The sequence below is a fragment of the Podarcis muralis genome, chromosome 3 (genome assembly GCF_964188315.1).
Source record: "Podarcis muralis chromosome 3, rPodMur119.hap1.1, whole genome shotgun sequence".
Classification (NCBI taxonomy): Eukaryota; Metazoa; Chordata; class Lepidosauria; order Squamata; family Lacertidae; genus Podarcis; species Podarcis muralis.
Window position 1 is genome coordinate 25198274 of NC_135657.1, and position 142830 is coordinate 25341103.

Here is a 142830-nt window from a genome sequence, read left to right on the forward strand (position 1 = left end):
TTTGAGCACCCGTGTAGCACGTTTCCCACATGCAGAAAAAGTTGCGCTAAGGCTTCACGTGTAGGAACCGCGACTGACACGCGGGGAGGATCTTATCCGAGTCTGGAAGCTTGAGCTCGGCGGCTCTCGTCCCTTCTCCCGGTTGAGGGGAAACAGGCCTCAAAGCCCCGACGCCGACTAGGCATCCCACCCCCCCAACCCCATAGCCGCCCCCCGCAAGCCCCGCGCTTCGGCCCGTCCTCTCCCCTCAGAGGCGAGGCCCCGGCCTTCGGAGGCGCGGCGCGCGGCAGACGACAGGCACCTCCGTCCCGCCTTCGCCCTCTCTCTCCTCAAGCTTCCAGCGCGCGAGGCTAGATCCGGCTGGGCCGCCGCGGAGGGATCCCCGACCCGTGGGCGGAGGAGGCGAGCAGAAGCGGGGTGGGGAGGGGGGGGACGGCGAGAGGGAGAGAGAGAGAGAGAAGGGAAGGGAGGAGGCGCCGGCGCCGCGGCGGCCTGAGCCGCGGGGGGGCGGGGGAAAGGGGCACCAACATGGCGGCTCCATATTAACTTTCCCCCCCTTCGGCAGCCGCTGCCACCGCCCGCCGCCCCCTCGCCTCGGCAGCCGTCATGCCGGGCATGATGGAGAAAGGAGCCGAGCTCCTGGGGGGCGGCAAGAGTAGGGGGGCCCCCAACGGCACCAAGAACGGAGGCGGCGGCAGCCCCGGTTCCAACGGGCACTTTTCTGAGGCGGAGAGCGGAGGAGGAGGCGGCGGTGGCGGCGGCGGCGACAGCGGAGACGAGCACGGTGCGAGCTTCAGCCTCCCTCCACCAACAACCCACCAGCCCCTTCCCTCCGAGACTAGACTCGAGTTGGGCCTGGTCGCTTCGCCACTGCGCACTGGCTTGGCTGCATGGCGGCTGCACCACGGAGCCTGTATATATAAATATGTGTGTGTGTGTGTGTGTGTGTGTGTGTGTGTGTGTGTGTGCCGGGGTGTGTGTGCGCAGGGTGTGTACGTGTGAACGCGCCCTCGCGTTCGTGCAAAGCGAGTGGCGGGTTGAAGCGCGCGCGTGGAGGGCTCGAGTGAGTGAGGGTAAAAAGTGCAAGTATGTGTGTGTGTGTGTTTCTGCTGCGGGTATATGTGTGTGCGCGCGAGGGCGCGCTCTCCCTGCCTCCCCGTGGGCGTGCGCAATATGTGTGTGTGTGTGTGTGTGTGTGTGCGCGCGCGCGCGCCAGCCAGCCAGCCTGTCCGCTTCTCCATCCATCCATCCATCCGTCCGTATCCCGTTGAGAGTGGGTGTGCATTTTCACAATGGACACGCGTGTATCGCAGCCGCACCTCGGGCGCGGCGTTGCCTTTCTCTTTAGGTGCGTGCGGGCGTGTTTTGTGCGTACACTATGGTGCAGATTTAGTAGTGTAAGCCTTTCAAACGAGGACGAATTATGAAGGGATTGCCGGCATGGAGGTCTATTTTATGTGCACCGCCTTATAATCTTCACTATTAGTACCTTGAGTGGGTTAGAGAGGCACAGCTGATGCATACAGTCGGGCCAACACCTTGCAGTATTTGCACAATAAAAAAAAAAGTGGAGGGGATGTTTGTGTCAAACCGTATGGGTGTTTTGTTTTGTTTTTTTAAAAAAAGAACGATTTCAAAAATAATTATTCACCTTTTGGAAATTATTGCCTACCTAGAGTGTTAAAAGGAAGTAGGGTTTTCTTTTTCCGGTGTGAGGTAGCAGTAGTGGTGATGATGGTGGGTGATCTGCACCCCACCCCCTATTTCTTTCTCTCTCTCCACACTTGTTCAAAGGGTGAAGGGTTTGAGGCTATCAAAATAACCAAGGTTTGGCTGCAGTGGTGGTCTTGGATTGGCTTGCTTGTGATGCTTCTAGCTCACAATCTATATTGTTTAAAGATCACACTTCATGACTGAAGAGAACAGCGTCTTTCCCCCACCGCCCCTCTAAGTGATGCATTTATTTTTTCTTCCATTGCAGATGTAGGAATGAGGGTCGGAGCAGACTATCAAGCTCGCATTCCTGACTTTGATCCTGGTAAATACTCTCTTTTTAAAAAAAAAAAAAAATATGTTTGTAACCTGGTATCATTTGGTCTTTCGAAAATGGAGTTTTATTGCATGGTTGTTGAAGGGAGACTGAATAGGTGTGCATTCAGTTGAATATTGTGTGTATGTGTATGTGTGACTTGCATTTGTGAAGGTTAAAGGTATGGGATTTTCTTTGCTCTCCCAAGCTTTGTGCTGCTTGTTTGTGGTCACTGAAGCTGCACGGGGCCAGCATTTGCTCTGTGCAAGCTGAAGTGAACAGGCCTCATATATGGGAGTGGAGGGTGGCTATTACCTTATAGGAAGGAAATGAGGGGGTGTAAAAAAAAATGTTTTGCTTTTTAAACAGCCCATATTGAATCTATAGTAGTTTGGGAGCAATATTGCTTATCGTAGTAATTTATATAGTGTGGATTTTTCATTGTAATTAAAAGGGGCCGAAACTGAAGTTTATAGGATTGTAGAATCTGATTGTAGATTTTACCCAATGCTTTGGTGAACCATGTGTCAATGTACAGGCAAACTTGTACTCGTTGACACTAATTTAAGTCTGTTTTAATTTGCATGGACAAAGAAGAGGATTTATATTATTGTAACACACACATTCTCATTCCTTGCTTTGGCCACAAGGAAGCACTGTCAACTCTCTTGTTCTTTAGACCTGTACCCATATGTCTGTTGATTCCTGCTACTAGAGTGATTCCCTTCTCTTGAGGTTTGAGCTTACATCAGTAGCCATTCCAGTTTTCTGGCCTTTGATGTTTTACAACATGCTAAGTATATGGCTTAAGGGGGGAGCGAACTATTTCTTTTGCCCTTTTAGAAATGCTCATTTGAGTCATAGTGGAGGCCTTTGTTGATCATAAATGTGTGGTTTTACAGCATCAATACTGGTCTGAAAAATAAATGACTCCTGACAATTCTAGGTTTTGGGCAGCATCCAGTTATGTCCACTCACTTGTGGAACCAAAATGTACTTGTGCAACAGGACTTTGGGTTTCTGTCCCCCTCCCCCAGTTTCCTGTGGCCCTCTTGTCACTCTGAGGCAGGCATAGGCAAACTCCGGCCCTCCAGATGTTTGGGACTACAATTCCCATCATCCCTAGCTAACAGGACCAGGGATGATGTGAATTGTAGTCCCAAACATCTGGAGGGCTGGAGTTTGCCTATGCCTGCTGAGGATTCCCCATGTCTCTGGTGCAGATGCGGGGTTTGCAGGAAGGAGGAGACTAAGGAGAGTTTTGTTGCACATGTGAACACCCACTCGTGCTACGTTAGATCTTGACCTTCTTCTAATGTATACATGTCATATAGGCTAATAAATTGTTGACCTTAAGCTTGATTAATCATTTTTAAGATCCTTTAAGAAGTTATTAGCCCGAAATGACTTTAAGTTCACTGTATTTCTATTGTTCCCTTTCTCAATAAGGAATCTGTTTGTGTTTTCTTTTCATCTATTTAAGGTAAATAGTAAATACCCTGAGTTGCTAATGTGAAACAGCTCTTGACCTGCTGCAGGTAAAATATTGACCCTGCTTGTGATGGGTTTAACTCTTGACTGGTCACAAGTTTCCTGTTGAGACGTAAGTGTCTCGTGGATAAGTGTGGACACTGAGCATTTACTATGACTCATGTACAGCCAGTTGCAGTTTATCATATCCTTTTGGATAATCTGGGGACGTCAGGCCTATTCACATATGTTCCTCTTGGCTCATTCGGTGATACAAATATAGGGGAGGTATAATCAGTGCTATTTATCTATAAAAAGAGTTGCTGGAACTCACCAGGAATGCCTCCCTTGTTCTCTTATAATGGCAATGGCGCCCACCTGAGAGGTGTCAGAACTGAGTTCCTGTGAGTTCCAGCTGAAAAAAAGCCCTGGGTATAATATGTGGTCATGTGCACTGCCAGATAGATGGATGATGGCTGCAGGGTGACAAGTACACAGCTCATAATTACCTAATTTTGATCCTTTCTGCTGTGGAACTTTTTTGGAGGAAAATGATTGATAACTTGAGAGAACTGGCTGTGTAGAAAGATAACAGCAGCCGATTATGACAGCCTATCTATTAGCTATTTCTTCCTTCTCTGTATGAATACCCTTGTCTTTCGCCAGCTGTTCTTCCAGAAATGTGATAAGGTTTTCCATGCCAAAAGAGTAGAGTGAATGTTGTTCTACATCCTTCATCCTGTGCACTTCTTTTTAGGCAGCCTAAATAGTGGTGTACCATATTGCCTCCAAAGTTTTTCACAGTCTTTCAAAAACCTACTGCTAGGATATTGTTTTGTGCTGCCTGCTGCAGCATGGTTTTTCTTGAGTCATGTAATGAAGGGTAGGTAGGTAATTTATTGGGATGGATTACTATTTGTTAGTATTTGAGGCTAATACTGCACTGAGAATGTCTTGCTAGATCAGACTGAAGATACATCTAATTTGGCCCTTTCCCTGGGTGACCAAGTAGATGGTAGACTTTTAGTAACCTTTAACTCCTGTTATCTTTTTGTTTGGTGCAGTGGAACATGGAAGATTGTCTTCCAGTGAACTCTAGGACTCCTGGCATTTGTGTCAGATTGGCAAGACGACAGGATTGCCAAAATATGTGAAGGCAAACTGCATGAAGAGGGGAGGGAACAAATCAATGAAATAGTATGTCCATTTCTGTAAACTGTGTATAGTTACAATGAAAACTTTAAAGTTGCAGGCTCACAAAGGTTGGAGAAAGCAGCATTTTCTCGCTTGAGAGCTATCTTGAATCATAGAATGTAGAGTTGGAAGGTATCTCAAGGATCATCTAGTCCAGCTTTCTGCAATGCAGGAATCTGAACTAAATCATAAATGACAGGTGGTCATCAAACCTCTGCTTAAAAACCTATGAAGGAGAGTCCATCATTTTCCAAGGGAGTCCGTTCCGCTGTCAATTAGCTCTTGCCATCTGAAATTTCTTCCTGATGTTTAGTCCTTGTAACTTGAAGCCATTGGTTTGGGTCCTGGCCTCTGGAACAGGAGAAAGTACAGTGGTAATTCTGGTTATGAACTTAATTCGTTTCGGAGGTCCGTTCTTTACCTGAAACCATTCTTAACCTGAGGTACCACTTTAGCTAATGGGGCTTCCCGCTGCCGCTGTGCTGCTGGCTCACGATTTCTGTTCTCATCCTGGGGCAAAGTTCCTAACCCGAGGTACTACTTCAGGGTTAGCGGAGCCTGTAACCCAAAGTGTTTGTAACCCGAGGTACCACTGTAAACTTGCTCCATCTTCCGTGTGACAGCCTTTGAAATATTTGAAGATGGCATTCATATCCCTTCTCAGTCTCCTCTTTTCCAGGGTAAACGTACCCAACTGCCTCAACCATTCCTCATAAGGCTTAGTTTCCAGACCCTTGATCATCTTGGTTACCCTCTGCACACATTCCAGCTTGTCAATTTCCTCCTTATATTGTGGTGCCCAGAACTGGACACAGTACTTAAGGTGTGGTCTGATCAAGGCAAAATAGAGTGGTACTATTACTGCACTTAATCTGGACACTGTAGGTCTGTTGATGCAGACTAGAATAGCATTAGCCTTTTTTCTGCTGCTTCACAGTGTTGGCTCATGTTAAACTTGTGGTCTGCTTAGACTTCTAGATCCTTTTCACATGTTCTACTAACAAGCCAGGTGTCCCTCATCTTATATTTGTACAACTGCTTCTTTCTGCCTAATTGTAGAACCTTATATTTGGAGGCGGGACTTGCATTTTTATTATATGTCTGAAAAATATTGGGAGCTATGCCTTCATTCCATTGAGGAGCAGGTGCTGGGGGTGTCTAAACTAATTTCTATGGTCCATGCTTGGGATATATGCATTCTAGGAAGGAAGAAATGCTTCATCTTTGAGTACATCTCAAAGATTTGTTTGTTTACTAAACACAAGTAAAATCAAACCAGATGTGATCTGGATGGAGACCAAAATGCAAACTGAATATTTTTCAGAATCCAGTATATTTTTCAGTTGAAAATTTCCTAGAAAACCCAATGCTAGTGTTGCTTTTATATCTGTATCGATTTATGATTTATATACTGCTTGAGTGTCGAAAACCCCTCAAAGCTGCTGTTTCCTACCTATCATGGAAAGTCTCACAGGCTTCCACTGTAGCTGTCTGTTAGGAGGTACATGATGAAGAGTTGAGGTGCTGCTTCTCTCAGCTTTCTCTTTGTCCATCTTCCTCTTATGACTGTTAACTAGGAGCAAACCATACATCTTGCAAGTAATGTGCCCTATTTGTTGTCAGTTGTTTGGTGTGTTGCAGTGCTCTGGCTCCTCCTATTGCTGTGTGACTTCCTGGGCTCTCTTATTTCTGCTTGGATAAATTTATTTCCACCGGATGATGACACAGGTTTTGGGCTAGTGGAAATTTGAACCTCTCCCACACAGTAGTATGTCTTTTAATGATGAGAAAATCTAATAAAATGTCCTTCCCTAGGGATAGTGTGGATGGTCCTCTCTTGATACAAGACTTCAGTGTTTACAGAGGCAGTTTTTACAGTACCTGACTAGTTGCCTTTGGATTCCAGCTTCACTTTTTCTGCTTGCGATTCCCTCCTCGTTCCTTGCTCAAGAAACACTTTACACAGAACTTAGTGGTGTGAAGCGGGATCCTATATTAATGAGTGGCACTCAACTAAGTTTTACTCAGAATAGGCTCATTAATATTAATAGTAACTTAGTCATGTTTGTTGTTTTCAGTCGATCTGCTTGCAGTAAAACTTAAGTTGAAGACCACCTAACAAAAAGGCGCTCAGTACAGTGGTACCTCGGTTTAAGAATAGTCCTGTTTACGAACGATTCGGTTTACGAACTCGGCAAAACCGGAAGTAGTGTCCCGGTTTGCTAACTTTACCTCAGTCTAAGAACGGAATCCGAACGGTGGAAGGGCACTGGCGGCGGGAGGCCTCATTAGGGAAAGCGCGGCTCAGTTTAAGAACAGTTTGGGTTTAAGAACGGACTTCGGAATGGATTAAGTTTGTAAACTGAGGTACCACTGTAGTGTCCATAGCTCCACACAGAAAGGTGGATGAGGTGTGCAATTGTAACCCGGATTCAAGTAGTTCTTTCTGTTACGTTTTGTTTCATTGATAATTACATTTGCAGAGATCACTGGGCTTAACCAATGCTGTAAACTGTACATGTTTTTAATGCACCAAGAATGAACTGTAGATGCTTTGCCAGCTCCAGCATGTGCAAGCTTAATGTTCAGTGTGCACTTAACTCTGCGTTCCCAGACATCATTGAAATGTTTATCCCCAAGGACACCTCTCTACTGTTCTTTTGGCCTTGGCACATAGGATTATTTTAGCTGTACCAAGGTTGTTTGTCTTTGGGAAGAAAGTCTACTGTTTCCCAATATTTCTCACATCAGCTCTCAAAAAAGAGCTTAGGGCCTGTGCTACTTGAAACGTTGATTGTTTCTTAACCATAACTGTTCTATTTCTACAAAACTCAGAGAACAGAGGGATTCTGCGTAAGTGAAGAACAACAGACTATATTTCGTCCACTTGTATATGACTGCTTTTTACCGTCTGTGAATTAAGTGTTCTCTTAAAAAAATTGAACAACTTAATCTTTCTTCTAGGAGCTACAAAATACACAGATAAAGACAATGGAGGGATGCTTGTGTGGTCTCCATATCATAGTATTTCAGATGCCAAGTGTAAGTTCTGTGGAATGCATTAAATAGTGTTCTGTCAATTGCTTTGTATAAGAATCACATCACACGCTATAAAAATGCTACACATACAAGCAGTTCCTTGTAGGCTTTAGCTCCCAAGATGCTCTAGTTCGAATTCAGTCACATTCACTACTGCTCCCATGTCCCGTATCTAATACCTTCCCAATTTAGACAAATTGCCACTGAAAGATCTTGCTGGCTGGCTGTTTTTAGCACCCTTTTAAAAGTACTTCTTTAAAAAGTCTTGTATGCTGCCCGTAATGTATGTGCTGAATTTTCCAGCATATTCTTGTACTCGTTTTTTAAAACTTTCAGGACACGGCTGGTAACGTCTAGTGTTAAATGGTCCAGCCTGGCAAGGTGTTAAAGTGTGTTCTCGCATTTAACAAGTGAATTCTCTTTCCAGGTTGACAGAGGTATTAATACTGTTACAGTTCACGCAGACATTCTGCATCTGCTATAAAAGGTGTGCTGTAGCACACTGTACTTACTGAACATAGGAGAAGCATTGCTTGACCAGACCAAGAGTCTGTTTAATCCGCCATCCTGCTTTCTGCAGCGGTCAACCAGATACCTCTGATTCTGAAGCTTACATATACCTACCATGACTAATGGCCGTTTAAAGACCTATTCTCCATTAATATGTGTTCAAATGCTGCTATAATATGGGCATTTGAAATCCTTCTGTAGTTCTACCCAGTGGTCAGTCCTCCTTTCCCTATCAGGTAATTAGAGAATAGTCTGCTAGCCAGAGGCTCATGTGTCCACTTGGAGTCCTTGCATTCTTTTGGTACCACTATATATAGCCCCCTTCCCCCAAGTTCTCTCCTTACCACACAACAACTCAGTTGGCAGGGAGTATTCTTAACTTTTCTTTTCTCAAGGGTGGTATCAGTTAAGAGCCAAAGAAAGGGGAAGGCGAGTTGGTGAGTAGAAAGTTTTGTTTTTGTTTTAATTCAGAGAGTGAGATGCCAGGAATCTTAGACGTACAGTAGAAGAGACAATTGAGAAGTATCAGAAGTAGATTTCATCTCCCTGTAATGTGAAGTTTACAGTCTTGCTTCAAGAGCATGGATGATTTTCACCAAGAAAGAGCCATGCCACATCCCCATCAGCCTCTCCTTTTTATGTCACATTTCTTACATAAAGTACAGATTTGTGACTGAAAGATCCTAGAGAGCAGGATACACAGCCTGTGAAAGAGTGTCCCAAAGCTTTGGAGAGGCAATTGAGAAGGCCCTGCTCATCACAGAGGCTAACCTGGCACCTGAATATGATGAAATTTGAAGCAGTGCCTCTCCTGTTTATGGATCGGATGTTTAAATGTATTTACTTAAGCAGTCTAAATGATTGCAACTTTGATCAACAGCCCTTTTCCCACTAGAGAGTCTCTGGAATATTTCCAAGTTGGGAAAAAATAATGGTCACTATTAACATGACCTCAAATTGTAGATTTTAAGTGGACGAATCTATTCATAATGGAGACTGAACATTTCTCTTCTAGAAAGCATAAAGTGTTGTGTGGCACCTAGTATCAGTTATCCTAAACTGCTCCTCAGGTCCAAGTATAAATAACTCTAGCATTCTTTTGTTACAGTGGATGAATATATTGCAATAGCAAAGGAAAAACATGGCTACAATGTGGAACAGGTAAGTGTTATAAATATAACAAATTAATTCAAGACAGTTTTCTAAAGAGATTTTATATATACATTTTTGTCCAAAGCAACCCTCAGTGTAATAAAACTACATAACTTGGAAATAATATTGTCAAAAAGCTTTTAACAGCTTGATGAAAAGCACAGGGCTAGCTTAGCCCCCATGCCCCATGTCCAAAAGATCTCTGCAAAATAGCAGTTCTAAGTTGTGTATGAAAGGAGAATCAGGACGGGCCCATTGAAGCTTCCCTTCCAGCAAAAAGGTCATGTTTCTGGCAGAGGTAGAAGAAGACGTAAGGCCTTGGACTATGACTTGAGCATGAGGACAGATGATCCTTCAGTTCTAACAGCCCTGGACTGTTCAGGGCTTTATATATATTTTAAACCAGCACTTCCACACCTTTAAGTATGATGGTGAATCTTGAGATGTACTGTATGAGCACCATGGAAGAGTAACTGAAAAGAGCATCTATGCATCATCAGCAACTCTGCATCATCACTGCAAGAGCTAGTAGGATGCATTATGATAAGAACAAGGGCTCTCTCTCTCTCTCTCTCTCTCTCTCTCTCTCTCTCTCTCTCTCTCTGGCTCTCTGGCTCTCTCTTTAAAGGCACTTGGCATGTTGTTCTGGCATAAGCACAACATTGAGAAGTCACTTGCAGATCTCCCAAATTTTACTCCTTTTCCGGATGAGTGGACAGTTGAGGATAAAGTCCTGTTTGAACAAGCTTTCAGCTTCCATGGGAAAAGCTTTCACAGAATCCAACAAATGGTAAGGTAATACATGGACCACCTGGGAATGAGGTTGGGACAAAAACCTTTGGCATCACAGGAGGAGACTTGCAGGAGTGGCCAGTAAAAGCAATACTTAAAAAAATTATAGCCAGATTTAAAAAAATGGACGAATGCAGAGGGGCCACAAAAACCTTTTACTATCACCTATGGGAGTGATCAGCTGAAAATTGGGGGGTCCCCAAAACATCTCTTGGTGAGCTGCAGGCTGCAGGATATTCACCCCTCCCATAGAACATGTTTTATTAATAGACAAATTAATATGATAGGGTTAGTGTTTAGCAAGGTATGGTTTGTTTCAGCCAACATGTGAATACCCTTCCAGAGAACCAGTTTTTACGTGGAAAAGTAATCCCAATAAATCCTTTAATTGCACTGCTTTTCTTTTTCTGCAGTTTAAACTTAAATAGTCAAAGCCAGACCTGCAGATCAACTGGTCATTTACTGTGTTACTTGATAGAAAGATTATCCTTTTGAAGTCCTTTATTATTTAAAAGAGGATACAGTTTGGCCAAAATGTTGGTACCATCCAGTTAAAGCTAAGGAATTTACTTTTGATTTATTCTTACGGGGAAATGTAGGCATTTAACTACAGGCCTATATCCACTTACCTCAAACTCTCAGTGGAGTTTACTTATGAGTAGGCATGTGCAGGATTGCACTGTTAAAGGATGGCCTAAATATAGCCTGTTAAATATTTATTCATTTAGTATAAATAAATAATCACATGCACTCAGATTTTAAAGTGCAATAAAGTTGTGGATGTTTCTGTCTCCCCACCCCTCTCGGTAGGTAGGACCTATTTCTCAGGAGCATCAGCATTTATGATTATGAGGAAATGTAACAGCCTAGACGCTTCAAATGCCTAGTGGTTTGCTTTTAGTGTGAGCTTTAATCACACTCATGGTGATTTGAACACCTTAACAGTTTTTGTTTGCTTTTTAAAATCCTCTGCTATCACCATGGGTTCCTAGTGCTGCAGGGAGGAGGAGGAGTCTTAGGAATTTGAACCTTTGACTTAACGTAATCTCCTCTCCCCCCCCCCCCACACTTAAACAATGTGTCACAATATTTCATTCACATTATTTATAACTAGCATCTACATATTGTGTTGGCATGTTTTAGCTTCCAGACAAGACTATTGCAAGTCTTGTCAAGTATTACTACTCCTGGAAGAAAACTCGTTCTAGGACAAGTTTAATGGACCGCCAAGCTAGGAAGCTGGCAAACAGAAATAATCAAGGCGACAGGTAAGCAGCACAACACCTTTCTGAAAATAACAACTTGCTTATATCCTTTTGTGTTTCTGCTTTTGCTTTTTTGTTACTAACGCAAGGCATGTTGTTCCATGGTATTGCATCTTTGTTACAACTAATCAGGTGCAGATTTACTGCATCCAGGAGAGACCTTCCATTAACAGTCCACATACCCTCTTTACTGCTTTGTAGTGCATTCCCAGCTTTATAGCAGGAATTATCGGAATATAGCACTAGTCAAATTTGTATGCTTATTCCAGGCATAGGCAAACTCGGCCCTCCAGATGTTTTGGGACTCCCATCATACCTAGCTGTGATGGGATGATGAGCAGCTTGTGCGTAAAATGCAAGTCCCTCAGAGTTTGGCCAAGTCCGCAAACCTCTGCCTACGACGGAGCCCCTCAAGCATGGCTCCGTTAGTCGCTAGCAGAATCCGAAAGTGGGCGCTTACGGAATCTCTTCCAGCATAAAAGCTCCTTAACGGAAACACGTCTTCTGGACTCTCGGCGCGACAGTTTCCGGCAAGGAATGGATGTCCCTATAGGAGGTCTTGAAACCTCCCCACTGTTTTCGCTGGAAGTGTCCCTGAGCCATCCCTCCGACTCACTTTCCCTCGGAGCTCCCTCTCTCCCCCTGCTGGTTCCCTCTCCAGCTGCTGAGTCTCTCTCAACCTCAGCGAGCCCTTTCACCTCCTGTCCTTCCGATGACAGTTCCCTGACACTAGCTGACAGGACCAGTGGTCAGGGATGGTGGGAATTGTAGTCTCAAAACATCTGGAGGGCCGAGTTTGCCTATGCCTGACTTATTCTCATGAAACCATAAATATGTGCCAGGTGAAGCATGCATAACCTGGAGTACTCTCTGAGACACACACACACACAGAGAGAGAGAGAGAGACAGACAGACAGACAGACAGACAGACAGAGGGAAGGGGTTTGGTCAGTTGTAAAAGGAGGGGGATGTCGGTGGTATGGGAAGTTTATGGGAGGGTTGAGGAAAGTGAGGTTGAAGAGTGAAGCAAGCATGGGCAGCATCCCCTAACATGCAACATATTTGTGTAACTTAATATGCAAATTATGTTTTAATATTAATACATTTTGTAGAAAACTACCTTACGGTAAGCCAACCCAGTGTATGATTTTATGAAGGGTGGTATACAGATACTTTAAGTGTGTTAAATATAGGGGAGGAAACATTTTTATATATTCAGTGTATGGGAATATTGCATAAAACTGCTTTTCCTGCCATTCATGCTTTTAAATCTGATTCCCATACTGTACTATTCAAGCATGGAAATTAATGTTTAGTGGATGCCATGCTTAAAGACAGAAGTATAGTTCATTCCATTTGAATCTGTTTGTTAAGCCTGTTGCTATGAACTTCCCTGTTGACATCAAGTAATGACTTTTTATTATGCAGAATAGCTGCAAAAACAACCTTTGCTGTAAGGGTAAAATCAAATATAGGAGGAGGTGAAAGGAAGCAAGTTCCCTAATCTGTTTGTGTCCTCAGTGATGATGATGTGGAAGAAACTCACCCAATGGATGGAAATGATAGTGATTATGATCCCAAGAAGGAAACTAAAAAAGAGGTAATGAATAGTTAAACTGCAATAACCATACTATTCACATTAACTATGTGAATAATATTCATGTAAATTTAAAGATACAGTGAGTGGGTACTAGTCACTGGCTTTTCGGTTGTGGCACCTAAATGCTCTACATTTATCTCTCTTGGATTTCATCTTGTTGGTTTTGGCTCAAGATTATTTTCATTCTTGATTGTAGTCTTCTATGGCCAGGTGGACAAGAGGTAGATTGGGATTGTCTGGTAGATCTCTGGCTGATTTGCTATAGATTGGCAAGGGCTTCCAACCCCCAGATGTTTAACAACAATGACAACAAAACTACTTTCACCAGCAAAATTAGCCTTCTGAAATAAAGGAAGCGAACCTGGAGTGGATTTTTGTGTGAAAGGATTGCAAACTCCTTGTGACCAGAATCATCGCTTCAACACTGGTGATCTTTGCTTCTCCTAGTACACTGGCATTAGTTCACCTGTCTTCCCAAGTGATGTGTAAAAATTTTCCAAGACACCATTGATGGGATCTTTCAAGAAGTTGGAGATGGCTTTTATAAGTGGTCCATGTTTCACAAGCATACAGCATCTGTAGCTCCCAGATCCGACACTACACCGCTGCCTCCCCCTTTAAGATGGAGACAATATTTGTCACTCTGAAATCTTCTGGCACCTCACCCACTCTTCACAGATTCTATTTGCTTTATTTATTACACTGCCATATAACATGAGTAAAAACAAAACCCACAATTGAAATACAAAGTGAAATATAAAGCCATTAAATGGGGGAGGTTGACTACAGAAATATTTTATTTAAAAAACTCACTGCAAAAGATTTAAAAGATTTCTGGCAGGTTAATGCCAACAAGCTCATTCAGTGCCCTGGCAAATGATTCCATTCAGTCTTGGAACCTTGAATTCATTTAAAGTAACTAGCTGCAGAGATAGCACAGGATAGTGCGCACCCCGGAAATGATCTCTTTCAGCTTCTGCCTTCTGGAAGAAGGTACAGGGTTATAAAGACTAGGACTAGCAGGCTGCGAATTCTACCCAAATGCGATTTTGGTTTTAAACGCAGTGTAAGGAGTCTCTATGGGAATATATTGTATTTAAAAATGGGTATCAGAGTTTTTAGGGGGCTAACCAGGTTGGGATAGCTGGGATAGCAGGCTTGCTGGGTTTTGAATGTTTTATGTAGATTTTTCAATTTTGTTGTTCTGTATGGGACGATGACAATAAAGATTATCGTATTGTAGGTGCTCTCTTAACCATTTCCCTTCCTGGTTGCAAGTCCCTCCTGCCCACAGTCATCCCCCGCTTCCAAAAAATAGTTAAAGCAAAATAAAACATCCTTCATAAAACTTGGACCAGTCACTACCGTATTTTTCCATGTATAAGACTAGGTTTTTTTACCAAAAAAAATAGGTTTAAAATTGGGGCTCGTCTTATACACGGGTAGTGCTGAGGGATGTTTTCTTAATTTGGAGGCCCCCAAAATAGGGGGCATCTAACACATGGGGGTGTCTTATAGATGGAAAAATGCGGTATATCTCAGCATAACTTACGTCACAGAGGTTGTTAGGTTAAAATGGGGGCGTGTGTATGCCATCCTGAGCAGCTTGGAGGAAGGGTGGAACGAAATGTCATTTGGAAAAGTAAGTTAAACACAGAAATTAAGCTAAGCCACATGCAAGGGAGAGAGGAAAAAATGTTATGCGTGCTTTACAGAATTGTAACAGCACTATTAAATGTGCAACGGTTGTGGGATTCCCATGAGCACTATGAGGTAGTTTGACCTGAGGGATAGTTAGAGGTCCCATTCATTTGTTTATTTGCAATATTTGCTGCTATTCAGGGCAACATGAGCAATTTAAACATAAAATTTAAATATAAAGCCTAGAAAGCATTCTTGCTAATAAAATTCATGCAAATGTGTGTGAATTTATTTGACTTGCACTGGTGTTGAGACTTCCGTGGGATTTAGAAGCGTTTGGTAAGTGTTACAGATGCTGTAAGGTGAACAGAGGAGGGATTCTTAAAGGAAAAGGTATTGTGTGGTGTTTAACTTTCTTTAACTTTTCAAAAAAAATATTGCAGGGAAGTAATGAGCAACCTGTTCAGTCCAGCAAAATAGGATTGGGTAGAAGAGAGTATCAGAGCTTACAACATCGTCACCACTCCCAGCGTTCCAAATGCCGTCCTCCCAAAGGCATGTATCTAACTCAAGAAGATGTGGTAGCTGTTTCATGTAGCCCCAATGCTGCCAACACTCTTCTTCGGCAGCTAGATATGGAGCTGATCTCACTGAAGCGACAGGTATATTAGTTATCAGCTTTGCTTCTTACTTATTTTTGGTTTTTTATCTCTTTCCTCATTCTGTGTGCTTGGGTAGATGAAAACACAGTTAAACTAAGAACATTTACATAATAGTTAGGTTGTAGATTAAGTTTATCCTCTGTATGCGTAGCATTGCTTATTACTGTAAAAGATACTATTTCAGCTGTCTTCTAAAGCACTTCTGAAATATCTTAAAGCTCAGACTTTGGCAAAAATATTGGTTTCCCCAATAATATACAGGTGTAATAATGACGATTTTGACCAAACTGCGGGAGGCAGTGGAAGACAGGAGTGCCTGGCGTGCTGTGGTCCATGGGGTCACGAAGAGTCGGACACGACTAAATGACTAAACAACAACAATAATGATGATGATGATGATTGTTATTGTTATTGTTGTTGTTGTTGTTGTTATTTATACCCCGCACATCTGGCTAGGTTTCCCTAGCCACTCTGGGGATGTATACTTGTTGAGTTAAATATAATTAAAGTTCACAAGCTAGGAACTTAACTTAATTGGATTTTAATTATTGAACTATGGGGAAAGTGTTCTATACAGTTAGTAAATAACAATTATTGTGCTTTTATGTTGGGTTTGGAAAACAGCCTGTTGTGGTACAGGCTTGTTCTTCTAGTCTAGTTTTTACACTGTTTTATCTGAATACTTTCCTGGCTATATAAATGTCAAAGCAGAAATAATACAGTTGTATGTTCATGCCTCTCAGGGGTATAAATACAGTGGTACCTTGGGTTAAGTACTTAATTCGTTCCGGAGGTCCATTCTTAACCTGAAACTGTTCTTAACCTGAAGCACCATTTTAGCTAATGGGGCCTCCTGCTGCCGCCACACCGCTGGAGCACGATTTCTGTTCTCATCCTGAAGCAAAGTTCTTAACCCAAGGTACTATTTCTGGGTTAGTGGAGTCTGTAACCTGAAGCATATGTAACCTGAAGCATATGTAACCCCAGGTACCACTGTACAAAATAGCGTAGGCCTGCTAAACTGATAGGAAAGTGTTAGAGAGATGAGGTCCTGTTTCCTGGCCATTAATAACCAGAACCTAATAGTGGGATGGCTGGCTTTCAGAAACCTCAACCAATTGAGGTACGTAGCCCAGATTCTCAGCCTTGGATAAACAGATTAGGATGCTACCTTCAGCCCTGTGATGTCGGAAGTTGAAACTCTGCCATAGTGCAGAGCATGTTAGTGCCTGGTATATGGAAGAAGATGAACACTGCTCCAATAGGCAAGTGTCATCTCTTCAGAAGTTTTTCTCTCTACTCAGGGAGTTGGTCACTTGGCAACAGGTAGGGGTGTGGGTGGGTGGGTGTGTACACCAATTTGTGTCAGCTAATTTTCATTCCTTGTTCTGTTGTTCATTGGACAAGGTTCAGAATGCTAAACAAGTAAACAGTGCACTTAAGCAGAAAATTGAAGGTGGGATAGAAGAATTCAAACCTCCTGAGGTGAGTCATTGTGAAAGCACAGATGAATGTTCAGAAATGCATTTGTTGTGCTGGGAACTAAGTTGCATGTGGCTTTTCAAAACAACGGAATCCATCCCATTTTTATTTTCAACTGTAAAAATGTACATATTTTCTTAAACCGGTCAATAAAGCTTATCTAAAATTTACATTGGCTGAAATGCATTTTTAAAAATTTAAATAATGGTGTGAAGGTTTCAAAAGCAGGTTTTAGTGTCATGCACAAAACACCTTAAGCATGACTTGTAAACAGTAGCACATGTACTGAAGTGTAGCAGCTTTTTTAGAAGATTACTCTAGATTATACTATGGCTTCTGATTCCGTTAACTCGTGATCCAAAATTGCAAGGGAACCTAGTGTATATGCCATTTTATTTGGATGGTCTTATTCTGTTTAGCACAAGAACCACACCATACATACATTTCACATGTGTACATATACAGTCGTACCTCGGAAGTCGAACGGAATCAGTTCCAGAAGTCTGTTCGACTTCCAAAATGTTCGGAAACCAAGGCATGGCTTCCAATTGGCTGCAGGAAGCTCCTGCAGCCAATCAGAAACCATGTCGGACGTTCGAGTTCCAAAGAACATTCGCAAACCGGAACACTCACTTCCGGGTTTGTGGCATTCGGGAGTCAAAACGTTTGAGTCGCAAGGCGTTCAACTTCTGAAGTATGACTGTACTGGCTCTCTTCATTGAAAAGGTTGGGGAAGCTGCTACCCAGATAGGAGTAAAAGGCAGTGCCATGCCTTGATGCCATACATGCAAAGGGTCCTAAGCTCAGTCACTGGCATCTTCGGGTAGGGTTGCGGGGAAACTCCTGTGAAGCCCTGGAGACCTGTTGCCAGTAAGTGCAAAGAATACTAAGCTGATGGACCAATGGTCAGACTCTGTATAAGCCAGCTTTTTGTTCCTAATTCTTGACAGCTCCCTTGTGAAAACATCAGAACTACTGAATTAGGGAGTGTGATTGCTGGCTTACAGAGTTGAAAGGTGGTGTTTGGGGCTGAAATTCTCAATACTTTCAGCCTCTTAACAATTTGTAATATGCTCTGTTACTCTTTTTTCCTCCCTTAACAGTCAAATCAAAAAATCAATGCCCGTTGGACAACAGAAGAACAACTTCTTGCAGTTCAAGGTATGTTCGCTTGACTCCTGTTTTCTTTAAAGAGTGAAATCCTTTGTGATATGGAATGTACCATAAAAGATGGATACGCAGCTAAAAGGATATGGGTCCAGCACCATCACATGGCAGGTTTAAAATGTGATGGAAGGAATTTTGTCTCACTAATAGGAATGATTTGAAGATGAAGTTGGCAAGTATTCTAGAGGAACAGTGAACAATGCCACTTAACATACAAAGTCAGATTAGATAAAGCTGGTTATAGCTGAAAAGTTCTCAACTGAGTTCATTTTGAACTTTCCCATAAACTTAATCTCTCAAAGTCTTCTAGATAGCTCACACCCTTCAGTTCTAAATGGTAGCTTTCTCACATCAAAGAAGCAAGCAGATGGCTATTTGACCATCTCTTATTAGGAAAATCAGTATTAGATTTCAGGGAGGAGGGATGAATTTAATTGTGAAGTTGCTTAATGTAGTGTTGTGTCTATTGGTGTGCAGAAGCATGCTGTGAGAAAATGTGCATAACTGTTGTAAGCAAGCTTATCATCTTATCTGTGGTCCAGCAAATGCTTTGCATTCCAGGCTAGTTAGCAGTAAGGATAGTTCTGCCACCCAAACTGTGCTTAATCTATGCATAACAAAAATAGTGTTTTGCTCCTAGGAAAATAAGAGACCCTACTCCCCACATTTTAACATTTTTGTGCTTTCTTATCTGAAAATGCAAAGGTCTACTACATCTGGATTAGCAAAGTCCTGTTAGTCCTTTGGTTTTCTTTTAATACAGTTCGATGCTGTTTGATTTAGTGCATCTTCAGTAAGAAAAGAAAAAAAGCGCAAAATCACTTTCTGGATTAATCCTAATTCAGTGCTGGCACATTAAATCCTCCTTTTGGCTTATCCATTGCTAAAATTCCACCACACACACACACTGTACACACACCCATCCCCATTTACTAAAATACAACAGTTATTTCCATCGATTTTGGGAGGTACATTCATAGCTTTATTTATTATTTTAATGCTAGCTCACTGAGTCCGTAGTTAAAACAAGGAACAGCAAATCATATTTTGGGTGTGGAGAAGAAGGACTCAGTTGGATTTCTTAAAATAAGTGTACTTCCGGAAAAGAAAGGGAGAATCTATTAGTCGGGACTTTTCTGTGTGTTCCTGGATACATATATTCATTATTTTGAAAATGCGATTTTATCAGTCTTACTTGCAGACCCACCAATTCAGGCTGCAATATTATGCCTGTTTACCTGGAACTAGCTGAAGGTAATGGGGCTTGCTCCTGAGTAAACATAATTGGGGCATCAGTTGTTTAAATGTTTGCTTTGAGCTGGAACCCTATACACACTTAATTGGCTTTAAGCCACATTGAATTCATTGGGACTTCTTCTGCATAAACATGCATAGAATTGTGCTGTTTGTAAACTTCCTAGTTAGCTATTTCCCAGCGGTAGTGAGACTCAGATGTTTCTGAGTGTTTATATATTCTGTTCCCACTGTTCAGAGAGCAATAAAAACAATTGTTACCAAGATTCCTGTAGCTAGAATTAGAATTAAACATTTCCTTAGGCGTCTTTCACTCTTCTTTGTCTATATGCCACTTAACCAGTACGGCAAAAAATTCACTATTCTGTAAACAGTTGCTGAGTAGCCATTTGAAGGGACTGGTAGTGCAATCTCATCCATGTCTACTGAGTATGTTCAATGGGATTCATTCCCAGGTACTTATAAGATCACAACCAGAATTTGCTAGATGTTACCAGCCTCAGATCCAGTCCCTCTTTGGCTAAGGACATGGTCTGTTGATCCAATTTAATATGAGTTTCCTATGCTGTATTGGGAACTGCTTTTCATAGTCCTCTCCTTTTCAAAAACAGTCTTGTGACGTGCAGGCTTCTGTTTGAAAAGTAAAGCCCTTCTGGGCACGTGGAAATAGTTACATGGTTCTCTACATGTAGTAAGTAGGATACTTAACAATATTAAAACTTGGATCAATAAAATGAACCAATAGCAGTATTTTGCATTATGTTAAAAGTTCTTTACAGAAGCTCCATTGTAGTTTTTCCCCCAGAATTTTTCTTTATCTTTCATTCATAGAGGGAATCTCTGTATATATACATCGTACAGACTTCTGCTTACTTACTTGAACCTTCATAGGTGTATTTACTTTGCCTTTTTAGGTGTCCGCAAGTATGGTAAAGATTTTCAAGCTATTGCTGATGTAATTGGCAACAAGACTGTTGGTCAAGTGAAGAACTTCTTTGTAAACTACAGGCGCCGGTTTAACTTAGAGGAGGTATTGCAGGAGTGGGAAGCAGAACAAGGAACGCTGGCTTCTAATGGCGATGCCTCTGCTTTAGGGGAGGACACAAAAAATACTAATGTGCCATCAGGAAAGACCACTGATGATGAAGATGAGGTGTGTTTTTGTGTACCGGATCTTAAATAAGCATGAGTTCAGGAATGGCATTAAACTTCATACCCTAAAATGTAATGTTTTAACATGAAGTGGAATGCTGAACCCCCAGCTGTGGAATCTTACTGCCTCCTAGTACTTAGAGCAAAATACTCACTATGTCCCCCCTTCAGTTCAGTGGGGCTTGCGTTAGCAGAACATTTTAAGAGCTGGGCCGCCTGCCTCCCTTCCAAACCTTTCTTTTGACCATGCTAATAATGGAAAATGTAAATACTGCAGAATTGTTAAGCTTTTTTTTTTCTTTTTCATTTCATTTTCGTTTTGACTGAATGTCATACCTCTTTTTCCCTATTGAACTGTTTAGAAATGGTTGCTTTCAAAGGAGGGTTTCATAGCTGCCAATATGGATGAACTAGCTCTGCTTCCCATATTCTGGAGGCAATGACAACCCGAACTGCGTGATACGACAGGATGGCTGCTATTACATATCTGTGTCACTTTGTTTATAGGCCCAGATCCCACAGACCCCTCAGTGTGTAGGGTCTTCTCCACCTGCCCAGGCGTCTACTCCAACACCAGCAACCCCTGTAACATCTCTGAACCAGCCTCCTCCATTACTTCGTCCAACCCTCCCGGCTGCTCCAGCGCTCCACCGCCAGCCTCCGCCACTTCAGCAACAGGCTCGGTTTATTCAGCCAAGGCCAACCCTAAACCAGCCCCCTCCGCCACTCATCCGCCCAGCTAATTCCATGCCTCCTCGTCTAAACCCAAGACCAGCGTTATCCTCCACTGGCGGTCCGCAGCCACCATCGCTTATCGGAATCCAGACAGAATCACAGTCCCCTCTGCACTAAAGGAATAGGGCAGAACTATGGTAAATGACAAAATTGTATCAGTGTCTATTTTTCCTCAGATAATGAAGGGGGAAAGGCAGGGGGAAACAAGCCTTCCAAAGTATTGAATCAATCTTGAACAAAAAGAGCAAGGTGGAAACCTTTACAGCAGAAATATGTGATTGGCCAACTGTATGAAAGAAACTTCAGTGCAGTAGCTTGTTAACAGCAAGACCACGTCCATGAAATCAGACTTTTTACACAGCTAACTTCTGGGGGGGGGGAGTTGGGGGGGGACATTCAATGCACTAAGACTTCAGCTGGTTTTTACTCTATTTATTTTAAAAAATTCTTTATATTCAACTACACAGAAACAAACCAGGAGTTTCAGCTTCAGCTCTGAAGCAGGCTATAAACCTGATATATTGGGGAAATTATTTTTACATGTTCCTATGTTAGGATCAGAAGCATTACTAACAATCCTGCCATTTAGATTTTGACAGATAACATAACTTCATACATTTCTTAGGCTTGTATTTTTCTAAATTTCTTTATAAATTGCTTTTCTTCAGAAAAAAAAAGTTGTATTGAAGATTTGCAAAGCTAAGGTACAAACTAGGTTAAACCTATCTATGTGCTCTGATACTAGAAGTATGACTTGCTAGTGCAAAATCGGTGGTAGTCAGTGGTTGGGACAGCATCTTACTTTACATTACATGGAAAACTTAACACCAGTAACAACTTCTGCTGCCATGTGGCTACTAAAGTTGTCTTCTTTTTAAATAATCTTTGTAGAACTGCTTTTTATCTGAAATTTTATTCTATTATCTCAGTTCTGGCAATAAGTTAGCAAAGAGTGCCCCCCTGAATTCCATAGATATAGGGGGCAGTGTGAAACAATAAAATATTTTAAAATGTATTTAACTGTCATTGCTTTTCAGGCAACCTTAATCTATTTTCCTTGCCAGTGTATATCTCCCATGTTACTTGGTATTAAAGCAAATACCAAATCATGCTTTACTGAATCAGTCAGGAAACAGTGCGGCTCCATGTAGATTTGATTCTCTTATTCTGAAGCAAAAAAAAAAATGCTAAGCTACTGAAGTCTTCTGTTTTCATGAAAAGATGTGTGTTTCTTCTTTACTCTCCCAGCTAACTTCCCCACTTCTTCCGGAAGCAGTGGTATTTAACATTCAAAGTTTAAGGTTTCTGTGTACAATAAAGTTGTACCAGCCTCTTATGCATACTGCATTTTACAGCTTAAGTGTCAAAACTTTTAGATTAACACCTTAATCATGATTAAGGTGCTAAAGGGATTTATCCATTAACTTTGTTTTCTCATGTCTTCTTCTTCTTCTTCTTCTTTTTTTTTTTTTTTTTTTTTTTTTGAAGAATTTATTTAAATAGAATTTTCTTTTGTTTGTTGTATATTAAATACAAATGTCCCATCCCTGGGTTTTTCTTCATATTATATCTGTATTCCCAGTCACAGTGTTTGATTTTAAATACTAGGTTTTCAAAGGAAAAAAGCGGCACAGTCAATTGCCAGAATTCTTGGGACTTTGCAATATTGCAACTTTGGTTCTGGGGTCAATGTTAACCCTCTGAATTCTTCCAACCTGTCCATTGTGCATTTTGGCATAACACTCTAATATCAAACTACTATAACGATGCATTTTCAGTATTTAAGTATGTAGATCAGATCTCCCAGTGACTGTGTTGTCCTTTTTTTGCTAACTTTTTTGCTAACTTTTTGTCTTGTCTCTTGTTGCTAGAACTTCAGTATAAAGCAGGTTGGGTGCTGCCGCAAATATGGCAATTTTAGACTATCAAAACTGTAACTGGGCACTTGTGGGTGAGATAGGTATGTAGTGTAATATTGCTTTACATACGCTATTCCACACAGTAATGAAATGTTTAGCATTTGTAGTACTGAATATGTACATAGCAAAAATGTTGTCCTTTTTAAAAATTGTGTGCTTTCCAGATTATGTGCATACAGCTTGCACGTCCTGTTTTGGGTAGGGGGTTGTGTTAAGCAGTGTTTTTGCCTGGAAGAGTGATATGCTTGCTGCTTAATCAAAGAATTAAAGTTTCCAAGGAATCTGTGTCTATTTTTATGTACCTTGTAATGGTTTAAAATGTTTAGGGCCCATATACTGTGATTCTCTTCTAAATTCATTTATATTTTTTTAAAGATTAGAAATAAAACTATATGATTTTTCATTTGAAAAGGGTTTTCTTTTTTGCCATACTATCTTTAAAAAAACAAAACCCTCCAGCTTAACTTTGTACCATTGCTACAAACCATAAACTATTCATTTTGGTTTACTTTTTGTCACTTTATGAAATGTAAAATGTTTGCACTCCCTTTAAGTTGGTCAGAGAAAATATTTCTTACATTGGTTTGGACAAATGTAACTTTACAGCTCCTTTTTATGTACAGTTTTTCAGTTACAATAAAGAAATATAAAAAACTTTTAAATGAATGGCCGTTTTAAAGGCCCACATGTATATCAACTATTTCTGGGTTCGAGTGACTGGATGGAAAAGGGGGTTTGGGTTGCAACCCTATATTGCGGTTGCAAATGTGTACCCTTTCAATTAACAAATTGAAATACCATATTCTTGATAGGTAATATTACCATTTTAATACAATACCTTTAAAGAACCAGAGCCTTATACATTGTGATGTGAGAGACAGTACATACTGTATATAGCTTTAGAGTCATGATCCCATAATTCAGAGAGGCTGGGAGCTTGGAGACTAGACACACTACTTTTAACACAGATGCAGTTAACGTATGTAATAGCAGAGGGTAAGAACAAATGAATCCTGCGATATCAGGCCAAAGGCCCATCTAGTCTATCATTCTCACAAAGGAGTACCTGAGTGCAAAAGTGCTCTCACTTGTGACTGCCAGCAACTGCTAATCAGTTGGCACTGCTGCTGGACAGTGGAGACAAACCTGCCCATTGCACCTACTAGCCATTGATGGTCTTCCCCATGAATTTGTCTGATCTTTTCAAGCCATCCAAATTGGTGGCCATCACTACTACGTGGAGCAAATTCCATAGTTCAACTATGTGCTGTGTGAATAAGTACTTTCTCTTGTCTGTCCTGAATCTTTCAACATTCAGTTTCCTTGATTGGCCTCAATTACAGTGGTACCTCGGGTTACAAACGGCTCGGGTTACAAACACTTCGGGTTACTGACTCCGCTAACCCGGAACTTTACCTCAGGATGAGAACAGAAATTGTGCGGCGGTGGCAGCAGGAGGCCCCATTAGCTAAAGTGATACCTCAGGTTAAGAACAGACCTCTGGAATGAATTAAGTACGTAACCAGAGGTACCACTGTACAGTGGTACCTCAGGTTACATACGCTTCAGGTTACAGACTCCGATAACCCAGATATAGTTCTTCAGGTTAAGAACTTTGCTTCAGGATAAGAACAGAAATCGTGTTCCGGTGGCGCAGCGGCAGCAGGAGGCCCCATTCGCTAAAGTGGTGCTTCAAGTTAAGAACAGTTTTAGGTTAAGAACAGACCTCCGGAACGAAGTAAGTACTTAACCCGAGGTACCACTGTACTAGTATGTCTATCCACTTTCTCCACAAAATCCCATAATTTTATACTTCTATCATGTCCCCTCTTACCTTGTCTCTAAAAAGCCCCAAATATTTTAACCTTTTCTCTTTAGATAGAATTGTAGAGTTGGAAGGGTCTCCTAGTCCAACTCCCTGCAATTCAGGAATTGCCCAGCGTGGGGCTTGAATCCACGATCCTGAGATTAAGAGTCTCATGTTCTACGTTCAATCTCCTTGATCTTTTTGGTTGCCCTTTTCCAACTCTACAATATCCTTTGAGGTGAGAAGACGTCTGCAGTGTTCCAGCTGCAGTCCATAGTTTTGTAATGCATTAAGATTTGGCAGCTTTATTTTCAGCCGCTTTCCTAATGACCCCTAGCCTATGCATGCACACTCAGAAGGAAATTCCATTGAGTTCAATGGCACTTACTCCCTGGTGCATGTGCATAGGACTGCAGCCTTTATTTTCAGAACTACTACGTGACTTAAAAAGAACAATCTTTTTACTTAACTTACTTAAACACAGCGGGACTTCCTTACAAATAAATATAAGCCCGAACAGCAGGCTAGAGAACCTCAGGCCCAGGGATTCAGTGAGGCCCCCATCTCAAGGCTACTCTGGCTTTGCCCCTCACCAGCCCTGCTCCACACCGCCTTGGAGTGCTTTGTCTAGCTGGAATGTGTCTTTGAACTGTGACAAGAGTCTCCTGGTTGAAGAGATTTATGTATATAGAAGCCCCTTGATGTTTATGTGCCTAGAATGTACTGTACGTACAAGTCAAATCTTATCACTTTTGCCTCTGGCCACATGCAGCCCTGGCAGGCTGTCCGTGGAAGGTTGCCCCCAAAGGGAATGTGCCCTAACTTAGCACAAGACCTCTATCACTTCCTGTGGTGGAAGTTATTAGTTTCTATGCTACCCTTCATCTGAAGATCACAGCGGTTTGCAATATAGAAACACAAAAATCCATGCCATAATAAAACAAAAAAATATCCCACCCCGGTTTAAAAGGCTATATAGATGGTTTAATTAACTAAAGGCCTGGGAGATATTTTTGCCTGGTGCCTAAATATAACAATGAAGGTGCCTGGTAAGCCTCCCTTGCTGGGCAGGGGTAGACTTTGGCAACATGCCACCCTGAACAAGGTCCCCACCCTGAATATTATTTTCACAATAATTCGTTACTTTTTTAATGAATCTTCTCAGCAAATATGGGTTTAAATGTAAATGCATATGTATAAATATGGGTTTTGTTGTTTTGCACCCCTTAAATCCGGCGTTGTCAAGGGAGAGCCGTCCACAAGCTGGAGCCAACGCCAAAAAGGCCCTTTTCCTGTGCTGCCACCCTCCGGACCTCTGGCGAAGGAGGCACACGAAGAAGGGCCTCCGATGAGGATCGCAGAGTGCGAGCGGGTCAGTTCCTATTTAAACGTGCCTTGCTATATGCTTTATATTCTGCTGGCTCAGAAGGCCCAGCCAGTGCAGCGCTGTGTTCTCCTGCCGTCGCAACAGATGCAAAGGAGCAACTCGCAAGCAGGACGCGAGCGCAAGTGCGCGGTGTGTTTTCTTTTTTTAAAAAAAAAAAATATTAATTTTCCAACACATAATAAAAACAATACAATACACAATACACAAAACAAACAAACACATAAACACGTATAATTTCAAAACCTTCTTTTCATAAATCTTATTTCACCGACTTCCCCATACCTCCCCTTTCTGCATCCCTGTTTCAGCATTTCTTCAGCAAGTCCTCATTTAATTTAACTGATTACTCATTATTTACCTCCTTCTCTCTTACGTAAAAATCATTTACAACTGTAATCCTCTTTTTCCTATACCCTTGACATTTTAGCATTCATTAATTTTGCAACAATTCTTAAGATACATTTTAAAATTCTTCCAATCATTCTCCACCGTCTCTTTTCCCTGGTCGTGGATTCTGCCTGTCATCTCGGCCACTCCCATGTAGTCAATCACCTTCGTCTGCCATTCTTCCAACGTGGGTAGTTCTTGTGTCTTCCAATACTTTGCTATAAGAACCCTTGCTGCTGTAGTAGCATACATAAAAAACGTCCTATCTCTTTTTGACACCAATTGGCCGACCATGCCCAGGAGAAAGGCCTCTGGTTTCTTGTGAAAGGTACATTTAAGTACCTTCTTTATTTCATTATAAATCATTTCCCAGAAGGCCTTAATCCTCGGGCACGTCCACCAAAGATGATAAAAGGTACCTTCAGTTTCATTACATTTCCAGCATTTATTATTGGGCAAATGATAAATTTTTGCAAGCTTGACTGGGGTCATGTACCACCTGTAAATCATTTTCATAATATTCTCTCTTAAGGCATTACATGCCGTGAACTTTATACCGGTGGTCCATAACTGTTCCCAGTCTGCAAACATAATATTGTGCCCAATGTCTTGTGCCCATTTAATCATAGCTGATTTAACTGTTTCATCTTGTGTATTCCATTCCAGCAACAAGTTATACATTCTTGACAAAATCTTAGTATTGGGTTCTAACAATTCTGTTTCTAATTTTGATCTCTCCACCTGGAAGCCGATTTTTTTGTCTTGTTTAAACACCTCCATTATTTGAAAATAATGGAGCCAATCTCGCACTTTAGACTTCAATTTCTCATAGCTCTGTAATTTCACTTTATCACCCTCTTGTTCTAAAATTTCTCCATATCTTGGCCATTTAGATTCCATATTAAGTTTTTTCACCTCCTTAGCTTCCATTGGCGACAGCCACCTTGGGGTTTTATTTTCCAGCAAATCTTTATAACGAATCCAAACACTATATAATGATTTCCTAACAATATGGTTTTTAAAACCTTTATGGGTTTTTACCTTGTCATACCATATATATGCATGTCAACCGAATCTGTTATCGAACCCTTCCAGATCTAAAATGTCTGTATTCTCAAGAAGTAGCCAATCTTTCAGCCAGCAGAAAGCTGCCGATTCATAATACAGTCTTAACCCCCCTCTTTCTTTTGCATCCGTTAGTATCTTAAATTTTATTCTGGGCTTTTTGCCCTGCCAGACAAATTTAGATATGTCTTTCTGCCACTTCCTGAAACAGTCCATTTTGTCCACAATCTGCAATGTCTGAAACAAAAATAACATTCTAGGCAAAACATTCATCTTGATAACAGCAATTCGACCTAACAAGGAAAGTCTCAAGTTTGACCATATTTCTAGATCTTTCTTTACTTCTGTCCAACATTTATCATAGTTATCTTTAAATAAGTTCACATTCTTAGATGTCAAATTAATCCCCAAGTATTTCACTTTCTTTGCCACCATTAATCCCGTTTCACACTGAAACCTCTCTTTTTCCGCATTTGTTAATTTTTTCTCCAGAACTTTAGTTTTTTGCTTGTTCAACTTAAATCCTGCTACTTGACCAAATACTCAACTCATGTTCATCCAACTTTTTACAGACTGGTATTAAATTTTCCTGAGTGGTTTCGGCAATAACTTTAGCTTCTTCGGCAATCTTTCGAGTTGTAACATTTTCTTCAACCAATTTGTTTATAGCTTCTGTGTTAGATGCAATACTTTTTGTATTCAAGTCAAGCTTTGCTGAAAGTTCTTTCAACTGTTTAGAATTTTCTGCATCCTGCTTTGTCAGGGCTTCCAAAGATTCATTTATTTTAACTAATGCTTGTGTCACAGGATCCATGTGTGTGATTGTTACTTTTTCCTGGCCAGCTGCTCCTGCTGGCACTGTACTTGATAGTGAGCCCCTTTTCTTTTGTGCTGCTTTGCTCTTAGCTCTTCTTGTTATCTCTTCTGCTGGGCCACTCATATCCCAGCCAAGGTCGTTCCCACAGAAGCTACTTTTAGATGGAAAGTTCCACTTATGATCTACTTTGCAACTGTTTCCCCTCAATCCTCTAGAGGGGGTAATCCAAAGTAGCCAGACAACAAAGGAAACAAAGTCTCAAACAAAGTTCATAACAGCAATCTTCCAATGTATCTCTTTAAGTGTCAATAACAGGGCTATCAATGTGTAACTTTCAATAAATTCTTGGCTTTAAGCAAATCTCAAAGACAGTTCTCAGTCCAGGTACCTTACTTAGGCAGCCCGCTACAGGGGAATTGAGGCGGCAGATAGTGTTTTCATTTCCCACTGCCGTGCAGGTTCTCCACAGCCACCTTTCTTCTCCCCCTGCTCCTGCTTGCAGAAGGGATTTCCACTCCAACGTCAGGGTTAAATTACTTTTCAAATTGTTATCATAGATTGCAGCTTTATACTTTCATTGCTTAAGTTGTCATGCAGTCCGGGAAAGGCAGACTTCCTTAATTTTCACCTTCCCGTTTTCGGCCAAATTTTCAAAAGAGAATTCTTTTTTTGTAAGTCCCAGTAAGCTTTTAAATCCTACTCACGGGTATCCAGTTCAAATCCAATTTTCAGGAAGGAATCGGCGCTCTCCGATCCTGGCGACGCGGCTTCACTCCACGAGCTGGGTAGCGACTCTCAGCACCGCGAGCACACCCGCTGCCACTCCGGAGCCTTTAAAAAGGCTCCTTTGCAGTAGAGGGGGGCGCAAAAGGTGCCCGCCGAGTCTCCTTGTCCACAGGCTTCCGTGCCTGTGATTTTAGGGGTCTCCGCTTCGCCGTAGCGGTCAGACGCGAACTCGCAGAGCAGACCCCCTCCAGAGCTCGGAGGGAGATCCGCCATAGATCGCTGGCGCCGACCGGAAGCGTGCGCGGTGCGTTTTCCTCCCTCGGGATTCCCATCCGCGGTTCCTCAAAAGGCACACTCGGGAAGAAAGCGCATCCATATCGCCCTGGAAATCGCGCTGGCTTGAGAGAATAACAAGAACAGGGCAGATTCGGTTTCCAGGCTGTAGCCACTTTGGGGCAGGGGAAGGAGGCTACCTTGGGAAAGCCCCTTCCACTCTACCCCGCTCCTCTTCCCAGAAGGCAGCGTGACTCGTTCAGTTGCCATGAAACTGAAAGCCCCGGCGAGGAGGCGCGAGAGGGGGCGGCTGGCGGGGAAAGAGGAGGCCTGCTCTCGTCTCGGGAAACCGCGAGGCCTTTCCATGCACCTCCATCTCCCAAGCGGCTCGGCAGCAGGAAAAAGTTCCCTCCGCCCGGCCGGGCTGCGGGAGGAAGGCGCTCCGCTCCCCGGGAACTACGCGGAGGCGCGCGCGCAGCTGCCTTGGCCGGCCGCCCCGGTAAGTCGGAGGGAGGCGAGTCCAGCCGGCCGCCGTTCTGCGCACCGGGGTGTAAGCGCCGTGCAACTTAACGGCACTTACTTCCGAGTAAACACGGCCGGGGAAGGGAGGCGGGCGGGCGGGTTGGCTGGAGCTCGTGCGCCTTTGTCCCCTGAAGGCACCCGCGCGTGTAGGGAGACAAAAGAACAGCAGGGCATGCAAGGAACGTGCGAAAGGCCGGGACACGTGTACCCCGCCCACCACTCGCACCCGAAGGCAGTCGCCCTCTGAGGCGGAATAACAAAAGCTGCCCAAGGCATTCCGGCAGGAGAGGGGAGTGGTTCTTCCTGGGCGGTACAAAATAAAGGATATGCAGGCGGCGACCCACACGCGCAAAAGCCCCGACCAGAGGGAGCTGCCTGGCTCAACCCAGCGGTAGGGCCGGCCCCGCGTGGGCGCCTACGTCAGCCCCGCGCCCCTCCCCGGCCCGCCGGGTTTGCTCCCCACGTGCTCCTGAGACGGAGCTCAGCCTTTCCTCCGTTGCTATTGGCTTGCTTGGAGTCGACTAGAACAGCTGCTTGGGCGGACCCGGAGCGCTGCGTGAGTAAGTGCCTCAGTCTTGGGTTTCTCTCGAGAGGCGCGGAGAGGCTGCGGTGGAGGGACGGAAAGCGGGCGGGAGCTTGTGTGGCCTTTGAACCCCCCCCCCCAGACGAGGACCTGAGAGGGGGCGGCACAGGTGAGTCAGGGTGGTGCTGTAGTTAGAGAATGGCCGGGAGTGGGTATTATTACCCAGCTATATGGCTTGCCTTTTAATTTAGTGTTCTGTTGCTGCCGGATGAGCTAGTGTCCGTTTGCTGTGAATGCTTTGCATACAGCGTTCATGTCAATGCATAGCTGTCAACTTTCAGATTTGGAAATAACGGATCAGCAGCCTCGAAAATAAGGGATCAGCTGCCTCACCTGTCCCGGGAGGGTCTACGGGATATCTAACAATCTGGGATAGCAGCAGGAAGCAGCGGGGAACGGTGCTGGAATAAGGGAATTTCCCACCAAAAAAAGGGGAGGTTGACAGCTATGTGGCATAGCTAATTTTGTATGTTTAGGTAGAAGCAAGCCCTATAGAACTTGGGTTATTCCCTCAAGGGGGGGGGTAGTGCTAAAATTGCACGCATGTGGTCTAATCTGACTCAGAAGTAAAAGCCCTTTAGGGTCAGTGGTACCTCCTCCCGTGTAAGTGTACTTAGATTTTGGTCTGGGCCAGAAACAGTTAAATAAACTTGTTTCTGACACAGGCGTTTGTTTGCACTGTCCCCCTTTTTCTGTGCAAGGGAACCTGACAGTTGCTCAAAATGGTGGGTGTGAAGGCACCCTGCTCAAGGAACAAAAGCACTTTAGGAAGTTTGGAGGCTTTTCTGAAAAGAAAGGGAGAGAAAAAGTCATCATCTTTATCCACCATGTCTGTGAGAGAAGTCTGAGCTGCCCAGTGGAATTCTGTACATGTCTCCTCAGAAGCAAGTCCTGAGTTTAGTGGGACTGATCCTCAGCAAACTGAATATATCAGATTGCAGTAAAGGAATAACCCTTTATGTGGTGAGGAGGTGATGTGGCCCCAAAGACAGATTAAAATAAATTTCTAGAACCCTATGCAGAGATTTGATTTCTCTGTATAATCTCTGTGGAGCCATAACTATTTGTGTCGTTTGTTGTTGCTTTGTACACCTGAGGTTGGAGTTATTGGGCTCTGAGAGAATCTGCTCTTGTCCTTCTTCTCCACATGGCAGTAATTGCTTTATGAAAGTGAAATGTCATCTGTGTGGTGAATAGGCTTGTATGCTGAGTTCTCTCCCGGTGATGCAGAAAATCTTGGGAAAGATGGCATTGTGCTAGTAGGCAGGAGGACTTGGAATAACTTTATCTTTTTAGCTTTTGTAGACTCGTTTCTCAGTGGGCTCAACAATGTTAAAATATCACAGTGCGATCCTACTATATATGTAGTAAGTCCCTGGGGCTTGCTGAGGCCATGTAAATGGGCACAGAGCTGCAGCCCTAACCTTGGTTCTGTTGAAAAGTGCCCACCTCCGTGTATAAAATAACATAAATGAAAAATGCATTGAGGCATGCTGTTAATTATATATAAAGCTGAACATTCAAACTAGCACAGTCTTCCGGATCATGTTATAAGGTCTGTGCAATTCACATGCTGCATTTTTTTTTTTCCTTTTTCAAATCCAAATGCACTGTAATTTACTGAATATTGCAAATGGGGCTTTGTGAGATTCAAGGGGAATAGGACCAGTGGCATCAATTAAAAAACCCCAGAGAGCAAGAAGCCAATGACATCTGCTGTGAATGTTTCTTGACAAATTAGGCTCATGTTGCAGATGGGGGGAAATCTCTGAAACCATTAGGTTGCTGTTTTTTGTGTACACCTAAATATGGTATTTGTACTGGATTATAGTCATTCAGAAAATATTAAAGACTTTATGGCCATTGGCTGTCTCTGTCTGTGGTTAGCACTTGCATTTCTTCCAGGAGACAAGAATCAGTATTAACTTCTGATGACAGAAGGGTACATGAAGGAATTCATCTACTTTGGGAATGCATAAGCCGTAAATAAAGCAAGTCCAGAATAGATTGTGCTGTAATGGAAAATCTGTAATTTTCTTTATCAAATCAAGATGCTTGTGGTACTGCATATAGATATGAGGGTTTGAAGTTAGCACACTGAGATGGGGAAATAAGGTCCCTGAGTACCGGCGGTTCACACACTCTGAATCCCTGGGCAGCAGTGTTACTTCGTATAGGAAAAGGCTATATATACATCTACTTTTGGTAAACAGACTCTATAAATGGAGCTCACCATCAGTCAAATAAATTCAGTGTGTCATTACCCTCCTCCCTCAAATAAGGAGCTGTTTGCAGCTCAAAATGCATTGGAGCTCTTTAAAGGGTTTCAATAAAAAGCTATTTCCTGCTCTTGCTTTGAGTTGTTTTCTCCTACATTGGTAAATGAAAGTCTGTAATCTTAGTAGCAGATCGTGGCTCTCATGGGGTGAGGCATTGCAGGTTAGATGAGAGCGTCCGGACTCTAGTGAGGCATGCAGTGTCGTGTAATAGTTAGAGTGCCGGGCTAAAACCTGTGAGGGACACGGGTTCAAATCCCCACTTGACCATTAAGCTCAGTGGGTGACCTTGAGCCAGACACTGCCTCTCAGACTAAGCTAACTCACAGAGCTCCTTGGAGAGAAAGGTGAGATGGAAATGCAAATTATTATTTTTTTAAGAGGGAGCGGGTGGCGCTGTGGTCTAAACCGCTGAGCCTCTTGGGCTTGCTGGTCAGAAGGTTGGCAGTTCGAATCCCGCAACGGGGTGAGCTCCTATTGCTCTGTCCCAGCTCCTGCCAACCTAGCAGTTTGAAAGCACAACAGTGCAAGTAGATAAATAGATACCGCTGCAGCGGGAAGGTAAACAGCGTTTCCGTGTACTCTGGTTTCCGTCACGGTGTTCTGTTGCGCCAGAAGCGGTTTCTTCATGCTGGCCACATGAGCCGGAAAGCTGTCTGTGGACAAACACCGGCTCCCTCGGCCTGAAAGCGAGATGAGCGCCACAACCCCAGAGTTGCCTTTGACTGGAGTTAACCATCCAGGATTCCTTTACCTTTATCTTTTTACCTTTTACCACTTTTCACCATATAGAAAACAGTGCTCAGTATAATTCAATTGTCAGCTGCTTGAGAACATAGTTGACTTTTTTGCGTGCTTCCATCCTGTATTAAATTTTTATTTAATAACTACTTCAGTGTCATAGATATTGGTGGGTGAAACATCTGCATTGCTGTTTGGGGAATCATAAGATTTAGTCCAATATGTAAATTTTGCTATGCATTGTCTGCCATTTACAGCTTTGCATTATATTACTTTTACCACATCGTAACTAATTTAAACATGTGCTTTCCTCTGCTTCAGACAGGTTTACTCATTTTCATTGAATCCATTCTTCTTGTAATAAAGACTGGAGAAGTATGTGTAAATAAAACGTTTCCAAGATGAGCATTTTAAAAAAGAAAATTGTGTAATACCAATCTCTTGTATGAAATGCTTAAGATAAAGTGATGAGTTTACAGGAACCTAGATCCAAAATCTGGTGGGAGGAACATTAAAATCAAGAAATCGTGGAGAAAAAAATATTTTCTCTCTCTCTTTCTGCTGCCTTCACTTAAAGAAGTCAGAGAGACAATAAATGTACATGGGTGGTATTTTTGTGATGTAATTGGTACTGTTTCTTGAAGCAATAGAGCTTTGAAGTAAGTATCGCTGAAACAAATACTGCTTGCTTAACACTAATGGACTGAGCAGATAACTGTAAGTGAAGCCTGTGGGTGAGCCTGAGATAACTGATACCGTCATACCAAGTAGTGGGAGAAGCTTGATCATCAAGTAAGAACCTTAAAGATAATGCTTGTGTGCTTATTTTGGTCATGACCTCTACCCACTTATTACTGTAAAACAGTGAAAACTTCACAACACATGGAGCACATAGAGTTGAGATTCATATAAATTAAATGAAGCTCTATAAGAGAGGTGATGAATAGATGAAGAGGGACCTGAGTGAGAGCAGACCAGAGTGGGTTTTCCTCAAGGTGTGAGGCTAAGGAAGGGGAAGCTGGGAAGACTGCTACTTATTTGTACAGTGGTACAGGGTTAAAGACGCTTCAGGTTACAGACTCCGCTAACCCAGAAATAGTACCTCAGGTTAAGAACAGTTTCAGGTTAATAACGGACCTCCAGAACAAATTAAGTCCTTAACCCGAGGTATCACTGTATGTGGATTGAAGATTAAGAGGAAAGCTATGACAGAGGGCTCTGTGCTTTATTGACGCTGGTGGCACTGTGGTCTAAACCGTTGCTCTGTCCCAGCTCCTGCCAACATAGCTGTTTGAAAGCATGCCAGTGCAAGTAGATAAGGTAAACGGCGTTTCCATGCGCTCTGGTTTCTGTCACGGTGTTCCATTGCACCAGAAGCGATTTCGTCATGCTGGCCACATGAGCCGGAAAGCTATCTGTGGACACATGCCTGCTCCCTTGGCCTGAAAGCGAGATGAGCATCACAAGTTGCCCTTGACTGGACTGGACTTAACCATCCATGGGTCCTTTACCTTTACCCTTTTATATGCTTTATTATGATGATGATGATTACTATTATTATTGGTGTTACTTTTAATGTTTCTTATCTCTCTCTGTTATTTTTCCCTTTCTTTTCTTGTTCTGTCTTTTTCATCTTTTTGATTATGTTTGTTCTAGATACTATTATATTGTATTGTGAAAACCGTAATGAAAAATTGGGGGGGGGGGAGAGATTCATATGAAACAACAGAATAAAGGTATACAGGAGATAAGCAACAATTGGGGTACTCGTAACCTTTTAATATATTTTAATGCTTGATGCATCTAGTAGTAACATTTGAGACTTAAGCTAATGGCATCATTTTATGTGCCTCGTTCTGATGTTTTCCTCCCCCTGCCCACCCACTGACAAACTGAAAATAGCAGTACTTCTAAACTGGGGGTGTGGGTTCATTTTAAAAACGAACTTCTGAAGAAAGTCAGTAATGAAGCAGTAATGGATGGTTTGTAGTTGACCAAGGTATAATAAACAGGAACTGCTCCACTGTTCCTTGACAGGTGGTTGTCTTTCAGAGTTTCTTTTACAGCTTGCTTTTTTTTTTTTAAACCAACATAAAGACTCATAATTATGGTGCTGTGACTAAAACCATTGTATGAAATGGAGTAATCTTGAGAGAATAAAAAAGAATCAAGTAAGTCTTTTGGAGGAAACTGTGTTCATTGTAGGAAGAACTGTGAGTACCTATCGAACCCCTGAAGGGAATAACTAAAGATGTATTGTTCCTGATGAAGAATAGGAAAGGGGGAAAATGCATTGTTTCAAACGTTTTTAGTATGAAACATTCTAGGGGCATGGTTGACTGATTTCTGCTCTCCAGTGTTTTAATAGCCTTTAGTCATATTCATCAGTATTATTTTTCTAGAAAAAGAGGCCCGGAGCTCACCATAAACACCTCCCTCGTTCTCTTAGAATGGCAATGGCGCCCACTTGAGAGTTGCCGGAAGAGAGTTCCGGCTGGAAAAAAGACCTGATATTGATTGATTTAGGATGTTCCAGGTGCTCACAGTTCAGGGTGTGATAGTTAAATAAGGCAAAAAGTAATGTGTGAACAGGTTCGGATTTTTTAGGATGCTTAACCATTACTCAGGAACAATGTGTGATACGGTATTTGGTGTTAGTCAGACTTGGAGCAGGCCTGTTGAAATGAATCAACAAGTCAATTGCTCTCAGTGAGTCTACTCTGAATATTACTAAAATATATTAACTCAGTTTTGTAATATAATGCCTGTAGATTGCCAGATTATATTTCAAGAGCACACATCTTCAAGCTCATGGTTTTTCTTATAGAATGGCTTTAGATCTAACATATATGCAGAGTTTTCCAGGATATAAGCTCTCCTGTAGAGGGTTCCTCTTTTCCTTTATCTTTCCACCATAAATACAGGCTTGATCCAGCTCAAACTAAGTGTGTACAGGTTCCCGCCCCCCCCCCAAAAAAACTTATGTGGGGGACACGTTCTGGGTGCCCGTGCACATAAGCAAAAATTGCACAAGTAGCAAGCACTCTCTGAACATCCTTTAAATGCTACCTCTGCCGCTCTCCCTACAATCTGAACCAAAAATATTGTATCCAAAAATACCCATAACTAGAATTGAACCTCTGGGGCAGGTTGGAGGACACTTGGAAAAGCGGCTGTTGCTGTGCTGCCATGCACATCAGCTGTTAAGCAGAGAGGCAGCCTAAACAAGGCCCCGCTGCGCCTCCAGTCTCTTCAAGTCCTCTCTGTCTTCACTGACATCCTCGTAGGGCTCCGTCAGGACTCTCCAGCACTCTTCTGCCATTTCCAGGTTTGAACTGAATGAATTATTTCCTAGTGTCGTGTGTGTATACGCAGTAGCAACCTTGGTGTGTGTGTGTGTGTGTGTGTGTGTGTGTGTGTGTGTGTAACACCTGTGCTTGTATTGCTCACATGGAAATCAAACCAGACTTCAGTGCACTCAGAATTGGTTTTCTTGTTCTTTGAGCTTACTCATCTTGGTATCCATTTATTACAACCATGGGTTCATTTGAGGTAAAGTAAAGCGAATCAGAATGATCGAGATTAGAGCTTTCTGCCAATAGGAAAGTGATTTCTGTGAACTGCCCTGAGACCTCCAAGTACAGTGGTGCCTCGCAAGACGAAAATAATCCGTTCCGCGAGTCTCTTTGTCTAGCGGTTTCTTCGTCTTGCGAAGCAACCCGCTTAGCGGATTAGCGCTATTAGCGGCTTAAAGGTAAAGGTACCCCTGCCCATACGGGCCAGTCTTGCCAGACTCTAGGGTTGTGCGCTCATCTCACTCTATAGGCCGGGACCAGCGCTGTCCGCAGACACTTCCGGGTCACGTGGCCAGCGTGACAAGCTGCATCTGGCAAGCCAGCACAGCACACGGAACGCCGTTTACCTTCCCGCTGGTAAGCGGTCCCTATTTATCTACTTGCACCCAAAGGTGCTTTCGAACTGCTAGGTTGGCAGGTGCTGGGACCGAATGACGGGAGCACACCCCGCCGCGGGGATTCAAACCGCCGACCTTTCGATCGGCAAGTCCTAGACGCTGAGGCTTTAACCCACAGTGCCACCTATTAGCGGCTTAGCGGCTATTAAAGGCTTAGCGGCTTAGCGGCTAAAAGGCTATTAGCGGCTTAGCGGCTTAGAAAAGGGGGGGGGAGCGAAAAAAAATCGCAAGACTCGCAAGACGTTTTCGTCTTGCGAAGCAAGCCCATAGGGAAAATCGTCTTGCGAAGCAACTAAAAAACGGAAAACCCTTTCGTCTAGCGGGTTTTTTGACTTGTGAGGCATTCGTCTTGTGGGGCACCACTGTATAGGGCGTTATATAAACCCATTAAATATTAATAATAATTCACCTGTCTGGCTTAGCCAGTCTTCACAGCCTTCTCCTTTGCATGAGGATTTTGTCTGGGGTCTGTCTCCCTTCTGGTTTGCTTATCAGGTGAACAGAGCAGGAGCAACGTAGGAAGGTGTGTCTAGGATGGGGGTCAGCAACCTTTTTCAGCCATGGGCCGGTCCACTGTCCCTGAGACCATGTGGTGGGCCAGACTATATATTTTGGGGGGAGGGTGAACGAATTCCTTTGCCCCACAAATAACCTAGAGATGCATTTTAAATAAAAGGACATTCTGCTCATGTAAAAACACGCTGATTCCCGGACCATCCATGGGCTGGATTGAGAAGGCGATTGGGCCAGATCCGGCCCCCGGGCCTTGGGTTGCATACCCCTGGTCTAGGAGAAGGAGACAGGGTTAAGTACGCCGAAGTATGAAGAATGAACCTGTCAACCCCGTGTGCAGCCCTGTGGAAAAGTTAAGAGATTAGGAAATGGGCTGAAAATAAACAGCTAGTATCATAATTCGGCTATACAAGTCTATGGTTTGTCCAGACTTGGGATGCTGTGTTCATTTACAGCTGCCATACCTATAAAAAGATATTGTGGAGCTGGGGAAAATGCAGAAAAGGACAACTCTCCTATGAGGGAAGGTTACCATGTCTGGAGCTTTTGGGGGGAGGACGGGGGGATATGTTAGAGATGTGGGAAATTATACACATGGTGTGGAGAAAACGAGTAGGAAGAAGTCGCCCTCTCATAACACCAGAGCATGGAGTCATCCAATTGAAAGCCCTTTTTAGAAATGCAAATATGCTTCTACAGTCTGGAAAATATTTGACAAATTTTTATGGCTTCCTTGGTAAAGAGCTATCTTTAATTGTTTATACTTGGTCAGGATGCTAGATGAGTACATGCAGTTCTGTATATCAAATTGGTGTGTGCTTTTATGCCATCTTCTTGCAGCTTGCCTAAAAAGGGAGAAATACGATTAAAACCTATTTAAGATGCAGAATGGAAGCACCAAGCAATCTGCAAAGGGAGACAAATGTGCAAATTAAAAGCTTAAATGAAAGTTTGTTTGATTTTAAACACCTCAATAGCTTTCCTAAAGTTTTAAAGATGGGGGAATACTGATATTCAAAACTCTGAGTGAGAGATAGCATAGGGGGTTTTGAACACAGGTCTCATCCCTTGTTAAGTAGACCCTACCAGCCTAGTAGTACTCTTACACTGTATTGATCAATAACATTTTTAGACTACGCTGCTTAAGTGCCCTCCTACTTGAATGCTACATTTACTTTTTGGCTTCTTACAAAGTTAAAACACCATTCTCTCTAGACTTCATACCATGATATTGGGGTCTCCATTATCCCTTTCAGGCTGATTGTGTGCCTTTGTCATTCGTTATAAACAAAGACTATTGTTGAATACTATTTTTGTAATCCGCACCTGACGGTTGTTCAGAAATCCACATGTTCTTGATTTCACATCTGTGCCAGTAATCATTTCCATCTCCGTCCCTACTGATGCAGCACACTGTGTGCAAACCAAGTCTTGTCTGTTTCCTTCCTATTTCCTTTGATTAAAGTCTGCAAGGCACTGATAGCAGTAGGATACATTGGAAGGTAAACAACTTAAATGATTACTACCTGTTTCTCATTTGTCCAGATTTATTGGACCCAGACCCTGTTTAATCCCTGGGGCTTTCCCTGGGGCTCTTCTCAGAAGAGGAGACATTTATTGGCAGTGTGCCTAGATATGAATTTTTTTGAAAGGTTTCCCATAAAGTGCTTCGCTGTGGGTGAAATTGACTGGGACAGCAGTTCTCAATCTTTTTCTCCCCGTGGACCTCTTGGAAATTGCTGTGTGCCTTGGTGAATCACTTAAAGCTTTTGTCTTCAATGCCAGCATCATCAGCAAGCCAGCAGCATATTATGAGAATTGCAGGGTCTAGGCCAGGCTGCTGAAAAGAGGTATTTAGGAGGAAATTGATAGACTGCACTACTACTGTATTATGAAAATGATCTCTCTCGACGCCGACCCTCCCTCCCCCAGATGGTGCAAAAAAGGATCACGGGACCTATCTAGCCTCTTCCATAAATCCAGCCCAGCAGTGGTCAAAACTTCCTGAGATCTCCATTGTCAGAAAAGAAAAGAGCAGGGGCAAGGATGGATTTACCTGATAGTTATGGTGACCACTGTTCACTATAGCAGCTTGCCCTAAAATATGAGGAGAGAGACTAGAGGTGCCTTTTGAAAACAAGGAATACTAGGGAAACCTTTGAACCTGGAAGGAAAAGGTTCTTGGCAGATTGACTTGCAGAAACAAATTTTCTTTTGGGCCTGCCTAGATGCTTAGTCTTCAGAGGCCAAGTAGATAAATAGGTACCGCTCTGGCGGGAAGGTAAACAGCATTTCCGTGTCCAGCTCTGGTTCGCCAGAAGCGGCTTAGTCATGCTGGCCACATGACCCGGAAGCTGTATGCCGGCTCCCTTGGCCAATAAAGCGAGATGGGCGCCGCAACCCCAGAGTCGGCCACAACTGGACCTAATGGTCAGGGGTCCCTTTACCTTTAAATGCTTAGTACAAAAATTCAAGCCTGACCTTGGAGGCTTGCTAAAGCAATACAAACTTTTGCACAAGTCCACCTTTTCTGAATTCTCATGCCATCGTCATCTTTTCGTTCTAACTTTTTAATGGTGCTTTTCTTGAACTTTATTTTTATTTTTAATTCTGCAAGTAGCCTTACTGCTTTGCACTTGCTATTTACTACTCTGAGTTCATGGGGAAAGTGGATTATTAATTTATTCATTTTAAAATCAGTGTAATGACGACCACTGTAACTGAGAATAATACAAAAGTGACAAACAAATCAAATAATTGTTGGTTACTTTTTTAAATAAAAAAACCCACACACAATTTAATACAATAATGCAATGTCTCCTTTACAAGAAGTATCATAGCACCTCAATGTAGGAACTTACTTACAGACTTATCCTCTTACCCTACTTAGAGAATAACTCTAAAGCCAACAGAGAAACATGTGGATTCCCATTAACAAAAACACTTTTTCCTGATATACCTGGCCTGCAGTAGAAGGGGCAGTTGCATGCATGACACCACGCACTGAGGTGCAATTCAAATGCATGTCAGATTGCTCATATGACAGCTTTGCCAAATCACTGTTTGCTGGATTAGTGGTACACTAGATGCTAATTTTGATTTGTGCGTCTGAACCATATGAAAGATTACGCAATTTAAAAAAACAACAGTTATTCTTCCCTTGGGAAATCATGGTTTCAAAAATATATAATTATTGGCAATGAAGACGTAGTCCCCTGGTTTTCATTAGTTAGTCCAAACCTTTACTTAGGATAGTAAACCCAGTTTATATTCTGCCAGCTTGAATATGTTCAGGGCTGCCACTGCAAATTTCTCTTTCATATCTTTGTAAAAAAAAAAAAAGGTAAAGGTAAAGGATTCATGGACGGTTAAGTCCAGTCAAAGGTGACTATGGGGTTGCGGCACTCATCTTGCTTTCAGGACGAGGGAGCCGGTGTTTGTCCACAGACAGCTTTCCTGGTCACGTGGCCAGCAGGACTAAACCGCTTCTGGTGCAACGGAACACAGTGACAGAAGCCAGAGCGCACGGAAACGGCATTTACCTTCTCACCGCAGCGGTACCTATTTATCTACTTGCACTGGCGTGCTTTCAAGTTCACTCTGTCGCAAGCCCAAGAGGCTCAGTGGTTTAGACCACAGCGCCACCTGCATCCCTATATCTTTGTACCACCCTTGAGTTGTGTAGGAAGGAACGCTCTCACCCTTCCAGTCATCCACACGTTTCGCTTTCTCTGTGCTGTCCCTTTTTGACAAAGTAGAATTCACATAAAAGACAAAAATATCCTGTTTTCAGATTCTCAGCAATCAAGTTATTTTAGAATAAAGGCACACCAAATTTCAGCATTCTGCCTGTGCAAGTTTCTTAACAGTTTTGACATTTCCAAGAATGAGTCATTCCTAAATATCTTCAGTGTGTTCAGCTGTTATGCAAGGCACCACAGAATTTCAGGCTGTTCACACTTACCCGGAAGAAAACCCCCGTAAGCACACTGGGGTTGACTTTTGAGTAAACGTGCATATGATTATATGGTAAGTTTCTGAATGCTGTATATGTTCAACTCCCAATTAAGTGCAAGTTCCTTGCATTTCTATAAAAGGTTATATATATATATATATATATATATATATATATATGCTTTCGTAGATTTTCACGGGTATAGGTATGCAGGTTTTGGTGTCCTCGGGTGTCTTCCCGTGTAAAAGTTGGGGTGTCTAGGCGACGTTTCGACGAGGTCTCACTCGTCATCTTCAGGCTGGTGCTTTCGGCTTCTTGTTACTGGAACAGAGCAGGATCTCAGTGTTTGAGTTCCTATAAATACTGTTGAGGGGTGTGGTGTATAGCCTCCAACCCCTCCTTGGAGGCTATACACCACACCCCTCAACAGTATTTATAGGAACTCAAACACTGAGATCCTGCTCTGTTCCAGTAACAAGAAGCCGAAAGCACCAGCCTGAAGATGACGAGTGAGACCTCGTCGAAACGTCGCCTAGACACCCCAACTTTTACACGGGAAGACACCCGAGGACACCAAAACCTGCATATATATATATATATATATATAAACAAAGGGAAACAAAAACTGAAATACCAAAAACAGAGAAGTCCTTACATAAAAGAAAACAAGAACTGTGCAGTAATTGGAGCAAGAAAATGTTTTCTTATGTTGGTATGCTCTCTCATCTTAAACTCTGTGCACAACTCTTATGGGAATACTTAATACCATCATTAATTTAAAAATGTAGCTCCAACATGAAGCTCCTTTTTAGGAGCTGCGGAGCTCTTGATTTCCATGTCTCTAATGTCTATAAATATGCAAGAACTCAAGAACCACTTCTGCTGTTTTTGTAAATAACACACATCTTGTTTGTTACAATATGGAAATCACAGACATGGGGAGCAGAAAAGAAGAAAGAAGCACTAATTGGTATTAACCATTAGAAAAACAGCAGCAAATTAGGGAGTGCTGGGGAAAAAACAATAAAGCCAAAGCAAATGCTGTACATTATATTCTTTGTTCCTTTTTAGCTTGTGTAAAAATGCACGTTTTGAATTTAGCCATAATCATGTTAAAACAATGCAGTGCTTTAAACAAGAAGCATTCTTAATATGCAGTGTCCCTACAGCAGTTTGTTTTAATTCATATTGGGGAAAGGTAATTAGACTCTGGATTTTTAATGAGGCATTCAAAGGAATAATTAGCAGTGTTCCTCAACCCTTAAAAAAAAAGAGAATTTAAATTTGCCCTTTAAAAAAAGCTTTACTTTTGTTTGTAGGTCTAGTGCTGTGTGGTTTATTTTGCAATAGTGATCACATTATGGGTGTTTTTAGCTTCCTGGGCTGTGCAAAGGCTAAGCAAAGGCATTTAGCGTATAAACTGAACTGCAGCAAATGTTTTTCTCTGCAGGTTTATTTAGCAACCTCAACCAATCAAGTACCTAAAGCTTGGCAAGCTGTCCATCGAACCCCAAAACACAACTGTACCTGATTTGTAGCATAAAATGTTTCTTAATTGACCTGAACACACAGGCTACCATGCTACTTCTCTGGAGTAATTTGGTAGTATGTTTAGGCTTTTTGTTGTTAGTTTCTGAAGGTGTCTATTAGCCTGTGATGGATTTTTGCAAAGGAAAATCCCTGTTCATTTCCTTCAGGCAGAAAAAGCAAGGAGGAGGAGTGGTCTGGGATTTGAGTTACTTGGGAGTCAGCTTGCTAGTTGCTGAAGGGGAAAAGTCCCTTACTCCCTTCCAGCCTTATACCGTATTTTTTGCTCTATAAGACTCACTTTTTCCCTCTTAAAAAATAAGGAGAAATGTGTGTGCATCTTATGGAGCGAATGCAGGCTGCGCAGCTATCCCAGAAGCCAGAACAGCAAGAGGGATCGCTGCGCAGTGAAAGCAGCAATCCCTCTTGCTGTTCTAGCTTCTGAGATTCAGAATATTTTTTTCTTGTTTTCCTCCTCCCAAAACCAGTCTGGTGGTCTGGTGCGTCTTATAGAGCGAAAAATATGGTATTTCTTCACAGTAGGAGCATAGGATGCTGTGTTACACTGAGTCAGTCTGTTGGTCCATCTCATAGAATCATAGATTCTGTGCTCAGTTTACATATGCAGACTAGTGACTCTCCGGGCAGAGAGGAAATCTCCAACCCTATCTATAGATGCTGGAGATGGTTCTCGGGACCGCCTGTGTGCAAAACAGATGCTCTTCCATTGGACTTGCTTCCTTTCCCCTAAATGAGGAAATCTCATTAAGGAACACCGGCAACCTACAACCCAGCTAATGTAGAAGCTGAGAGCGTGAGCTGTGCTGTCCCATTCAAATCTCATCTCTGAGGTGCCCAGTCCCTGTCAGTGTTGAATGACATTTTAAGAAGATAGTGATGTAGAACAGTATGTCTGGGGTGGGTTTTAAGAACCACTTGGGTGTGGAAAGTTAAATGCCATATGTTACGACTTGGGTTTGAGGCAGGAAACGTATAAAAGTATAAACATAGAGCATTTGCTTCCTATCTCAAACGTTTGAACTCTGTGTCCTTTGAACACAAACTGAAGAAAATGTGTGCATACACACACACACACACACACACCCTGCTAATGTCTGAGTGATACTGTAAAACATACACCAAGGGAGAATAAATTAGTTTAGACCCATTCAAATATTGGCAATAATTAAGAACCACAGAAATCAAAGAGGGTGTGCTTCCTTTCCCCTCATGACTGTACATATTGAGCTGTTTGTAGCTCCAAGCCTGATACTCTTGAGATGTGAGGAAAGTATAATGATAGGTTCTCAGCTATCACTCTCTTCATTCTTGTGTTTGTAGCTCTATGCCCATGGCCGCTGAAGACCTTGCAGGCAACTTAGCAAATCTCTACATTCGGCAGAATTCTACCAGTGCCATTTCCTTAGACTTTGAGCCTAATGCCGACTATCAGTTTGTGGAAATCGTAGAAGAGCGATACAAATGTGCCTATTGCCACCTGGTCCTTCACAATCCTCACCAGACGGCATGTGGGCACAGATTTTGCCAGCGTTGCATAGTCTCTCTGAGGTAAGAAATGTCCCTTCCTTCTCTTACATTCAGATCCAAACCCTCCCTTTCCATCCCTGAAAACTATGTAAATTGTGTTTGTGTGAGGGCTGGGGAGCAGGATCCCATTTTGGGAGACCATTTTGGCAGGTGAGTAGTGCTGCCCACCTGTCAGTCACCTGACAGCACCATAATGTCAGGTGACCCAGCTTCAAAGGAAATAATCATGCGCTCCTGATTCTTCCTCTGCCGGAAAGCTTGAACTCAAGCTGTGCTTCAAAGGAAGATCCCTACTGCAAAAGCAATGTTTGTAGCCACAAAATCTGGATCGGCTACACTCAGGAATTCCTGAGTGAATTGGATCCCAGCATTATGTTGGGTGTGGGCTGATAGATGTGGCTTGGGGAAACAGATTTGTGGGCCAAATGAGGACCCCAGCCAAGCCTAATTATTCCTGCAACTCCACAAGCAATGTGAACAGCACATTACTATAATCCTAAGCTAATTTAGTTTTCCTCTTGCTTTAGTCAACACATTTTCCCAGGGCAAATTTTTAAAAATTTTGTGGACATCTGAGGCATGAGCAGTGCAATATTAAAACATTCTGAAATACCATTGACTTCAATGGAGGCCCTTTAAACACATACTTCGCTCTTCAGTAAAATGAATGGGGATTGGATACACTTTTGTCTGGTTCACGTCCATATGTTAGATGCGTTGTGATCTTAAATAAGGCTTATTATTGCAGCTTCCCATAGAAGCTGGTGGGTTTTTCTTTCTGGGAAGTCCCTCTTTCCAACGCTTGAAATATTATAGCAGTGATATTAAAGTGCTACAGGCTTGGTGTGGCTTTGCCGTAGAGAAGAGATGTAGAAAAATTTAAAAATGAAACTTTAACTCCGTCTTGTAAAAGCACCCTTTTGATTCACCTAAGTTTCACTTCAGAGTCATACTGGTTTCTTCCTTTCTGAAATGCCTGCACAGTTACTTTCTAGAGTGAAATTGAGACGCGGTAATTCTAAAGTGTCACTTAACTGTTCAATCATACGCTTGTCTACTTGGAAGTAATTCTCATTTGTTTCCGTTAAGCTTACTCCCAAGATAATGGGGTATGGGATGGCAGCCTAATGCTGCACGACTGTGCACATTTACATGGAAGTAAGAACCTCTGAGGGACGCGGGCGGCGCTGTGGGTAAAAGCCTCAGTGCCTAGGGCTTGCCGATCGAAAGGTCAGCAGTTCGAATCCCCGCGGTGGGGTGCGCTCCCGTCGCTCGGTCCCAGCGCCTGCCAACCTAGCAGTTCAAAAGCACCCCCAGGTGCAAGTAGATAAATAGGGACCGCTTACCAGCGGAAAGGTAAACAGCGTTCCGTGTGCTGCGCTGGCTCGCCAGATGCAGCTTTGTCACGCTGGCCACATGACCCGGAAGTGTCTCCGGACAGCGCTGGCCCCCCGGCCTCTTGAGTGAGATGGGCGCACAACCCCAGAGTCTGTCAAGACTGGCCCGTACGGGCAGGGGTACCTTTACCTTTACCTTTTAAGAACCTCTGAGCACTAAATAAATATGCATAGGATTGTGTTGTGTGGGTTTTAAGACTTATTGATGAGAAAGTAATAATTGATGTACTATGCCCTGGGATCACTAGTGTGGTGTAGGGCAGGTTTAAATGAAATAAATAAGAAGCAGCCCTTGCTTAATGACTCACTAGTATCCTTTGTTTATATCTGATCTATAACATAGTTTAACACTGGGCGGGGAGCCTACAGCCTTCCATATGTTGTTCTCCTACAATTCCCATCATTCCTGACCGCTGGCCATGCTGGCTAGGGTTATTGAGAATCCAGCAACATCAAGAGAACCACAGGCTCCCCACCCCTGTTTAACAGGACTGCTTTGACACTATGTTGATTTTTATTCAGTTTTTCCTCTTCTGCACAGTTCTTAGCATTTTTATGTGCTCTCAATTTATGTGACGGTTATTACTTAATGCTCAGTTAAGCTACTTGTTAGGTTGCCGGCTTTGTTAATTTAATTTCCTCTTGCAATTTCCCTTTAGCTCTCTGTATGGTAACATGGCAGTGGGACTCCAATTTAAAGAGGTGCTGCGAGTGTAGCCAACAGACTCTAGAATCATTTAAAATGGGTGAGGAGGACATTTTTGAGAAAAGGGTATGCTGAAATCGGCACCGGTCTAAAATGCAGCAAGATGAGGGATTTTAAAAATAATTCTTTTGTTCAGATAAAACTGGAATTTAATGGGCCAGCTATAATAGGCATATAATTTTGATCCTTTCCCCAGAGCAGATTTTTTAAAAAACCAAATATAACCTCTGATCTCTTTAGAGAACTGAATGCTGTACCCACCTGTCCTGTGGACAAAGAAGTAATAAAACTACATGAAGTAAGAAAATAATTTCTGTTTACATTCTTTGGAGGGTGCGGGGAGTCAATCGATTCAACAGTTTTGTGTGCAGTATTATTTGAATGTACGTGAAGAACCTATTCGAGTTTGGAGCCCAATGAGATTTTTATACCAGAATGTTTAAATAATTTTAATCATCAAAACATGAAGAACAAACTTGGAAATCCAGAGCTCCCAGGAATGGCCAGATCTATTTCCCCTCCTACTCCTGTTTTTAGGGGAAAGTGAGTTTTACAATTGTGAAGCAAGTTTATGGCTTCCTACCAGCCCTTCCTGTTAAGATTTCACATCATGCTAACACAGTCAAGAGCCTTTGGGCTGATCTTTATGATCCTGATCTGTATTATGAGGTGAGGCATTTCCTGTAAAATAGATACTATCTCAAGCCATTTAGGGTTTGTAGCTCAAAGCCACCACTTTGACCTCATGCCCAGAAAATAAAACTGCAACTACTGCAGGGGTGGAAAAATTATCTGTTCGTTTAGTTTATTTCCTGCCCTTTATCCATGGTAGCAAACACATCAGTAATCATAAATTTTGAAGTCGGCTTAAAACATTCTGGAAACCAGCGATTTTCAGGATTGACGGGTGCCTGGGTAAATAGGAACGTTTTAAAAACTTCTAAGTCAACAGTCGGGGAGAGAAGCGCACCTGAACAGGGAGGGCAATTCTACAAATGGGAAACTGACACTGAAATGGCCCTGTCACAGGTCAACAGCATCTGACCTCCGGCGGCACCCCCAAAAAGGCCTCCCCTGCCAATTGTGGGGTCTGAGTAACGGAAGGCTGTTGTCTCTGACCCACCTCCACAATAGGGCAGTTGCAGATTGGAGAGAACTCAAAGACAACAAACCTGAATAACAGAGAAGATGGAGCTGTGTATGGAACTTGAGGTGGATATTCTGTGTGTTGGGAGGAGGAGAGCTGAGATTTCTTCACCAGCGTAATCCTTCCTGTTCAAGGGGTTTGTTTGATATAATTTATGCTCATCTGATGCCTAGTTACTCTCTCTCCTCTAGACCCTTCAAGCATTTGAAACTAGCATTAACCTCACTCCCCAAACTTCAACACTGGAAACTAGTTTATCACATACCGTATTTTTTGCACCATAACACTCACTTTTTACCTCCTAGAAAGTAAGGGGAAATGTCTGTGCGTGTTATGGAGGGAATGCCTACGGGTGGCATGCCTAAGGATTTTCCTCCTCTAAAAACTACATGCGTGTTATGGTCGGGTGCGTGTTATAGAGCGAAAAATACGGTAATTTCCTCTGTAGCAAGACTGGCTTTTCATTAAGTTTTAAAAGATTATAGTGAATTATGGACCTTCTGCGTGTGCTTTGAAATAAGCTTTTATACTCTTTTTATTTAGGTTTTCAAAGACAATTGCTGTAAAAGGGAAGTTCTCAATTTGCAAGTGTTTTGCAGAAATTCACCAGCCTGTAATGCGAAAACGTCTCTGGGGCGATATCAGGTTTGCATTCCTCAACTCTTGATATCAATTGAGCCAAGTTTTTATGTCTTTCTGCCTTCATGAAGCAACTGCACTTATTACTAAAGCTACTCCCCCCCCCCTTTTCTTTTTTAATATACTTTTTTAAACATAATATATATTTTCCCATTATGAGTATGAGAAGCGTCAGCCTGTGTGGGTGGGAACGCACTGCAAATAAAAGACTTGATATTGCATTGCTCTTAAACTGCTTGTTTTACTCACTGGTACCTCAGTTTTTTTCTCTCTCTCCCTGTTAAATAGATCTCCTGTGGTTGTGGAAAAAAGGCAGGCCGTTGGCTTTGACCCTGCCAAATGTGTATTGAGGGCATAGGAGGGTGGGTGGGGGAGCATGAAGCATCTGTATTCTTCCCATCCAATCCCTGCAAATTCAAGGTGAATAGTGCAGCTTCTGTGATCTTACCACTTGATGTTATGCACATGGATTTATAAATCAGGCAGCAGTGAGCAAGAACATTGGATGCAAGTAATTTAGCTTGTCCACCCACAGCTTACCATATTGTTTGCTCTATAGGACGCACTTTTTCCCCTCCAAAAATGAATGGGAAATGTGTGTGCGTCCTAGGGAGCAAATGCAGGCTCCTTGGCTTCAGCGATAGCAACGTGAAGCCTCCGAAGCGCAGAGGGAGAGCTCCTCCCGCGCTCCGGAGGCTTTGCAATGCTTTCGCTGAAGCCCTTGAAGCCCCCGGAGTCCAGGGAACTCCCGCTGCGCTCCGTGGGCTTCAGGCAGCTATCTGCAAGCCTTCGGAGCACAGCAGGAGTTCCCACCGCGCTCCGAAGGCTTGCGGATGGCCGCCTGAAGCCTGGAGAGCGAGAGGGGTCAGTGCACACTGATCACTCTTGCTCTCCAGGCTTCGCTTCGCTGGAGAGGCGCTGCACAGTTTTCCCTCTGCGTAGCGCCCCTTCAGTGAAGCGGGAGGAGAAATGGAAGGGGCTCCATTTCTCCTGCCGCTTCGCTGAAGGGGCGCTGAGCAGAGAGGGGGAGAATTTTTCCCCCTGTTCTCCCATCCTATGCGTCCTATAGAGCGAAAAATACGGTATTTATTTCATTTATAAGTCACCTTCCCACACACCCCAAGATGCTCAAGGTGCTGTACATGGTACACACACACACACACACACACACACACACACACCATTTTATCCATTTGTGCATTAAATTTGTGTGTTCTTCTCAAAAGGGAAGAACAGAAAAGAAACTTGTCTTAATTGTGCCAGACGTGCTTTATATTGGCATTTGGGGCATCTAAAAGGGGGGGGCTTCTTTACAGCAGAGTGTAAAAGCCTAGGAACATGCCTAGGTAGAAACCGGTGTGGTCTTAAGGCAAATGTTTTGTAGGCAAAGATGGAAGGGACGCTGAGAGTCATCTAGTCCAGCCCCCTGCAATATAGGAATCTCAACTTAGAATAATGGAACAGTAACCCTCTGGGGCAGATTTGGGGACAGCACAGGGGGAGAAGAAGGAGGAAATTAATTAGATGAATACATCAGAAGCTGCCTTATATTGAGTCAGTCCATTGGTCCATGTAGCTCAGTACTGTCCACTCTGGCTGGCAGCAGCTCTCCAGGGTTTCAGACAGGGGTTCCTCCCAGCCCAACCAGGAAACGCCAGGGATTGAACTCGGGACCTTCTGTATACAAGACGGATGCTCTACCCCAGCTTTTCCTGTTGTTATTATTATTAGAATTAGAATTAGAATATACCCGGAGGTCTCAGGGCGGTTCACAGAATAAAATCAAAATATAAAACCACAAAATACATAATCAAAATAAAAACAACAACCCAATAACCCCCCCCAAAAAAACCCCCTCACATTTTAAAAGGGCATAGTAGAAGGAAGCAGGACTCTGAAACCAACAACAGAAGAAGAAGGATTTGTGCATGGCAATGGGAAAGGAAAAGACAGAGGCTTATGGAGGAAGAGAGAGATGTGACTGTCCCCACAACAAATGCTTTATTGAGAAGGTGTGGCTCACTGCATTACCCCATGATTGTGCGCCCAAAGGTACAAGAAACCAACAGAATATAGGCACAATGTTGTTGACTATGGGGTTTTTAGAGAGACATCTGACCTCCCTTGCAGATCCCCAAATGCGGCATGTTTTATGTGCCTCCTGTACATACTATGGTGATGTTTATGATGCAGGTAATATATGGTAGTACACGGTTCTGCTTTACAGGATCACCTACAACAGTGTTTGTTCGAAAGCGTGCAGTGCACTAATGAAGGATGTTGTGAAAAAGTTATTCGGAAGGATTTGCAAGAACACCTAGGTTTGCAGTGCAGCTATCGGAAGGAACTGTGCCAGTACTGCAAACAGCCTGTGACTTCAATTGATTTAAAGGTAAAATGTTAGGAAAAATGTCTCCAAAACACGGTGGAAAACCCTAAATGTGACTCTTCCCTCTCTCTCTATATGAGCAATCTCATATATATATATATATATATATATATATATATATATATATATATATATATTGCTCTCCCTCTTCTTTCTGTCACAGCCTTGAAGAGCTTAAACTACGATGATAACATGCACTTCTGTTTCTCTGTTATACCTGTGTTAGGTGTAGCATTGCAAGTCCCAGGCTGCTGTGGTGTGTTGGTTGCAGGCCAATAAGCTCAGATTGAATTGTCTGTGCATATTTCTAGACATGGGCCATTTACTTTTTATTCCACTGTAGAAGAGAGAGAGAAATGAGAAGCAATAAATAAATAAATAAAAATCGGGGAGGGATGTAATGACAATAAGTCTGTAATATGCAGCAGGTTAGAAATGCCTACCTTATATATGAAAACCACAATTGACTGGAGCATTGTGCATTCCTCCTCTCCCCCCCCCCCACCCTTGGAGTGATGGAAAGTGCGCAGGAGTGCTTGAAAAAGCACTATTGTTCATTTCAGTTGGACTTGCACTGTCGTTTCCTAGTGGATGGTCAACATGATTGCTTCTGCCTTTTGGGTTTGTGTTAAATAGAACCAACCTCTTCATTTCTCTTGAATAACAGATTTCCCAATGTGTTTTCAGACTCACGAGAGAACAGATTGTCCCGATTATCCCTTGATTTGTCCTCATGGCTGCCCACAGATAATTCTGACAAAAGAGGTACAATGTTATTTTCATTTCATTGCAAGATAACAGTGTTGTTGAGAGAAGAGCAAAATAGTCCCTAGCTGTTGCTAGCCTCTGCATGTGGCAGTACGAGTTGCCACCCTTCTTCGTGTTAGTAATTATGTGACATTGCCATCCATGCATAATGTAAGAGCACAAAGTAGCATCTGTGGACCGCTTTGTTATTGTCATTGTCCATGACTAGATTTGGTGACGATGCAGAGAATGTAATCTAGTTCCTTTTTGTACTTCTTTTGCAGGAAATAAAGGTCATAACGCACAAACCTTCTTCACCTATAATTAATGTGTGATTTAAAACTTGTTAATATTTGCAGGTAGAAGAGCATGTCGCAATATGTCCGGAGGTGAAAATTGATTGTCCTTATAAAAAGTATGGCTGTTCTACAAAGGTATTGTAATGCAATCATCCATGGTCCTACAGTAGTGTCTCTTTCTGCTTCATCCTCCTTTTTTTGTTCCTCTGGTTTAATTTTTTCAGAATATCCCTGCTGAGATTTTCCCCTTGTTATGTTTTTGTTTTGTTTTGATTTGATTTTTTTTTTTTGCTTTAGAATGATTTTAAATCTGTTTAGTTTCTAATGTGTCAGGTTAGCTTTGTTCTCACTACATGTTTATATTCTCATTTTAGATTAAAAGAGGAAAACTTTCAGAACATGAGAATATGTACTTGAGAGAACATATGCTTCAAATCTTAGATAAGAACTCAAAGCTGGAAGATCAGGTATAGCATGGCATTTCCTCTCAAACCCTTCAGCGTCTAAGTGGAAACAAGCGACAGTTCTAAAAATTCAAAGAGGTTCCAAAGAGGCTAAACTTCCCTTAGTTCCACAAGTGTCTTACACATGTACTTGTGCAATTTGCTAATTTTGGAGAAATTACTACTGCTTGTGAGATCTTTATTGGAGACAATTGCCCACACACACAGTAGCTAGTTGGGGGCGGGGAACCACACACCCACACCACTTTTACATACCCTCATTACAGATTCACAGTAGCACTTTGCAGAAGGGAGTATGCAAATTAGCAAGAAGGTAATTTGCCTCAAGTACTTTTTCATGTAGCAAACTAGAAGGAAGGATGAGGTTTGGTCGAAAATATAGATGCAGACAGAAGTCTGGAGCCCTGGGCAAAAAAATGTTGCTAATTCAGAATCTGTAGCTTGACAGTTATCTTTTTTTATTATTACATGCAAAAAGTCCCTTTCTCCCCCTTTGAAGGCCCCTTCCCTTTGCATTTCCATATGATTGCAGTACTGTTGTTGTTATTACGTTAAAGTCTGGGTGCAGTGAAAGCTTTTGTGTGAAGAAAGGGCAAGTAGTAACACTAATCTTCCATATATCTGCTTCAGTTTTATTTCTGCAGTGCTTTTGGCACCCTTATTGTTCTCTGAAGGGTGTTTATGTGTCAGGGGCCATTTGGTACCTTCCAACATTTATAATGTGTAGTGATCCTTCATTTGAATAAGATGAACTTTAGAAAGTTGGCTTGAAACAGGAAAGCATGATTCAGTTCCTCATACCATGCAGAAACTGTTTTGTGTGTGTGTGTGTGTGTGTGTGTGTGTGTGTGTACGCGCGTGAGTGTGAGTGTGTGTTCTACAGAAAGTCACTGTGAGGTTAGGTGTCACTTTTCTTAGGAAAGAAAAATCTTCTGAATCTAGCAGCATGGTACTCATTGATGCATATTTGAACCACACCCTAGAAACAATGGGTTTTGATTGTTGGCTACCACTTTTTCTGTTGCTATTGATGTGTGTAGCATGCATCAGTGTGTGTGTGGGGGGGATTGTACACACTGTAAACTTTCCAGGGTGTCCTTGTTGGCATGTGTCTGCCTTAGGAGACAATGGAGGAGTGTGTCTTCGTGGGTGAAGTCAAACTATGGGAGAGTTACAGTGCCTGCTGTGGCTGTAGAAACCGATGCAGGACAGACATGTTTTGTTGCAGCTGAGGCAAAATCAATCTGTCATAGTCCTAGGCAGTGGACAAAAACAGAGAGATTGTTAAGCCTCTGGTGGGCTACCATACTTGGTTGTTGGGTCTGTGTGGATCACAAGTTAAAAACTGACCCAGTTGAAAGTGATTGTGGGAATTATCCTTGGGCTGTTACTTAGCTTGTCCATCACTTAACAGCTGAGCAAACCCTCTGGGTTGTATTCAGTGTTAGCTCTAACATGGGTCTACTTTGAGCATTAGCTGAATATAATCCTTGCTTCATAATTCAGTTTTTTTATCAGTTTTTGTGTCTTTTTAAAAATAAAATGTTGAATTTACACCTTCGCATTTCATTTTGTAGATCTCCGACCTTTATAACAATCTTGAACACAAAGAGAGAGAAATACAGCAGCTAGCAGACACAATTAAGAAGTGTGAGAGAGATTTCAGGCAGTTTACACAGCTGTACGGTAAAAATAGCAATTTACTGGCAAGCACTCAGGTAATCCCACCCTCCTTCCTAACAGAGTTACTGCTTCAAAGAAAACACAGCAGTATCTTTGTGGAGATACTGCCTGTGCTGTGCTAGATTCAGTTTAAAATGTGAGGTTTTCTGGCTCTGCTTAGCCTGGGCATCATTTCCATTTTGTTTTCATAGTTCATTCGCATGCTGAAAGCAAAAATGGATTCCCACCCCTCTGTGCTTTCAGATTGCACATGTGTGGTGATTGTGGCCTGCATGCATTGGGCGAAACCCACATAACTGGGATACAAAATTGAAGTTTGCATGCTCTTGATAAAAACAATTATTTATGCAGCTCAATTAGTGAACAGAAACATTGGAGACTTATGGTACATTAAGGACTTATGATATAATACATTTGTTAAGTTTTGCAATCTATGGTCCACCCAATGAAATGTTTTCCTGATTAGCATATATTTATTTTCCTGTGGGGAGGGGACTGCAAACAGAAAAGAAATGAAATGCAGAAAAGTACAGTTTGGGATATGTAACATGAGAATTCCATAAACCAACAAAATAACCAACAAAATAACAAATCTCCAAGAACCTCCAATCTAAATTTTAGCAGTGGGGTGGAAGAAGGGCACTAGGAACAAGCACTTTCTTAAAGCTATACCATGGCATGGTACTAAAGCAGAAGGGTTAAAACTGTCACAACTGTTGAGATTGCAGTGAGGAAGGAAGGAAATATCCTGAAACCGTTGGGAAAGATCATTGCTGCAGACATAGCATCAACCATGAAATGTGGGAGTAAGCAAAGAGGACCAGGGGATAGAAAACTATTTGTGCAAGACAAAGCCATTGGACTTTTTCGGCTCGCACAATTGAGATCGTGACGATAGACGATTTATGATCCTAACTGAAAAGAAACCTTTGGAAAAACTCTTAAGGAGGAGGGAAATGCAGTCAATGATAGAAGACTTTAATAAACAATTTGTAATACTAGTTTGTCGTCTTCAATTTTGTTTTAAAATTGCATGTCTTCTCCCTTCTCTCTCATCCCCATCTCACTGAAGACTTTGGCAATTCACATTGATAAGTCTGCCTGCCTGGAAACACAAGTGAGGCAGCTGGTGCAGATGGCAAATCAGCAGCAGAGTAAATTCAGCCTGAGACCACTTCTGGAGACCATTGATAATATAAAGCAAAAGGTTGCTTTCCTGGAGTCATACGAGCAGCGTTTAGGTACCTTGGGGATTCTTCTCTTCCTAAAGTGTTTTGGTGTTATGGGGGTAGTAAGCTAGTCTAGTTTAAAGGTAAAGGTAAAGGTACCCCTGCCCGTACGGGCCAGTCTTGACAGACTCTAGGGTTGTGCGCCCATCTCACTCTATAGGCCGGGGGCCAGCGCTGTCCGCAGACACTTCCGGGTCACGTGGCCAGCGTGACATCACTGCTCTGGCGAGCCAGCGCAGCACACGGAAACGCTGTTTACCTTCCCGCTAGTAAGCGGTCCCTATTTATCTACTTGCACCCGGGGGTGCTTTCGAACTGCTAGGTTGGCAGGCTCTGGGACCGAGCGACGGGAGCGCACCCTGCCGTGGGGATTCGAACCGCCGACCTTTCGATTGGCAAGTCCTAGGCGCTGAGGCTTTTACCCACAGCGCCACCCGTGTCCTAGTCTAGTTTACTTAAGATCTAAAATTTAAAAACGCCATTGAGGGGAGTTGAGGCTTTAACAAGTTTATTTGTGTACAGTGGTACCTCGCAAGACGAACGCCTCGCAAGACGGAAAACCCGCTAGACGAAAGGGTTTTCCGTTTTGGAGGCGCTTCGCAAGACGATTTTCCCTATGGGCTTGCTTCGCAAGACGACAGCCCATAGGGAAATATCCGGGACAGCGGGGAAGCGCAGCGCGTCTTCCCCACTGTCCTCGGACCTCCTCCGAAGCCTGGCGGTGGGGCGGGAACACCTGCCCCCGCCACCCGGCTTCGGAACGATGCTCCGAAGCCGGGCGGCGGGGAGGGAACACCTTCTGAAGGCTGGCGGGGGGCGAAAGTCTTTGTCCCCCCTGCCTGCCTTCCCAGGGGCTTTTAAATCGCCCCGGACAGCGGAGAAGTCCTCTGCTGTCCCGGGGCGATTTTAAAATGCCGCCCGCCAGCATTTTAAGATCGCCCCGGACAGCGGAGAAGTCCTCCGCTGTCCCGGGGTTTTTTAAAATGCTGGGGGTGGGAAGAAAAGCCCTTGTCCTCCCCCCCCCCCAGCCTTCAGAAGAGGTCCGGGGACAGACTGTCCCCGGACCTGGTCTGAAGGCGGTTTCCCTAGGAACGCATTAATTGATTTTCAATGCATTCCTATGGGAAACCGTGCATCGCAAGACGAAAAACTCGCAAGACGAAGAGATTTGCGGAACGAATTAATTTCGTCTTGCGAGGCACCACTGTACTTTTCTCAGCAAACCACATAGTTACCTAGTGGCACACTGGTCTCCTGCGTTCCCTATGTGCTCTCCTTTGGGATTAAAGAAAGCCATTGCTTGAATTGTTATTTTGCTGGTCTTTTTGGGGGGGAGGGGTTAAGCATGGAAGGGGTTGTGCTCTTCCTCTTTTAAGTTTTTTTTTTACAAGAGGTTTGCATGTCAAAGAGTTTAGAATCCAAATTCATGTATCCTACTAAAAACGGACAGACCACTGACTTCAGCGTTGCCCCCAATCTGCAGAAAAAAATAGGTTGCATCACAAGGAATGGAGCTGTTATTGCCAGGCTCTGAACAGTTGCTCTAGATCAGTGATGGCCAAACTTAGTCCTCCAGCTGTTTTGGGACTACAGTTCCCATCATTCCTGACCACCGGTCCTGTTAGCTAGGGATGATGGGAGTTGTAGTCCCAAAACAGCTGGAGTTTGGCCCTCACTGCTCTAGATAGTTAGATGTTAAATATGTAAAAATGATGTCTAATACAAACTTTGTAAGTCTCTGTATGTAACCCTCTTTTATCTCCCCACATTTCTTTCTCTTAGTTGTTCTGGAAGACTTGTCCAACCAACATGATGTCCATCTCAGTATCCACAGGGCACAACTTAACAAAAACGAAGAACGGTTTAAACTTCTAGAAGGGACAAGTTACAATGGGAAACTGATCTGGAAAATTGTCGACTACAAGATGAAGAAAAAAGAGGCTATGGAAGGACTCTGTCCCTCTGTAGTCAGCCAGCCTTTTTACACCAGCCGCTGTGGGTACAGGTTGTCTGCCAGAGCATACCTGAATGGGGATGGTTCAGGAAAGGGCACTCACGTTTCCTTGTACTTTGTAGTGATGAGAGGAGAGTTTGATTCGTTGTTACCGTGGCCTTTCAAGCAAAAGGTCACACTTATGCTTCTGGACCAAAGTGGGAAGAAACATCACATAACAGAAACCTTTAAAGCCGACCCTCACAGCAGCAGCTTCAAGAGACCTGAAGGAGAGATGAATGTTGCCTCAGGGTGTCCTCGGTTTGTTGCTCATACTGTGCTCGAAAATGCGAAGAATACATACATCAGAGATGATACACTCTTCCTGAAAGTAGTGGTGGATTTAACTGACCTCGAGGAATTATGAGAGAACTTGGAAGAGAACTGTTAAAGGTGATGATGGCTTGGTGATTTAACTGGATTGCTTTCAGACAACAGGGAAAAGCTGCTATTCACTCTGCTGACCTACTTTTATATTCTTTTTTGATAGTTTTGACTACTTCTTTGGTACTTTTTCAACTTGCATTAAGAAAACTGGTCAAGTCTCTAATGAGGTGAATTTGAAGCATATAGCAAAACTTGGTATTTGAGAGAGTTTTTTTATGTCTGAAAAGCTCTTAACTCAGTCATTATTTATCTCAGGAGACACATTATCAGGTGATACTACAGCAGAATATTCCAAAACCCAAATGCAGCTTCATCAGTTCTTCTCACTCTGTTACAAGCATTGCTAGAGGTGCTATTCACTAGGGAATGTTTGGGGCATTTCACAAGTTTGGGGCAAGAATTCTAACATTAACTTGGGCTGAAGGTTAGATTGACACACTTCCCATCTACCCCACTGACATTCTGATCCTATGTATTTTTTAATTCATTGGGATTTGCTCTATTAGGCCCTATTTCATAAAATGCATGACTTTGGCATCTTTTGAAAGCAAATCTAGGATCTAGGAAGATCACTAGATCCTGATTTTAAAGCACTTCAGTTAGTTGAAAGTTTTGCAAGTAGCAGTCCTGTGGCACTTCTAGGGTGAGTTCGCATGTGTGCGCAACACAAACAATCTGATCACCCACAGTTTGATAGCTCCTGTAATGCCCGTTGTGATAGGAGTTGAATAGAAAGAACCAGACCTTTTTTTCTTTTTAAAAATGTTTAGGGGTACTCTCATTTTGACTCAAGAAAATCACTATTTTATAGTTCAGATCGGAAAAAATAAATATAATAAATGGACAAAAGTACAAAGATTCACAAAATGTTTAGTGGTTTGTGTCCCCCCAGAAAAAAAGCACTGGAAAGAACATAGTTGAGCATCCATAGTTCCATATGAACTTTTCTAGGGAAAAATCTCTCCGGCCACCCACTTTATTACCGGTAATCTGCTTGCTTCAGATATCAGAATGAATAGGGTGATTGAACAGTTGCCTTTATTTTATTTTTTTAATTGCATGGAATTTGGGTTCTCCGCATAGATGGGTTACAGCAAATAACACAGAAAAGCACTTTACAAAAGCTATCCCATTATTTCTATGTAAATATGGATGTGATGTTTTCCTGCAAAGGAGAGTCTTGATAGTTCCATAAACGCAGAGATTAATATATTGAAACCAAAAGTCCATGGTGGGTTTTTTGGGGGCGTGAAATCAGCAAGAATTATGAGCACTGAACTTATTTTAATACATAGGTGTGTGGCTGAAATCAGATATACTTTGAAGTTGCCACAAGAACGTTGTTTTAATTCTCTTTCTGCTCCCTTCTTTCTAGTTGATGTAATTTGCCATACTAGGGTGTTGTGAGGATTTATTGCATTGATGTTGTAGTTTTTCAGCATGAAAGGGTGGCGCTTTAATAGATATAGTGTAAGGGAGTTTGATGTTGAGTGTGTAGGTGTATTTTCAAAACAACTTGGAAAGCATGTTCATTTTTGTCTAAACTGAATTGCCATCTTACAAGCACTGAATTATTTTTACTCTTTAATGACAGGTTGAAATGCAAGTAAGGCTGTGAGTTTTTTCAGGGATGTGAGATCCAGCCCTGAGGCATTACCAGGCACTTTGCAATACTCTTTCCGCATCCTCTCAGAATGGGGTCACTGCTCACTGCTTTTAATAGCATTGTCTACTATTCTTGTTTCCTTACTATGATGGGGCTTGCAACCACAGCTGGAATAGCAGGGTGACAAAGGAAGCATTGTGGCATACACCTAGTGGGTTCCAAGTTCTGAAAGATGGAATTCTCTAGGCTGGGATTTGCAGCCATATCACTGCCTTGTGTGTTAATTTTTTTGTAAAGTTGACCACATTTATTAAAGAGGCTGTAAAGCTAAAATTGCTTTCTTTCCTTTTTTTAAAGAAAAGCAGTTTTCTAATTCTTTTACTAATGAGAATTTGTAAGTCCTTCCCTTTTTTAATACAGGAGGGAATTTGCTTTAAATATTCCATTTTAATACCTGGGCCCCATAAAGTTTACATTTCTGTGCCAATTTGTTGATATGTTCTTAGATATGTTTGATGTATTTATTGCTGTAGGTTTTTAACCTTTTGTTATGAGTGGTTCACATTTTTCAATAAATATTAAAAAGCCAATGGTTCTTAAATGACTCATCTGAATGAAGTATTGCTGAATTCTTGAGCTCTCAAACAGCTTCTAAAACAATGCCTCCTTATTGCCACCTTAATTTTTGTAGACACAGTAGAACACACAAAACTTGGGGTTGGGGGAAGAGGTTAGGTATACATAATCCTCCAGCCCCAAGAAGGAAAAGTAGTCTGGAAATTGATCTACCGTAATTTGGGAGGTTATTATTGGGAAGGTAGTAAAATGTAGTAAAAACTGTCTTCCCTGATAGCTCACCTGAGCTGCTATGCACTGAGCTGACTGGCTCTCTATAGAGGGGTGGGTGGGAGAGAAAATATTTTAGCTACCTTTCTACACGTGTACCTATTGTTCTGAAATAGTCCTTCCATAACAAGCCTGCCCAAAATTATTCTCAATAAGTGAAAAGACTGCAATTCACAAGTACTGCAAAATTTTCAATGGCAACTTTATTGAAGGAATGCAATTTACATAATTCCTGAGTTGTTACAATCAGGAAGACCTTGCTTCACTCCCATATAAGGCAAATGCAGGTATAGAACTCTTGCCTCATTCCTCCCCATTGTGCTACAGTAACAATGACACTGGCAAAATCATCTTCATCTGTTTATCTCGGTTGGTACAGCACAAGACTCTTAATCTCAGGGTTGTGGGTTCAAGCCTCACATTGGGCAAAAGATTCCTGCGTTGGATTAGGGGGGAACCTCATGGTTCCTTCCAACTCTTGAGTCTATGTACCTCAGCAGCTCGTTGGCAAGGTTGCTATTCACACACGTAAAGGGAATAGCAATCTCATATTTGCCTTTCTCCGTACATGCCGCATAGGAGCCAGCAACCGCTGTACCACACTGCCAGAGGGCTCTCTAACCTCTCTTCAAAACCCCTGCTTTTGGAATGATATAATAAATGTGTTAAAGGCTTTAACCTCTTTGTGCATAATGCCTATTGTTACTACCGGATTTCCCCCCGAATAATCAACTAAATCCATTTTTGTTTACAAGAATAAACAAAACTAGTTTACAAAATTGGTGGGACCGGTTGCCCACTAGTGCCACATTTATTTCAAAACAAAATAATTTGTTGTTGCTTTTCAGGGTGTAAGCTTATGTCAAACCACTAGATAAACATGCATCTTAAAGAACATTAAAATAGCATACACACACACACAAGCAGCTGGAAAATGTACTAGTTTTCAAACAAATCATCCTTCCTCTCCAAGATGTAAAATGGGAAGTCTATAATGGTTTGCTCAAGCCAAGCTCAGAATGTGACGTGCTTTGGAAGATTAAGAATGTTATGCTTTTAATGGAGAAATTTCTGGAACAACAATGGGATATCAGTCTCACCCAAGGCATGGTGGTAACAGGAACAACTGGGGGAAAGAAAGACATAGCATCTTACAAGGACAGGAAGAAACACCATGGACAGAATTGCCACACACAGGAAGAACAAGGATATAGTTTAAGTTCCTCACTTGTAGTTTTATAAATCATTTAATGTGTAAACACGGATAGAAGTTATTAATATTGTAGTTGTTGTATAAGGATTATTATGACCAGAATGCAATGGAAATTAGTAAGATTTTGGAACACGGAAATAAAGCAAACAAACCATCAATTCTAGCACGTGGGGGGAGCACCTTATCTAAATTATATAACTTGGTATTTGAACTATTGGTATTAATAGCTGTATTATAAATTGTTATTGTTATAATGAAGCTATTACTGGATTGTAATTGAAAACTAATAAAAATTATTATATATAAAAGAATGTTATGCTTTTATTCATTCACAATAAAAAACATGTAAAAGTGTGCCTGCCTGCCTGCCTGCCTGCCTCAATACAGATACCGACCGAGGTTAAAAAAATAAATGATGACAACGGTTTAAAAAACACGGGCGCAGCCAGGATTTATTGGGGAGGGGCAGGCTTTAGGTTTGGGGCGGGCAGAACCGAGTTACCTGCAATACAATTGGTCAGTTGAGTATTATTATTTATTTACTTGATTTTGGGGGGTGGCAGCTGCCCCCCCCCACCGCCCCCGCTTAAACAAACAAACAAAACACCCCACGGCTTCCTTTCCCCTCAGCAAGGAAATGAAACGCTGCTGCTAATTAGGAGCCATTTCCCTTCGATAACGCTCAGCGTGGTTGTCGTCGCAGGCTTTGCCGTTCCCCTCCGCCAAACACCCCTGTCAGGTGGGCCGCCTGGAGCGCTCTTACCAGGGAGTAGACCCCACAGAACACGGGGACTTACCCCTGAGTAAACGCGCGCAGGCTTAAGCCGGGCTCAGTCTCCTCCCCCCATACACACACTTATTTTCGCTCCTCCGGCTCCCCCTCAGCGCGGCGCCCCGAGCAGCCGGGAGTCGTGAGGGAGGCGCCGACCCCGAGCGCCTTTCGCCTCCCGCCATTTCCCGGATATCGGCGCTGGCCCTGTCCCGGCAGGCGGCGGTGCTCCGCGTTGTGGTTCCGGGTTCCCGGAGCGCCTGGGGCCACGACGGCCGCCGGTTGCTGGTCGCCTTCGCCGCCGACGCCGCCGGTAAGCGCCGTCCTGGGCAGGCCGGAAGGCCCGTTAGCTGCTGCCTCATAGGCCCGGCGCGCTTTCGGGGAATAGTCGGCCTTCTCCCCGCAAACCGCCCGCCCTGCGCACCGCCCGGTCCCTGAGGCGCCTCGTACGCGGCGGGGCTCTGAGAGGATTGTTGTGGTGAATAACTGCTGCTGTTTCTGTCGACGGCAGGAGTCGCACCACACGCGTGTAAACGGGCCCGAGGGGCTCCGGTTAGGGGGCGAGGGGGGTTATATTCGTATTTTGGCTTCCGTGGGGCGCCCCGCGTAAAAAAAAACAAAGGAGCGCTTTAATCCGGAGTAACTGTCACCGCCGCTCCTAGAAGCGTGGGGCTGGTTCTCAGCGTGAGGGATTGTGAATCTTCCCTCTCGTGAAAACAACTAACCATCTTTTCCACGCATTACAAATGTGCTGCTGTGGGGGACAAACTTGCCATACTATCTCCTGCAAACCTTGCAGCGGCACCTTGAAAACCAACCAATGCATTGTTTTGTGGATTGCTACTGCGCTTATCTGGTATGACTTTGACCTGTTGCGTGAAAACCTTGATAGAGACAGCCCCTTGCTGTTTCGCTTTCTCTATACCTCTCTGCCTGATGTTGGACAGGCACACTGACATCTCCCTGCCTTGCTCTCCATATTCAGTCCATTGCCAGGTCATGGTTACTTCTCACTTCAGAGCATTGCAAAAAACACCCACCCATACACACCAGGGGCTTTCCTCTCTGAGCCCTGGGGAAAGACCCTTGTCCCTCTGCCCCCTGGCCTACGTTGCTGCAATGCTCTCCTCTCTGGTCTTCCATTGCCTCACCTTGGTTCCATCATCTCCATCCAGCTACGTTCCAGAGGGGTATTTGCAAAAACAACAGAGAGCTGAGTGGCACTTTAAATTTTAACAAATGTATTAATAGTGTAAGCTTCTGTGGACTAGACCATGGGTAGGCAAACTAAGGCCTGGGGGCCAGATCCGGCCCAATCCGCGGACAGTCTGGGAATCAGTGTGTTTTTACATGAGTAGAATGTGCCCTTTTATTTAAAATGTATATCTGGGTTATTTGTGGGGCATAGGAATTCGTTCATTCCCCCCCCCAAAAAAAAAATACAAGCTCGCTCCCCACAAGGTCTGAGGGACAGTGGACTTGCCCCCTGCTGAAAAAGTTTGCTGACCCCTGGACTAGACAGACAAACTGCTGCTTGAGCGGGGTGTGTTTCTGTGTGTGTGTGTGTGTGTGTGTGTGTGTGTGTGTCACACAACAGTGAGATGGAATTGTGAATCTGTGAAGTTAGAGGGAAATGAAATGCAGAAAGCACGGACAGTAGCAACTACATTATTAACAATGACCATTCCCAAAAGAGGGTTAAGGTGCCACAAAACAGTTTGTTTCTGCTGTTAAAATCATTCCTCCCTCAAATAATGTGATGCCCTGTCTGGTCCAATAGTTCCTCATCTTTGCTATCAAAACCCTCCATGACTTTGCCCCTCCTGATCTCTCCATTCTTATGTCCTGAAACATCCCTGCTTTTGACCTTTGCTCATGTAGCTCTATCACCTCCAGCTGTCCAAAGGTATTCTGCTCCCTCAGAAGACTGCCTTTCCCCATTTGGAACTATCTCGCACATCACTTTTGTGATGCAATTTTTTCTCTTTCCTCAAATCCTTCCTCAGTGCCCACTTTCCTCATAAAGCTGTTGGCACAAAACCTGGTGTAACTGCCCAAGTATCTGTAACAGTGAAGAAGGGGTGGGGGAATAACACATTCTCCATCTGTTTTTCCTGAGCTTTCACAGCTCTGCACTTCCTTGTTACCCCCTCTGTCAGTTTTTAGATTGTATGTTTCTCAGGGCAGAGACATGGCCTCTTGTTTTCTCTCAAGCACTTTGCAAATGGATGATAGAATGCTATAGCTATCTGGATCTGATGAAATGTGCTTTAGACCATGAAAACCTATTCGAGAAAGAGTAAAGTAAGTGTCCCAAAATCCCATTTTGTGTTTACTGTAACAGGTTAACACAGTTAAGCTTCTGGAACTTATTGCATGGTAGAGCAATACAGACAGCCATACTACCCCAGGTGAGAGAGAGAGGGAGAGAACTCATTTTGGTGTACCGTGGTACCTCGGGTTAAGAACTTAATTCGTTCCGGAGGTCTGTTCTTAACCTGAAACTGTTCTTAACCTGAAGCACCACTTTAGCCAATGGGGCCTCCTGCTGCCGCTTGCTGCACGATTTCTGTTCTCATCCTGAAGCAAAGTTCTTAACCCAAGGTACTATTTCTGGGTTAGCGGAGTCTGTAACCTGAAGCGTCTGTAACCCGAAGGACCACTGTAGTTTGACAACCGGTTCAGACTCCAAAAGCATGGCCAGAGTGTGTTTGTTGAGGAGTAACTAAGTGTGTTTGTTAGGGAGTTACATTATTTAGCTTCTGCAAGTACCCTGAGTGATGAAATGTGTATAATGTTGCATTTCCAAGGCTACTCTTTTATAGAATTTCAAGAGACTTTCAGCTTCTCTTGAATGAAGAGTTTTTTAGGTGTCTAAATGCAACATGAAATCTTTTCAGAGACTCCCCAGGCTTGGCTGTACAAACAAGTTGCATTGATGATGTGCCACTGGCATGAATATTTTTTTCACATGTAGCCATGCAAATCATGCCTGAAGTTACCGCATAGCTACAAAGCTGGTCCTTAAGAAATTCATTTTTGCTCATTGGTTGTTTACTTACACACCTCATACTGTTGGTGTTACCACTTGTGCACAATTATTGAAGTGTGGTTTAACACTTTAAGCAGTTGAAACAGACTCTAATCTAAACCTGATACTGTATGCCCAAATCTGTTTCAACTGCTTAGATTAGATCAGATGCTTAAAATTCAGTAGTACCAAGGTCATTAGTCTTTCCTGGTAGTAGAAAAACTCCATCTCAACAGGTAGTTTCAGTTTCTTCCACAGAAAATATTTTTGACAATTTTGTTTGTGTATATATAAATATATATGTTTCATAGATATGGATAACAGACATGAAGAGAAAGGTGGGGCGCTGTGTGCAACATCGCAAGAGAAAACTAAAGGAAGAGGTAAGTGTAATTGTTGAGTCTGTGACAGTAACTTCAATAGAGAGCATTCTCAGGTTTTACACTCCCTGAATGTATATCGCTTGTATCAGAGCCAATTAAATGCTAACTATTGGTTTACACACCTTTTTTTTAAAAGTGCATTTGGGTGTTTTGAACCAGTCTTTCAGATGCTTTGGCACATTTCCAGATTGCAGCACAGTGTTTTTAAGTTCACTCAACTTCTTGAAGGTTTTTGAAGGCATTGTGGGTTGTGTTGGAACTAGTCACACTACTTAATCAGCACTCTCTGATCACTGCAAAGTCAACTTGCTTTATCTTCAGTATGTAACATACTGTTATGTGAATTAGACTTATCTTCTGGAAGTGTTGTAGTGCAATATTCAGCCACCTTGCTGAAGCTAAGCGTTTCTGAGTTTCGTTGGTGCCTGGATAGATAACCTGGGAATTGCTTGTGTATTGTCTTGTGTACTATTTCATGATGGAAGGAAGATGGGATTTAAATAATTCTGTATGTACGATCTAGTTGAGATTCCTGCATTGCAGGGGTTTGGCCTGAATGACCCTCAGGATCCCTTGCAACTCTGCAATTATATGATCCTATGAAATGCAGTAAATAAATATATGTGTTCACTTTTTATTATTTAATTATCAATTTGATTAATCTGTGTTTTGCCTTTGAATGGTAGCTATTAAGAATTAAAAATGTACTGAAGCTTTTTTTTAAAAAAAAAAACCATTTAAAATCAGGATTTTCTAATCTAATGTATCAAAAAACGTAAATCCTAATCAGTGCTCCTGTACTCTGGGTTTTTTTTTTTCTTTAAGAGAGAGAAAAGAGGAAGCGAAAACGCAGCAGGAGCAGGTCCACCTCAATTTCTTCCACTACGTCGTCTAGTTCTTCAACATCCTCATCTTCAAGTTCTTCCTCAAGGTCCTCTGCTTCACGCAGCAGAAGCAGCTCAAGTAGTAGAGGTATGATTTCATCTCTGCATTGAAGTAATATGTTTAGTATACGATGGCTTCAAATACTGACAGCAAGTCAGCAAATACTGACAACTTCCAAGCCCAGACCAAGCATAGATCGATAACCTGCATTTTGTAGGAGCTTAACTGTGCACTGTCTTAATGACTTTGTTGTTGTGAGAACCTGATTTAGCATGGTGGAGATGCTTGAATGTAATAGACCTGATACTCAAGCCAGCAAGGAAAGGAGGGGGCACAACATTGAATTCCATCCATAGACTAAAACACTTCTCCTTGGTCATGTAAACATTGGTGCCAAATTTGATGGTGCCATCTTTAGAGGTGTCCAAATCCGTGCAGATTGGAACATTTTGGTCTGCAATCTTGATTCAAAATGGTGTCTTGTATATCCATACATAAACGAAAACTAGTTCCACCTTCTCAGGAACACAACTCTGTAACACAACTCTGATTCATGTAACATCGTTCAAGCCATAATACGTGTTTGTTTGTTTTAATTTTAATTCCTAGATTCTCCCAAATCAAAATCAAAGAAAAGGAAAAAGGAAAAACAGAACAAAAAGGTAAGGCCAAGATTAACAGATAAAGCAGAGATGAAAAATCAGTGCTGCTGAAAAGCTCTTCTTTGTGCTTTGTTCAACATGTCATGTTTTTGAGCACAAAATATTTTGTAATTTTCTTCTGTGGATTCAGACAGAATATGATTTGGACCCAAACGAGAGATTATGCTACTCTGACTAACTTCCTTTTAGCAGATTACATTGCTTGCTGACATGTGACAACCTCTCATGGAGGTGGCATGTGAAGATTGCTTGTCTTCCAGCTGCTTTGGTGATGGACCTATGAACTCCATATCCATGGAAATGCATGTCTCATTGTTGGTTCGACTCACTGCGGATGTGACTTGAGTTTACAACAGTGATCCTCATATGATGGGTTGGATGCCTGTTAGCGGATAATGTGGGTGGGTCATATGGCTGCTAACAGTGGGTTCTGGAGAAAATGTATCATTGGAAGCATGCTACTGGCATGTTCATTCATAGATTGGACTTCTATTTAAGGATTGAACTAAATGAGCTCAACAGTTGATTAGCAGGTACCTGTAGAGCCGGGTTAAGGAACTAGAACTGGCCAGCAGGTCAAATCCATGGTTCCCTGATCCCCTGTGAGCCAAGTTGGATGGGTAGCACCTATCAGTCTCCAGATGTCACAATGACATTGGGAGCCTGCTTTCCTTTGCCCTCGTGGTTTGAAATCAGGTTGTGTAGACAAAGGCACAGCTCTCTACAAGCACCATCCATCACCCTACAGCAGCCAGTTTGTTTTATGCTGCATTCCCATAGCAACCATTTCTGGACTGTCACCCACAGGACTTTCTCAAAATTCCAAACATGCCCACTGGCCTCAAAAGGTTGGTGAACTCTGGTTAAGGTAAAGGTAAAGGTACCCCTGCCCGTACAGGCCAGTCTTGACAGACTCTAGGGTTGTGCGCCCATCTCACTCAAGAGGCCGGGGGCCAGCGCTGTCCGGAGACACTTCCGGGTCACGTGGCCAGCATGACATCGCTGCTCTGGCGAGCCAGAGCCGCACACGGAAACGCCGTTTACCTTCCCGCTAGTAAGCGGTCCCTATTTATCTACTTGCACTTTGACATGCTTTCAAACTGCTAGGTTGACAGGCGCTGGGACCGAACAACAGGAGCGCACCCCGCCGCGGGGATTCGAACCGCCGACCTTTCGATCGGCAAGCCCTAGGCACTGAGGCTTTTACCCACAGCGCCACCCGCGTCCCGAACTCTGGTTAGCAACTTATAAATATTGCCAATAAATAAATAAATAGGGAGATTGGTCTGCTAGGTCTCTGTAGGCAGTGCATAAATTAATGTGAATCTGTATAGGTGCTCTGTGGCTACTATCAGACATAAAGAAATGCCTGCGCATGTTTTTATCTCTTTAGAAGAGAAAAAAAGATAAGTTGAAGAAAAAGAAAGAAAAGAAGAAAAAGAAAGAAAAGTCAGGTCCTGTACAGCTTTCTAAGGTAGGTGCAAGACTGAATGCCTGGCAGTGTGTCAATTTTCCCCCACAGAACTAGACTAGCTCATAAGTGTCTATGATTAAAAGTATTTAAATGGGCAGTAGAATTACTTAGATTTTCTGTTTTGATTACCTTTCTAAAGGTTGAACTACATCTTGCTATTAGAACAAACACTGTGGCATATTTATTGTACATTTTTATCTGGTATTTCTCCAAGGAGCTCAGGGTGGCAGACACAGTCTCCCCACCCCTGTTTAATCCTCACAACAACCCTTAAGTTAGGTTTAGGCTGACGTTGTATAATTGCCCCAAGGTGAGCTTGGCTGAATAGAAATTGATACCCAGGTCTCCTCAGTCCTAGTTCGGCACCATTACCACAGGTGTGATTGAGCAGAATGAACTTCAGGAGAGTGAAACTCTTTCAGTATTACTTTCACCAGATTCATAGAATCTACTGTTTTAGTCTCTGTCTGACCCTGAAGAATCCTGAGTATTTTGTGTTTAGGCTGTTTCCATTGGGTCAGATTTCCCTCCCCCCCCCCCCAACTTAAATCAGTTTAAGATTTTTGATTTCCTGTTTGTTTTGGCTTAAGAGGTCCATTCATTACATATTTGCACATGTTTCTGTTTTCCCTGTAAGCCACACATAATTCTGAAGAAGCGGGCATGTAGCTCGGAAGTACTTCTGGATCCTTTGCTGTCGCTTGAGATTCAGGTGGTCTCAGGGGCATGGAGTGTCCTCCATCAGCACTGGCTGATGGCCCAGCTGCGCCCCTATCTACACAGGGATAGCCTAACTTCTGTTGCTCTGGTAACATCTAAATTAGATTACTGCAACAAGTTTTATGTAGGGCTTCCTCTGAACAAAGTGAGCTGGTGCAGAATTCAGCAGCCACGTTTCTCACTAGGGCAAGGCACTTTGAACCAGGTCCAACTGCACTGGCTGCCAGTTAGCTTCTGGGCTCAATTCAAAGTGCTGGTTTTGACCTATAAAGCCTTAAATGGCTCCGGACCACAATACCTCAAAAAACACCTCTCCCTGAACCCTGTGATCATCTTCAGAGGCCCTGTTTCATGTGTCTCCTCCACAAGAGTTCCGGAGGGTGGCAACACAAGAACAGGCTTTTTCTGTGGTGGCTCCCCATTTGTGGAATGCTCTCCTCAGCAAGGCTCACCTGGTGCCTTCATTTCCTATCTTCAGGCACCAGACAAAAACATTTCTCTTTAGTCAGGCCTTTGGCTGATTAACATTCTAGGTCCTTTTAAATGTATTTGCAGGAGGGCGGTGATTGAGATTTTTTGTTCTTGTTTTTATTATGTAGTTTGTATTCTCGTTTTGTATTTTTATGTTGTGAACCGCCCAGTGATCTTCGGATGAAGGACGGTATACAAATTTAATAAATTAACAACAACAATAGCAATATAGATAATTTAAAATGGTACATATTTATTTATGTATCAAATACATTCTTTTAGTACTTGAAAGATAAAAAGAAGAATCAGAACTACAGTATGATCACAGGGAAGAAAATTAAGATGAAAGTAAAGAAGAGTAAAAAGGATAAAGAGGTAACATTTTAAACTTTTTTATTGCTTCCTTAGGGGAGGGGGGAGGTGGTTTACTGGTTTGTTTTCCCTTCAGTTGTAGCATCAGAGCTATGTAAATTCATAATCCACTTTTGGTCTACACCTTGATCTAGATCTGTATTTACTGCCAATCATTTCCGTGGGCTCTAGCACTCATCATGGTGTGCCATTGCGCCAGAAGCGGTTTAGTCATGTTGGCCACATGACCCAGAAAGCTGTCTGCAGACAAACACTGGCTCCCTCGGCCTGAAAGTGAGATGAGCGCCGCAACCCCATAGTTGCCTTTGACTGGACTTATCTGTCCAGGGGGTCCTGTACTGCCAATGCAAATGTACACCTACATTGCAATGCTTTTCCAAACCCTGTCAAACTGTCTGGACGTATCTTTTCATACAGATGGATATACACATCTGTAATGACCAGTTGCTACTTGAAATGGCAGCTGGATCAAAGCTGTAGCTTTTCTCATAATGTTCTGCATTCCTTGAGTTTGTTTAAAAAACACCTCTTTATGTTTAAAGGCCTTCTAGTTTTTCTAGTGATTTTTCTGTTATTGAATTATTTTATATCATTCCCCCTAATGATATAACGAACTCAGGTGACTGAAAGCCTAGGAGTTTGGAAGCAAAACAGAACCACCCCTTACAAAAGGCTACAAAATGAGTTTCTAATAGTTTGAACTGGCTATTGAAAGCATTTATAAAATAGTTTTAAATTCACTGGCTTTTTTATTTCCAGCGAGATCGAAACCGCGCTGAACTTCTTGATTTCTTGAACTCTGCTTTGTAGTGAATATGCTACTAAGCAAGGACCAGTAAGTCTGTCAACCTGCTCCTCAAAGCACCAAATACAAGCTCAGAGTGAAGGGGCGAAAGCACTTTATGTGCGATGAGCTGAAATTCTCCTGCTGCGAAGATCCTCCTGTACAACAGTAAAGAACTGAAGGCAACAACTTGCCAGCAAAGAGCCATATTGCCACTCCTGGGGACCCTAAGAAAACTAGGGTGATTCCTTACAAATGCTTTAATGGGAGATGACATGGTTGAATTTTGACCTACTGCACATATCCCAAACTGCATGCAGAAAACAACTTTACCACTGGCTGTCCTTTGTCATTTTTCATGTTAAAGCTGACTATTTGCAAATAAGCTCTTTCAAAAAAAGAGTACCTGTATATATAGAAATTTTTAGTATTGAAGATATTTGTTTGTAAACGGCAAAAATCACCTCTTTCTAAGTAGTGTGTATTCTAGAGAAATTAATACAGTATACTTTTGAAAACATTGTTTCATTGATAGGATTTCCTTTTCCTTTTCCTGTTATTAACAAGCCAAACGGCAGTTTGTTAACTAGGTGCTAGGCTATTAATTAAAATATTCTGGCATAATATAACCATTATGTGAATATTCTGCAACTAGCTTGCGTCCTGGTGTAATTTATTATTTTGTGTTGATCCCCACTGCTTGCTTTTTTGTATGCTTGCCATAGTTTATGTTCTAACCTCCCACAGAGAAATATGTATGTAGGTGCACACTATGAGAATCCCACCGGGCCATCAACTTAAAGAGAGTTCAGTGGTACGCCCAATAGACTTCAATAGACGAGTCGTTATGTAAGGTCACAATGTACAGACTTCTATTTTAAAAGAAAACAAAATAAAATCTGTTTCTGAATTTGAATCACATAGCACTTGGTGAATTATGTGCCACACAAGTAGAGTTTTAGAGTATCAGGATATGGAAGCTCGGAGCAGAACAAAACAGGCCAGGCCAGTGGTCACAGGGTTCCTGCCCCAAACCGTTACCTGTTCTCTCTTGAGAACATTTACTAAAGGAAATGCATGATGAAATCTTGTAGCTCATTCTTACCACTCCACATGATTAGGTGCCACATGAGCTGGGGGAGATGAGGAGAGAGAAGCATATATCATATCACACTTTTAATAAGATCAGCACTAACAGAAGAGGAAAGTGGACTCTGGACTCTCTTAGCAGCAGCATATGTAATAGTTGTCATTATTTTGCATAAATTACTAGAGTACTTCTTAGTGTAGATATTCCTACCACCCAAACTAAGCAGGGAGAGATAGTTAGATCTGCTGTAATGCAGTATAACAGTGGTCTTCAACCAGTGTTCTGTGGCACCCTGGGATGGTCAAGGAGTGTTGGTTGCCAGGAGCTGAGGCGGCCTCAGAGCAAGCAAGCAGGCCAGGGAGCCCAGCCAGCCAGTCCAACAGCCCTTGCTGCTGGGAATGGACAGACAAGTCCCAGGCCCCTGTGGGGCAGTGTGAGGAGGCATATCTCTTTGGGGGCAGGGAGGGGCAGCTCAAAGACTAGGAGTGGCGGCGGCAGCTGCCCTGAGGACTCCCAAGAAGAGGGGAGAGAAGGCTGAGGGAACACTTCTCAAGGGAGGGTGTTCAAAAAAGGGTGAGAAGCTGTCAGCTCTGCAGGCAAGGGGTGACATAACTGGGCTCCTGATCCCCACAGGGGTGCTGCAGAAAGAAAGTAGTTGGTCAAGGGAGCTATGGACTCAAAAAGGCTGAAAACCTGCAGTACTGTATAGCATTCCACAAATTCCAATTGGTAAAATCCCTAGAAGTAACAGCAGAGGGCACTCTATCCCTCTCTAAATTTGTGGCAGAGTGGAATTGACTAGAGAAAAAGCCCTGGCGAAGAAGGAAACATTTCTAACATCTGTACAGAGTACGGTGCTGATAAATTCTGTTGAAATACTTCGTAAATGAAACTGGTTGCCAAAGTTGCTTTGAAAATGATCTCATTTATGTGTTCATCCTATTTTTATAGAGCATTTAAATGAATACACATAGTGGTGTTGTTTAGTCGTGTCCGACTCTTCGCGACCCCATGGACCAGAGCACACCAGGCACTCCTGTCTTCCACTTCCTCTCGCAGTTTGGTCAAACTCATGTTGGCAGCTTCAAGAACACTGTCCAACCATCTCGTTCCCTTCTCCTTGTGCCCTCCATCTTTTCCAACATCAGGGTCTTTTCCAGGGAGTCTTCTCTTCTCATGAGGTGGCCAAAGTATTGGAGCCCCAGCTTCAGGATCTGTCCTTCCAGTGAGCGCTCAGGGCTGATTTCCTTAAGAATGGCTAGGTTTGATGTTCTTGCAGTACATGGGACTCTCAAGAGTCTCCTCCAGCACCATAATTCAAAAACATTGATTCTTCGGCGATCAGCCTTCTTTATGGTCCAGCTCTCACTTCCATACATCACTACTGGGAAAACCATAGCTTTAACTATATGGACCTTTGTTGGCAAGGTGATGTCTCTGCTTTTTAAGATGCTGTCTAGGTTTGTCATTGCTTTTCTCCCAAGAAGCAGGCGTCTTTTAATTTCGTGACTGCTGTCACCATCTGCAGTGATCATGGAGCCCAAGAAAGTAAAATCTCTCACTGCCTCCATTTCTTCCCCATCTATTTGCCAGTAGGTGATGGGACCAGTGGCCATGATTTTTTTGATGTTGAGCTTCAGACCATATTTTGCGCTCTCCTCTTTCACCCTCATTAAAAGGTTCTTTAATTCCTCCTCACTTTCTGCCATCAAGGTTGTGTCATCTGCTTATCTGAGGTTGTTGTTATTTCTTGCGGCAATCTTCCAGCAATTCATCCAGTCCAGCCTTTCCTATTATGAATTCTGCATATAAGTTAAATAAGCAGGGAGACAATATACTGCCTTGTTGTACTCCTTTCCCAATTTTGAACCTAACAGTTGTTCCATATCCAGTTCTAACTGTAGTTTCTTGTCCCACATAGAGATTTCTCAGGAGACAGATGAGGTGATCAGGCACTCCCATTTTTTTAAGAACTTGCCATAGTTTGCTGTGGTCGACACAGTCAAATGCTTTTGTGTAGTCAATGAAGCAGATGTTTTTCTGGAACTGTCTAGCTTTCTCCATAATTCAGCACATGTTTGCAATTTGGTCTCTGGTTCCTCTGCCCCTTCGGAATCCAGCTTGCACTTATGGGAGTTTTCGGTCCACATACTGCTTAAGCCTGCCTTGTAGAATTTTAAGCATAACCTTGCTATACACATAGTGTATAGTTGCTTTAAGGGACACGGGTGGCGCTGTGGGTAAAAGCCTCAGCGCCTAGGGCTTGCCGATCGAAAGGTCGGCGGTTCGAATCCCCGCGGCGGGGTGCGCTCCCGTTGTTCGGTCCCAGCGCCTGCCAACCTAGCAGTTCGAAAGCACCCCCGGGTGCAAGTAGATAAATAGGGACCGCTTACTAGCAGGAAGGTAAACGGCGTTTCCGTGTGCGGCTCTGGCTCGCCAGACCAGCGATGTCACGCTGGCCACGTGACCCGGAAGTGTCTCTGGACAGTGCTGGCCCCCGGCCTCTTGAGTGAGATGGGCGCACAACCCTAGAGTCTGTCAAGACTGGCCCGTACGGGCAGGGGTACCTTTACCTTTACCTATAGTTGCTTAACTCTGCCTCTGTTGCTGTTTGTTGTCCTTCTCTTCCCAGCTTATTTGACCAGGTTCGGTAAAGGCAGGGCTGACTGATTTTTAGTATGACAAAATGACAGTTCAACCTCAGTGAAGTCATTCCTTTGCCTTCAAGCGAGGGGGGGGGGACCAGAACTCCTTTCATAGCTGTCGCTTCCACTGCTACTTTGATGGAGTAGCAACTGGTGTGTGGAAGCACAGCCACCCCACTGACCTGAACAGGACTGGAACAGGGCTATGGGAATGCACCTGTGAAGCCAGTCTGGGATTACTGCTGAGGGTGCCCAAAATCCAAAAATCCAAGAATCAGCCAATGCCCTAAATATCCTTTCCTGGAATGTGGCTGGTTGGTCTAGATGTTTATCTCAATCTACAGATATTCCATTCTATTGCCAAAACTTTAACATCATCGCCCTTCAAGAGACATGGGCGGCGGAAGCTCCAGTTCTGGGATTACTGCTTATCTGCCTACAGAGCTCCAGTCTTGCTCCCCCCCCCCCCAACCCAGATAAACTGCAGTGCTGCTGCTGTGAGGTCACTGCAGACTCACTGCTAGTGCTTTCATAATTATCAAGCCCTATCCACTTTGATGCAATGCCTCCATCTGCGTATGGAGTTTGCTGGATTAGTGTTTGGTTGCAACATATGCCATGCTTGCTAAATTCTCAGAGTTGTACACAATTATTTCTGAATTTGCACCGTTGGTGCTGGAACACCATTTGCTGTTATATTACTACTATTAAATTATATTAATATGTGATTAAGTTATATTACTTAAGCTAAGCAAGCGTGGATTGTTTTCAACAACTGAGATAAAAACGAGTAGAAGCCTCATGCCGGAATAGGATGTGTATACTTTTTAAAATTATGGTTTCTTGCATGTGGATTTACCCATGTATGAGGACTATGTTTTGCAAGAAAGTACTGATCAAAACATGGAAACAAAATAGCAATGATGTTCTTTTGTGTTAAAATAACAGTAATTCTTGAAGTCAGCAAGGCTTCCCTTTGCAGAAGCAATGCTGGTTCTTTTTCAGTACACTTGCTGCTTCTGTATGTTTTCATATCTAATATTTTTAAAGTAATGATTTCCATATAACTTATAATGCTGCTCTTTACCAATCTGGGCTTGTGGTTCCTAAACATTCCTCCCACTGTCTTTAATAGTATTGCATTTGCTGGCTTAATTTACACATCAAGGTGTGCCCAGCTATGGCTTCCTGAGATTGTGCAAACATTGGCTAGAGTTCATGGTTGAGGAGAGAGCTTAACCACATTCCTGGTTTCATGCTAAGCCAAACCTTACATTCACTGCTCAGCTGACCTAAAAGAACCAGCAAGGAGTAAGGCAGGTACACTCTCTTCCCCAGGAGCCAGCGCATTTGTGTGTTCACAATAAGTCATGGTTTGGGCTTAGCATTATGTGCAAGCATATCCTTATCTTCCACTCATCAACTTTAGCATTTGTTAGATCTTTCAGTTTAAAAGTCAACAGTTTTACATTTTAGTTCTGTACACCACTACCCTCTGCACGTTCACTCAGAAGTAACTCAGTGGATTTGTAACTGGCTGACTGACCGAACCCAAAGGGTGCTCATCAATGGTTCCTCTTCATCCTGGAGAAGAGTGACTAGTGGGGTGCCACAGGGTTCTGTCTTGGGCCCAGTCTTATTCAACATCTTTATCAACGACTTGGATGATGGACTCAAGGGCATCCTGATCAAATTTGCAGATGACACCAAACTGGGAGGGGTGGCTAACACCCCAGAGGACAGGATCACACTTCAAAACGACCTTGACAGATTAGAGAACTGGGCCAAAACAAACAAGATGAACTTTAACAGGGAGAAATGTAAAGTATTGCACTTGGGCAAAAAAAATGAGAGGCACAAATACAAGATGGGGCACACCTGGCTTGAGAGCAGTACATGTGAAAAGGATCTAGGAGTCTTGGTTGACCACAAACTTGACATGAGCCAACAGTGTGACACGGCAGCTAAAAAAGCCAATGCAATTCTGGGCTGCATCAATAGGAGTATAGCATCTAGATCAAGGGAAGTAATAGTGCCACTGTATTCTGCTGTGGTCAGACCTCACCTGGAGTACTGTGTCCACTTCTGGGCACCACAGTTCAAGAAGGACACTGACAAACTGGAACGTGTCCAGAGGAGGGCAACCAAAATGGTCAAAGGCCTGGAAACGATGCCTTATGAGGAACGGCTAAGGGAGCTGGGCATGTTTAGCCTGGAGAAGAGGAGGTTAAGGGGTGATATGATAGCCATGTTCAAATATATAAAAGGATGCCACATAGAGGAGGGAGAAAGGTTGTTTTCTGCTGCTCCAGAGATGCGGACACGGAGCAATGGATCCAAACTACAAGAAAGAAGATTCCACCTAAACATTAGGAAGAACTTCCTGACAGTAAGAGCTGTTTGACAGTGGAATTTGCTGCCAAGGAGTGTGGTGGAGTCTCCGTCTTTGGAGGTCTTTAAGCAGAGGCTTGACAACCATATGTCAGGAGTGCTCTGATAGTGTTTCCTGCTTGGCAGGGGGTTGGACTCAATGGCCCTTGTGGTCTCTTCCAACTCTATGATTCTATGATTCTAACTCCCACTGACCCGTTCCACACTTAATACTAAGACAATCCATGACTTAGTGTAAACAAGTAGATTGTGCCTGCTTTGCCCCCTCATTCCCACCCCATTATTCCTGCTGCACTAAGGCATGGTATGGCTTAGTGCAAGGGTCGGCAACCTAACGCCCATGGGCCAGAAGAGGCCCATGGGGGTCGTGTAACCGGCCCATGGACCCCCGCCACCCACTTGGGGACCCCCCACTGCCCGCTCGGTCGGCTCCCGTGCGCCACGCTAAACTGGCGTGGAGTAGAGCGGGGAGCGCCTTCTGCAACACTGGCCGGCTTCCCATTGGCTGCAGGAAGCTCCTGCAGCCAGTGGGAAGCTGCACACGCCTCCTCCGCACCAGAAGGAGCGTCAGAAATAGCGTCTGCACATGTGCGTGTGTGTGCACTCCGGCCCACCGTGGCGTCTGCGGGACCGTGAAGCAGCCCAAGCCACAAAAACTTTGCCGACCTCTGGCTTAGTGTTACACTCAAATCAAGACTTCTGCTTTCACAAGCTGTAGCCAAGCTTAGTTCTGTGATTTACCACTCATGGTTTGTCTGGGGGAAGATCGACCATGAGCCTGGTTCAGATGTAATGCCAAGTTAAACTATTTCTTAGCTCACATCAAGAGATGAGAAGAGCAGTCATATTCCTCTCTGGGAATCTGCACATTTCATTGTTCACGCCAAGACATGGTTTGGCTTAGCACTGTATCTGACCTGAGCCAGTGGGTCAGTGGTGATGCATCTTTAAGGCTGTAAACGGAGAGTAACTGCTCAGGTCTTGGGCACTTAAGCTACTAGGGTATTCCTTCATTGTAGAGATTTAGAAATTCTGACATAAATGAAAATATATTACATTGTACTAAAAAGAAATTAAATTAGGGGGGAGAGCCATCTTAAGGAGCACTCAGATTGCACAATGGCAGCAATGATTTTGAAGTTCCTAATAAGTAGAACACTGGATATAAAAATCACAGGACAATGGGACAGCTAAAATTAAAGAATGTATTTCAGAATTTAACACAGCAAAGAATTGTTCACTTGTTGATACAAAAGTTGGTCAAATGGCAATGTTAGAAAATGGCTTTTATACTTTTTTGTCAATTTCCCTTATGAACGAGGCCCTAAGACAAAGAAAAACATGTACATATACAGTAGAAAGGACAGATACCACATGAGAACACACAAGTTTTTAAAAATGCTCTATCAAATATAGATAACCATAGCCTAAGATAATTCATTTGGGGCACTATCTCCCAAACTATCCTAGGGTGCTAAGCACTTTTGTGGGCTATGGAGAACACAAGCAGGGAGGAACAGAGCTAATCCCATTAGCCCTTACATTAGTATTTTTTAAAACATAGTTTCTTTTTCACATAGGAAAAGCAGTATACAAATTCCATAAACAAATAAATATTCATAAGTGTAGAAAGTGGCATAGCAGTTGTACAATTGTCAAAATATTTTGGGTCTCTTTCTCTGCTACTGAGTTTAAATAGTCCAGCCGAACTGGATCTGGCATTTGGAAACCCTGAGTTTGCTTCATATTAAAATAATGCAGTTTGCTGGTGTCTTGGGGAAAGTTTGTGTGTATGAGAGAGAGTGAATTCTTTAGTACAGTGCATCCACATTGTCCCATCTTGCGTGGGTCTGTGGGTGTGTAGATGATAGATAGATAGAGATAGATGATAGATAGATAGATAGATAGATAGATAGATAGATAGATAGATCCCAAAAGCTAGCAAAATCACTCCAGGAGAAATCTTAGCAAAAATAAAAGGGTCCAGGTGACAGTGGCATACGGTATGAAACACAAAGCCCTCTGAACCTTTAAGTACCCCATTCACTTAACAAGAGTTGCCTGAAAGCAATCACAACTCAGAAACCAGCTAGCTCAGATATCAAGAGTCAATAGTCTTAGTTTCCAGTGGAACACAACCAAATAAACAGCTTCGTTAGTCAATTAACCTATTGTACCATTTACACAAGATAGAATGACTGGCTGGTTCATGCCATACTAATAGAAATTTTTTACCTGCTTCCAAGTATTTCTGCATTAAACTAAATAAACTGAAAAGAATTCAACTTTGTCTGGATTGTGCCTTGTGTACAGATAATTAGTTAGGCCCAAGCAAATATGTTGCTATAAGCTAAGGACCTATCTTTAAAAGTTATCCTCTGGATTTATCTTAAGCTACTCGAAAATAATTCCAGCCCTTTCTTGCCAGGGTTGCAATTTGTCATCCAGAGGTAGACAGACTGGGCATATTTCATGCATAACAGTGTCTAACATTCAGAAAATATAAGCTCATTTCCTTCTCATGGAGAAGAAAAACACCACCCAGCTGAAAAGTTCTCCTGCACAAGCTCAAATACATTTCCAATTCTGATTTGAAATGTGACAGCAGCTGCTTTAGAGCTGCACCATGGAAACAGCACATCAAAGCGCTTCTCCTTCTAGCATAACAGCCAGTAGCTCTTTCTAGCTTTAAAGAGCTACCGGCAACAAGAAACAGAGACACTTGCACACGCCCTCCATAGTACAGCCTCATGATCAACAGCACTGAAGTGTCTGCATGGGTATCTTAATCCCTCCCCACTCCCCACCCCAAGAACATTTTTCATGTCTACACAGAAGTAGCCAGTTCTAAGATGGGGCATATGCCTGGTTAGGATCGTGCAATGACAGCTTTCTGAGGGGGACAGCGCTCCAAACGAGTAACAACATGCTTAGGGATCATCTTGATATTGGCTGGTCTTGGTCATAGCCAGTCAGGCTTAGCTTCCCATTCCACTGCAATTCGTATTCCACCAAAAGCTATGTTACTTTGTCTCACTGTCCATTGTGGCAGAAGGACTTACATACATAAGGATGAAAAATTCCTTCCAGTAGCACCTTAAAGACCAACTAAGTTAGTTCTTGGTATGAGCTTTCGTGTGCATGCACACTTCTTCAGATACACTGAAACAGAAGTTGCCAGATCCTTCTATATAGTGAGAAGGTGGGGTGGGGTATTACTCAGAAGGGTGGTGGTGGGATGAATGGCTCATCACAGCTATCTGCCAATCACCCATTCCCACCACCCTTCTGAGTAATACCCCTCCCCACCTTCTCACTATATAGAAGGATCTGGCAACTTCTGTTTCAGTGTATCTGAAGAAGTGTGCATGCACACGAAAGCTCATACCAAGAACTAACTTAGTTGGTCTTTAAGGTGCTACTGGAAGGATTTTGTTTTGTTTTGACTATGGCAGACCAACACGGCTACCTATCTGTAACTATACATAAGGATGTAAATTATGTTCTCATTACATAATTCCACCCCATTCATTTCAATGTAAAAGAAGCACAATACAAATTGGGGGCGGGGGGTAATCAATTACATTTGTGTTCCAAAAGCAACAGCAATAGTAAATACTAATCATATTCACTGGACTGATAAGCGAACACCAGCCATTTCCACTCCAGTTTTTGTCAGAAATCCCCTTCTGTGCTGACTACCTGCTCCATGGCAATTGTGTTTGTGGACCCTTTGATATTCTGCTCAGTGTTTGGCTGGGGTTGATATGGCATGTGGTCCAGAGAGTATGTACATCAGTTGCAGTACTGTGGGCATCAGGAGAGAAAAAGAAAGAGAGATGTTTATAAAAGAGGGTAAAACAGAAACACAGGGCTGATTCTCACAACTACTTTCTGGGCTTCTTATTCGGTTTAAAGCAAAATAGGTTGAGTGGTTTGGCGTTTGTCACACATCCCATAGTGCACCAAGCTGGCTGTTTATATTAAGAGACCAGTCCATATGAAAACAGGAACACACAGAGAGATACATGGGTTAAAAGAAGCCTAAGAAGCAATCAATGTGAACTCTCCACAGAACAAAGAAAGAAGGGACAACAGGACATAGGAAAAAGTCACACAAAAATGAATAAATAAGTAAATACATAAATAAGATGGTCTGTTCCCAAAATCTGAGTGTTATAAATAGAGTCAGTAGTCCTTGGTGCTCCTGAATTCAGGCATGCTCCATGCCCTTCTGGCTGGATCGGTGCCCCTCTCAACATCTTCCGAAATGGTCTTGATGTCACTACTGAAGGGCAGAATCCTGGCCCGGGACTTGAATGTCATGAGAGAGAGGCTGGTTTTGTGCTTTGTGTTCCACTGCCTTGCAAGCTTCTTTGCCTCTTCTTCCTCTTTGCTCTTCTCCATGGCTTCTTGGAGAACGGAACGAAAAAGCCGAGAAACTTCAGAGACCTCTGGTTCGTATTCAGAAACAAGCTGCCGAAATCTATGGGGAGGAAAGAAGCCAAAAAACTAATTCATAACCTGGGGTATAAATCCTAAGGCACAAATATTTGCTCTTTTAATCTATAGTTACAACAACAAAAATCCCCTTAAGAATAAGATCCCTTTTCCAAAATCGGAATATATTCAATTCATCAAGTGGATAATAAGGTAAAGGTAAAGGCATCCCTGCCCGTACGGGCCAGTCTTGACAGACTCTAGGGTTGTGCGCCCATCTCACTCAAGAGGCCGGGGGCCAGCGCTGTCCGGAGGCACTTCCGGGTCACGTGGCCAGCGTGACATCGCTGCTCTAGCGAGCCAGAGCCGCACACGGAAACGCCGTTTACCTTCCCGCTAGTAAGCGGTCCCTATTTATCTACTTGCACCCGGGAGTGCTTTCGAACTGCTAGGTTGGCAGGCGCTGGGACCGAACAACGGGAGCGCACCCCGCTGTGGGGATTCGAACCGCCGACCTTTCGATCGGCAAGCCCTAGGCGCTGAGGCTTTTACCCACAGCGCCACCCGCGTCCCAAGTGGATAATAAACAGCTATTAATCCAATCAAATTTTTGCCATTTAAATAATGAGGTATTCAGATGAACAGATATGGTAGATGCATGTTTTTTGCAGGAGAGATGAAGAACTAGAATCACCCCTAAAGGGTTTACTACATCCATTACAAATATTGATGACTTTACCACCAATTTTTTATTTTATTTTATTTTATTTTATTTTTGGCTTCACTTTGCTTTGGTTACCATCCGATGCAAATTTCTGGAGAGCTTGCAAGATGGTCTAATAAAAGCTATATTCCTAATACAGATTTTGGAAAAGATTTATTATGCACTTCTTTCAAGTTATTCACATGAAGGCTCTCAAAATAGCTCAAGACACCCAGGCTGTATGCTGCATTCACACAAACATAATGAATGTTAGGTCATTTGCATTGCTTCTGTACTGTTCGCCCATGTTTGTAAAAGACAGATTACCGGTATTCTGCCTTATTTATTCCAGTTCAGTTACTCAAACAAAGAAGCAAGTGTCTATGCTATCTTTCACCAATTATTGCCAGTACACTTTGAGTTTCATCTGCATAGCCATAAGGATGTGAAACTGGATTTTAAGAGAAAATGAGAACCAATATTTTCAGCAAAGCTCAAGACACTCCCTTTCAAGCATCACTTAAATGAGATCTTCAGTCTCTTAACCCACAGCAACAGCATTATGATGCTTCTGAGAAACTTTACAAACTGTGGAAGGTGGGGAAACCAGCATATTTTCCATTTCTGTTGGTGAGCGTACAGCCATAGCCAGAGAAGGTTGACATAAGACTTCAGCTTACCTAATAATGACGGGCCCACAGTAGGAGGGATGTATTTTGGAGCACATGTCCTCCAGCTGCAGACGCTCCCCTGGACTGATATCGTAGCTGTGCTTGGGGAAGCTAACTAGCCACCCATAGTCAACACCTGTCTTTATCTTGCGGTACTCGTTCTCTCGTTCCCGATGCTGCTTCTCAGCTTCCTTGATCTGCCAGCTGAGTTCCATCATAAGAGTTTCCACCACCATTTCTGTTGGGCTCCTCTGAGAAATGCGACTGGGGGGTTCATTCCACCCGAACCAGGAAGACAGCGCCATGTTCACTCTCGCTCTGGCCCCTCACACTGTAAAAGGGCAAAAAGAAAGATGATACACATTCATTTTTGCCATAGAATCATAGAACTGTAGGGTCATCTAGTCCAACCCCCTGCAATGCAGGAATCTCAACACTATCAAATTGGTCCACCATCCCATTTGAAACCACACCGCACCCTGCTTAGCACATAGCTATTAGTTTTATTGCTACACCACCAGACAAGGTATGCTTCTCTGACATGAAGCATAAAAACATTTGCGACCAAAATTTTTGGTTTTGTGGTTTTTTTTGCTCAGCTGTTTCTACCAAGAACATGAAAAAACTTTATTCTAGTAAGAGGGAATGATGTGAAAATGAAGGGTGTGGCTCTTCACCATGCCGGAAGCTGCAACATAGTATAACTGCCTTATACAGAATTAGACCAATGGCAACTCAGTATTGTCCTCACTAACCTTCCTCAACCTAGTCCCTTCCAGATGTTTTCCCTACCAGATGTTTTTGACTACAAATCCCATGCTGGCTGGGGCTGATGTGAGTTGTAATCCAGAACATCTGACCAGGTTAGGGAAGGCTGCTAATGGTTCTTAAGGATTTTAGATCAGAGTCTTTCAATCCTGGGTGTTTCCAAGCAGGGCTAGGAACCAGGAACCATGCAAACTGGCATGGGCTCTACCATGATAGAACTCTCACCTTGGGGGTCCTTACTTTTTGGCAGTAAAATGTGACATTTTGGCAAGTACAAACCTTCCCCAAAACAGCAACAGCATAAAATACTAAATAAAAAAATCTGTGAAATCATAACTCTTCCCCTGTTGGATTTAGGGTTGTGTGGGCGGTTCCCCCAGAGAGGGTGCCAAGATCCATAATTAAGAAGATCCATGGGGGGGGGGGATTTTTGCTTTGCTGAGGTAAAGATGACCAAAGTCCACCCCTGAGAAGGGGAAGGTGACATGTGGCTGCTGCAGTGTCTTCCTTTCAAATGGCCATTGAAGGAGCCTAATATTGCTGCACTGAAGCTGAAGGAGCCAAATACTGTAGTGTCCCCTCAAAAAAGGGGGGGTCACCAAAACAGAAGCCCCTTTTTCCCAACCCTCTTCCCCCTGCCTTTCAGGCAGCGTAAGAAGAGAATCTTAGGACCCACAACAGCCAGACACTCCCCAAATAGCAAGTGATCCTTCAGTGTGAGAAAACATAGGGTATGAATATGGTAACAATTATGCCAGCGATCTAAATGAAAGAAATGTATAGACCTTTGGGAGTATCTGCTGGGAGACAGAGGGCTACAGGGGTGGTGGAAGAAAAACAATGCTATGCGCACCCTATTATTTTCCATCTGATATCCGACAGGATACATTCAGTTCTGTTATGGGAGCCAGAGAAAGCCTCGACAATCAGCAGCTGAATAAAAGGTCATGTGAAAATCCTCCTGGTTAATCTCAATACATAATCTTCCTGATACAAGGTTGCCATGTGGAACAAGCATTTTATTCCTGATTGAATTTAGACATCATCACCATCATCAATAAAAATGCAGGCAAACAATTTCTAAAAGCAATAGCAAAATGTGAACACTTTAAAACAAAGCGAAATTAAATGCCACTGGAAGCCAAGAGTAAAAGATGTTATATATTCAAACTAGCAGCTATAAAACCAGATGTCAGAACATTAGAAACCCCAATGAAATTTAAAAATCTTCAATTTCTGGCACAAAATGCAACAAGAGGAGGCCCACCAAATTTCAGCTAAGGTGGTATTTCTGGGTCTTGGCATCATGACAGAGAAGGTTCCCAAGACAGGCCTGAGAGCAAAGCCTCCAACATTTATCTCAATACCTAGACAGGCCCATATCATAGCAAGCAGCCTCTAATATAACCTGGTCCTAAGCCGTTTAAGACTTTAAAAGACTAGAAGCAGCTTTTTGAGGTCCAGCACCGAGGGCCTTCTGGCGGTTCCCTCACTGCGAGAAGCCAAGTTACAGGGAACCAGGCAGAGGGCCTTCTTGGTAGTGGCGCCCTCCCTGTGGAACGCCCTCCCACCAGACGTCAAAGAGAACAACAACTACCAGACTTTTAGAAGACATCTGAAGGCAGCCCTGTTTAGGGAAGCTTTTAATGTTTGATGTATCATAGTATTTTAGTATTCTTTTGGAAGCCCACCCAGAGTGGCTAGGGAAGCCCAGCCAGATGGGCGGGGTATAAATAATAAATTTATTATTATTATTATTATTATTATTATTATTATTATTATTATTATTATTATTATTATATTTATTATATCCAAAAGCTAAAAGAGCCAATGGAGCTGGCATGACATTGGAGCACTTGCAAGCACCAGCTACTTGAGACCCAAGTCATTTGGGACTTTATATTTCAGTGTTAATATCTTAAATTGGGCTCTGTAGTTAACTGGAAACAAATGCAAATCTTTCGAGACCGGCATAATGCATGTTCAGTCAGACACATCAACCAGAAGCCTCGCTGTTGCATCCTGCATTAATTGCAGCTTCTTGTCTTCAATGACAACCCCACACAGAGCATGCGGCAATAGTCCAACATGGAAGTTACCAGCTCCCTGTGGCCAAGCTTTCCTTGTGTAGGAATGACTATATCTGGCAAACCAGCCAGAGCTGGAAATAGGCACTCCTAGCCACTAGGGCATAGTGGAGTCAAAGAGTACTCTCAAGCTATGCACCTGTTCCTTCCAAGGGAGAACAACCCTGTCCAAACTTGGCTTCTACCAACTTCCCAAGCTTGAGATCCTGCAACACATAGTACCTCCACCTTGTCTGAATTCAGGTTAGGTCAATGATGCTGATGATGTCAGATTGGAGTATAAAAGACAACAGATTGGAGCTGCAGTTCAAGAGCCAACTTCGCTGACTGGATACTCAGTTAAGATGATATATGTAAGGCAGGTTTTGCCTCTGCTTTCCAAGGAAGCAATTAAAGTCCAAGAGCCCTGTAAACAGTTACAGGCAGCAGTAATAGACCAGAGATGAATTGTGTCAATATAAAGTCCCCTCTTCCTTTTCCTGCTCCTTTCAGTTCCAGGAAACTCATCACAGTGAAGTTAGTGAGCTGGCCCCATTTCCATTCTCTTGCTCTCATGGGGAATGCCACAGATTTTCATGAGAGCTGCTCTGCTCGTGTTTTTAATTTAAAATTCACTGTGGGGCTAATCATCAGATTACACACAGTGGCTTTTCTGTAAGTAAGGACTAAATAACAAAAACAACTGAGAGCTTACAGGACAGTTTCCAAAGCTATGATGGAAAATACATTTTCATTTAAGCAATTTATTAGATTCAAAATGTTTTATAGCCAGTTTTTATATTAAAAAACTTCTTACAGTTTTCAACTTGGTGCTGTAATAATAATGAACTTTTTTCAATCATTCAAAGCAATACACTAAATGCAACCATGGCTTTCCTGGGCTTGAGTTAGTTGTCATGGCCTAAGCATCTTTCCTTTGCTTTGGGATTTACAGCAAAATCCCATGCATATCTGCTAAGAAGCAAAACAACAAAGTTCAATAGGACTACCTCATATGCAATAACTAGGTATAGGACTGTAGACTTAGCCACTGCTTAACTTTTCCGGCAACTGTGCCCACAGAGATGGTGTGAAAAATCACACTCGTATGCTCTTTTAATAACATAATATGTTAGAACTCACAACTTCTAATCCAGTGAACAGGGGTTAATTTCTACAGGAGAGGCTTAAGGCTTACAGCTGTCTAGAAGTCCTATCTACAGAAGTCTCCAGACACACAGTACTCTCAAAAACCATAACATCAATAGACTGCACTGGTCGGTTGGTGGACTTATGTCAAAAAACCCAGAGCATTTCCTCTTTGAGAGCCTCAGTAGCTTATTTCATGTTAGGGGTTGGCCTCAAAGTTAGGCAGCAGCCTTCTTTTCTGTTGTAGCTGTGGCGGATGTGGAGGAGCCATCCCTCTTCATCTCTTTCAGACCCTTCCTTCTCTCATCCCACCCCCTCCCTGCTCAGTGGACTTCCAGAGAAAGGGCAGATTACTCAAACACTGTAAAGACCCATTACCCTCATCACAATCCCCTCTAATGTACAGTATCTTTTTCTACATTCTTCAAGTTCCAAACTGCACTAAAGCTCCAGACAGCTTAGAGACCTGAAGAAGAGCACTAATATTAAAGGCTTGGGATTCACTGCAACGTTTTGTTGTGGGTCCCCATTTATTATGTTATAAAAGCAGATTTGGATGCCATCATAAACACCGAGAATTGCATAACACCCATTCATTGTGCTGCAATTTCTATAGCTGAGTCATCGTCCAAGGCTTTTCTTAGACAATTTTAAACACACTTACAGTAAATGCCATTCCAGACATTCCTTTGTTAAAAAAGGTGCTGGTTCTTGAAAGAACTGTCACACATAAGAGATATTCAGTGTCCACAACCAGAGCAAGCAAGGACAATAGCTTGAAGTGGGTGGTGTGGGATGCATGGCAGTGCGAAAGGACATGTTTTGAAGGATGAGGAACCAACATGGCACAATCCTTGGTGCTCTTTCTGATTGCTATTTAAGCACACCCATCTCAAGCAGTCCCAGATCAGGAACTGCACTTAACAAACTACACATGATATAAAGAAGACTCAGGCTCCGCTTCCCCACTACTGTACAAAGTTGCAGCTAGGTGGGAACAAGGCAGAGGGGAGATTCACCCTCCTTTTCCCAGTCTTCTTCCTTGCTGCTTTTCTCTCAGCTAGAATTCCAGAAACCCATTTCCACTGCAACTGAGTCCATGACACCACTGACAACAGATATGTGTTTCCCAAAGTGGTCAGCAACATACAGGTCAGAGGAGGCATTTCACAGTAGGTACATTAGGAACAGAAGTAGGTACAAATGTAAACTTCCTGCCATGTAATAGGCACATGGTAAAATACATGGGATTGCATGCTTTTTCTTCCTTACCATTCTGGAGGCAGCAGAAACACACAATGGAGAGCCAGGGGCCAGAGAATTTATGTTACAGGGCAGAAGTTTGTGCATGTTCATTTCTGAAGTAGTAGCCCTAAGACTACTTGGTGTGTGTTGATGGTTTTAGGTGGGTGCTTTTTAGAGAATGTAAAAAAAGTGTGAATAATGAAATAACATGATTGAAAAGTGGGTTTAAAATAGCCTTTAAAAATCACAGAGTGATGTGGTGGCAAGCTTTCCATTGTTAATTCCTCCCCCCCCCTCGCCCACAGAAATGTTTCAATTTAGAATTGCATTTGTTTCATAAAGTTAATTAGGAACTTAATGAATACTAGTCAAATTAAGGCAACTTCAATTGGCAAAATACCAGTCAAAAGTTGTGGTTGTCCCCAAGGAAGCAAATATATTTATGCCCACAGAGTAATAATCATTTCTAAGTGAAACATGGGATTTGTTTGAATATAGCAGCTTTTGTTCTTTAGCCTGGTCCTCTCTAGACATTTTGGATCCTGTGACCAATGGAGTTGGGAGTCGAAAACATCTGGAGGGCACTAGTTTTAGCATTTAGGCCACAGAAAGCATGTATTACTCATCTCCCCACTCAAACGAAGTATCAAATAAACTACTTTTGGCTCTCAGAAACAGTTGAGATATTTTTACAAAACATAAGAATTAACATAACATACTTTGTTTTGTTTTCCAAATATAAAGGTTAAGCAAAGCATGCTAGGTCAGATCCCAAAGGATTTATGACAGTAGAAACTTTTCTAGGAAAATCTTCAAGAGAGCCTACACATTACAAAAAGATTTGCAAACATGCAAATCATTCCTGTGAACTTGTCAGGGAGCCCAGATGACTCAGTGACAAGCCCAGGTTTCCCCAGTGTAATGTATACATTTAAAATGCAACATCAGAAGCAGCCTTCAGCTGATGCAAACTGACATTCGCTGTAATCCAATAAAGTGATGGCCCTAGCTGTGAATTCAGGAGAGGGTAATACCAGTAAAAATAAACAGAAGCTGAGAATAGAAATGGTGATAAGAAATCTTTTTGCCCAATACCTTTAAAAAGGGGGTGTTTTTCTTTTTGTTTCTAAATGTTTGTGGTAAAACTCAGCACACTGCATGCTTATTAAAGCAAAACACAGTCATCTGCCCAGACTCAAGAGTTATGTACTCAGAAGTACTGTTTTTGGGGGACAGGGGGCGGGCTGGTGTGGAGGACTCCCTGGTCCTGAATGGGGTAACTGTGCCCCTGAAGGACCAGGTGTGCAGCCTGGGAGTCATTTTGGACTCACAGCTGTCCATGGAGGCGCAGGTCAATTCTGTATCCAGGGCAGCTGTCTACCAACTCCACCTGGTACGCAGGCTGAGACCCTACCTGCCCGTGGACTGTCTCACCAGAGTGGTGCATGCTCTAGTTATCTCCCGCTTGGACTACTGCAATGCGCTCTACGTGGGGCTACCTTTGAAGGTGACTCGGAAACTACAACTAATCCAGAATGCGGCAGCTAGACTGGTGACTGGGGGCGGCCGCCGAGACCACATAACACCGGTCTTGAAAGACCTACATTGGCTCCCAGTACGTTTCCGAGCACAATTCAATTCACAATGCTGGTGTTGACCTTTAAAGCCCTAAACGGCCTCAGCCCAGTATACCTGAAGGAGCGTCTCCACCCCCATTGTTCTGCCCGGACGCTGAGGTCCAGCACTGAGGGCCTTCTGGCGGTTCCCTCATTGCGAGAAGCAAAGCTACAGGGAACCAGGCAGAGGGCCTTCTCGGTAGTGGCGCCCGCCCTGTGGAACGCCATCAGATGTCAAAGCAATAAACAACTACCTGACATTCAGGAGACATCTTAAGGCAGCCCTGTTCAGGGAAGTTTTTAGCGTGTGATATTTTAGTGTATTTTTTGTTTCTATGGAAGCTGCCCAGAGTGGCTGGGGAAACCCAGCCAGATGGGCGGGGTACAAATAATTTATTATTATTATTATTATTATTATTATTATTATTATTATTATTATGTTTATGCCAACCTCTCATAGACTTCTTACTAAAAACATCTAATTTTGTTTAAGTTCATGTGCAGTTTTTATTAAAGGCTCGCCTTAATATGAAGAGGGTGGATTTCAATATGCCACACAGTAGCACCAAAGTGTTACTTCGAGTTACGATGCATTATATCGATGACCACTTGGCATGCCCACAGGTGTTAGCTGTCTTTCAATAGTAGCTGAGCCGATTCTTCAAAATCTTGAGAGAAGGCAGTCTTGCAGATTCTCCCCACACTCAACACACGCACGCACACACTTAATCAGCTTCTACTACTACGCAAGTGATGGTATTTTCACTGTGTTCATTAAAAATCTTCATTTGTCTGATGCAAATAAATGCAACAAAAGCCCAAACCTACTTTTCCCTGTAAAAAGTATCTTTGGGAGGTAGACTTGGAACTGGGAAGTTATGGGAAGGTAAGGATTTAAACAGTTCTCCTCCCTGCCACTTTTCTATCAAAAATTCCCCACCACTCCCCAAAGGTATTTTTTCCTATGAAAAATAGCCAAAGTGCTCTTATTATAGAGTGTACCTGTGCTGTCAGCAGCAGTCAAAACAATTATAAACCAATGTTTCCTTTAAGTGCAAGCTGACTGGAATGTCAAAAACAGATACCTATATGTACAAGCTTGTGCTACATAGAAACAAAAATTTCAAGTCAGAAACTCACAATTTTGTATCTCATCTCAGCAATTAACTCACAAGATGCCACAATTCCCTCGGTCCCCATTCCCCCACCTACAATAAGGAGATGATATTACTGATACACCACACAGAACTATTGTAGATATGGCATGATTTAAACACTTGAAACATGCTAAGATATAGATAAACAGGAGAGTGGTTAAAGGAAAAGCTAGGAGCACAGGAAGCTGCCCAAGTTGGTTCATCTAGTTCTAAATTACCGGTATCTGCTTTTCAGTGTTCCAGGCAAGAGTCTCCAACACTTGTGTGTGTTTCAGACAAGAGTCCTTCCCAGCCCTACCCGAGGTTGCTAAGGATTTAACCTGGAACCTTTATGCACGCAAAGAGTCTGCACTGCCCATTCAGCTATAGCCCTTCCCACAACTGACTTCACAATTCTTTTGCTGTAGCAGAAATCCAAAGACAGTCAGGAAGATGTTAAGATTAATTGCATCACAAAATGCTGTTTTGATATAATCTGAAGGATCTGGGGTGATGCTTCCAGTACCCGGGATTATGGAGTTAAACCTAAAGATACACTATTGACTCATCCAGTTGTAATCCTCACTTATTCTAATTGGAATCCATAGTTACAAAGTGGTGAGTCAAGGATCCAAATTTAGCTCTCAAATCCTTCTGTTCTTTTTTTTTTGGGGGGGGGGGTGTCATTTGCATCTCTACTGTTAGTGGAAAATATCATATTGTATTTTGACTACTGTGTACACCCCGCTTGTCCAGGCTTCTTTATAATGAGAGTTACTTAGTTTTTTTCAGAACTATTTAATGATAATACTCATGAGGAGATACATATTAAGCAAACCCCAGGGTATGCAGCTCCTTTTTATCAGAAGCATGGTTTTAACTTGAATTTTTGATCTCAAACAGCAGCTGACTTTGAAGTACCTGACTTAACATACCTCTACACGGTGAACATTGTTGCAACCATTTTTTTAAATTGCTTGTAAGGGCTGAACAGGTAAGACCTCTTCACACAGAGCATGTCTCCACTGCACTCCACTTAATAACATTATTAAGGAGGTGATCTTTTCTACTGGACCAACTTCCGCTTGGGAAACAGCACGTGTTACCGGTATCTTTTCGTCAAGAACAACCAAACAGGAGCTCATTCTCAGCACAGCAAATCATCATGCTCAGATTGCTGACAACAGCTTCCGTGGGATAGCATCATCACAGCTATAATGCAAAGACCTCCTATATCACATCATTTTGGCAATTACCGTAGCTTGGAGAGTTTACCACCAATGCAACCGCTTCCCAAAAGCAGTCAACATTGAAGAGGTAATTTTCTATACCAGGTGCTAGAATGACATCACGACTGATGCCACAGTAGGAGTAGCCACTGCTGTACAGTCCAGATGTTCGCCAATAGTCCGGGGTGATGGGAGTTTTAGGCCAGCAACATCTGGAAGGCACCACACTAGCTGTCCTTTTCAAACATGCTATGACCAGTGTCACCAAGCAGCACACTCTGTGTGATGTTCATAACATGCACTTCAGCTCTCGATATCATGACATTGTGCAATAAAGTGCTTCTGGGAAACCACAGAGCGACATAACAGTGCTCTTTTTGACTCTGCAGTTCTAGAGCTTTTTTTAAAAAACAGCCACCTCATCATTTTTGGCATAGAAGCATAAATTATGGGGGGGGGGGCACCCTCTCCATTTCCAACCTGGGATGCCATGCATGGTGTGAACTATCAAAGGTACACTGTGGGATAACATGTAATCTGGGATTGGCACTGTGTGAAATAAATGAGAAATGACGAATCCAGCACTTTCCCACTTCCTCCCAGCAGCAAGGTTAGGCACCCTTCACTACCTTTTTGCAAACTATAAGGAGTTTGTCTGTCATGCTGGTCATAACCTAAGAAGGGTCTCCACTTATGTGCCCTTTTAATAAAGTATATTGTTAAAGTAGTTCTAATGTAAGAGCCATAGCTCAGTGATATAACATCTGCTTTGCTTGATCTAAGTCCTAGGTTCAATCCCTGGCATCTCCATTCCCCTGGAAAGCCACTGTCAGTCAGTGTAGACAACGTATATTTTTTAAAAATTATTTTTCAGTTTTTCAAATATTTACAAACATACAAATCACAAAAACACAAATCACATACATTTCTAATACACATATATTTGACTTCCCTCCCCTCCTTTTGTGGTTTTTTTAGTTTTAATTTTCATACTGCATTTTCTACATTAAGGTAGTCTTTATTTTCTCTTAATAATATATTTAACTGCTTGTTTGCATACATGAGTTTTTCAAACATTCCACAAATTTCTCCCAATCTTTAATAATTTTCTTCTTCTTCTTCTTCTTCTTCTTCTTCTTCTTCTTGGTTTCTTATTACACACATTGACCTTGCCATTTTGGCATAATCATTAATTTAATTAGCCACTCTTCCTTGGTTTGTACTACATCTTCTTTCCAACTCTGGGCAAAAACCATTCTAACTGCAGTTGTAGCACACATAAACAGTTTTTTTGTTTGTTTGTTTTTTGGGTCTTTTGGTATCTCAGTATCTATGATCCTCAGAAGGAAAGCTTCTGTTTTTTTATTAAAAGTCACCTGAAACATTTTCTTCAAATTGTTATAAATCATTTCCCAAAAAGCTTTTACTCTCTTACAAGACCACCACATATGATAGAAAGTACCTTCTTTTTCTTTACATTTCCAGCATGTGTTTGATTTTGATTTATACATTTTTGCCAATCTACTAGGAGTTAACTACCAACCATACATCATTTTCATGTAGTTGCCTTTCAGTGTATAACATGCTGTAAATTTTAGGTCTACATTCCACAACTTCTCCCATGCGGCCATTTCAGTATTATGGCCTATATCTCTTGCCCAGTGAATCATCACCGACTTCACCTACTTTTCTTTCATTTCCCATTCTAATAACAATTTGTACATTTTGGAAATCATTATCATTATCATTATGAAAGAGTTATTATCATTAATAACTCTTTCAAACAGTGTAGACAACACTGAGTTAGATGGACCAATAGCCTGACTAAGGCAGTTTCTTGTGTTCCAACCCGTGATTTTTGCCCAACATGTCAAAATCAAAATTCCCTTTTCTAGATGGCTTAACTACACATCAATTAGATCTTAAATGTGAAGCAAAGCATTCTCAGAAGTGTTCGGAATTATCTTCAGACCTTTCCATGACCCACTTATGCCAAAGTATTCCAGTTTAAACTGATGTAATCCCTTTGCAGTCAATGAAATTAAATCAGCTTATCCCCCCCAAGTCCATGGGATATGGTGGCCTGAGAAGAATTCCAGCAATGCACTCCATTGAAGCTTATAGCCCTTGGAGCCATGGATCAACTACCCACATGGTCTACCAACACCATAATCCTCTGGTAGAAAGGATGGGACTACAGCAATGCCACAATATATAGTGACTTGGAATTCCTTCAGCTAAGGGACAAACAACACAATACATGGAAATGATCCAATGTACTTATTTTGGCTTCAGAAAAGCAGATTTGGTGGTTGTGATTTTGAGTGGGAAAGCTGTAGTTGTGTATAGATATGTATTTATTCCCTTTCTGCATCCGCTTTGCTACTCTCCAGAACCCTCCCTGTGGCTATATTTCCCTCTTTCAAGGTTCCAGGTGCACCCTCATCCTTGCACACATCTGGAAACCTACTGGGATAAAAACAGTAAAAAAATGGAGTAGGAAAATGTCAGGGAGGGCAAGGTTTAAACAAGAATTCATGCTTCCCTGCTTAAACAGCACAGCTTCCAAGTTGCTTAGCAAAAGACCCACTAAGCTATTGTTGAACACATTTGCATCCTATATTTTCAGAGGATGATAAGGCCTGCTGGTTCTAGCCTACTTCCCAGGAATCCTATGCCTCCCCCAGTACTATCATACCATGCAAGAATATGTATGAAGGCAGCGGCAAATTCACTGCAGAAAAGTGATATGATTTTTCAATGCACCTTGGACATAATCAATATGTTAGATAAATTATACCTGTCCAAAGAAGCTTTGAAACCAGTAAAACTCCTTATCTCAGACTGAAACTTTTTAAAAAGCTACACTTTGACCTCCTTTTTTTAAAAAAAATGCAACATAGTTTTTCTTGTTATTTTGAAATATATATTGTTAAATGCATGCAAATTATTTAAATACATAGCTAATGGAGAAATCATTCCCTCAAACTATAGCAGAGAGAGAGAGAGGGAGGGAGGGAGGGAAGAGACGAGACTGCAGGCAATGACCAATTGATGACTGTGCACACGCACTGCTGCAACCCAGAAGTGGCAGGAAAAGGGGGCGGGATAGGCTTACTCAGGAACATAACCCCCATGCAAAACAGTTGTTGCCTGTACAACGCCTCTCCATTGGCTTAGCTGAGAGACAATAAACGTGATTGTCATAATTTTCTAGAAATTTCTACTCCAGCTGGTGATTACAAGAACTCTGAAGAACTAGTGCTCAATGTTGCTTTTGCTCCTTCTTCCCTCCTAATCCCTTTTCCTTTTGTGTCATGTCTTTGGCTACAAATCTGAGGGTGGGAGCTATCCTATTACTGATATTTGTGAACTACTCTGGGAGATTTTCTTTGGCTGAACAGTGGGATAAAAAAGTTTTAACTAAGTAAGTATCCAAAGATCACTATACCCAGGGACAGGCTGTCCACGTATATCTCTGCACGCAAGCAGCAAACACAAGATGATGCTGACAGCTTTAATACTTCTGATCACCTCCTGGGGTGGAGAATGAATGCCTGGGATCAGTACCATCACATCTCCCAAATGGCATCCTTCAGAGGGCTGATTCATTTGCTCCTATGGAAACATGCAAGCCACTACCCATGTCATTCCAGTACCATCTAGAAAGCCCAGGACTGGGGAACCTGTGGCCCTCCAGGTGTTGTTAAAACTACAGCTCCCACCAATGCTGACCACTGGCCATGCTGCCTGAGGATGATGGTGCTGAAACCCAACCTCTATGCTCTGGTAACCTCTAGGTTAGATTACTGCAACACATTATACACAAGGCCACCTCTGAAGACAGCTTGGCAATTTCAGCTGGTGCAGAATTCGGCAGCCAGGCTGCTCACCAGGACAAGACGGTTTGAGGATATCACACAGATCCTGGCCCAACTGCACTGGCTGCCAATTGGTTTTCGGGCACAATTCAAAGTGTTTGTTTTTACCAATGAGACCTTAAACAGCTTGGGACCACTATATTTCAAGTACCGCCTCTCCCCATATGAACCAATCCAGACACTGCAATAATCATTTGATGCCTCCTCCATGAGAAGTCCAGAGGGTGGTAACATGAGGCGGAGCCTTTTCTGCAGTGGCTCCCTGTTTGTGGAATGCTCTCCCCAAGAAGGCTCACCTGGCGCCTTCATTATATATCCTTAGGTGCCAGGTGAAAACGTTTCTTTATAACCAAGACGTTGGCTGATTAACATTCTGTGGCCTTTTAAACGTGTTTGTGGGAGAAGGAGTTATTGGTTTGTTTCTGCTTTATTATGTATTTTGTGTTCTTACTTTGTCAATAGGGATGGTGGGACCTGTAGTCTAACAACATCTGGAAGACACCAAGTTGGTTGCCGCTGCACTAAATAGCTTTCTTAAAAAAACAAAAAAACAGATCAAGCCAGTACGGTCCCATTAGCATTTCAATGCATTGTTTTACCATTGGATTTTCCTTTAAAAATGACAGATTTTCAATCCAGATAATATTTTGAGAGTATGTAATAGAGAGCAGTTTTTCCTGACAACATGACAAATAATTTCTACCTTGCAACATTCTCATGGCAGCATGAGCTGATCTGGGAGATTCCTATAAATAGCTTTACAAAAACGCTATTGGAGCTAAGCACCTATTTACAGGGGAACAGCCATGATTTAAATCCTATCAAACAGCCCCATTTTAGATTTGCAGTTACTGAATTCAAGAATTAACAGTACCTACAGATTTATCGTTTTCTACCAAATGAACAAAAAACACATTTTAGTTTCATAGAAGCTGAAGATATATTTATCCATTTTTTATTGAAGATTCAAGAAAGAACTAAACTACAGTATGTTTATTTCAAATACCAAATACTAGCTCTTATCAAAGTTAAGAGAGCACTGGTGCAATATTGTGGATGTTGGATGATAATGACCTTTGGTCTGTGAATCATGACTTCAAAATTTTGCCTTAATTCCCATTAAGGAACTTCAGGTAAACTCTACTTCTGGCTAAATTCCCCATCTTTCAAACTTGCCCCTCAGGAATGGTGAGAAGAGAGTCAAGGCATGGGGTGTATAGCCTGTACAGTGGTACCTCGGGTTACATATGCTTCAGGTTACATACACTTCAGGTTACAGACTCCGCTAACCCAGAAATAGTACCTTGGGTTAAGAACTTTGCTTCAGGATGAGAACAGAAATCGTGCTCCGGCGAGGCCCCATTAGCTAAAGTGGTTCTTCAGGTTAAGAACAGTTTCAGGTTAAGAACGGACCTCAAGAACGAATTAAGTTCTTAACCTGAGGTATCACTGTATATTCACACACACATTGCTAGACATTAATATGTCCTTGGAAGAGATGGTTGGTGTTTTGAACTCTAGCAGTGTTTAAAACAACCTGTTGGGGAAAGTAAGGAAAAAGACATCATTTTCCCCCAGCTGGTATGCAATACCCACTTATGTGCCTCAATGCAAGGGGGGGCAGTTGCAGCCAGAAACACCCTCTATACATGGGTGTAGTCAGAATTAATGGGGGGGGCAGGACACCCACCTGCCAATCATTCTCGGTCTAGCAGATTCGGAATGTCTCAACAACAGTTGTTTCAAATTACAGTGGTACCTCGGGTTAAGAACTTAATTCGTTCTGGAGGTAAGTTCTTAACCCGAAACTGTTCTTAACCTGAAGCACCACTTTAGCTAATGGGGCCTCCTGCTGCTGCCGCGCCACCGGAGCACGATTTCTGTTCTCATCCTGAAGCAAAGTTCTTAACCCGAGGTACTATTTCTGGGTTAGTGGAGTCTGTACCCTGAAGCGTATGTAACCCGAGGTACCACTGTACTTTCTTTTGACCCCAGGTGCTCAGGGGAAAAAAACCCTGTCAAAATCTTTCTACTAGTTAAGCATTTTTATTTATTTACTTGATTTGGCATGGGGCAGCTGCAACCCCCCACCCCACCCCCGGTTACGCCCCTGCCTCTCTATATGCCTACAGAAATCCAGATGCGTTTGGTAGCGCTCCATCCAATCGTTACCTGTGGAGCCGAGCGGCTCCATCGCAGGGGCGCAACCCAGAGCCAAGCGCCGCCGACTTCCAGCCGGACTCGCTGCAAAGTGAGCCTCCCACCACGGGCGGAATGGGGTTAAGCAGACGCGAACGCGCCCGAAGCCCCCCCCCCCAAAAAAGTGAGGCGCGCGCTTTGCCAAACTTTCTCCTCTCCCCCTCAGGAGGCGCGCCTGGGCTGCAGCCCTTCCTCACCTGGTGCCTGGCGGACGGCGCTGAGAGGAAGCACCCCGGAATCCAACCCGACGGAGGACGAAGACCCGAAGAGCCCCACTGCCGAGGAGCTGAAAGGCGAGAGGGAACCTTCCCTCAGCGCTCTCAAGCGCTTTCTCCCGCCCCTGGCGCCCGAACCGGCCAGAGTCTTCCCTCAGCGACACCCGCCTCAGGCTCCTTTTGCTCGCATAATCCGGGCGCGCCCAAAGACTTTCCCCGGCCGGGCCCCGCCCCGCCGGGTTCCTGATTGGCCGTCGCTATAGCGACCGACCGCCCTAAGCCGCTTGTCCCTTATGGCGGGAGGAGGAGGGAGGAGTTTGGTCGAGTAGGCCCGGAGCGAGGGCGAGCGGGAGACACAGGGGTGGCACCCCGGAGAGGGAAAGCCTGGCGGGTAGAGCAGGGGCCGCTCTGTTCTGGAGGGCCGTCCAAGTGAGGCAAAAATGTGCCCTGGGGAAATCCAGTGGGGGCTGGGAGTGCAAAAAAGCGATCCCCCAAGCTGCTAAAGAAGGTGCACGCAGTTCTAGCCATATGAATGGCACGTGTAATATTGGCAAAAAAACACAAAACTTGTCATTATGTTTATGTGTGCTTTATAATTAAGATGCCCTCAAAAGAACCCACATCTGTATTTGTCCATTTTCCCCCTACAGAAGGAACTGAGGCTGAGCAATGACGAAGTGGATAAGTAACAGACCCTCCAAGTGTCCCTGTTGTCCAGATTTAGAGAAGCTATCCCAGTTTCTGATTTGATCCCGGAATGTCCCACTTTTCCTTAGGAGTCCCTATTTTCATTGGAGAAATGTTGGAGGGTATGGGGTTATCCGACCTCCAAGCCATCTGAAGGCAATTCTGTATAAGCATTAAAAAAAACAAGTTTAATGTTTGATTATGTTTTTATAAATGTTGGAAGCTGCCCAGCGTGGCTGGGGCAACCCAGTAAGATGTGTGGGGTAAAAATACCAAACGTATCATTATGGAATGGGACGTCCTTATTTTCACTGGAGAAATGTTGGAGGGTATGAAATAATATGAAGCTACATAATGGGGTCGATGGCAGGGATAGATCATAGACTTGAATTCAAGACCATGTGAGGCTTAAGCCCGCTCGCTAAAAGACACTCACATTGTTTATATGGATTTGTACTCAAATCCTTACTGGACCAGCACTTGCCATGTGGCTTTTTTTCTGTTTTAAGGCTTCTCCATAAAACTGTGTATATATCATTATTAATTGCTTTTTAGAAGCTTGTTTTAAACTGTTTTTTAAATAGATTGTAATTGTATTAGGATTGATTAGTTTGCCTTCCTGTGCTCCTTAGAGGAAGGTGCAGCACACTAATCCAATAAATAAATAAGCAATTTTCCCCCCAAGTGTATCATTTTCTGCTGTGGAGCAAGCCTATCCAAGGTCTTTGATTATTGGACATTAATGATGTAAGCAGTTGGAAACTCATTTACTGCATACACACTGTACGTTTGTACGGGTCCATATACAATGTTCTGCACCTACTTGTAAAAAATAAAAGGGAAAGAAACAGTTATTATTACTGAATATTCAAGTCTTCTGCTTTCAGGACACTCAGAGTGACTGAGATCACTGTGGGGGGGTGTGCTCCAGTACAATCAAACAAAATTTAAGAACAATGTAAGTCAAAACAATGCAAACTAAACAGCAGTTGAGAGCAGGTAACAATGTGTAGCAAAGGTACACGTTGAATGTCTGTTGAAGGAATTTGGGGTTAATTGTTGGGAATCAGTGTATGATCACATTTTATTCCATGCAATTTATATATTTTCTTCTCTGTATTTATGGTAAGTCACCTTAAGACCGTTGTGATATAAGGCATTGGATAAATAAATAAATTGTGTGTGTGTGTGTGTGTAATATATATAATCTATTACCCTCCATCTAGATTCTCCCATGTGTATTTTATATTTTATGGAAAACACTTAGAGAGTTTGATGTTTGTGCGGTTTAGAAACCCTGTCATATGAATAAATAAATAGAATAGAATCTCAGGGTGGGCAACAGTAACTTGATAAAACAACCAATGCCAAATAAAGCCATTAAAATACATATACAGTACTGTATATAAAATCACACCTCGCAGCTAAATATGTTTCAGTCAAGGTCGTTTAAATGCTTCCCTGAACAGCCTTGTAGAACATGGCCAACAGGAAATTACAGATGAGCCTACAGATCAGGAACGCAGGTGGCGCTGTGGCCTAAACCACTGAGCCTCTTGGCTTGCCAATCAGAAGGTCGGTGGTTCGAATCCCTGTGACGGGGTGAGCTCCTGTAGCTGTATGCCAGCTCCTGCCAATCTAGCAGCTTGAAGGCACACCAGTGCAAGTAGATAAATATGTACTGCTACAGTGGGAAGGTAAATGGCATTTCCATGTGCTCTGGCTTCCATCATGGTGTCCCATTGCTCCAAAAGCAGTTTAGTCATGCTGGTCACATGACCCGGAAAGCTGTCTGCAAACAAACGCCGGCTCCCTCGGCCTGAAAGCAAGATGAGCGCCGCAACCCCATAGTCACCTTTGACTGGACTTATCTATCCAGGGGTCCTTTACCTTTTACCTTTTACAGATCAGACCTCCATGTTAAAAGCCTACCATTTCACACATATGCATACATACACACTCCCATTGTAATAGCCTAAGGAAGCCTGGAGAAAGAAAGAGGCAAATTGTAAAAATGGATCGGTGGTGAGGCAGACTGCACTTGTAAAGTCCATCCCATGCTCCAAAAGGTCACCCATGCTACCATAACAATACCATACTGAACTTAGGTAACAGTCTCTGAGATTTTGTGGATGAAGTATTTTTTAAAAATGAAAATACAAAAATGTTGTCAACAATGTTTGGGCATATGAAGACTTTGGCAGGCTGTATCTGGAAACAGCAGCATGAACAAAATGAGAATATTGATGCACTAACATAAAAATGGGATAAGAGGTTGAGTTAAGCGGCTTGTTATCCCCTAGTTTGACCTTGTAACCGAAATTGTCTGGCAATCTTATGTGAGTTGTTTTTTAAAAAAATATTTGTGACAAATTGTTCAGATTAACCTAGAGATTAACAGTCTTCTGCTTTTAATTAATCAGGGAGGATTATGTTCCAGTTGTCATGCCTCAGCCCGGCAGTCTGTCCCTGTCACCCTGTAGATCGCAATTCATAATGGTAACCAGCTTAAAACCCTTTCTGGCATAGGCTTGCTGGGTTTTTAATTAAAGGCTAACTGATTGCTTCGTTTGCCATCCAGTCAGAAGTTATGAACTCTGACAAACTCACAAAAAAGCTTCAAGGAGCTGAGAGACTCCAAGGGCCAGGTAAATTAGCTATTTGAGAAGCACTGATTTCACAGCAGTACCCTGCAGTGAATAACAAAGAATTATGATTAGAGAACAACTTGTGACTCTAACTCAAGGGGAGCTCCAGATTATCTGGATGTACAGTATTTGCAAGGAAATAACACATTTTGTGTTTGAGAAGCTGCTATCAAATATAACCACTAAGATTATGGCTAGTTAATGCATGAAGGGATTAAGAGCACAGAATTGTATTCCTAGACTCAGCTGGGTCATGCCCCTCACCTACAAGGAAGGAAGTTAAGTTTCCTCCTTTGTCTGCTCTCTTTCCCCATATGAATTCACCAAGACAAGACATGCCTGAGCTTGCTTGCTACAAGCTCAGACTGCATGCTTAGAGCTATTTCACTATACCCCCCCCCCCAAGATTTCTGCCAGTGTTTACTTGCTGCTGTATAGAATAATGCATGAATCTGACCTTTGGAGTTTGTAAGTAAAGCATTTAAACTTACTAAACAGTGTGGTCTGGTCACTGCAAGAGGGGTAGAGTGGGGAAGCACTGTAAGTGGACTAGAATGAGATATTTAAAAGGTCTAACAGCCTATTCACACACTTCCCTGTACTGCATGATTCTGTGATTTTAATACTCTCCTGGGGGCTTTCTCTTGTTGGAGAGAGTGTTTAGCCCCATACACACAAACACACACACTTCTGATAGCTTAAGGGCTCTTTAGTCATATTAATCAAAACCATCCAGGAAACTATGAAGTGCTTTTTTCAGAAGTTACTGAAATTGTATTAGCTTAACCAGAACAGACAACAAAAATTTGCATCTTTATTTTGTGAAAGAATCAGCAATTGAGTGTGTGTATGGGGGGGGGCACCTGGAGGGGGAGGGGGAGACAGGCTGGCATGGAAGGGACTGGTAGCCTTTGAGTTCAGGCCAAACTAGTCTACCAGTCTCTCCAATATGGGACAAACAGATGGCCCTAGGGAAGGTCACAGATTGAGGAGGCCTTCTGTCATTGCTCTCTAGACTCCCACATCAAGTAGCAAGGATATATCTAAGCTCTATTTTTAGCTGTCATGGTTAATAGAGCTGTCCTCTGTAAAACTATGTACTTTTTAAAAAAAGACCTTTAAGCTAGAGGTCTCCACCACATCTTGAGATAATGAATTGCATTCATTAATTCATTAATTACTTTTTCCTTCTCTCAGTCAGTGTCTTTGGGCAACCTGATGCAGACGTCAGTCAGTTTTTAGAAGAGGAGAGAAAAGGAGAGAATAATTCCCCCCTCCCTCAAATTAATGAAGCTAACTATAGAATTACACAGTTGCTAAGAAACACATTTCTATAAGGGAAGGCTCCAGAGATCTTTCCTGCAAAGGATTTTGTCACACTTCACATTCCAAATGCAGTAGACAACTAGAAATGTTGTCAACTTTCTCACCATGGTGTGATCTCAAGGCACTGCTTCACAGTGTCCTTCCATCTTGGGTCCCCAAACAACATGTTGATGGACTCCCATCATCACTGACCATCGGCTAAGCTGGTTGGAGATGATGGGTTTGGTAGGCTTGACCAACATCCCCTGGGGACCCAAGCCTGAACAATGACAATGTGTTTTTGTTTTATGTTTAACACTATTTACAGTTATTTTAAATACTGTATAGTTTATAAAGGTTTTAAAATACCGCATTTTTCTCCCCATAGGACGCACCGGCCCATAGGACGCACCTAGTTTTTTTTTTGGGGGGGGAAATAAAGAAAAAAAATTATTTCCCCCCCAGGTGCGGGGCTGGGGCGGGGGAAGCCCGAGCTTCCCCCGACCCCAGCCCCCAGAACAGGCTGCTATCCACTAGCCGTGGGAGAGCCGCGTGACTTTGCGTGGCTCTCCCACGGCTAGCGGAGCGCTGCGCGAAGCCCGAAGCTTGGGGTGTGCTGAGCTCAGCACGCCCCAAGCTTCTGGGTGCCGGCAAGCTCTCCGCTAGCCGTGGGAGAGCTGCGTCTCCCACGGCTAGCGGATAGCTTCCTGAAGCCTGCATTCACCCCATAGGATGCACACACATTTCCCCTTCATTTTTGGAGGGAGAAAAGTGCGTCCTATAGGGTGAAAAATACGGTAAATAAAAGCAGACTGTACAATCTAGACACACCTGCAGTTCTATGTAAAGCACAAAAATGGAATATGGAAGAACAAATGGAAGAACAAATACTAAAGAACAAAGGAACCCATCACTTATGGACTTCCCTCCCTGGAAAGCTGGATCAGTGAAACTGGGTGTTCTCTTAAAGCATGCACCTGGTTTTACTGCAGCCATTCCTGATTCAAGTTACCTTGAATCTTTTTATCCATGAATGCGTTATTGAACCAAGGTTCCACGGGCTGATTTCCCCCATGGATGTTAAAGCTGCATATACACACATGCATACCCTCCAACCTGACCCAGAGGAAAACTGGGGTGCACGTTTTTCGGGGCCATGCTCCCAGGTGAGTCACATGACTCATGTGAGAACACGCCCCCCCCCCATGTGCATCATTCAGGGCTGCAACCTCACAGGAGCCAGATGACTCTCGCAACAACACAGGCCTCCAAAAGACACGTCTTTCAGAGCTGCAAAGCCACGGAAGCCAGGTGACTTAAATGAGAGCATGGGGCCCCAAAATAGGTGTCTTGGGGGGCCACGACCTTGCAGGAGCTAAACAGGGACATCCTGTGATTGACTCAGAAGTCGTGATGTCTTCTGTAATTCCGAGGTGTCCTGCTTAAAGCAGGGCAGTTGAAGGGTCTGTGAATGCAAATGAAATGCAAATGACATTGGAGAATAAAGCAACCCTCAGTGACAGTTTGGGTCTGGTGAAAATTTGTATTGCATTATAATTTAGCACTCGGGCACCACTGTTTTCCTCTCTACTTAATTTCTAAAAAAAATAATCATGATGAATTTATATGGTGCTTTGGAGTATTTAACACATTCCATGTCCTTAATATCAATGACTTAGGTGAGAACATACCACTAAACACTGATATCCCCCCCACCCACTAAAATTCATTCTTTTTGTAGGGAATTGCTGGTTTTCCACTTGCAGTGTGTTTTCTTTATCTCTGTTGTCAGTCGCAGCAAATGGTTAAACAAGCTAGCAGCAGTAATTCCCACACACCATTAATACAGATGGGACTATAGTGCAGCCCGTTAAATTGGAGTGGCGCTTAAGCCTTAAATCACAGTGAGATCAGTGATTAGCCACAGGAGACATGGATGGCTGTTTATAGCCTCGGCACTGGACAACGGTTGAGCTGTTTTAAAGGGTATTTGACCAAGGATTAAACGCACTTGGTGACTTTAAGTGAGCAGCAAGGGGAAGGCTTACAAAGAGAAGTGCTAATTGGAGGAGGGGGGGAGAGCAAACTTTCTCTTGGTGGATGTATTTGGCTATTATTTGGTAAAGCAAATAACATGGAATTACTCCTGCCTGAAACCCTTAAGAGCTGCTGTCAGTCAGGGTACAGCTGGATGTTCCTGTGTTTAGCAGGTTTGTGGAAGCTTTTCTAATCTCTGGGGTCCGGATTCAGAGATACAGGGGGAAATAGGGACAGGTTTTGTAGTCCAAGCTAATCGAATCATAACAGAGGCCCTGTGGGACTTATAGCTGAAGCTACACTAATCTTCCCAACCAGGTGTCCATATGCTTTGAGCTACAACTCCCATAGTCTCAACCAGCACTGCAACTCGCACCAGACTAGTATTCCACACAATATCTGGAGGGCGGCAGTTTAGGCAAGGCTAGGAGACTCTTGAGAGTCCTATGAACTGCAAAAAGATCAAATCTATCCATTCTTAAGGAAATCAGCCCTGAGTGCTCACTGGAAGGACAGATCTTGAAGCTGAGGCTCCAAGACTTTGGCCACCTCATGAGAAGAGAAGACTCCCTGGAAAAGACCCTGATGTTGGGAAAGATTGAGGGCACAAGGAGAAGGGGATGACAGAGGACGAGATGGTTGTATAGTGTTCTCGAAGCTACCAGCATGAGTTTGACTAAACTGCGGGAGGCAGTGGAAGACAGGAGTGCCTGGCGTGCTCTGGTCCATGGGGTCACGAAGAGTCGGACATGACTAAATGACTAAACAACAACAACAACTCTATGACAGATGTCGACCCAACAAGTTTGGGGAGGGAGGGAAGTATTTTAGTGAATGCAAATCTGAGAAAATATTTTGATCGGTTTTTCAATGGGGTATTTGATTTTTTAAAAAAATAGTTTTTCAACAGGAATCGCCAGAGGGAGAGATCAACTCCACTAAATATAGACCTGAAAGAAGATGACTGTCTGCAAAGAATTGTACGTAACTGAACGCACATAAATTCTGCTCATTTATGAATTTCAATTGAATCTTGGTTCCACACTCTGAATAACCACCCAGAATACCACTGTCTTATCAACAATAAACCTTCCTGACATAAAATTTATCTGGGTGATGCTTGTGGGAGCATCCACCAGAATAGAGTGGTGCTTTGAGTGTGGTGATGCCTGGGGCTCCCCTCAAACCTGGCACCAAGTGGAACTTGTTCATTTATTTGTCCTATGTCCAGAACAATCAAGTCCCATGGCCAAATCAATCAAGTGAATACAACCAATATTCATTGTTGCTATTTTCAATCTGCACACAATACCTGATTACATCCCCCATCCGCATTCGCGTTCTGTTTCCTTTGACTTGAAATGAATGGGATGGATTATCCACAATGACAATGTGAATTATGTCATTAATTACACTGAGTTGTGTAATTTCACCACAGTGGACAGCAAGTCGAAAAATGTAGTTTTCGGAGGAAGAAGAACTGCAGCAGAATGGAAACAGTGCTGCATGTGATGAATACAGGGCACAATGGAACATGCTGCCTTCTTACATCATGAGTCACATGGTGCATTCACCAATTTGCTGGGCTATGTGGGTCTTTGGCTCAATCCAGGAGGGCTCTTTTAACCTTTTCGTGTAGTTATTCCATTGCTTCTGCTCCTTTATTCCCAGATGTTTCAGACTCCTTTAAGGAAAACTTTTCATGTATTGCTTTGACCTTACACTTGATTTCCATGTGAAGCAACCACATATGGTTATCAGTGGGAATAGGTTCAGTTCTGCACAACTGACTTTACACCCTTTCCCCTTGCCTTCCTCTCATCTTTAACCTTTACCCCTTAGGTGAGCAGGAATTAATCTGTGGAAAGGAAATGCTGGCTTCCATTTTACTCTCTAATTCAGGGCCTGCCTTTCCATGAGATGGACTGAGGCAGCTGCCTCAGGTGGTGGAATCCAAGGGCAGCACTCACAGGTGCTCCCCTCACCAACGATGCCAGTGAAGCAAGGACAAGCAGCTGTGGTTGTGGCTTCTGGTTCTGGCAAGATCTTGGGGACCTCTCACAAGATCCCATGAACCTCTCATGAGATCTCTCTGGAACCCAGAAACCACACAATCTTTGGAGGGGGCACACAGGGCACCAGAGTGAAATGGGACGAACCACGCATGTTATAATTATGTCTTTTTGCACCTGGCTATGGTTGATAGCTCTTGTGGTTCTAGCAGAAGACAAAGTGGATCTGACAAGCCTAAAGTCTGCTTTCCTGGGTACTTTGAGAAGGCTTGGAGAAGAATAGCATCCTGTTCCACATCTTCAAAAAAACCTCTGCTTCCTCCCTAATTTTACCTGCATTGCGTTCTCCCCAAGTACTCAATACGCAACTGCCTTTGCAACCACAATCTAAAGCTGTTCTAAGATGCTGCTTGCTCTTATCGCAGCTTCAATATTAAATATCAGGCCACACCTGTGCATCAACATGCCTGGACATGCTCCTGACTGACGTGGTTACATGAAGTGGCTGATTTTGCACTGAATGATACCTCAGCTATTGCTAAGGTGAGGCTGGTCAAAATCTAAAAATGGCCCTAGAAGCTAATCGGCTGTTTGTAGAAAGAGATAGTGGATGTCACTTTATAATAAAACAGAGAGTCTAAGGTACGTAAAGGGGAAGGGCCATAGTTCAGTATAGAGCATCTGCTATGCTCACAGAAGCCCCCAGGTCCAATCCCTGGTATCTCCAGGCAGGGATAAGAGAGACCCGTGTCTGAAACTCCAGAGAGCTGCTGCCAGTCATTGGTGTTATGTACTGAAGTTGTCACCCTGGGCCAGCAGGGGGATACTGTAGATAGTTTTCACTCAGGTCCACATATGCAAATAAGGGGTTGAAAGTGACGTTCAGTGATTGGATAGTTACAGAAAGTGTTACAGTTGTGTTGCAGTGCAGGCTGGCTGAACCCTTCAGTTCATTTCTGGCCTGTGAATAAACAAGAGCTGTTTGAAGAATCGCTGTGTCGTCTGATATGTTCACCCACAACTTAACAATTACAGACAGTGCTAAGGTAGATGTGTCAGTTTGCAGTTCTTAGTGCAGAAAGTATTGATCTGATGTGTAGAGATCTTTCCTATTCTAATTAATTCAAGAGGGTTCTGGAAGCTTCTCTGTGTGAAAGAAACAAGCAGAAGGTTCATGATATTTGGGTTATTCCTTCAGATAAGCTGAGTACAATGGGCTTTGAACTAGTTCTCTTATGTCTTCTGTCAAGGTCATGCTGATGATAAAAGTAGGGCCAGAAGGAGCCTGGGCGTCACTTTCTATGCCTTTTCCTTCTGGTGTGGTATTCTGTACACAGTATGCTTAGTTTTAAGTTTTAGTCTTGTTATAAGTTTGTAAGTTTAAGTTAAGTCTGCTGAAACTGGATTTATTATGGAGTGTGCTAATCCTAAATGTATTGGATTTGTGACCGTTACGCTCTCTTGCCTTCAGTAACAGTGAAGCTCTGCTGGATGAAATACAATTGCCTCTGGTCTATTTTGGGGGACTCTGCAACGTGTTTAAGTTTTTACTCTGCTAACTATACATTGGAATCTACTCTGGATCAATACTGAGTGGAATTCAATGACAAGATGGACCAACAATCTAACTCAATGAAAGGCAACTTTCTACCTCTGATATTAATGGCAACATGAGATTTATGCCCAAAGTGTCAAAATTATATAATTTAATATATAATATAATTTTATATAATTTTAGTTTTTTTGTTTTTTGTTTTTAAAAAAGCTTTATTCAGGGAATTTTGCCACCCTAGGGACCCTAGGGAGCCACCCATACTCTACACCAGCACTGTTGACCTCTCCATGAGAGGTGTCACTTTGATGTGTGAATGGCATGTTTAATTCTCCCCCTTCTGGCCACATACCGAAGAAATTCCCACAAAATCCCCCCTATGTGGTTACAAGATAAACACTGCTGTGTAGCCTGGCTCTTTTTTTAAAAAAAAAATATTTTAACAGTTTTCAAATTACCATGGAATCGCAGAGATAAGTAAACAATAGAAAAATTCAAAAATATGTCCGACTAAAGGCAGGGCTCTTCTAGATTTTTCTGACAGCACCATCCTGCTGGCCACTTCCTCTCACCAATGTTGGGGAAACAGGACACACCCTGATATATAGGGAGTCAGTTTTGTACAGGTAGCACGTGCAGAAGACATCACACACCTGCTGTTGTTTAGGGGCTGTTAACAATCCCTGAAATGTTATTAATTTGTCAGGAAAGGTATTTTAATGGAAATTAAGAACTTGAGAAAATGATGTTTTTAATACCTTTCATGAGCGACAGAAAAATGGCAGGCTAATTTCATGTTTCATTTTTAGCAGCGTTATTCTGAGTTAGCGGAATAATAGCTAGTTAACAAATTTAGCTGTTTCTTACATCTGGATAATAGGGCACATTTAGCAAAGGTGGAGCACAGAAATTGTGTGTGTGTGTTAATGTGGCTTAAAAGTTGTACTCTGTCCACATTTTTACTGCTAAAAGTTGAAGATTCTGAGACTGCATTGGAAACTAAAATGGCTGTGTGAAATGCCAGAGAGGTCCCAATCTTTAACTTGTAATAAATGCTTTTAAATCTGGGGTGCTCAAACCTATGCCAGCCCCTCCATGTTGCTGGACTACAGCTACGCAGAGGTGGCCTTAATATGAACAGATGAATGCCTGGGACACATAAGGAGCCATGATAATAAATGACCTGCCCTCCCTTGACGCTTAAGGGAAGGCGGCTCAGAAGTGGCAAGGCGGATTTGCAGGCTGCCTGCTCAACTTTCCCTGCAAAGCACCACGTCTGTGCCATCGCCGTTCGAAGCTGGATTTATTTCCAGCCCTTGTTTCTGTGCAAGTGGCACGGCAGCCTTATTTATCTCCGGAAGACCTCTGCGTAGCTCATGCCCTCACGACCACATGTCTTGAATACTGTAATTCCCTCTTAGCGGGGCTTACAGCTTCACGTCAACGCCACTTCCAGCTGGCTCTGAAAGGAGTGGCGCGTTTGTTCCCTGGCTTCAACTATCGTCATCATCCCCATCTCAGGCCTGCCCTGAATTCCCTGGGACGCCTCCCTGGATGTACCAGAGAGGATTTTCTGATGCCGAGACGACACGTTTTGACTCTGAAAACATTTACTGAGATTATAACAGTCAATATTTCCTCTTTGTCCTGTGTGCTTTATCCAGACTGCTGACCGCAATTGCCACCAGTTTCATAATCGTTATCAATTATTGTTGTTGTTGTTATAAATGCCATTTTCATTCCACCTTTCCTCCAAGCGGCTCAAGGTGGCATCAATAGCTCCCCATTTTTAGCCCCATAACTACTCCATGAGGTAAGGCAGTGACTGGCCCAAGGTCATCCAACTGAAATGTGAGACTCGGATTTGAACTCAGGTCCCAGTCCAACCCCATAACCACTACATCACACTGAGAGATGCTAATAATAATGATAATAATAATAATAATAATAATAATTTTTATTTATACCCCATCCTCCCTGGCCAGAGCTGGGCTCGGGGCAGCTAACACCAGTAAAATTACAATAGAAACATAATGGGGGGGACCCCAATTTAAAATACAGGTTGAAATGCAATTTAAAATGCAGCCTCATTTTAAAAGTAGCCCATATATCAAAACCGTAAGGGGAGGAAAGACATAAGGGTCAGACTGAGTCCAAACCAAAGGCCAGGCGGAACAGCTCTGTCTTGCAGGCCCTGCGGAAAGATGTCAAGTCCCGCAGGGCCCTAGTCTCTTGTGACAGAGTGTTCCACCAAGTCAGAGCCAGTACTGAAAAGGCCCTGGCTTTAGTTGAGACCAATCTAACCACCTTGCGACTTAGGACCTCCAAGGTGTTGTCATTTGTGGACCTTAAGGTCCTCTGCGGGGCATACCAGGAGAGGCGGTCCCGTAGGTACGTGGGTCCTAGGCCGCATAGGGCTTTGAAGGTCAAAACCAGCACCTTAAACCTGATCCTGTACTCCACTGGGAGCCAGTGCAGTTGGTAAAGCACTGAATGAATGTGATCCCGCGGCAAGAACCCCATAAGGAGCCTCACTGCAGCATTCTGCACCCGCTGGAGTTTCTGGGTCAGCTTCAAGGGCAGCCCCGCGTAGAGCGAATTACAGTAGTCAAGCCTGGAGGTGGCCATCGCATGGATCACTGTGGCCAGATCAGGACGGGAAAGGTAAGGGACCACCAATGCGGTGGATCATTGGTGGCTGGTGCCCATTGAGACTGGTGGGGCGGAAGGCAGAGAGGCCAACAGTAGGTGGAATCAGAGCCAATGACAGGCAAAGCCAGCCAATTCTAGTTTTGCCCCGTTACCCTCCCTACCGGGTTCTATAATAACAACACTGAGCCTAAGGAAGAGGATGCTGACAGCCAGAACCACTCTCTGGACTGGATGGAAGCCAGAGGCAGGTGCCAGGTCCAGGTCAGTAATAACCCACAAGGTGGCAGCAAAGGTAACCGGTCTCTCAGGCTCCTCTCCCCAATTCCTTCCCCAGCAGCCTAAGGCTCTGTCACCTTGTCTCTGGGAGACCAGGGTAGGACGGGAGCTGGTTGCAGCAGGCGGGAGAGTCTCCTTGGATTTCTCCCTCTGTCTCCTGGTCTCCCTCCTCTCCTGCCTCTGAGTCTGGACTGCCTTCTATCACAGCCTCTTGCTGCTCACTAAAGCCTGTTACCTCTCCAGCTCCTGACACCTTCTCCTCCCAGTCCGCTCCTTCTCCCTCTGACCTGGGGGTTCACTTCGGGGTCCGCCAGCAGGGGCCTCACCCCACTCCTCTGCTTCCAGTCAGTCCATGACATCAAGAAGGCTGGCTGGCAGGGGCTGGCTGAAGACAGACTGAGTTTTCTGAGGTGGCACCTCAAACAGACTGCAGTGGATTCAAAGGGGAGCAATCCTGCACTCTCTTTAATGCAGCTATCTGTAGCATTACTGGGCAGAGATGTTCATAGTGACCATGCATGTACACTGTTCTGTCTGGGGAACTCTTTGGCCTTCTGTAATGCTGTTGATCTATGGGCTACTATTAAAAGGAGGCTGTATTTTAACTTGTATTTTAACTTGTATTTTAAATTGGGGGTTTTTCCTACTATGTTTTTGTTGTAATTTTACTGGTGTTAGCAGCCCTGAGCCCGTCTCTAGCTGGGGAGGGTGGGGTATTATTATTATTATTATTATTATTATTATTATTATTATTATTATTATGTTCCCTTTCATCAACTCCCCTCCTTCTAGGAGAGGGCATGCAAAACATCCCTGCCCCTTCTAACTGTGTCATCCTTTGGTTTGTTATCCACCTCCTGTAATTGCTGAATTGTTTGCTTCATTAGTGTCCATGCGTATACAAACACAGCACACCTGCTTGACTTTTTGCTCCAGTATGTTGGGTCCGGTCTATTTACAGCCTTTGGCACCAACATATTTATTAATTGCTTTCCTACTGCTACCACACTATTCCCTGCTAAATTTTGATTGGTTTTTCTAAGGACTGTTGTGCTCATGTCCTGCCTGTGGGCCTCTGGCTGGCCACTGTGGCTTGATCCTGCAGGGTTCCTTTTATATTATTAAGATTATATGGTGCTTTGCTGCTTTGCTTTACCTAGATTATGTGCATGGCTTGATATAAGAACCGGTGGGGAATTAGTGTGAGGATTAGCACAATTCCCACATGGCTTGTGGGTTCCATCTGTACTGCATGAATGCAACAAGCACCTAATCAGCAGCCTTGACATAATATATATATCTGAGCAGTGGCATACCGTGGGGGGTGCAGGGGGGGCCAGCCGCACCGGGCGCAACATCTGGGGTTAGGGCAAATCCACAGGTTAGGGGGCGCAAATCCATGGGTTAGGGGGCGCAAATCCATGGGTTAGGGGGCGCAAATTACTTGCCTTGCCCCGGGTGCTGACAACCCACGCTACGCCACTGTATCTGAGGAATCATCTTTGCTCATTCCGCTCTTTGCTGTATAGTCATGAAATTGTAAAAGGGAAAAGGAGGAAAAAAGGAAAGAGAAATAAAGGGGAAATCAACATGCAAAGGTACACAAACAGCCAAGTGTTGGAAAGCTCAGAGATGCAGCCAGCAGCACCGGCAAAAGATGAAAGGGTGCTGTTTACAAATGCCTTTCTGAGCTGGAGAGGTTTGATGGCAAGCTATGACCTTTCAGAGAATATCATTATAGCAATAATCCCTAGGTGATGGTGCTATGTAGCTCAGTGTGCAGTAGCTGAAATCCAAGCGCACTGTTTTTCCTGGGGTATCTTTTGATCTTCTGTCGTTCTGTTAGGTGTTCTCTTTCATCGGCTCCCCTTCTCCTAGGAGAGAACATGCGGAACATCCTTGCCCTGAGTATATTTAAATATACCGTCATTTGGTTTGTTATCTACTTATTGGAATTGATAGATGGCTTACTGCAAATTTTTTATGCGTTTATACCATGTTAACAGTCATGGTTTCCCCCCAAAGAATCCTGGGAACTGTAGTTTGTTAAGGGTGCAGAGAGTTGTTAGGGGGCCTCTTACTCCCCTCACAGAACTACAGTTCCCAGAGTTCCCTGCAAAGAGGGAGTGATTGTTAAACCCTCCAGGAACTGTAGCTCTGTGAGGGGAATAGGAATCCATTGTTAGTGTGGGTTGTGTGGCCCTTTAAATTGTAGCACGGTGAGATGAATCATAGAGTTGGAAGGGACATTGAGGGTCATCTTGTCCAATCATCCTTCAATGCAGGAATCTAATCCTGGTGGTGCAGCAATAAAACTGCTAGCACAATTGGAAAGCTAAGCAGGGTCCAGGATGCTTTCATACTGGATGGGGAATCAGGCATTGAGATTCCTGTATTGCAAGGGGCTGGACTAGATGACCCTCAAAGTCCTTTCTAGCTCTATGATTCTATGAGTCTTTGATTCTCAGCTTAAGCATCCAAGGCAAGTGGCCACCCAACCTCTGTTTAGAAACCTCCAAGGAAGGCAAGTCCACCATCTCCCCAGGGAGTCTGTCAAACAGCTCTCACTGTCAGAAAGGTCTTCCTGATGTTTAGTCAGAATCTTTCTTGTAATATGAATCCAGCACTTTTTTTTCTGGGGGTACGCAGGGGAACGCATACCCCTAAACATTTTGTGACTCTAAGTTTGGCCTTGTTGAGGGGCAGTATTTCAATATGAGTAGGAAAATGAGAGTGCCCCTAAACATTTTTTTTAAAGAAAAGAAAAAAGCACTGCTTGAATCTATTTGGTGCAGGTCCTACCCTCCAGAGCAGGAGAGAACAATCTTGCACTATCTTCCCTGTGGCAGCTCTTTAGATATTTGAAGACAGCTATCGTATGTCCTCTCAGCATCATTTATATGACCATCATTTATATGGAAAAAGGGATGCGGGTGGCGCTGCGGGTTAAACCACAGAGCCTAGGCCTTGCCGATCAGAAGGTCAGCGGTTCGAATCCCCGTGACGGGGTGAGCTCCTGTTGCTCGGTCCCTGCTCCTGCCAACCTAGCAGTTCAAAAGCAAGTCAAAGTGCAAGAGATAAATACCGTAAGTGCTGCTCCGGCGGGAAGGTAAACAGCGTTTCCGTGTGCTGCTCTGGTTCGCCAGAAGCGGCTTAGTCATGCTGGCCACATGACCTGGAAGCTGTACGCCGGCTCCCTCGGCCAATAAAGTGAGATGAGCACCACAACCCCAGTCGGCCACAACTGGACCTAATGGTCAGGGGTCCCTTTACATGTATATGGACCATCATCATTCATAGGAGCTATCATCATTTATGTGAACCGTATATCATTAGTTACTAAATGAAATAACTGAGGCAGAAGCTGCAGCCACACTCCCCCTGCCCCAGTAAAAAAACCCAAACATACCCCTAGAAATTTCCCACAGAGAAACCTCAGCCTCAAACATTCCTACCAAACATACCCATGTGCATAGCTAATCCCCAGCCGACAATTAGTTGCAGAATTAAGTCCTAGTTGCAGGTGGGACAATCAACGTGACAAAAAGAAGAGGGTCGGGGATTTAGGAGCAGGTTGGAGCTTTGTTGAGTTCCAACCATTGTGACAAAAAGGCAGGAAGCAAAATCTCCTCCACCTTGCATTAAAACAAGGGGGCGGATTATCTCTAACATAATGTCAGTTCATGAGGAGGCGGGAGAGATGGAGGAGGCAGGCAGAACGAGAGTGAGCACGAGAGAATGAGCACGTTCGCGTAGGCAGGCAGATTACGATGATCCGGGAAAGGGGAATCGCTGTATTTGCTGTGTATGCATGCTTGGAGGCTACTGACAGCCTGCCTCTGTATGTGTGCAAAAGGTAAAGGACTCCTGGACGGTTAAGTCCAGTCAAAGGCGACTATGGGGTGTGGCACTCATCTTGCTTCAGGCCACGGGAGCCAGTGTTTGTCCACAGACAGTTTTCTGGGTCATGACTAAACCACTTCTGGCGCAACGGGACACTGTGACGAGTGCCAGAGCGCAAGGAAATGCCATTTACCTTTCCGCTGCAGCAGTACCTATTTATCTACTTGCGCTGGTGCGCTTTTGAACACACTAGGTTGGCTGAAGCTGGGATAGAGGAACGGGAGCTCACCACTGTCACGCAGATTCGAATCGCCGACCTTCTGATCAGCAAGCCCAAGAGGCTCAGTGGTTTAGACCACAGCGCCACCTGCTCCCTGTAGGTGTGCAAGTCTATTGAAAATGGTGCATTCTAGAGTGCGAAAACGAGGTCCAGACCCACAAGCAGTGAGGGAACTCACTCACTTCCGCCTTGCCCTACCTCGCAGGCTGGTTATGAGAACAAAGTAGAATAAACCCCTGGCATGTCGCCCTCAGGTCCTCGGAGGAAAGGAAAAGATGCAAATGCAGTTTCCAAAAATGGGGGTCGTTAGCCCTGTAAGCGTTTTTTTTTATTGTGGAGCAGAAGGATCACTCTTAAAATGTGGTTGCTCAAACATATAAAAGCAGGTCTTGCGGCGCTTTGATACATTTCTGCATGTGCTGGTCTTCCCAACATTAAACAAGGGGAATTTTCACTTCCCTGTTAAGATCCAGCTGTCAGCAGAGGGCGCTTCCAGGCTGTCACTATTTCAGGTGTGAGTTAATCATCTATTGGCAAAGAAGAGTGTCTTGCATAGTATTAGGATTAGAGTCTTTTACTGCAGGGGGTGGGGAACTGAATTTAGGTGGCAATAGGTTTACTTAGAGTAGACACAATGAAATTAATAAACATGACTAAGCAAGGTCCATTAATTTCAATAGGTCTACTCTAAGTAAAACTTGGTTTAATACCGTTCACTCTGGAATGGCTCCCCCCCCCCCAATTAAATACATTCTTGTATGCCGTTTTAACTAATGCACACATTTTTGCAAGTAATTTACTTTAACGTGACTCATTTCTGTATGGTGTTTTCATTCTAGTCATGCTTTCCCCTAATATATTAATTTTTGTAAGACGTTGGTTAATTTGGGCAGATATTTTGGGGTTCTCATATTGCTTTGGAAAGCCTGAATTGGGAGGGTTCAACTTAATTGAATCAGATTTCTCCCCTATCCCTGCATTTCAAAGTATTGAGGCAACATACATATTAAAAGCACGACAGGATAATATTCCGCTGCACTGGGCAGAAATAGCAAAGGCTGCTGCTATCTTCAAGTGGAATCCAGTCACATACCAACAAATTCAGGTTGCACAAGATAATCCACCAGGTGGTCATTCAGTTTCCCCCAAAACAAAGCAGGATGCATGCATCTCCTGGAAGCACCCTAAGACTGGAATTATATATCTTCAAATGCCTGGTTAAATAAATACACTCTAAGGATATGGAGGAATATCATCAGAGATGGCCCATGGATAATTTCAAGAAGGTGATTCTACATGGAATTTGTCCTCACAGAAAAAGCTCGCCCCCTGGTGGCCACTACTTGAGCTCCCAGTAGTCTGCTAAGCAGAGGCGGGAATTAATATTTTTTCATAGGGCTTATTATTATGCCAATGGGTCAAGGAGTTCAGTTGTGGGGGTGCTGGTCACCGCCAGATGACATGTTTATTGAGCATGCAGCCTCATTTGTTTGCGCAAAGTCTGTGGGCAGGTTCGAGGGCTTATTTGCTTGCAGGGAGGTCATATGATATTGCATCGAGCAAGCAATATGTGTGGTGCACTGTCCTGTCACTTCTCTTACTACAAAAAGGTTTCTGGTCCAAGCTGGTTGACTGACTGAACCCAACAAGTGCTCACTAATGGTTCCTCATCACCCTGGAAAAATGTGATGTGTGGTGTCACAGAGTTCTGTCCTGGGCCCGTTGTGAATCAATTGAAGGAATTGAGGAGAGACCCACCCAGGCCTGCCATTCTCCACCCATTTTTGATTTCTCTACTGCTTGTCTCCTTACCAGATGAACTATTTGCCGTGAAAAGAAACCTCTTTAAAAACTCAGCCCTTTTAAGCTGCCAGTCATGGCTCCCCTGGGCACGATGCAACATTTAACCATGTATTTCTATTATTCATAATTGATCTCCTCTTGTAAGGAAATGTAGATGGCATGTTCATTCCCTAGTTCGACGTTGGTAGCAGACATATCCTTTGCAAAACAGAATTGTGACAGGTAGCCTGGGAATGCACCCATGGAAAGAACAACAAAAAGATCAGAGCCTCATGTGCTTAGAGGGGAAGCAGCAGCCATGAAAACCCTCCTCTTGCGAAACCGACAAAATGATTTTACGGTTATCCGGTGCATGATGAAGGTCTGAAGAGCTATGAGTTTCATAGATGAGTTAAAACCTGGTCTCCCAGGTCCTAGTGTCCATAGGGTGTTTTAAACAAGAGGCTCTTGCGATGATCAGCAGAAGAGTAACTGTATTATGAATGCAAAATGATGCATGAATGCAAAATCCACACTGACCAGATTTCCCATTTGCATGACACAAGCCCCCTTCTATGTATCCCTTTCCACAGTAACAACAGTCACCGATTCACCTAAACCAACCTGGTTTAGGGCTGACTGACAGTGGTGGGAGTTGGAGTCCATAGCATCAGAACTGCTCCAAGTTGGGCATGGCTGACCTGAACAGAGCAAGGGAGTCTCACATCAGGAGAGCACCAGGTTGGGGATGGTTTGTATAAATGCTATGCAATCATCTCCAGTACAGTGGTACCTCGGGTTAAGAACTTAATTTGTTCCGGAGGTCTGTTCTTAACCTGAAATTGTTATTTCTTTTTAGAGGGGGGAGTCCTTCGCCAGGTGAGCTGGCTCTTTTATTACCTTTTTTTATTAATTTTCCAGAAAAAAGAATTTTTTAAAACAAACAAACAGACAAACAGACAGACAAACATACATCTCCACCGTAATTAAACCGATCTTGATAACATTGTTAAGTGACTTCCTCGTATCCCCCTGGTTGAATTTCAGTGTATATCATTTTAACGGTTTTCCAAAACCTAAATTCTTAAAAATTTAACTCAATCACTTAACATCTTTCTTTCTTAACCATTCAACTTTAAACATATTAGTTCATCACATTACATATTTAAAACCTAAGCCTATCTGGTAATTGCAAGCTTTCCAATTAAGTTAATTTAACATGTTTAACAGGGACGCGGGTGGCGCTGTGGGTAAAAGCCTCAGTGCCTAGTACTTGCCGATTGAAAGGTCAGTGGTTCGAATCCCCGCGGCGGGGTGCGCTCCCGTTGCTCGGTCCCAGCGCCTGCCAACCTAGCAGTTCGAAAGCACGTCAAAGTGCAAGTAGATAAATAGGGACCGCTTTCTAGTGGGAAGGTAAACGTGTGCTGTGCTGGCTCGCCAGAGCAGCGATGTCATGCTGGCCATGTGACCCGGAAGTGTCTGCGGACAGTGCTGGCTCCCGGCCTATAGAGTGAGATGAGCGCACAACCCTAGAGTCTGGCAAGACTGGCCCGTACGGGCAGGGGTACCTTTACCTTTACCTAACATGTTTAACTAAATAGTCTTTAAATTTCATCCATTCTTCCTGGTAGTCCTCCTCCTTCTGGTCGCGGACTCTTCCAGTCAGGTCGTGAACCTGAACCTGAAACTGTTCTTAACCTGAAGCACCACTTTAGTTAATGGGGCCTCCCACTGCCGCCGCACCGCCAGAGCACAATTTCTGTTCTCATCCTGAAGCAAAGTTCTTAACCCGAGGTACTATTTCTGGGTTAGCGGAGTCTGTAACCTGAAGCGTATGTAACCTGAAGCGTATGTAACCCAAGGTACCACTGTACCAGCATAATATTGCCTCTGCCATTAACATTATCCTCACCACTGGGGAAGTTATCTGCGGTGATTAGTGTGTGTGGTTTTAGCATAAGCAGGAGTGACATCTAGTGATGGAGAGCTGCAAGTAACAGGTGCACAGCCCTTGAAACGGATGCCAAGGGAGGGGGGGAGGCCTTTCCAGATGGGAAAACCCCAGGGTTTTTCCTCTTCGTGCTTAAGTATCAGCATAAAAAGTGCTCTGTCTCATCATCACAACGCAGAAAGGGGGAGGGCTAAACGGCTCAAACGATGAGCCTACCACTGAAAAATGCATTGCCTGAGCTTTCCTCGACATGGAACTCAACAAGGGAGAAAGGATTGCTCGCTCAATTGTTGGCAGCGCACTCATCTGGTTTTGAGGACAGGTCGTTGGTCCCTTTGCTGTGCCAAAAGGTTTTGCTTTGCCCTTGCTGCAGATAAGCAAAACTGCTCGCCATTGCGAATCCTTTCTAACCAGAATGCTAATCGTTTTTTATCATCGCTGCTCCATTATTCACACACGCTGAAGCAATCTGCGACAAATGAAGTTAGATAATTACACCGCCGCGGATAACAAACAAAAACCTCTGGCACCAGCAGGTGCTGCGTGCCATGTTGCAACGACGATTGTTTGTGCAATTCTGGAAATCAAGAACAGCAGAGTGAATTCTTTGCTGCGCTCTCCAGATGGCACATGCAAATACTGCTTTGAAGATCCTGGTTTTGGAATCAGTAGCAGCGTTGTCGGAAAAAAGGCTCGTGGGCTGGCAGCAACTTGTGCAATCCTGTCCAGGAAACGAACATGTCTATTGCCTTTCTCCCTGCTTGATACCATGTGGAAATGCTGTCATTTCTACTCAACGTCAGGCTTGCTCACACATGACCCCAGGCAGAAGTGCAAGCTGCCTCTACATGTGTGCAGTGGTACTTCGGCTTAAGTACTTAATTCGTTCCGGAGGTCCGTTCTTAACCTGAAACTGTTCTTAACCTGAAGCACCACTTTAGCTAATGGGGCCTCCCGCTGCCGCTGCGCCACTGGAGCACGATTTCTGTTCTCATCCTGAGGCAAAGTTCTTGACCTGAGGTGCTATTTCTGGGTTAGCGGAGTCTGTAACCTGAAGCATATGTAACCTGAAGCGTATGTAACCCGAGGTACCACTGTACAAGTGTTTGTGTGAAAACAGCTCAGCTATTGTGAACAAGGGTACATGAACTGCACAGACTTGTTGGATGTTACATGCGAGTAATTGCATGAGCGTGCAACTCATCTATTTGTGCGGACAGATTGTACAATCACCGAAGGTAACTTGTGAACACCTACACTCACATCTGTCATGGACCCCTCTGCCCAGTCTGTTTTATCCAGTGTTAGAGAGACTTTGAGACAGGATATCCACTCACCCTTCAATTCACTGAGCAGCTTTGGACTAGTCCAAACTAGGGTTGCCTCTGTGTGTGTGTGTGTGTGTGTGTGTGTGTGTGTGTGTGTGTGTTTAAAAAACCTAACTTAAAATTCATTTTCACTTTTATCATCATACATAAATCATAATCATTTTACAAATAGGATTCTCAGAATCCTGGAACTTCCCTCCACCCACCCATGGTTTCCCCAGATATTCTTTTCAAACTGCATCTTATCATATTCTCCATATTTTCTTAAAACTCAATTTATAGTACTCACTTCTTTTCAAGCATTTTCAAAATCCTGCCAATGTTTTCAATTGTTTACTGTACAGTGTTCTTTCAAGTAACTTAAGAAATTTCCCCATTCTTTATTAAATTTATTGTCCTCTTGATCTCTGGTTTTCCCGGTCATTTTCACCAATTCGGCACAGTCAGTCATCTTTATCTGCCATTCTTCTTTTGTAGGTAGATTGTCCTCCTTCCATCTTTGGGCAAGTAGCATCCGCGCAGCTGTTGTAGCATACATAACCAGTCCTTGTAACTCTGCAGTTTGCAATGGCTTGACCTGCAGGCATTGGGAAGTGATGGTGCTTCAGAGGTGGTCAGACTTCAATCTTCTTTAATAGCCCAAGACCTACCAACCATAACCAGGTGCAAAAGAGATGATTAGAATTAAAGAAGCAGCTTGCCTCTGAGCACATTCAGAGCTCACAGCCTTTGCACTCAAAAATCCATTCCAGGACAGCTTCTTCTTCTTTTTAAAAACCCCAGCAGCCTAATTTAGGTGGGGAAAGTAGTGCTCTTGTTGCTGTTGTTAAATAACCAGGAGTCAGAACCCCTGGCTGATCCATTGCCCATACAGTGGTACCTCAGGTTAAGAACTTAATTCATTCTGGAGGTCCGTTCCGCTGCCACCGCGCGATTTCTGTTCTCATCCTGAAGCAAAGTTCTTAACCCGAGGTACTATTTCTGGGTTAGCGGAGTCTGTAACCTGAAGCATCTGTAACCAGAGGTACCACTGTAACTGCTCTATTATACAGTGGTACCTCGGGTTACATACACTTTGGGTTACATACGCTTCAGGTTACAGACTCCGCTAACCCAGAAATTGTACCTCGGGTTAAGAACTTTGCTTCAGGATGAGAACAGAAATCGTGCTCCGGCGGCGCGGTGGCAGCAGCGGGAGGCCCCATTAGCTAAAGTGGTACCTCAGGTTAAGAACAGTTTCAGGTTAAGAACAGACCTCCAGAACGAATTAAGTTCTTAACCCGAGGTACCACTGTAGTGGGAAAATAAACACCATCACTTGCATCTGCAGAGCTTCATGCTGGGGACAGCTTCCCCTGCTTCTTTCCGCTGCTAAAGCTGCAAGACCAAGGTGTGGGAGGGTTTGGCCAGGCAGGTGGCAATTTCCTATTCTGCTGCAGTACTAGCCAACCACAATGTGGTGTTTGCAAGATGTGCTTTCCAGTAAGCCACAAACCAATAGAGATTGAGTGCTGCCAAGCCAATTGATTTCAGGGGACTTCACTGTCCTTCGCTTGGGTAGTTGCCCATCTGACTGCAACAAGTGGCAGCGGACTTTGGAATTCTGTGTAATATAGGATTCTGTGCAGTCCAGTCATATGCCTGTTTTATCAGGAGTCACTCAATTTGAATATGGTGAGGATTCAGCCTCAGGGAAGGGTACATAGAACTGAAGCCTTTTGTATAATTCCTAGGCTATGTGGTGATGCTCAGTTTCCATTGCAAACAATGCTATCATGCCTTGGCAATGTTATCCTACTTCTAATTCAGGGTGATGGATCTGGGGAAATGGAGTCTTTTCCCCCTGGCAGACTCCCATATTTTTTTGGTAAGGGTTCTCACCCCAGAAGAATTTTGATTGTCTGCCACCAATCAGGCTGAAGCTCTCCCCAAGTCCAGCTGCTTCTAAGCCTTATGGACCTAATGCCCCTGCTGTCGGGAAACAAAATAAAAACAAAGCAACATGAGTTTCATTTCCCCAAAGCACAGAAGATACACAATCTGCAGTCCCAGCACATGGGGAAACTTTTAGTGAGAAATACCTTTTTAAACCAAATGTCAAAGTAGATAAAGAAAGTTTAGTTGGGGAAAGGAAGGGAGGGAAGGAAGGCAGAAAACAAATTGCTCACAGACTGTCAAAATTAAATTGAAAAAGTCCATCTAACTTGGCTAACAAGGCTTCTCATCTGGATCCATTTCTAGGTGTTTATTCTGGGATTGCCACTCCTTGTTCACTCACTTTTAACGGGGCATCTACCTGACATCTTCATCCACTCATTCATTGCTCTCTTGTGTTTGTTAATCAAATATGCCAAGGCTTGATTCTGCAGGCTAAAGCAGCTGGCCCCTCTCACCTCAAAGGGAGGCGAGCAAAGGACGTTTCACTGAACACCTTGAAAGGGCATATCATTATTTCTCTGTATGGCCAAAACCAAATCTAGTACTTCTATGAAGGCAGACACTCTCCAGCATTTCAGGCAGGGGGATTCCCCAGCCCTGCCTAGAGACACCAGGGATTGATTCTGCATGCAAATGATGCATTTCTAATGGTGATGGTAGAAACATTAGAATCATAGAATAGAATCATAGAATCATAGAGTTGGAATAGACCACAAGGGCCATCGAGTCCAACCCCCTGCCAAGCAGGAAACACCATCAGAGCACTCCTGACACATGGTTGTCAAGCCTCTGCTTAAAGACCTCCAAAGAAGGAGACTCCACCACACTCCTTGGCAGCAAATTCCACTGTCAAACAGCTCTTACTATCAGGAAGTTCTTCCTAATGTTTAGGTGGAATCTTCTTTCTTGTAGTTTGGATCCATTGCTCCGTGTCCGCTTCTCTGGAGCAGCAGAAAACAACCTTTCTCCCTCCTCTATATGACATCCTTTTATATATTTGAACATGGCTATCATATCACCCCTTAACCTCCTCTTCTCCAGGCTAAACATGCCCAGGAGACATTAAAGGAGACCAGCTCTCAGATTAAAGCTGCAGTCCTATGCACCATTATGAAAACTGGCCTTACTTCCAAGCACACACATAAAGGGTTGCAATGTCATTTGCCTGCATTTCTTTGCATTAAAAAAGAGCGGAAAGGCTGGAGAGTAAAGGCAGAAAATGTTTTTTAAAAGCTGTAAGCATGTGCGAGATCTGAGAGCGGAAGGTATACTTCCATCATACACAGAGGTTCCATTTGGCACATCAGAACATAAGAAGAGTCTGCGGTGATCGTTGGATGACGGGCAGAATTGAAATGTAATAAATAAATGGCCCACTTGGTCTAGCACACCCTGTTCTCACAGCGGCCAACCAGTTGCCTGTGGGAAATCTGCAAACGGAACATGAGCACAAGAGCCTTCTCCCCTCCTGTGGTTTTCAGTAGCTAGAATTCATAAGCCTTGGTGCCTCCAACTGCAGAGGGAAACATAGTATGTATCCATTGATAACCTTATCCTCCATGAATTTGACTATTCCTCTTTTAAAGCCATTGAAGTTGGTGGCCATCACTGCCTCTTAGGGAGGGAAGAAGAAGAAGAAGAAGAAGAAGAAGAAGAAGAAGAAGAAGAAGAAGAAGAAGAAGAAGAAGAAGAAGAAGAAGAGTAGTTTGGATTTGCTATCCCGCTTTATCACTACCTGAAGGAGTCTCAAAGTGGTTAACATTCTCCTTTCCCTTCTTCCCCCACAACAAACACTCTGTGAGGTGAGTGGGGCTAAGAGACTTCACAGAAGTGTGACTAGCCCAAGGTCACCCAGCAGCTGCATGTGGAGGAGCGGAGACGCGAACCCGGTTCACCAGATTACGAGTCTACCGCTCTTAACCACTACACCACACTGGCTCTCAAGGTAAGTTCCATAGTTTAACATGTTGGAATCAAGAACAGTAGGGTATTAAATAGAGGTGGTTTTAGGGCAGTGCGACCGGTTCTGCCACACTGGGCACCAAGCGGAGAGGGGGCACCCGCCCAGCTATGGGAAGGAGGCATGAGGGCTCTGACAGGGTCCTATGGTCCTCCCACCTTCTTCCCAAACCGTGGCTGGGAGGGGGCAAATTTTGGCCTATCTCAGGGTGCCATAGCACCAAAGTCTACCACTAGTATTAAATGCCTCTTGGTCCTTCAAATAATAGAGTTTGAAGTGGCAGCTCTTCCTTTCAGCATCAAACCAAAAAGCTTCCCTCATTTCTTGGCACCTATCTAATATGGGCAAGTCGTCTGAACTTAATGTGCACTTGTTTGAAGGATCGCAACATTTGGAATTAACGAAACCCATGGAAATCCAAGACAAATTGGCGAGGTATGAATGATGGAGATTGCAAAGGAAGCCTTGATAGTCCCAGCCTGCCAAGAACCACCACAGATTCAGGCTTTTGGCCTACTGATCAAACGGTGGTTACATAAATTGAGATTGCTGGTCGGGCAGTAACTAGGACAACAGGGAGACAAACACACCCAATCGTATCTCAGAATCCAAGGTATTACTGAGAATAAAAGACTTCTGCCTATTTATTTGGAAAGGCTCAAGCCTTTTTCATTTTTCATTCCCTTTTGGGAAACATGCCATTGATCTGTGCCTCTGGGGCTATTCTCTCTAAGCACACATATCCTGGGCACCCTTCCAGAAATCCAGCGGATAAATGCTGACTAAATATTGGATTTCAGTCAAGAAGGTACTTGGCACTGCTTAGGGGTTCAAGGGAAAATTGACACTGGCCTCGATCACCATGTGAATTTCCAGAATAGACTATGGCACAGCACAGGTCAAGGCTCTATCCTCTGACAACCTCATGTATGTGATTTAAAAAAAAAATTCTCATTGTATTTATACCCCACCTTTCATCCACAATGCTGAAGGTAGTGTGCATGGTTCAGATCTTCCCAATGTTATCATCACAACAATCCTGTTAGGCAGAGAGAATGACAATTTCTGCTATAGCGTGCGTCAAGGCTCACATACATTTTAAAAACACCTCGTCATGTTACTTCCTCATGAACATAGCTCAGAGCTGGCATGTGCTTTTCCGTGCAACAGGTTCCAGATTCAGACATCACCAACTCTAGGAAGGGTGGGAAGAAAGACCCCCACAGACCCTCCAAGTTCCCCTATTTTCCAAGGACAGTCCCGGATTTACAGTTTTTTGATCTGATTCCAAAATGTCCTGCTATTCCTTAGGATGTCCCTATTTTCATCGGAGAAATGTTGGAGGGTATGGAGTTATGCAAACCCTGAGCCGAGGAGATAAGTAACCATACATCCCTTAGAAGACATCTGAAGTCAGATCAGATATAGGGAAGTTTTTAAATGTTTAATATTTTGCTATGTTTTTATATGTGTTGGAAGCCACCCAGAGTGGCTGGGGCAACCCAAAACCCAGTTAGACGGATGGGGTATAAATAATGAAATGATTATGATGATGGTGGTGCTGGAATAGGATGTCCCATTTAATACAATACCTAGAAGGGCCCCCAACATTATATAAAAAATCTATTTATTTTCTGAATTTTTGTACTGCTCTTCTTCATAGATAGATAGATGGGGGGGGGGACCTCACACACATATTATTGAATTGATATCACACCCTTTCTCCCTAAAGAGCCCATGATGGAAAACACAATAAAAACTATTCTAGAAAAGTTTACATCTAAAAACAGTTTCAGCTAAAACTTTCTAAAACAGTTGCATTTAAAAATATTGTTTCATCCGGTGATCTCAGGCTTGGCAGGAACAGCCAGTCGCTTCAGTCACTATATGTCTGGATAAAAAGGAAAATTTTCAAATTTCTCCTGGAAGTTAATAATGATGGAGACAGATGCACTTCTCTACGGAGGGCATTCCTCAAACCATAAATTCAATAAATTGCTTTCAGGGTGGATACACATTGCTATCTAAATACACATTCTTCTTCTTCTTCTTCTTCTTCTTCTTCTTCTTCTTCTTCTTCTTCTTCTTCTTCTTCTTCTTCGGCAATCACTTGTAGCCGAGTAAGATTGTCTTCCATAAACACGGTTTTAACAATGAGTCCATAAGTGTCCGTGGAGGCCAATTTTGGATCCACACGTCCTTCCACAGTGGGGACATTGGTTGCTGGGCGGGAGTTGATCACGGTGTGGATTTGCCAAGCGTGCCTTCCTCTTAGCACATTTCTCCCTTGCGTTCTGAATTTGAGTGTCTTCAAAGTCCATGACACCTTTGGTAAAGGCTGTTCTCCAACTGGAGCGCTCGCAGGCCAGTGTTTCCCAGTTGTCCGTGCTTATACTGCATTTTTTAAGATTTGCCTTGAGACAGTCTTTAAACCTCTTTTGTTGACCACCAGCATTATGCTTTCCATTTTTAATTTTGGAATAGAGTAGCTGCTTTGGAAGATGATAATCAGGCATCCACACAACATGACCATTACTTGTTGTTGCATAAAGCACCCTTCTCCCCAAACAGGACCTCTAAGTCCAAAATCACCTACTTGCACCACTGTCTAGAAAGGGGAGTTTTCCCAAAGCGCAGTTACAACTAGTTACGGCACTCTCTGCCAGGATGATATCTGAGGAACTGGAAGCCTTTTTTTAAAAAAAAACAACTACTGAAAAAGATAACATCAAACAAGTAGACGGGGAAAGCTAATGACTCTTCTATGTTCAGGGTGATTTCCCTGATCAAAGAGCTTTTGAAATTAATAAATGTTATACCTCTGGGTGTGGCCAGGAGAGGCAGAGAATGGGCAGAATCTCATGATATGCAGGTCAGAAATGAGAACAAAGTTGGAGAGCATAAGAAGACCCTTTCTGGATCATGCCCAAAGCCCATCTAGTCCAGCATCCTATTCTCACAGTGGCCAACCAGATGCCTATGGGAAGCCCGTAAACAGAACCTAAAAGCAACAACACTCTGCCCACTTGTGATTTCTGGCAATATGTAATGTATCACCTCCATGGTTAGAGACAGTATGTGTCAGGAGTGCGTGCAGGAGCCAGCACCTGTGACCAGTAGGACTTTGCAGGACTGGGGCCTTCCTAAGTTTGTTCTGGAGAGGCAAGGCATGGCCACACAGGTGAGGCTGATTGGTAACTCACAGCACCTGGTGGCAAGAGCTCTTTGCCACAGCAACTCGTTTCCTGCCTTGCTGTGTTTGGCTCCTTGGACCCCTTGACTTCATGGCTGCTTGCTTCTTGATCCTCGGACCCTTTGCTCCTTGACTCCTGGTTTCCTGACCCTCGGACCCTTGGCTTCTTGACTCCCGGCTCTTTGACCCTTGGACTCTTGGCTTCCTGACTCTTGGCTTCTGGACTCCCCTTCCTGCTCCCTCCCTGCCATCTTGCCCCCGGTCCCAATGTCCCCAGCCGGGACTTCGATCGCCCGTGAACCAGACCGAGACAGCATCTCTCTGAAGGAGACATGGGCTCCTCATGGCTAGTACCTGTGGCCCATCAGATGTTGTCATGCTCCCATTATCCCTGGCCAGCCTAGCCAATGAATGATGATGAGAGGTGTAGACCAGCGACATCTGAAGGACCACTGGTTCCCCATCCAGGAGGTCAAAAGTACAGCCAAGAGTCCAAATGGTAGGTCATGCATCATGCCAGGGAAGATCCTGTTCCTTGAAGAGCATTGAGACAAATGAAAGGGAACGCTGTCCCATATCCTGAACGGATGTTTCAAACAGAGGATGGCTGCAGTGTACCAGTATTATGTTTCCAGCATTGTGTTGGCAGCTATGTCTTCACGAGACTTGAAATAATGTGTTGCTCCTTCCTTTAGTTTTTGGCTTTGGCAGAGAGAGGAGGAATATTGCCGTATTAAATTAAGACGAACAGGAAATGCAAAAACCTGAAAGTATCCAAAGTGAAACCACAAACAAAATAGAACATGTCTCCAGGTGCTGAAAAAGTGGGTTATATATTTTCATAGCAATGCAACGTGTTTCAGCCAAGTTTTATTTAAATGACTTTTCCAGGGATTTTTCAGAGATTAAATAGGTTTCAGCCCGCAGAGATGTTTAACTGGTGAGTGGCAACCCGCCAGAGACCTCCACGGGCTGATGTGCATTGAGCTGTGCTCACTGTTTTTCAGTATCCTGAGACACACTAAATTAGCAGGCAAGGAGAAAGGTAAGATTCCCACCTCCTCCCCATTACTATAAATTACCATTTTTTAAGATTCACTAACAGTCTGCATTCTTGCTGGAATACACAGGTAAAAAAAAGTTCTTAGCAACTTACAACAATGTATTATTCCACCAGTGTACTAATTTCAGTGTTGATTTGGCAGATACGTATTCAAGGGACTAGAAATTAATGTACTCCTTCCTTTTGAGTTTTTATTATAGAGGATAATGTAAGAGCTTCCTTCTCTAAAATCATGCCTGGTCTTGTTATGCTCACTGTTCTCTGTCTAATTTGTCTATCTTTCCATCCTTGCCATCAATGTCTACATAATGCCCTTGGGCATTATTTAAACGTTTTGATTCTTCTGAAACCATTCTATTGCACATTTGCACATTCAACTGTCAAACATTAGCTCTCAACAAAGCCCTTTGGGCTGCAATCTTAATAAGAGCTGTTGAATTTAGTGGGACTTACATCTGAGTAAACAAGCATAGGATTATGATGTTAGTGTCCAAATTATCACCTCATTGAGCTTAACTAAGATAAACTAAAGAGTCTGCCAGCAGGAGGAATTTTACTGTATGATTTGAGTAGCAAGAGTCAACAATTATTAAATATAGAGAAGGAATGGAAGGCAATTATGCCATTGCTCTTTAGTCCTAAATACTGGGGTGTATATTGGCCATCTTGGCTGTGAGTCCTAGGAGACCTGCTCCCTGCTTTGCAGACCTTTTTTCAGGAGACCTGACTGACTCCAACTACAAAACCAGAGAAGGCCAGAGACCATCTTGGCTGTCTCTTAGTGCAGACCCAGGTCATTGAGCCTGAGCTTCTACAGCCGCCACCTGCCATGAACCACCATTGGCAGGATTGGCAGCAACAGAAACAGATATGTTCTATGCTTATGATAATATTTTATTTTCTTGGAAATTAAGGTAAAGGTACCCCTGACTGTTAGGTCCAGTTGCGGACGACTCTTGGGTTGCGGTGCTCATCTCGCTTTACTGTCCGAGGGAGCTGGCGTTTGTCCGCAGACAGCTTCCGGGTCATGTGGCCAGCATGACGAAGCTGCTTCTGGCGAATCAGAGCAGCGCATGAAAACGCTTGGAAATTATGCTGTTTTAAATGTGCATTCTGCAGTTGATCTATGTAATGTTTTATTTTGAAATCTTTAATATTTTATTTAGCAACATAATGATGTTGCTTTGACTATATACTTATATATTTTACTTTCTTCAGTAATGTTTTCTTCAAGATTGTTTTATTTGATGCCTTAATGTAGGCTGTAAACCACTTTGAGGTTTTTTCCCCCTTGAAAATATAAAGCTGTGTAGAAATGAAATGAATAATATTAATAAAAAACGTTTAGAACTAACATAAAGGTTACACATAAATTGTCTTAGAATTTGTGATTTTAGGGGAGAGAGTCAGCTAATACAGGATTTTTATCTTAGTCCACAAAAAGTCAGACCTGAATACGGTTAGAATGCTCACTGGAAAAGATCTGGGTTCAAATCCTCACTCAGCCATGTGCTCATTGGGTGACTTTGTCCCAGTCACCCTGTCTTAAGACTGATCTACCTCACAGGGCAGTTGTGAGGATAAAATGGGGGCAGACTATATACAAGGCCCTGAACTTCTTGGCGGACAGAGTTGGGTAAAAATGTAATACGTAATGCCAAAGGTAACATGGTAAGATCATCAACAAAAATTGTGTGAGTTAAAACAGTCAATTAGATTAATCGGCAGTAAAGTCAAATGGGGGTTAAGAAAAAGAAGTGGAAATGTGCTGAGAAAATGCCATGGCCAGGGAACCAACCAGAAGGAATATATTTGCCTAGAAGTGCCTTTTGACATTCACAAAAAAATGAACATGACACTAGGCAAGAATATCCCTATTTGAAATCAGCATCTTGAAGTGAATATAACGTTCAAGCCTTTCAATTCAAAATTATATCATCAGAAAAGCATTTTAAAATCTATATTGCAGGATCATGGTTCTGAGTGGAAGTAGGCAGACCCAGCCAGTTGGGCCAGTCGACGTTCTTTCTCCATATAGGAAATTATACATTCCCAAGCACGGGCTCACCCTCTTTTTTCCAAAATCAGCCAGTGAAACAGATTTCACAGCCTCCGTAGACAGCCGATTCTATTGTTAAATTGGTGTTGAAATTAAAATGCTTATCACGATTGTGTTTAATCTCAATATGCTTTTCTAGTACAGTTAATTCTTTCTGACTCTTTTTTTAGGTCCAAAAATACTCCTCCCTTTCCCCCCACAAGTCTCCAGACATAATTGTTTGAGAGGAACAGAATGAAACAATACGGAAATTAGTGGAAGAAAAAAGTCGATTCAGTTTATGTCAATTTTATTCATCGTAGGGTGGCAGCAGTCTACAAATTCCTTTCGGATGGCACAGTGCAACTGAACTTCCCTGCATGAAAGGTGTCAACTTAATCTAGTTCACACTTCTTGCGCAAGATACCTGTGCAATGGCTCAACCGACACCTCTTTATTTGCAATGATGACTTCAGGCTTCTCATGGTATGACGTCAGCCTGAATAAGGCTGACATCAATAGCCTAGATACGATGGCGTTCATGACGTCCAGTTGGGTGTGGCAGAATGAATGCTTGCTCATTTCAAGCAATGCAAAGGAAGTTGACACAAGAACTCTGGCACGCTGCCCGCCTCTTAAGGCTGGCTTGGAAAGGGATGAGAGACATAGCGCTGGCAACAAACAAGCAGCAGTTCAAGTGTGTAGCAGGACTGGCTCCTTGTATTCATAGGCCTTTAAGCAAGAGGCTATCGTTGCCATCCCCTCCCAAGTAAATCTTGCAGTGAGTGCCTGTTGGATAAGAGGCACTCCCAACGAGGAGGGAGCCATAAGAGAAAATAATTGTGATTCTGTGTGCAAGGCAGACAAGCTGCTTTTGCCAACCCTAGCTGGCTGGGGCTGATGGGAGTTGTAGTCCACAACATCTGGAAGGTGCCAAGTTGGCAAAGGCTGGACTAGAGGAATGAGGAATGACTTGAAACAACTTTATTCTCCAGACAAGCTTTGCAACAACCTCTGGGCCAGGTGTGGGGAACCACTAGCCCTTCAAATGTTGTGGAACTATGACTCCTGTCAGCCCCACAGCAAGCACGACCAGTGGTCAGGGATGATGGGAGTTGTAGTTCATCAACATCTGGAGAGGCCAAAGGTTGCCTATGCCTGCTCTAAATCTTTAGAACTACCATGTGACTTTAGGACTTTAGGACAAGTCCTCAAATCACCAACTTCTTAATACTAAGGGAAGGCCTCCAAATTATAAACTCTGTTGTTTCGAACAAGAGTTTGAATAAACAAACAAACTTAATTCAAATTGCCTTGGTGGGGGCACTCCTTGCCACTCTACTCACACCTCTAGATCTGAAGTCAGGGAGATGTCATGAGGCCCAACAGTGTATATTAATTCAGGGAAGAAGGGAAAACCCCAAGGGTGGTGAGGTCAGGTGGGAAGAGCCTGAAGTTGTCATGGAAAGCCAGTACCCACCTTCCCAGCAAACACCTTGAAGCTTCCCATCAACAGTTCACCACACCTGGACAGCAGATTGACCAAGTTTACCTGGTTGCAGCCTTACCTGGTTACAGCCTTCTGCCTGAAACTATTCTATTTAAAATACAGTAGCTATTTCTAAATTTGCATCTACACATATAAGTGAGGCTGTGCAAATGATATGCAAATCTGTGTCCTCTTTTTTTTGTTGACACATTTCCTTTTCTTGGGCGCTGTGTAAGTGAAACATGGACAGGAAGCTGCCTTAAGAGCGTAGCATAAGAAGCTTGCTTAGAATGAGTCAGATCACTGCTCCCTCTAACTCAGTACTGTCAACACTGACCAGCCGTGGGTCTCCACCCAGGAGCCCTTCCCAGCCCTACCTAGAGATTTAACCTTGACCTATTTGCTTACAAAGAATACCGTATTTTTCGCACGATTGGACGCACCGGACCATAGGACGCACCTAGTTTTTTGGGGGGGAAATAAAGGAAAAAATTTTCCCCTTTATTTCCCCCCCAAAAGCAGGTCAGGGAAACCGAACCAGGTCGAGGAACAGCGGGATAGTGGCGCTGCGCCTCCCTGCTGTCCCCCAAGCTTGTGGGGCTGGCCGATGTCTGTCCGGCGGGCGGGGAGCTCTGCTTCAGGGCGCCCCACCCGCCAGGCAGCAGGCTGCTATCCGCAGCATGGGGAGCCCTGTGGGGAACTCCTGCAAGGCTCCCCACTCTGCGGATGTATGCCTGGCGCGAGGGGTGCTCTGCTTCAGGGCGCCCCACCCGCCAGGCAGCAGGCTGCTATCCGCAGCGTGGGGAGCCCTGTGGGGAATTCCTGCAAGGCTCCCCACGCTGCGGATGTGTTCCCGAAGCGCCTGGAGCTCTGCTTTCAGGGCGCCCGGCGCTCCGGGAAGCAGACTGCTATCCGCAGCCTAGACACGGCTAGCGGAGCGCTAATCCCGAAGCCCCAAGCTTCGGGATTAGCGCGGCGCTTCGCTAGCCCTGGGAGAGCCCCGCAACGTCGCGGGGCTCTCCCAGGGCTAGCGAGACCTTGCCGGCACCCAGAAGCTTGGGGCGCGCTGAGCTCCGCGCGCCCCAAGCTTCGGGATTAGCGCGGCGCTTCGCTAGCCCTGGGAGAGCCACGCAACGTCGCGGGGCTCTCCCAGGGCTAGCGAGACCTTTCCGGCACCCAGAAGCTTGGGGCGCGCTGAGCTCCGCACGCCCCAAGCTTCGGGATTAATGCAGCGCTCCGCTAGCCGTGGGAGAGCTGGGTCTCCCACGGCTAGCGGATAGCTTCCTGAAGCCTGGAGAGCGAGAGGGGTCGGTGCACACCGACCCCTCTCACTCTCCAGGCTTCAGCGAAAGCCTGCATTCGCTCCATAGGACGCACACACATTTTCCCTTGCTTTTTAGGAGGGAAAAAGTGCGTCCTATGGTGCGAAAAATACGGTATGTTGTGCCACTATGGTACATTCTGGCATTTAAGGAACACCTAAGTGATTAAGGGACGCGGGTGGCGCTGTGGGTTAAACCACAGAGCCTAGGACTTGCCGATCAGAAGGTCAGCGGTTTGAATCCCCACGACGGGGTGAGCTCCCGTTGCTCGGTCCCTGCTCCTGCCCACCTAGCAGTTTGAAAGCACGTCAAAGTGCAAGTAGATAAATAGGTACCACTCTGGCGGGAAGGTAAACGGCGTTTCCGTGCACTGCTCTGGTTCGCCAGAAGCGGCTTGGTCATGCTGGCCACATGACCCGGAAGCTGTACGCCGGCTCCCTCGGCCAATAAAGCAAGCACTGCAACCCCAGAGTCGGTCACAACTGGACCTAATGGTCAGGGAGCCCTTTACCTTTAAGGGATTAAACTCACCTTAAAAGGGGCATTCTGGAGTGGAGTAATTTTCATTGGAAGCGGGTTGCTGAACCCTTCCCCTGCCAGTCCTGTTCCTGCTGAAACTTCTTCCTCAGCTGCTTTTACACTTGCAAGGTTCTAGACCTTTGTGAGGTAGGCATGCTGCTTTGCAGGGGGTGGGCTCTGCTTTCAGGAGAGCATTATGCGCTCTTGTTGAGGAGGGAGACATGGTCTCCAAATGAACCTACCTTTTCTCTCTGGGGCTAGGGTCAAAACCCAGTGGCCTAATGTTCTTTACAAGACAACAGTCTGTGCCCATACAGTGCTTTCTTAACACAATCTAACTTGCAAATATATAATTTCCTGAGCCCACACAAACTGGTTATTGAATTCTGCATAGTCACGTATCAGCGATTTCAGTTTATTAAGTCAGCAGCACAAAAACACGCCTTAAAGTGACCACACTCCCTTTGTTGTTTATTTCTCAATACAGCTTCCGAATGCCACAATATAAAAAAGCATTTAGAAGGTTATTTGTTTGCCATCTTCTTTTCCTTGAGAAGACATCATCGGCTCTGTATTTCTGCCTATCTAGGGAGTACGGTATATCCCATAGAACAGTGGTGGCCAAACTTGGTCCTCCAGCTGTTTTTGGACTACAACTCCCATCATCCCTAGCTAACAAGACCAGTGGCCAGGGATGATGGGAACTGTAGTCCAAAAACAGCTGGAGGGCCAAGTTTGGCCACCACTGCCATAGAACATATGAGGAAGGGCCCTAGCTCGCTGATAGGGCATCTGCTTTGTGTGCAGAAGGGCTTAAGTTACATTTCCAGCATCTCAGTTATATAAGCTAATCACCCAATGGCATCTTAAACCTAGGTTACAGTCACCACAACAGAATGTCTAGGTGCCTAGACATAGGTGAAATTTATTATTAAAGACTTCCTGTTTCTGCCTGCACCAGAAAAGGAGGTCTCCCTCAAAATTGCAGGGAGAAATGGATGGAGATAAACAAAGGATGATGGGGGGAACTCATTCTTTGAATTCCTCTCTCGGTGGGAGAGGAACGGGCTTTCACCTGTGGATTGCCCTGCGGTCTGGCACTTGCTTCCCTGTGGAATGTGAGGGCAGGCAAAGGCACTGGGTGCATGGAGCACTCTGAATGCCGCAAACCCCCCCCCCCATTTGTTCCTGGAAGCAGAGGATATCCTGCTAATTGGGCTTTAATTGGCATAAAGTACAGGCACGTGCCACAGGCAATGAGACGACAAACTGCGGAACATCTTGGCTACAAGGGTTTAAAGGTTGGAACTGAGTTACAAGTTCCTTTCGGTTCCAGAGACGGGGGAGGGAGGGGAGTCTACGGTTATTTTTCAAAGTTTTTCTTCTACATTTCTGATTCGGCAAACCCTCCCCGGAATTCAAGATTAAAATATAGTATAAAAAGTGGAAGGTGGAATAAACTGGATGAATAATAAGAAATTTAACATCAAACTGGAACTGCATGTGTGAGTGGAATGGAATGGAGAGAGGGGGGGGGGGGTTCACACTTTGAAATAACTATGCTGGAATATAGAACAAAACCACCCCCAAAGAAATGTGAAGGAGACTGAGACAATTTGGAATGTAATCGAATTGGAAATATAACTATAATTTTTTCAGCTGAAAGGACGAGAGGGGTCCGCCAGCTGCAAGGCCAGAGGTTTTCTTATTAATTATTGGCAGTTTGGAATCTTTCTAGGTTGGAAAAAATGACGAGGGCAGTTTATTTGTTGGAACAGAGGGGTCTCTAACAAGCTCTTGAATCACGGGACAAAGCAATGCAGAGGCTTTTGGGAAACTGTGAGACAACCACTTCCCCCAAGTCATAATGGGAAATATCAGCAGTTGGAAGAATGAAGGACACAACAGCGTATATGGTTGAGACAATATCATGGGGGGGGGGGTCCCACACGCAGGAAAGAACAATGATTACAGACTGAGTACCTCACTTGAAACATTATTAATTACTTAATATATCAACACAAATTGAAACCAAAGGTTTGTAGCTGTTGTATAAGGAATTATCTTGAAGGGAATGTAATTGAAATTATTGAGATTTTGGAATGCAGAAAACAAAACAAAACAAAAACCCATCAGAACTACCACATGAGGAAGTCACTTTAACTAATTGGATCATTTGGTATATAAATAATTGGTTTTAATAATTGTATTCATTGGATAAAATTGGCATTGTTATAATGAGGCTGTTATTGAAACAATATTGGAAAATCAATAAAAATATTTATCGTAAGAAATTTATTATTTAAAAAAAATTCTCTCTCTTTAAAATATAAAGCGGTGTAGAAAGGAAATGAACAATATTGTTAAACACTCTGCAGTTTCCCAAGTGCTGAGCAATCCAGATGTAGCACTGGAGTATTTCGTTTCCTTTAAAGCACACCACATGTGACTTTGTAATATGCATTTTATTTAGAATTATACCAGCAGAGCATGGTGGAAACAGATAGATTGCTACAGTAGGCAGCAAGACTACCATGCTCAAATTCCCAGAGCAACTGCATTCCTGTTCCGCATTAGAGAATGAACAAATGAATGATTGAATGAGTGAGTGAGTGTGTGTTCCCCACCCGGGGCCTCTGGGAGGAAGGGCAAGATGTCAATTTAATAAATAAATATGTATGAATTAATGTTTGTGTGACTGAATGGACCGGACGTGTGTTAATACGTCTTAGAATGGAAGTGTGGGGGTAAATTACTGTTGTCATTGGAAATGCTCTTGTATGGCTTGGCTCTGATGAAGCGCTGCTACAGGACCAAACCAATTCCTGGACTGGGTGACAGGTGCTAATCTGAAAAAGTTGGTCCCCACGTCAATGTCTCCTGAACTTTGGAGGAAGATCATGGCTCAGTGGTAGAGGACATGCTTTCTGTGCAAAAGGCACAGACATCTCCAGGTAGATTTCTACCTGAAATCCTGGCAAACTGCTTCCAGTAAGAGCCTTTTTGCACTTACCTGTTATAATGGTACAGTTGTTGTTTGCTTAGGGTTGGCAAAATACAAGGCAGGTCAGGCAAAATAAAGGAAGGGTCAGGGTGGGGATTGGAGGGCACACACACTCTTAGGACACCAAATCCCCCCCCCTTGTAGGGGTGAATTCCCTGTAATCGGCCTTCTGCCTCCCTCACCACCACCAGTGGCGTAGCGTGGGTTGTCAGCACCCGGGGCAAGGCAAGTAATTTGCGCCCCCTAACCCGTGGATTTTAGAGCTGCGAGTGCGAGCGCGCCCCCCTAGATGTTGCGCCCGGTGCGGCCGGCCCCCCCTGCACCCCCCACGCTACGCCACTGCTCACCACCCTGGCCCCGTTCTTGCCCTTGACTTATGGGTAGGGGCCAGTGGTAGACAGCTGGCTCCCACAGGTGAGCTGAGCCACAGCCAAAGCCTCTCACCCATGCTAGCATCGAAAAGGACTCGGGTATGGAGGAAGAGGAAGAGGAGGAGGAGGAGGTAAAGAGGAGGAGAGGTCAGGTTGGGGTGGCAGAGGGGATCAAGCAGCAGCAGACCCACACTATGCTAGACCGGCGGGCAACACCTGAGGAAGAGTGCCAGTGAGAAGAAGGGAGGGAGGGAAATGGGGTCACTCCTTCTCCCTTCTCTCTATTGCTGCTTGCGCCAGGCCAGGTTCATCATCAGCTGCACCAACAGCGACACAACCACCATTTGAGGCCGGCTGCATTCGAATACAGGGAAATAAGGAGTCCTGTTTGAAGTCCAAACAGGAAAGGGGACACTTTTCTCCAGAAATGGGGTGATCGTGTTTTTCTAGGGACGGGTGGCAACCCTATGTTTGATCCAGTTTTCTTACACAAATGTGGAGCTTACCACCCACAGGGTACAGTGTGCATAAGATGCTCGTGTTCATGAAAATAACATACCAAAATCCACTATATTAGGGGAAATTGATTTGGGGAAGTGTGTGTGATAGGCAAAATTGCATATTAAAATGTGTACATTAGGACAAGTTCGCTCTAAAATGCTGATGAATTTCCTGAGGCCTTTTATTTTTTAAAAAAATTGATTATTTTTTTTTGGAAATGTGAAGAACTGAACTAGAAAAACGAGAAACCAAAATGGGCAGGTTCACTCATCCCTATCTGGAATAGACCTACCGGTATTTATCCATCTAGCCAAATATTCTGTACTCTGACTGGCAGCAGCTCTCCAAGGTTTTTCTCATCACCTCCTCCCTGAGCTTTTTACCTGCGAAAGAGGAGACGATGAGACACACAAAATGCGAGGTTTATCTCAGTGGGATAAAATATTGATCTGTTCTAATTTACCCTGCCTTCGTGTCCCAGAGCAATACTGCTGAGAAAGCGAAAGCTATTGATTCAAGAAGATGATGATAAACTACGCTTCAGCCAGTACGGTAGAATATAACACTCCGAAAATTCATTCCATTTTAGATTCCCACCCCCATTTGTGGATTTCATAGTTGAGAGCAGAACTATTCTCATTTAAAGTGAGGGTTGAATTTTAATCTCTCTCTGGCCACAGCACATCACTTAACATTCTTGCTGCTCAGCTGTTATGTGCAGAGGGCAGAGACTTTCCACAGGGCCACTTCTTTTCTCTCCCTCTTCGCTAGTACTTTAAACACAGCTCTCATCATACCAATACTGGGTGTGCCCCAGTTCAGCCTAGAGAGAGGATACTTCCTTTTAATTCCACCAAGAAATGAGAAAAACAAAACCAAGGGTATTTACGACACTCAGCCGCCATTAATGTAATAACTTGGCTCAATGAAACATGGCAACTGGCTCCTGCAGAGAAACTTACCAATAAACAGTGCCTAGTGGAAGGACAAGGGCCGTAGCTCAGTGGTAAGAGCATCAGCCTTGCACGCAGAATGTCTTAGGTTCAATCCCTGGAATCTCCAGGCAGGCCTGGGAGAGACTACTGCCTGGTGCCCTGGAAAGCCACAGCCAATCAGTGCACATAATACTGAGCTCATTGAACCAATGGTCTGATTGCGTATAAGGCAGCTTCCAATGTTCCTACAAAGATTATTGCACAACAGATTGGTGCAGTTTTATATGCTTATATGTACAAGAAAGACAAAGGAACGCGGGTGGCGCTGTGGTCTAAACCACTGAGCCTAGGACTTGCCGATTAGAAGGTCGGTGGTTCGAATCCCCGCGACGGGGTGAGCTCCTGTTGCTCGGTCCCTGCTCCTGCCAACCTAGCAGTTCGAAAGCACATCAAAGTGCAAGTAGATAAATAGGGACCGCTCTGGCAGGAAGGTAAACGGCGTTTCCATGTGCAGCTCTGGTTTGCCAGAAGCAGCTTAGTCATGCTGGCGACATGACTTGGAAACTGTGCACCAGCTCCCTCGGCCAATAAAGCGAGATGAGCGCCACAACTCCAGAGTCAGTCACGACTGGACCTAATGGTCAGGGGTCCCTTTACCTTTTACCTTTGCAAGAAAGACAACCCCAGTCTCCCAAAGTTACTCAGTCTTTTCTGGCTGTTTGAACATTTCTTCTTTTAGTATGTTGAATGCCAACCTTTCAGGGGTGTTTTTTTCCCCATGATGCAATTATTGTGTAATCTGTCAGGAGGCTGTGTTGGTTGTAAGACGGGAATAAATTGAAAATTCAATTTAAAAATTTGCTCACCTGAAACAATAAAACAAAGGAAAGTGTGCTTAATAACATTATAGCCCCATACCAAGTCAAATCATGGCATCATCTACCCTGACTGGCAGTATAGGGAAATCAAGGGAAAGCAATTTTAAATAACCACTTCTGAAGGAACTGTAAGGCCCTAGAACAGTAAATATGTAAAAGAAGAAGAAGAAGAAGAAGAAGAAGAAGAAGAAGAAGAAGAAGAAGAGTAGTAGTAGTAGGAGTTTGGATTTGATATCCCGCCTTTCACTCCCTTTAAGGAGTCTCAATCTCCTTTTCCCTTCCTCCCCCACAACAAACACTCTGTGAGGTGAGTGGGGCTGAGAGACTTCAAAGAAGTGTGACTAGCCCAAGGTCACCCAGCAGCTGCATGTGGAGGAGTGGAGACGCGAACCCGGTTCACCAGATTACAAGTCTACCGCTCTTAACCACTACACCACACTGGCTCTCAAACACTAAAATACAACTTTTTAAAAAGTTCAGATACTTGGAGGCTGGAGTTGTACGGCTTGCAGTGAGTGCCAACAGCCACCCATGACATATGCAAAACCACATTCCAGGCAGAAGTAGCAATCACTGTGTATGTGCTGTTGGGTGTGGAGTAAAGTATTGTTTTTTCCTAACAAGAATTAGCAGGTGAAGTAATGAGGAAAACTTGATGAAAATGTGTTTCATCTTGAGCTCCTGGTACTCCCTTTGAGTAAGAACATGAGAAGAGCCCTGCTGGATCAGGCCAGGGGCCCATCTAGTCCAGCATCCTGTTCTCTCACAGTGACCAACCAGAAGGGAAACCCATAAGCTATATATGAAGACAATAACCTTATCCTGCTGTCGGTCTCCCACTGAAAATGGTACCCAGAGGCATGCTATGCTCTCTCTGCTCCTGGAGGTTGCTGTGGCTGTTGTCTGTCTCAAGAGACAATGGAGTGCACCTCTGGAGGTGAAGTCAAGCCACAGCTTTAGCAGCACCAAATGGACCTCCCCTGGGGCACAAGCCTGGGCAATATGCATGGAGGTCCTGGGCTGCCCACATGACAAGACCCCTCGCCTCTTGGCCTCACTGATGTGGTCCAAAGGAAAGCAGAGCAATACATTTGGCACCAGCTTGGCTGCAGGAGTTGCTGGAAGGAGGCATACAAGGCACCATCCAGCTTTCTTAGGGACTCCACTCTGTATTTGTGTAGGGTATACACCTTAGCCTTTTCTTCTCCCAAAGATGTCCCACAAGGCAGCAGAGGTTTAGGATCAGTTTTCCTTCTCCTAGATAGGCTACCTTCTTGGGCTGATGATCCCCATCTGCCTCTCCCTTCCCTCTACAGCAGTGGTTCTCAACCTGTGGGTCCCCAGATGTTGTTGGACTACACTTCCCATCATCCCTGAGCTCTGGCTTTCCTAGCTAGGGGTGATGGGAGTTGTAGTTCAAGAACTTCTGGGGACCCACAGGTTGAGAAAGGCTGCTCTACAGCATGTGCAGAAACCACCTTCTTGACTGTTGGACCCACTGGTGGTCTCATAAGCTCCATCTGCTAGAGTCTGTCTTCACATGCAGGGAAGTCCCTAACTCACCAGTGGTTTGAAACCCATTGGCTAACCTCACCTGGTTTAGCTGGCCAGTCGAAGCCATTCCCAGGGTGTGGCTGCTGTCACATGCTGACAGCTTCTAGGAGCCTTTGAGGGTGTATGGGGTGTTAGATGAGGGGCAGTAGTCTGGTGGGGGACACATCATGCTACTTCTAGGGTAGTTTGTCCAACTTTGGTTCCTACTCTGCACTCAGCTCTCCTGGAGGTAAATCATGATTGTTGTTGTTGTTTAGTTGTGTCCGACTCTTTGTGACCCCATGGACCAGAGCACGCCAGGCACTCCTGTCTTCCACTGCCTCCCGCAGTTTGGTCAAACTCATGCTGGTAGCTTCAAGAACACTGTCCAGCCATCTGGTCCTCTGTCGTCCCCTTCTCCTTGTGCCCTCCATCTTTCCCAACATCAGGGTCTTTTCCAGGGAGATTTCTCTTCTCATGAGGTGGCCAAAGTATTGGAGCCTCAGCTTCAGAATCAGAGAAGCTATGAGCTATGCCATGCAGGGCCACCCAAGATGGACAGGTCATAGTGGAGAGTTTTGACCAAACGTGATCCACCTGGAGCAGGAACCGGCAAGCCACTCCAGTATCCCTGCCAAGAAAACCCCATGGACAAAGACAACAGGCATATAAAATCATGATTAGCCACAAATCATCCTTTACCTCTATGAATTTGTCTAGTCCCCTTTTAAAGCCATTTGAGTGGCTCTCACTACACCCTAAGGCAGTGAATTCCGAAGTTTAGCAATGAAAATAAGTATTTCCTATTGCCTGTCCTGTATCTCCCATCC

The 142830-nt window shown here is 43.6% G+C and overlaps 4 protein-coding genes across 13 annotated transcripts; 3 read left to right on the plus strand and 1 right to left on the minus strand.

Annotated features, from left to right (window-relative positions):
- The first annotated feature begins 452 nt into the window (after positions 1-452).
- Positions 453-23725, plus strand: RCOR3 (REST corepressor 3). 4 transcript variants are annotated; one of them, XM_028724720.2, is made up of 12 exons: positions 453-784; positions 1982-2038; positions 7658-7735; positions 9351-9403; positions 10023-10184; positions 11330-11454; positions 12973-13051; positions 15136-15354; positions 16762-16839; positions 17940-17997; positions 20172-20410; positions 20917-23725. In XM_028724720.2, exons 1-12 carry the CDS (start codon positions 607-609, stop codon positions 21259-21261), a joined length of 1671 nt encoding a protein of 556 aa, XP_028580553.2. In that variant the 5' UTR covers positions 453-606; the 3' UTR covers positions 21262-23725. The 4 variants fall into 4 exon arrangements, with proteins under 4 accessions (XP_028580553.2, XP_077781685.1, XP_077781683.1 ...); XM_077925559.1 differs by lacking the exon at positions 453-784 and adding an exon at positions 820-913; XM_077925557.1 differs by lacking the exon at positions 453-784 and adding an exon at positions 1245-1348.
- A 192-nt stretch (positions 23726-23917) lies between these two features.
- On the plus strand, positions 23918-60439 carry TRAF5 (TNF receptor associated factor 5). Of its 3 annotated transcripts, none has more exons than XM_028724717.2 (11): positions 23918-30024; positions 44957-45184; positions 47507-47564; positions 48957-49058; positions 51280-51444; positions 52129-52206; positions 52548-52622; positions 52862-52954; positions 54529-54669; positions 55707-55875; positions 57646-60439. In XM_028724717.2, exons 2-11 carry the CDS (start codon positions 44961-44963, stop codon positions 58221-58223), a joined length of 1683 nt encoding a protein of 560 aa, XP_028580550.2. In that variant the 5' UTR covers positions 23918-30024; positions 44957-44960; the 3' UTR covers positions 58224-60439. The 3 variants fall into 3 exon arrangements, with proteins under 3 accessions (XP_028580550.2, XP_028580549.2, XP_028580551.2); XM_028724716.2 differs by lacking the exon at positions 23918-30024 and adding an exon at positions 30041-30607; XM_028724718.2 differs by lacking the exon at positions 23918-30024 and adding an exon at positions 30609-30739.
- A 2095-nt stretch (positions 60440-62534) lies between these two features.
- Positions 62535-72375, plus strand: LOC114594701 (uncharacterized). Of its 3 annotated transcripts, none has more exons than XM_028724715.2 (7): positions 62535-62990; positions 66020-66091; positions 66917-67063; positions 67586-67638; positions 69032-69112; positions 70586-70678; positions 71435-72375. In XM_028724715.2, the coding sequence occupies exons 2-7, from the start codon at positions 66022-66024 to the stop codon at positions 71483-71485; spliced, it is 495 nt and encodes a 164-aa protein (XP_028580548.1). In that variant the 5' UTR covers positions 62535-62990; positions 66020-66021; the 3' UTR covers positions 71486-72375. The 3 variants fall into 3 exon arrangements, with proteins under 3 accessions (XP_028580548.1, XP_028580546.2, XP_028580547.2); XM_028724713.2 differs by lacking the exons at positions 62535-62990; positions 71435-72375 and adding exons at positions 63238-63533; positions 70810-71424; XM_028724714.2 differs by lacking the exons at positions 62535-62990; positions 71435-72375 and adding exons at positions 64240-65088; positions 70810-71424.
- An 8509-nt stretch (positions 72376-80884) lies between these two features.
- RD3 (RD3 regulator of GUCY2D) lies at positions 80885-99123 on the minus strand. 3 transcript variants are annotated; one of them, XM_028724711.2, is made up of 4 exons: positions 98886-99123; positions 96941-97022; positions 83409-83730; positions 80885-82071 (listed from the first exon to the last, which is right to left on the minus strand). In XM_028724711.2, exons 3-4 carry the CDS (start codon positions 83702-83704, stop codon positions 81774-81776), a joined length of 594 nt encoding a protein of 197 aa, XP_028580544.2. In that variant the 5' UTR covers positions 83705-83730; positions 96941-97022; positions 98886-99123; the 3' UTR covers positions 80885-81773. The 3 variants fall into 3 exon arrangements, with proteins under 3 accessions (XP_028580544.2, XP_077781686.1, XP_028580542.2); XM_077925560.1 differs by lacking the exons at positions 96941-97022; positions 98886-99123 and adding an exon at positions 85021-85592; XM_028724709.2 differs by lacking the exon at positions 96941-97022 and having other exon boundaries at positions 80886-82071; positions 98886-99122.
- Between the last annotated feature and the right edge of the window lie 43707 nt (positions 99124-142830).

What these genes read in the sequence shown, in the direction of transcription:
- RCOR3 (XM_028724720.2), top strand. Translation starts at nt 607, where the DNA reads ATGCCGGGCATGATGGAGAAAGGAGCCGAGCTCCTGGGGGGCGGCAAG. An exon ending in AGAAGGAAACTAAAAAAGAG is followed by an intron (nt 13,052 to 15,135) that starts GTAATGAATAGT and finishes AAAATATTGCAG; the next exon opens with GGAAGTAATGAGCAACCTGT. An exon ending in CCACTGATGATGAAGATGAG is followed by an intron (nt 20,411 to 20,916) that starts GTGTGTTTTTGT and finishes CTTTGTTTATAG; the next exon opens with GCCCAGATCCCACAGACCCC.
- TRAF5 (XM_028724717.2), top strand. Translation starts at nt 44,961, where the DNA reads ATGCCCATGGCCGCTGAAGACCTTGCAGGCAACTTAGCAAATCTCTAC. An exon ending in ACTCAAAGCTGGAAGATCAG is followed by an intron (nt 52,955 to 54,528) that starts GTATAGCATGGC and finishes TTCATTTTGTAG; the next exon opens with ATCTCCGACCTTTATAACAA. An exon ending in ATTTACTGGCAAGCACTCAG is followed by an intron (nt 54,670 to 55,706) that starts GTAATCCCACCC and finishes ATCTCACTGAAG; the next exon opens with ACTTTGGCAATTCACATTGA.
- LOC114594701 (XM_028724713.2), top strand. Translation starts at nt 66,022, where the DNA reads ATGGATAACAGACATGAAGAGAAAGGTGGGGCGCTGTGTGCAACATCG. An exon ending in AGAGAAAACTAAAGGAAGAG is followed by an intron (nt 66,092 to 66,916) that starts GTAAGTGTAATT and finishes TTTTTCTTTAAG; the next exon opens with AGAGAGAAAAGAGGAAGCGA. An exon ending in AAGCAGCTCAAGTAGTAGAG is followed by an intron (nt 67,064 to 67,585) that starts GTATGATTTCAT and finishes TTTAATTCCTAG; the next exon opens with ATTCTCCCAAATCAAAATCA.
- RD3 (XM_028724711.2), bottom strand. Translation starts at nt 83,704, where the DNA reads ATGGCGCTGTCTTCCTGGTTCGGGTGGAATGAACCCCCCAGTCGCATT. An exon ending in TGTGGGCCCGTCATTATTAG is followed by an intron (nt 82,072 to 83,408) that starts GTAAGCTGAAGT and finishes TCCTCCCCATAG; the next exon opens with ATTTCGGCAGCTTGTTTCTG.